Source organism: Pseudophryne corroboree, chromosome 4 (assembly GCF_028390025.1).
Source record: "Pseudophryne corroboree isolate aPseCor3 chromosome 4, aPseCor3.hap2, whole genome shotgun sequence".
Classification (NCBI taxonomy): domain Eukaryota; kingdom Metazoa; phylum Chordata; class Amphibia; order Anura; family Myobatrachidae; genus Pseudophryne; species Pseudophryne corroboree.
Window position 1 is genome coordinate 398398093 of NC_086447.1, and position 144179 is coordinate 398542271.

The window sequence follows — 144179 nt, forward strand, 5'->3', positions numbered from 1 at the left end:
CTTGTTTACACAGACAGCGCCCCCCTTTTTTTTTTTTACACATTACAGCAGACAGCGCCCCCCTTTTTTTACACATTACGGCAGACAGCGCCCCCCTTTTTTTACACATTACGGCAGACAGCGCCCCCCTTTTTACACATTACGGCAGACAGCTTCCCCCTTTTAATAACATTAGGGCAGACAAAATATATAGAATAAAGAAAGAGAGAATTATACTTACTCTCTCCTGCTGGCAGTCAGGCTCCTCGGTGCAACTTCTGGCAAAGATCCCGGGCAGGGGAGGAGGAGGGAGGTGGAGGAGGGAGCAGCAGCAGCGCAGTGTTATTGGTGGAGGCGCTGCTGCTGCTGTCCCTGTCCTTCACCATAGGCTGTCCTCCGCCGCTCTGAATGCTAGGATGCGCTTCCCAGTATTCACAGCGGTGGCGGACAGCCTATGGAGAAGGACAGCAGCAGCAGCGCCTCCACCAATTACACTGCGCTGCTGCGGCTCCCTCCTCCTCCTTCTCCCCCGTGGCCGCTGCGCTGTTCTCGGCGGCGGCTGTGTGCTGCGGGTGGCGGTTGCCAGCAGCACACAGCGGCATGTAATGAGTCCGTTTGACTCATTACATGCCGCGCTGCTTAGAGCCCCTGGACAGTGGCGGGCCCCAGTGCAAGGCACTGCTTGCACTGGCGGTAGTTCCGCCACTGAGTTTATCACAAACATGTAACACACAATGGGAATGTTAAAGCATTGAAATTACAAGGGAGTGAATTTGTGAAGCCAACAACAAGAGGTGGTGATAGGAAGAACTTACTGTGCAAGAGAGAAGCATTTTGGATCTTTACTGGGTTTGAATGAGTCAATTGAAATAAACAATTCCTAATTAGATAGATACTGTAGATAGATATTATCAAGAATATAGGCGCTAACCACCTTCGGTCAACATAGTTTTATTGTGTAACAGGCAACATCATAGCAGCAACAGGTAGCATGTCATCCTGCAGCCCACAATACAGGCCTGACCTCAAACCCTTTATACAGCAAACACACCTGTTGAACCCCACCCACAGGTACTCCCAACAGGAAATGGGATGTAAGACAACAAAAATGAGACACGCTCAGCCTTTATAGTCTTCAACTTACAGTCAGGTGCATAAATATTGGGACATTGACACAATTCTCATATTTTGGGCTCTATACACCACCACAATGGATTTGAAATGAAACAAACAAGATGTGCTTTAACTACAGACTATCCGCTTTAATTTGAGGGTATTTACATCCAAATCAGGTGAACGGTGTAGGAATTACAACGGTTTCTATATGTGCCTCCCACTTTTTAAGGTACCAAAAGTAATGGAACAATCGACTCAAAAGCTATTTCATGGACAGGAGTGGGCTAGTCCCTCGTTATTTTGTCATCAATTAAGCAGGTAAAAGGTCTGGAGTAGATTCCAGGTGTGACATTTGCATTTAGAATCTGTTGCTGTCGACTCTCAATATGAGACCCAAAGAGCTGCCACTATTAGTGAAGCAAGCCATCATTAGACTGAAAAATCAAAACAAACCCATCAGAGAGATAGCAAAAACATTAGGTGTGGCCAAATCAACTGTTTGGAACATTCTTAAAAAGAAAGAACGCACCAAGGAGCTCAGCAACACTAAAAGACCCGGAAGACCACGGAAAACAACTGTGGTGGATGACAAGAATTATTACCCTGGTGAAGAAAAACCCCTTCACAACAGTTGCCCAATCAAGAACACTCTCCAGGAGGTAGGTGCATATGTGTCAAAGTCAACAATCAAGAGAAGACTTCACAATAGTGAATATAGAGGGTTCACCACAAGATGTAAACCATTGGTGAGCCACAAAAATAGGAAGAACATGGGGTAAATTTACTAAGATGGGAGTTCTATTTAAGATGGGATGTTGCCCAGAGCAACCAATCAGATTCTACTTCTCATTTATCTAGCACCTTCTAGAAGATAATACCTGGAATCGGATTGGTTGCTATGGGCAACATCCCATCTTAAATAGAACGCCCATCTTAGTAAATTTACCCCCAGATTAGAGTTTGCCAAACAACATCTAAAAAAGACTTTCCAGTTCTGGAATATCATCCTATGGACAAATGAGACAAAGATCAACTTGTACCAGAGTGATGGGAAGAGAAGAGTATGGAGAAGGAAAGGAACTGCTCATGATCCAAAACAAACCACCTCATCAGTGAAGCATGGTGGTGGTAGTGTCATGGCGTGGGCATGTATGGCTGCCAATGGAACTGGTTCCCTTGTATTTATTGATAATATGACTGCTGACAAATGCAGCAGGATGAATTCTGAAGTGTTTCGGGCAATATTATCTGCTCATATTCAGTCAAATGCTTCAGAACTCATTGGATGGCGCTTCACAGTGCAGATGGACAATAACCCGAAGCATACTGCGAAAGCAACCAAAGAGTTTTTTAAGGCAAATAAGTGGAATGTTATGCAATGGCCAAGTCAGTCACCTGACCTGAATCCGACTGAGCATGTATTTCACTTGATGAAGACAAAACTGAAGGGAAAATGCTCCAAGAACAAGCAGGAACTGAAGCCATTTGCAGTAGAGGCCTGGCAGAGCATCACTAGGGATGAAACCCAGCATCTGGTGATGTCGATGCGTTCCAGACTTCAGGCTGTAATTGACTGCAAAGGATTTGCAACAAAGTATTAAAAAGTGAAGGTTTGATTTAGGATTGTTCCATTACTTTCTGTCCCTTAAAAAGTGGGAGGCACATATAGAAACCGTTGTAATTCCTACACCATTCACCTGATTTGGATGTAAATACCCTCAACTTAAAGCGGAAAGTCAGCAGTTAAAGCACATCTTGTTTGTTTCATTTCAAATCCATTGTGGTGGTGTATAGAGCCCAAAATATGAGAATTGTGTCGATGTCCCAATATTTATGGACCCGACTGTATATACAGGGTGATTCAAAAGTTGCAGTACACCCTTTTGTTTTAAAAACTGTGCAGGAAATGGGAAAACTGAATGCTCCAGTAAGGTATGGGCGAGGTGGGCTATCTTTTAGGGTATGTACCGAACATGGGTGCCATCTCGAAATCGGAATCTAAGTCAGTTTTTTTCAAAGGGAAAAGGGGTCGTTTAACATGACGTCAGAATTTGCTGAAAAGTTTATTGCTGCAAACAGATTTGAAATAGCAGTTATGGTTCAAAAGTTACAACCCTTTTTTTGTTGTTGCAGGTAACTGAAGATTGCTTTGACAAAAGAGGAGATGCTGTGCGTTTCACAGCCGGTGGAATGCACGCTGGGGACCGGACCGGAAGCCACGTCAGGAACAAATATTAAAAAATAACTGACATGAAGCTGACATACAGCGCTGACAGCCCAGAGAAGAAATCTTCTTGGAAGCTTTTTCAGGGCTGCCCAGTGCAGCCCTCCTGTTAGGTGACATGCTGCTGCAGGCACCAACTGCCTGGAGGTGGGGTTTATAGAGGAGGCCCCAATGCATCCTGGGACAGCTTAAAGCAGGCATGTCCAAACTGCGGCTCTCCAGCTGTTGAGAAACTACACATCCCAACATGCCCTGACACAGCTTTAGCATTCTCTGACAGCAAAACTGTGTCAGGGCATGCTGGGATATGTAGTTTCACAACAGCTGGAGGGCCGCAGTTTGGACATGCCTGGCTTAAAGCTTTAGCTTGTTGGTGCCTCTGGATCAAGATCCACTCTACACCCTGATGTTATCCTGTGGAAACCAATGTATCCTGCTGCAGAAAGTTTTTTTTTTGTAACTTTTTTGTTTGTTTGGTGTGGCATCCAATATGTAAAATACAAAAGAATAGTAATGTATTTTAAAACTACAAACAAGTTTCATTTGTCAAAGTGGTTTATTTACACAAGATAACAAATATTCCATATTTAGGATACAGACAAATAAACTTGGAATCTAATCCAAGACACCCTATCAAGTCACCTAGTACAACGTGGATTCCTCTTCCAAAAGTACAGAATGACTGTAGTGTGTATACCAGTTTTTTTATTGTGCCTTTGTCTGCAAGTATTACAGCTCCTGCTCAAGGCTGTCATGCACATTTTAAATCAACTTGTAGGTTATGAAAATTCTGTCATTAAAGTGCACCTGAGTTGAGGTTTGTCTAAGCGTTTCTTAAGCTTTAGCTAAAATCACCTAATAAATGCTGCCTTTTAAAATAAAAGTAATCATACACTTAAAAAATATATATATATATATATATATATGATATGGAACTAACTATGCCCTTGGAAGGCTAACAGGTTTGTACTTTGATTAGGAAACTTTATACCCTGTGGCTAAATATGCATAAACGTAATTTATTCTGGATATTGTCAAATGGATTACGCATCCTCTCCTCTTTTTAGCACGAGTTTGTCATTGGAGGTCGTTAAATGAGATACCCAACAGTACCAGACATTTGTTTTCACGGGTGCCGGCCGCCATTATACCTACAACGGCGGCATCCTGGCCGCCAGTATGCCGGCAGCGGGGCGGTGGCTCACTGCGCTCACCACAGGTTCTATTCCTACTCTATAGGTGTCGTGGACAACCACAAGTGGGAATAGTCCTGTGTGGCTGGTATTCCGGCTGTCGGCATTGACAGCCGTTAGGATTCTGACGCCGGTATCCTGAATCCTGGGATACAGACAGCCGGCAACTTAAACATATATCGTTTTCACTTACTAAATTGATCAAAGCGGATTACTCACAATATTTTGCTGTATATTTGCATTTAAAAAAAAAAAAGTGTTTGAATACCTTTATATTATTTTGCTTATGCAACCTTCCGGAAAACAAATATAATAAGATCTATACATTGTTCCAAGTAGGCATTTATATTTATTATTATTTTTAAGTACATGAGTTAAACTCTGACAGTAAGAACAGTTAACGTCCAGCGAAAGTATTAAATTCTCGGCAGGATCAACAATTTAGTATTCATAACTGCAATGTTAAAACAGATGAACAATAAGGCCTTATACACAGTCGCTTATAAGGCATCTGTGCGGAGGGGGCTTTCCAACCTCTGAGAGAAAATAAGATTTTACTCACCGGTAAATCTATTTCTCGTAGTCCGTAGTGGATGCTGGGGACTCCGTAAGGACCATGGGGAATAGCGGCTCCGCAGGAGACTGGGCACAGCTAAGAAAGATTTAGGACTACCTGGTGTGCACTGGCTCCTCCCACTATGACCCTCCTCCAGACTTCAGTAAGGATACTGTGCCCGGAAGAGCTGACACAATAAGGAAGGATTTTGAATCCCGGGTAAGACTCATACCAGCCACACCGTATAACTCGTGATAATATACCCAGTTAACAGTATGAACACAACAGAGCCTCTCAAAGGATGGCTCAACAATAACCCTTGTAGTTAACAATAACTATATACAAGTATTGCAGACAGTTCGCACTTGGGACGGGCGCCCAGCATCCACTACGGACTACGAGAAATAGATTTACCGGTGAGTAAAATCTTATTTTCTCTGACGTCCTAGTGGATGCTGGGGACTCCGTAAGGACCATGGGGATTATACCAAAGCTCCCAAACGGGCGGGAGAGTGCGGATGACTCTGCAGCACCGAATGAGAGAACTCAAGGTCCTCCTCAGCCAGGGTATCAAATTTGTAGAATTTTGCAAACGTGTTTGCCCCTGACCAAGTAGCAGCTCGGCAAAGTTGTAAAGCCGAGACCCCTCGGGCAGCCGCCCAAGAAGAGCCCACTTTCCTCGTGGAATGGGCTTTTACAGATTTAGGCTGTGGCAGGCCAGCCACCGAATGCGCAAGCTGAATTGTGCTACAAATCCAGCAAGCAATAGTCTGCTTTGAAGCAGGAGCACCCATCTTGTTTGGTGCATACAGGATAAATAGCGAGTCAGTCTTCCTGACTCCAGCCGTCCTGGAAACATAAATTTTCAAGGCCCTGACTACGTCCAGTAACTTGGAGTCCTCCAAGTCCCTAGTAGCCGCAGGCACCACGATAGGTTGGTTCAAGTGAAAAGCTGATACCACCTTAGGAAGAAACTGGGGACGAGTCCTCAATTCTGCCCTATCCATATGGAAAATCAAATAGGGGCTTTTACATGACAAAGCTGCCAATTCTGACACACGCCTTGCCGAAGCCAAGGCCAAAAGCATGACCACTTTCCACGTGAGATATTTTAAATCCACGGTTTTGAGTGGCTCAAACCAATGTGACTTTAGGAAACCCAACACCACGTTGAGGTCCCCACGGTGCCACTGGAGGCACAAAAGGAGGCTGAATATGCAGCACTCCCTTGACAAATGTCTGAACTTCAGGCAGTGAAGCCAGTTCTTTTTGGAAGAAAATCGACAGAGCCGAAATCTGGACCTTAATGGAACCCAGTTTTAGGCCCATAGTCACCCCTGACTGTAGGAAGTGCAGAAATCGACCTAGCTGGAATTCCTCCGTTGGGGCCTTCCTGGCCTCACACCACGCAACATATTTTCGCCATATGCGGTGATAATGTTGTACGGTTACATCTTTTCTAGCTTTAATAAGCGTAGGAATGACTTCCTCCGGAACACCCTTTTCTTTTAGGATCCGGTGTTCAACCGCCATGCCGTTAAACGCAGCCGCGGTAAGTCTTGGAACAGACAGGGCCCCTGCAGCAGCAGGTCCTGTCTGAGCGGCAGAGGCCATGGGTCCTCTGAGATTAATTCTTGAAGTTCCGGGTGCCAAGACCTTCTTGGCCAATCTGGAACAATGAGAATAGTTCTTACTCCTCTTTTCTTTATTATCCTCAGTACCTTGGGTATGAGAGGAAGAGGAGGGAACACATAAACCGACCGGTACACCCACGGTGTCACTAGAGCGTCCACAGCTATCGCCTGAGGGTCTCTTGACCTGGCGCAATATTTTTCTAGCTTTTTGCTTAAGCGGGACGCCATCATGTCCACCTGTGGCTTTTCCCAACGGTTTACAATCAGTTGGAAGACTTCTGGATGAAGTCCCCACTCTCCCGGGTGGAGGTCGTGCCTGCTGAGGAAGTCTGCTTCCCAGTTGTCCACTCCCGGAATGAACACTGCTGACAGTGCTAACACGTGATTTTCCGCCCATCGGAGAATCCTTGTGGCTTCTGCCATCGCCGTCCTGCTTCTTGTGCCGCCCTGTCGATTTACATGGGCGACTGCCGTGATGTTGTCTGACTGGATCAGAACCGGCTGGTTTTGAAGCAGGGGCTTTGCTTGACTTAGGGCATTGTAAATGGCCCTCAGTTCCAGAACATTTATGTGTAGGGAAGTCTCCTGACTTGACCAAAGTCCTTGGAAGTTTCTTCCCCGTGTGACTGCACCCCAGCCCCGAAGGCTGGCATCCGTGGTCACCAGGACCCAGTCCTGTATGCCGAATCTGCGGCCCTCTCTGAGATGAGCACTCTGCAGCCACCACAGCAGAGACACCCTGGTCCTTGGAGACAGGGTTATCAACCGATGCATTTGAAGATGCGATCCGGACCATTGGTCCAACAGGTCCCACTGAAAGGTTCTGGCATGGAACCTGCCGAATGGAATCGCTTCGTAGGAAGCTACCATCTTTCCCAGGACTCGCGTGCAATGATGCACCGACACCTGTTTTGGTTTCAGGAGGCCTCTCACTAGAGATGACAGCTCCTTGGCTTTCTCCTCTGGGAGAAACACTTTTTTCTGGACTGTGCCCAGAATCATCCCCAGGAACAGTAGACGTGTCGCCGGAACCAGCGGAGACTTTGGAATATTCAGAATCCAACCGTGCTGGTGTAGCACCTCCTGAGATAATGCTACGCCGACCAACAACTGCTCTCTGGACCTCGCCCTTATCAGGAGATCGTCCAAGTATGGGAAAATTAAAACTCCCTTTTTCCGAAGGAGTATCATCATTTCGGCCATTACCTTGGTAAATACCCTCGGTGCCGTGGACAGGCTGAACGGCAACGTCTGGAATTGGTAATGACAATCCTGTACCACAAATCTGAGGTACTCCTGGTGAGGATGGTAAATGGGGACATGCAGGTAAGCATCCTTGATGTCCAGAGATACCATGTAATCTCCCTCTTCCAGGCTTGCAATAACCGCCCTGAGCGATTCCATCTTGAACTTGAATTTTCTTAAATATGTGTTAAAGGATTTCAAATTTAAAATGGGTCTCACCGAACCGTCCGGTTTCGGTACCACAAACATTGTGGAATAGTAACCCCGTCCTTGTTGAAGTAGGGGCACCTTGACTATCACCTGCTGGGAATACAGCTTGTGAATTGCCTCTAACACAGCCTCCCTTTCTGAAGGAGTCGTTGGTAAGGCAGATTTGAGGAAACGGCGAGGGGGGGGGGGGGGATGTCTCGAATTCCAGCCTGTACCCCTGAGATACCACTTGAAGGATCCAGGGATCTACCTGTGAGCGAGCCCACTGATTGCTGAAGTTTTTGAGACGGCCCCCCACCGTACCTGGCTCCGCCTGCTGAGCCCCAGCGTCATGCGGCGGACTTAGCAGAAGAAGCGGGGGAGGACTTTTGTTCCTGGGAAGTGGCTGTATGCTGCAGCTTTTTCCCCCTACCTCTGCCTCTGGGCAGAAAGGACGCGCCTCTACCCCGTCTGCTCTTTTGGGGGCGAAAGGACTGCACCTGATAATACGGTGCTCTCTTTGGTTGTGAGGGGACATGTGGCAAAAATGCTGACTACCCAGCTGTTGCTGTGAACACTAAGTCTGAAAGACCATCCCCGAACAACTCCTCGCCCTTATAAGGCAAAACTTCCATGTGCCTTTTAGAATCTGCATCACCTGTCCACTGCCGGGTCCATAACCCTCTCCTGGCACAAATGGACAGTGCACTTATTTTTGATGCCAGCCGGCAAATATCCCTCTGTGCATCTCTTATGTAAAAGACAGCGTCTTTAATATGCTCTACGTTTAGAAATATAGTGTCCCTGTCTAGGGTGTCAATGTTTTCTGACAGGGAGTCTGACCATGCAGCTGCAGCACTGCACATCCATGCTGAGGCAATAGCTGGTCTCAGTATAATACCAGTGTGTGTATATATAGCTTTCTGGAGAGCCTCCTGCTTTCTGTCAGCAGGTTCCTTTAGGGCGGCCGTATCCTGGGACGGCAGTGCCACCTTTTTTGATAAGCGCGTAAGTGCTTTATCCACCCTAGGGGGTGTTTCCCAACGTGACCTATCCTCTGGCGGGAAAGGGTACGCCATTAGTAATTTTTTTGAAATTACCAATTTTTTATCGGGGGAAGCCCACGCTAGTTCACACACTTCATTCAATTCTTCAGAAGGGGGAAAAACTACTGGTAGTTTTTTCTCCCCAAACATAATACCCTTTTTTGTGGTACCTGGGGGTCACCTCAGAAATGTGTAAAACATTTTTCATTGCCTCAATCATATAACGAGTGGCCCTATTGGACATTACATTAGTCTCTTCGTCGTCGACACTGGTATCAGTATCCGTGTCGACATCTGTGTCTGCCATCTGAGGTAGCGGGCGTTTTAGAGCCCCTGATGACTTTTGAGACGTCTGGGCAGGCACGGGCTGAGAAGCCGGCTGCCCCGCATTTGGCATGTCGTCAAATTTTTTATGTAAGGAGTCGACACTTTCGCGTAATTCCTTCCACAAGTCCATCCACTCCCGTGTCTGCCCCGCAGGGGGTGACAACACATTTATAGGCACCTGCTCCTCCTCCACATAAGTCTCCTCATCAAACATGTCGACACAGCCGTACCGACACACCGCACACACACAGGGAATGCTCTGACAGAAGACAGGACCCCCAGAGAGAGAGTATGCCAGCACACACCAGAGCGCTATATAAATCAGGGATTAACTAAATTATATCCCCTTATAGCTGCTATATGTATATTGCGCCTAAATTTAGTGCCCCCCCTCTCTTTTTTACCCTTTTCTGTAGTGTAGACTGCAGGGGAGAGCCAGGGAGCTTCCTTCCAGCGGAGCTGTGAGGGAGAAATGGCGCCAGTGTGCTGAGGGAGATAGCTCCGCCCCTTTTTCGGCTGACTTTTCTCCCGCTTTTTTATGGATTCTGGCAGGGGTATTTATCACATATATAGCCTCTGGGGTTATATATTGTGATATATTTGCCAGCCAAGGTGTATTTATTGCTTCTCAGGGCACGCACGCCCCCCCCCCCCAGCGCCCTGCACCCTCAGTGACCGGAGTGTGAAGTGTGTATGAGGAGCAATGGCGCACAGCTGCAGTGCTGTGCGCTACCTTGGTGAAGACTGATGTCTTCTGCCGCCGATTTTCCGGATTCTTCTTGCTTCTGGCTCTGTAAGGGGGCCGGCGGCGCAGCTCCGGGACCGAACACCAATGGCCGGTTCCATGCGGTCGATCCCTCTGGAGCTAATGGTGTCCAGTAGCCTAAGAAGCCCAAGCTACCACCAGTTAGGTAGGTTTGCTTCTTCTCCCCTTAGTCCCTCGCTGCAGTGAGTCTGTTGCCAGCAGATCTCACTGTAAAATAAAAAACCTAAAATATACTTTCTCTCTAGGAGCTCAGGAGAGCCCCTAGAGTAGCATCCAGCTCAGCCGGGCACAGGATTCTAACTGAAGTCTGGAGGAGGGTCATAGTGGGAGGAGCCAGTGCACACCAGGTAGTCCTAAATCTTTCTTAGCTGTGCCCAGTCTCCTGCGGAGCCGCTATTCCCCATGGTCCTTACGGAGTCCCCAGCATCCACTAGGACGTCAGAGAAATAGGGTTAACAGAACCCTTTGGCAAAAGCTCACTCTGAATACACAAGCACTTGTTCTTTGGACAGCATAAATGCCAACAAAACATGTGTCCTGAAACTACTTTGTGGTTTCAAGCAGTAAATGAGAAAGCAGACTGATAATTCACCAAGACAGAGTTTCCCAAATTTCACCATTACAGTTCAGGTTCTAAGGCTATCCATGCTTAAATCCACATACTTAAATCAAATTGAATGATGTATTATATATGGGGCCTAAGTACTAAGCCTTGGACAGTGATAAAGTACCAGCTTATCAGCTTCCAAATGTCATGTTACAGGCTATGCTTTAAAAATGACAAGAGCTGATTGGATGGTATTGTATCTCTCTCCAGGGCTTAGTACATAGGCCCCTACGTCACCTGTGGATATACTTAAAATCTGAACTGTAATGGCAGCATTTGCAAAACTCTGTACCAAGATCTTTTGATAATTTTTTAATGAACAGATACTATAGACTGTCTCTGATCCCTTATAAACTATAGCCTGTATTCTCATTCATATCACTGGTCCCTAATAAAGTGTAGCCTGTATTTTCATTGCTATATTGCCTTGTCGGCACACATGTATCCGAGGCCTAAAGCTAGGTACACACGGTCTGATTTTTTAATCGTCCCAACAATCTTGGTGATTTTTTTGTTGAATTAAAGGCCCCAATGTTTGAGCTACACACTAACTGATTTTTTCTTTTTTAGGTAACATTCTGCCGCATCACACTGTGCATATGTCCACCCGCAAGGAGGATGACCTAGCCATAAAAAATTGTGACCAACACGGTAAGATTATCGAGAAGTCCACACACTGCATGATATGGGGAGATTGAGGCTAAGATTTAAGCTAGGTACAAACTATACAATTATTGGGCAAATTTGCCAATAATCGGGTGATCAGCCAATCTGATTGCATAGGGGGCTGTTCAATTGTAGTCGGCACTGCCGTCTTGTCGGAAAGACGGCAATTTCTGACTTTTTAGGTTGGAAACTGATCTGACCTATTGAATCCCCCTGCCGTTTTTTTTCCGACAAGTCGGCAATTATGTCTTGTCGGAAAACACGTGGATCGGCGGAATAGCCGCGGATCCACGTGTTTTGTCGGAATTGCAGCCAAATCAGACAGGTTTTAGCCCTGTTACCGACAATGTTGTCGGGAACGGCCAAATCCGACTAATTGAATACTCAAATGTCAGATCCTTTTCGTCAGAAAGGATCCGATATAAATTGAATACACCCCTGTGTATGAATGAATTTTGGCGTTTTGCCAATAAATCTGAGAAATCTTGCCTAAACAGGCACCCAAGATTATCTGATCTCCCAATATTGACCAGTGTGTGTGCATTCTCAATAATCTGACCATATGTCCTGGTGTAAAAATTGGATAGTGTGTGGGTAAACCCAATTTTTTTTCTCTTCGGCCGATGTAACAAGAAATCGGCTGATTTTTCATAAATAAAAAGTATGTAGCACAGATATCGGGACCTTCCTCTAGCCGAATAATCGGCCTGATTGTCGTTCTGATCAATTTAATTGAGCAGTGTGTACCTAGCTCTCATCTTGGCCGGCCAATCTGATAATCGATTCTAAGCAGAGTGTTTGTGACCATGATTTCTCCACTTTAATCGGCAAAACTCCAAAACGATTATTTATACACACTATACAAAAAAAGAAAACAGAGAACCCAATTATTGGCAAATTTGTCCAATAATTGTATAGTGTCTATCTAGTTTAAGACATAAAACATCTTGGAATGAGTGAGGTCAAAGCATAATGCTCCTGAATTCCAAGCAGGCCTTGATGTATCTTTATGGCCTGTCAAGTACAACTGAACAATTATCTAAAAGTATATATAAAAAATAAAAAAAAGTTTTAAAATTAGGCCACTCAAGAGTTTGTACAAGTAGAAAGTCCAAATATAATGTATGCTAGCTTCATGTGTCACATTTTGAAGAATAAAATATGCTGAAAACAAAGCACAGATGGTTTCTAAAAAAAAATAAAAAAAAATGAAACCCACATCACAAAAAACAACCCCAAACTTATATCAGCAGCTCATTGTCAAAATGGAGTTTGGCACTGTGAACAGCAATTAGTCGATTGAAGGTCCCCTAACATGTACACTGCATCATATATCACCTATAATTCTGTGTAAAATTCAAAATTAAAATGCTAAATCATTTTTCAATGTATTAATTTCAGCAAAATTTGGATTTAACATCCTTTATGTAGACTTTACTAAACAATACATCATTTCATAGGCTGTAGGCAATGTTTAGTGAGTTACATTAATATTGCACATGTACCATGTATTGTGTACCATCATATTCCACAGTCGATGCAACCACACATCCCTGTATTGTGTTAATAAAATATGTACTTAGCCTTAAATACTATTCATTGTACCGTTTTGTGGATTTCTTCACATTCAGAACACTGTAAAAACCATGTTTGGGCAGCATCTGTTCTGGTGCTATATCAAACAGAACACTACATACTGTAGGACACACTGTCCAACACTAGGTGGCCTAATAGCTCACAGAACATCTCAGAAGTCACTCTCACTGCGTTACCTTGATCGGAACAAACTCAGCTAAAAATGTACTAAACTCTGTGGAAGTGGCTGTATTCCTCTCTTGTCAATTGCACTGTAGTCCCCGACTTGTAGTTCACCTTTTTGATCTTATAAATACAGTTCTAGAGTAAGCTACAACTGCTAAAAGGACTTTTGCTCTTCTTGGTCCTCTGTTTATTTGGCCTTAGATTGATTACGTCTCCTCCATTCATAGCATTAGATTTCTGTCCGGAGTGGCTGCCACCCGCTGTGTTAAATACTCCTGAATTGAGAAAGATATTGTAAGAATTAGAATTTACAATAATAATTATGCAGGTAACCTAACAAAAGTAAACAGAAAATATAAGTTCATGCTTCATTTTTCACTTAATTTTTGTCTGCCGTTGCCACACACAAAGCCATGGTGGCAGTGCAATGTTGGAAAACCCCCCCCAATAATATATAAATATCTATGTATACAGCCAAAACCACAGGAATGCCCTCAATAATTAAGGGGGAAAGGGGGTGGGAGTACTGAGGTTTTACCTGCCTCACAGATTCATTTTTGGTGTCGAACCCCTTCTTTTGGAAAGTCCATACGTAAAGTCGCATACACAGTGGAGCTTACGGGATGCAGTTATAATGTTGACATTTATGTTGACACAATACCAATACTAGGCGAGATGTGCCTACCGGTACTGGGATGCCACCAGGACTTACACCACTGGTGGTAGTACGAGCTTAACCCAGAGCGATGCGAATCAATGACTGTACCTTGTATGGCGCTCAAGATGGCTGCCTCACCTTTTGTATGCTCCTGATGTCAAAGTCAGAAAAATATCACGATGCACACTGCCATATTTGCACCTCACATGTGTCCCTGCTGCGCATTCGCGCGCTCTCCCGTGCGTGCGCATACTCGCTGTTGCGGGCACCCGCAGGCGCACGGTATGCGCATTTACGGTAGAGATTGTATGCGTCTAGCGGGCGACTCTTTCGTTACATATTTTCACCATATAATGTATTTTGTAGATTATGGTCCCTTTGATAGAATCTGAAAGTTTGGTTAATGTAGAATGTTCATGGACGGAGAAATCCCTCTTTGTTTGATACGAAGGGTCAGACAGGAGTAATACAGTGGTGTTTAGTATCCATCGGAAGAGTATTTAATTAGCAATATTCCGGTGTTGGTTTGAAGCGAATTAATCGCTCGTGCGAATAGTTATGGACATAAGAAGTTTATGTCCATTTACTATTATTTGCACTTACTTATCCATGCGGCGGGAAACCTAGTTTCCCACCCACCTGAGCAGTTGGAAATTGTCACAGCCCACCTGTATGAATCAACCTATGACCTTTTGTTATAATGCGAGGAGGAATTCCTGTGTCCAATGAACAATGAGATTGTAGGGACCATTGAATTGTATTGTGTGTGGGGCATAAATAGACAAGCCGATCACATCCAGCTCTCACTCTTCAACGGTTCTCATTGCTGATAATCGGGAGCTGGATGTCCAGAGGCGCATGCGATCGTTCCCCTTTGTGCGTAAGTTTTCTCCGCAATCATATTGTATTTCTTGTTATTGTGGGCCATATCTCTCTCTCTCTCTTCTCTTTCTCTCTCGTTTCTCTTATATAGTTATTGTACTGATATTGTATTTCACGTGTAGTTTTCTGGTTAGGTAGTCTATGTTATATTGTAGTGTATGACTTGTACTGTATTATTCTTTTTGCAAGTATAACATATTCATAAGGCGTTAGACCCTAAGCCCGGTAGTTGTGTGTTCATTATAGTGTTAAGTATTCTCAGAGCGTCGGTGACGCTCGAACAGTTTTTAAGTTAATAAGGTTACACTGTGTTGCATCTACACCCTATCTCTACACTAAGGTTTTACAGCATATTACATTGTTTATGGTTTAGATATAAAGGTTTAACATTGTGAGCGTCTGCGCCGCTGGTGATCTCCTCGTGGTCCCGAGCGTCCGCTACGCTATAGCGAACCATTACGTTAGTCAGCAGCCAATAGCGTGCCTGCCTGTGATCTCTTGGCCGTGAGCGAACGTGACGCTTGAGCGTCTCGACCACGGCTAAGCGATTGTTACGCAACGTGCGTACCCTTACGGTACTCCATACGTCAATAGCGTACAGTGGCCCTCATTCTGAGTTGATCGCAGCAGCAAGAAAGTTAGCAATTGGGCAAAACCATGAGCACTGCAGGAGGGGTAGATATAACATGTGCAGAGAGAGTTAGATTTGGGTGGGGTGTGTTCAATCTGCAATCTAATTTGCAGTGTAAAAATAAAGCAGCCAGTATTTACCCTGCACAGAAACAAAATAACCCACCCAAATCTAACTCTCTCTGCACATGTTATATCTGCCTCCCCTGCAGTGCACATGGTTTTGCCCAATTGCTATCAAAAATCCTGCTGCGATCAACTTGGAATTACCCCCAGTGTTCTTAGGCCTCTTAAAGGGTTTTAAATAAGATAAATATTTTAGCTTTATCAATTGGCGGCTCGTCCGTCCTTCACATATCTCTGCTAGGTAATTTCAGCAGACATTATCCATCAGCAAAGGGCGGGAGATCATATTCTTCGCAGTGCTGACGGGATAAGCGTCTGCTTCGCTTAGTAAAGGGTGCTGAGGGAATCCGGAACCGGAGGTAAGAACAACACGCTAGTGTCTTTTAAAACTGTTTATTTCTGTCTTGCGTACGCACGCACATATCTGCATTTCTTTTTCATTCGTGTATTTTCATATATCACTCTCCTGTTTGCCATTTTATAATTGATAAAACGTGCTAAGAGAGATTTGTCGCTATTTCATAGTAAGTGTAAAAATAATATATTAAGGGATAAAGTGTAAAGCACACACGCAGCTCTACCTAAAGGTACAAGGAGAGATTGGTGTGGGGTTCAGTAGATGATCGAGGATCATCTACATTGATAAACGTGTACATTGTGTTACGGTGGACATTGGTTTTGTGTACACGTGTCTCTAACAAAGTGCTGAGACTCGCGTACGCAAAGGCCGACGCACGCAGCGTAAATTACGCAACGGAGCGTCTGGGTACGCCCACGTAACTCAAGTCACACGATAGTGTTGATTTTCAACAGGCGATAAATAGCGCAACAGGCGATAAATAGCGCAACAGGCGATAAATAGCGCAAGTTTATTTTAGTGTCCGAAATTTAGACTAACAGATCCTTCTCCAAATTTACAACACATCTGGTTTAAAGAAAATTTCTGCGCAGAAATAGAAATAGAAACAAAAGTGTACATGTGGTGAGTGAGTGTTTGCAATTATATAAGTTTTTACAATTTTGGGGATTGAACCACAGAAATCATCGAGTTCTCGTGAAGTACATACGTGTAAGTGACATACATGGTGGCTAGGGAGGCATCCCTTGTTAAACATATAAAGAGCATTAGAGTGTAGCAGACCAGGAGGTCATACTGTAACAGACCAGGAGGTCGCATAACAGACCAGAAGGTCCAGGTACAGCAGACAAGGAAGTCCGCTAAAGAGTCAAGTAGCCCAACACCAAGAAGGGTTGGAGCGGAACCCATATAGGCCATAAAGCTCAGGCTGAAGGAATTCGCAGCTGCTGAATGTCGATTCCACTGGTCGCTCCGTACATAAGATTAGTTGCTTATGTACTGAACGATTGTACCGCACGTAATTGTGTGCATTAGTTAGTCTGACCAGTACCATTTGTGTACGAACCCGGTCATAAACACTATTTGTACATTCTGACGTGATTTGTGTAATTTTTTATTTTTTAAAGGGAAGTTCGCTGGTCACTCAGGAATTATCCAACAACCCCACAGTTACTGGAAAGGGTTAATGCTCTGCGGATCACACCCACATGTTCCAGTAAACAAAGGTTCATAGGGGCCCTAGGTCGAGTACGCCAGCGCTAAAGCAGTGTGTGGGCGTATTGGTCGGCATGGGCGAGTAAGTGGGGTACTCGGTAAACCACCACCGTCAACCTATCTTTGAATATTTTGGTTTTTTGTAAGGGTTCGCTGAAGACCCCGATATAAAGGTCAGAGGTAGAGCAAGCAACACCTGCAAATTATGGGGGCCAGTTGTTCAGGAAGGGGGCGATCAACCTCGGTTCGGGTTGATTTAGTGAACCGACCAATCGGGTCGGCAAGGTACGTAATGTGTGAAAAATACGGCTCACACACAGAAGTTTTATGTGATGAATGGGAGAGAATGACGGTACATGACGGGGAGAAATTCCCAAGAGTAGGCAGCTTTAGCCCAGAAGTGTTACAAAATCTAAGGAGAAGGATATGTCTCATTAAATCAACAAAGAGACGAATCCAACATTATGATTATTTGCAGCTATGGCAACAGGAGGGTGAAATACAGAGAGGATTGGCTCAGGCGGCGGGATCTAATCCTATCAGGAAACTGGTAGCCACGGCCCCGCCGCCACCATACATATCAGGAGAGAAATTGGTTGCGGAGAATGACGCATCAGGGGGTAACAAACAGGCACTTAGCAACTGTATAAATGTTAAGGATAATGTTAATAAGTTAACCAATGCAAGTATTAACCCGTGCAAGTTGTACCCTGTTTTGAACTTTCCCCAGGAGTGTGATCAAGAGGACGAATCGGCAACAATATCGGCGCTCTCTCTAGCAGCCACTGTATCAGAAACAACAGTAGGCACGGCCCAACCCATAAGATTAGTAACAAAGCCCCCTAGCGGAGGGACAGGTGAGGTCGTATCAACGGGTAAGTACGGCACCATACACTATGCTGAAACCATTTCACCACAGACTGTAGAATCTACACAGAATGATGTTGTTAAACTTGCTCCCGTGAGGGTAATAGCAGTCCCAAATGGGAAAACGGACACTACAGGAGTCACTCCTATCAGGAACATTGCCATGTACAGCCCGTTTTCCCGAATGGAATTAAGAACCATAGTGTCTGAATTCCCTTATCCTAGAAAAGACTTAGTTGCTAGCCAGAAATACATCAGAGACCTAGGGAACACTTTAGAGCCCAATAACAAAGACTGGCAGGTATTGCTGAGGGCTTGTTTACCCTCCAATGTCGACGCAGCTCAATTTTTAGCTGACTGTGGACTGGATCAGGATGTACCTCTTACAGATGTGTACAACAAAGACAATGTAAAAAGAATAAATTTACAGTTAAAGGAGTATTTCCCAGCTGTAGCCAAATGGAATAGAATTTTTTCCATTAGACAAAAAGAGTCAGAAACAGCTGCTGATTATTTTCACCGGGCACTATTAGAAATGGCAAAATACACTGGCATAGAGGACATTAGGACCAATGCAAATCATCAAGAAGTAGCAGTATCTGTGCTAATGGATGGTTTAAAAGAAGCATTAAAGACAAGGGTACAGACCACGCAACCATGTTGGTGAGGTCTGTCGGTGGCTACTTTGAGAGAGGCTGCTATTGATCACGACCGGAATATCACCAGACACAGGGAGTCACAAGGTGATAAGTTAATGGCCGTAAGTATACAGGCCCTGACCACAAAGCAGCCTTTGGATAGATCACCAAACCCTGTGGGTAAGTCAAATGTGGTAACATGTTATTTTTGTCATAAACAGGGACACATAGCACGAGACTGTAGAGCGAAAAATTCACAAAGATCATACCAACCCCCTAGACAACGACATGACACACGAGATTGGGATCAGGGTCCACAGAGACGGAGTTATGAGCCACATACAGGGGAAACAAAAAGATATCCCCCAAAAGGAGACTGGCAAACTTCTGGCAGTTCCCATTTAACCCCTTCACAAGTAGTTGCTGCCAGCGGGATTCAGGGAGGTCACCATACCCAATAGGGGTGTGGCCATACCTGTAATCTGCAGCCAGTAAAATTGATTGCAAATCTTGGAAGTGAACCCGAAATTGCAATAAATGTAGCTGGTAAATCATTAAACTTTCTTGTAGATACGGGGGCGGCCAAATCAGTGATAAATTCGACAGTGGGCATGAGAACCACTGGTAAGACAATTCCAGCCATAGGAGTAACAGGAGTAGTCCAGCACTACCCTGTTAGCAAACCAGCCGAGATTACAATAGGGCCTTTACATACCAAGCATTCCTTTTTGCTGGCTGCATCGGCACCGACTAATCTCCTGGGAAGAGACTTATTGTGTAAAATGGGGTGCGTCATTTATTGTACTCCTGAAGGTGTATTCTTGGACATACCTGAGAATCACGCTCAGGAAGTGCGAGACATGTTAGACTCCCCATCAAAATTAATGTCACATACCATTATGACAAATAGGACTCCATCCCAAGTAGAAGAAATGACATCTCAGATACCAGAGTCACTTTGGACTAAAGATGGACAGGACACTGGATTAATGGCAAACGTAGCTCCGGTAGTTGTACAAGTAAAAGATGGTAGGATAGCTCCAAAAATCCCACAATACCCTCTGAAGCCAGAGGTGGAGTTAGGAGTGTATCCCGTAATAGAGCGCTTGCTACAACAGGGCATTCTGGTAAGAACGTCCAGCACTGCCAATAGTCCCATCTTCCCTGTGAAAAAGAGTGGGGGGAGGGGTTACCGGCTAGTACAGGATCTAAGGGGGATTAACAAAATAGTTGAGAGTCAGTTCCCCGTAGTGCCAAATCCAGCTGTCATCCTTATGCAAATCCCTCCCACTGCGAAATTTTTCACTGTTATTGACCTCTGCTCCGCTTTCTTTTCGGTACCTCTGCACCCTGACAGCCAATACTTGTTTGCATTCACATACAGAGGAGTCCAATACACATGGACTCGATTACCACAAGGTTTCATAGACAGTCCAAGTATATTTTCTCAGGCTTTGCATGATTGTTTACAGTCTTTCCAACCAGAGAGTGGATCAGTATTAATACAGTACGTGGATGATCTACTACTGTGTTCTGATTCAGTGGAAGCATCCCTGAAGGATACGAAACAGCTCCTGTTTCATCTTTCAGACACATGACACAAGGTTTCCAAAGACAAGTTACAATTATGCCAAACTAAAGTAAAATACTTGGGACACTGTCTAACACAAGGACTGAGACACCTGACCGCTGATAGAATTCAAGCAATTAGAGACATGACTCTGCCACAAACCCAGCAACAGATCAGAACATTTTTAGGAATGTGTGGATATTGCCGTAACTGGATCCCAGGGTTTTCCATTCTAGCGTTACCTTTGCAGGAGATGGTCTCCTCAAACAAACCTGATCGGATTTCGCATACAGACGAGTCCGAGATGGCATTTGAGAGACTTAAACAGTGCCTAACGCAGGCACCAGCATTAGGTATGCCAGACTATGGGAAACCCTTTGAGCTGTACGGAACAGAAAGTGCTGGTTGCGCAGCAGGCGTCTTAACCCAAAAGCACGGTGATGCCAGCAGGCCAGTAGCATACTACAGCGCTCAGCTAGATACGGTAGCGCGATCCCTCCCCACATGCTTGCGAAGCGTTGCTGCGATAGCATTGCTAGTAACGAAAAGCGAAGATGTAGTGCTAGGTCACAACCTCACAATTCATACACCACATGCAGTGTCAGCCTTGCTAAATTCTGCCCAAACCAGGCACGTCTCATCAGCGCGGTTTACAAGATGGGAATTGGCACTAATGGCCCCCGTAAACATCACCATAAGGAGATGCAGTGCATTAAATCCTGCAACATATCTCCCAGGTGTGCCTGGACAGGCACAAAGGGTGGAGGATGAGAGTGGTGGGGAAGGAGAATTTAATACAAAGGAGGACACACATGATTGTATGGAATATTTGACCCAAAATTTTACCGCAAGGCCTGACATCAGTGACAACCCACTGGAAGATGTAGATCTAACTTTCTACACGGACGGTAGTTGTCACAGACAGTCAGACTCGGGAGACTTGTGTACTGGATACGCAGTCGTAGATGACCAAGGCACCATAGAAGCAGAACCGCTAGGCCCACCTCACTCAGCCCAGGTTGCTGAACTGGTCGCCCTAACCAGAGCATGTGAATTGGCTAAGGGCAAATCAGCCAATATCTACACCGACTCTAGATACGCATTCGGGGTAGTCCATGATTTCGGAGCCCTATGGCGCCTCAGAAATTTCATGACGGCAGCTGGTACACCGGTAGCGCATGCAGCTCACATCAAAAGGCTTCTAACAGCGATACAGGAACCCGACAGAGTGGCTGTTATCAAGTGTAAAGCACACACATATAGCCAAGACCCAGTATCACTTGGTAACAGCCGAGCAGACGAAGCAGCTAAGTTAGCAGCTGGTACCCCCAGACAGACAGACACCACACAATTGATGGTATTTAATACCATCAACACACAGAAGTTGTGTGAAATGCAAAATTTGTGTTCCACACAGGAAAAGGCAGTCTGGAAGGCAAAGGGATATGGCCAGGAGTCCTCAGGACTCTGGACGGATGGACAAGGTAAACCAGTGGCCCCCAGAGCATATCTTCCATGTTTAGCTGAGGCAGCTCACGGGCTGACTCATCTGGGCAAGGAAGGAATGTGCAAGTTGGTAAGAGCATATTGGTGCGCCCCAGGATTTTCATCTCATGCAAGTAAGAGAGCAATGTCATGCCTTACATGCTTGAGAAAGAATATCGGAAAGGCAATACCAACAGAACCATCTCATATCCCACCTACAGGCGGTCCTTTTCAGGTAATACAGATTGACTTTATCCAATTACCCCCTTGTCGAAATTTGAAATATGTACTTGTTTGTATAGATGTTTTTTCAAATTGGGTCGAAGCATTTCCTGCGGCCACAAATACCGCTATGTTTACTGCTAAAAAAATAGTGCAGGAATTTGTATGTAGATATGGTATCCCTAGAATAATTGAAAGTGATAGGGGTACCCATTTTACAGGTGATGTCTTCCAAGGAATGTGTAAGTTGATGGGAATTGATAGCAAGCTGCACACTCCATACCGTCCACAGGCGAGTGCGAAGGTGGAAAGAGTGAACAGCACTATTAAAAATAAACTGAGCAAAGTTATGGCAGAGATAGGATTGACATGGCCAGAAGCTTTACCCATTGTACTGTACAGCATCAGAACCACTCCCAGGTCCCCTCTTAATCTGTCTCCCTTTGAAATCTTGTTTGGTCGACAACCGCATGTTATGATTAACCCTCAGGATGATTTGAAGTGTAACAATGAAGTGACTGTAAAATACTTGATTAACATGAGTAAACAGTTAAGGAATCAAAATGATAATTTGAAGTTGGTGATTCCTGATTTACCAGATAGTAATTGTCATGACATTGAACCTGGGGATTATGTAATGATACGGAATTTTCTACGCTCAGGTTGCCTTATTGACAGATGGGAAGGACCATACCAAGTCTTATTGACTGGCACTACAGCATTAAAGGTTGCCGAGAGAGAGACTTGGGTTCATTCGTCCCACTGTAAGAAGGTTGCTGATCCAGAGAGGTCCCGTGATAAGGAACAGACGGTAGAGGAAGTTGTATCACTGGAGTGTCTGTTCCAGGAGGACTGAGGCGGCACCTGAGCATTGAAAATCACTAGATCAAAAGCAGTTGTCGATCCCCCGTTTCCCTTTTATTGTTTTTCTCCACTTCCCATCCCCTCTCCCTCAAATTATTTTTTCCCCCTTCTCATTCTTCTTCGTTTCCTCCTAAGATGGACTTGCCTCAAGAGACTGTGATCCGGATTTTCCTGTTGACCATGATGTTGACCAGAGCAGTCTGTTCCCGCGAAAGTACCATGGAGGTCGAGAGAGGTTCTGGAATGGGTTCTGATGACAGAGATGGAGGCGTAGTTTCCCAAGAACAACATAATCAACAAGCAAAGGCGAGTATCAGAAAACGATCAGATAGCATTGACCATAGAAGGAATTGTGAAGGATTGTTAGCTGAAGAAAACTGTATCTGTAGGCTCTGTGACAATGTGGTTGAGGATGGGTGCATCAAGAAATGCCAATCCAGTTTTAATATCCACATGGACCGGCATCCCTTGAGTGACTATCACTCCTTAGTGGGTAGTGTGTTAAATCAAACAGATTGTTGGGTATGCTCCCAAGTACCTCAAGGCCATAGTAAATCAGGCTTAGTACCATTTCCTTTAACGATAGGGGAGGTACTTGAGCTAAGTGGTGGGAGGCCGGTGGACAGGAGGTTTAATATCTCCAGTCCTCCTAGTTTGAAGCTCCACCAATATCATGTGGATAGATCCCTAATATGTTTTAACATTTCCAATCCCCGAAAGCCGGGAAATTGGGAAGTGTCATGGAGTAACCAAACCATGACCTTTTCATATAGAGCAGATAGAATGCCGACATACAGAGCTTATACGCCACATAGCCAGTAGAGGAAAATCTTTCCGATATAGGTATACCCTAGAAAGTAGGATTACGAGAGTTGGAGAGGTATCACCAGGATACTGTGCACATATCATACAAGCTGATACGTGTACTAGACAGATGGGAGAATTAGGGTTAGGAGATTTCACATGGAAGATGTGTAATATGGTTATGTCCTACTCCGTCCCATATGTTCTCCCCGATGATGCATATTTCATATGCGGGAGGAAGGCGTATAAGTGGCTTGCCCCAAACTCTGAAGGATTGTGTTATTTTGGAAAAGTACTGCCTGAAGTAATGACTGTATCACATGCCAAAATGAAAGATATTCACCGTGTTGCCCAAGCTCCTTATACTCATACTCATTACGAGCACGTAGTTAAACGGCACCTGATAGAAAGAACGGAGCATCCGGCCTCTGACATGATCCATGAATCCACCGGGATTCAGTTTCTAATCGCGTTAGACATCACTCGCACCGCCAGAGGAGTGTTGAATTATAAATACATATCTGCGCTCGCAAATTTGTTAGACAATATCACAGAAATGTATGATGACACGTTTAGGTATACTGGAAGAGAACTTCAAGCTTATAAAACAGAACTGGTTCAGCATAGAATGGTTCTCAATTATCTCACGGCAGTAACAGGTGGATATTGTGTCACACTGGCAACGCAGTACGGCGTGAAATGCTGCACATATATAACGAATAGTACCGAGGACCCGGTCGAGGTCATAGACCAAAAGATGGACGATATTCTCCAATTGAAGTGGGAATTTCGCAGGAGACACAATCTCACCCTTGCTGCTGTGAGTAATGAGCTGACTAGTTGGGTGTCATGGTTGAACCCGCGAAATTGGTTCTCTGGTTTAGGAGAATGGGCTCAGGGAGTCATAATGGATGTAGGGAAGTTTCTCCTATGTATCTTAGGTGTTATCATAACGATTGGCTTGATATTTAGATGCGGTCAGGCTTTAACGAAGTGTAAACGAAGTACCAGGGTGATGAGTTTAAGGAGTGAGGAAACTGTAATTCCAATGGATTTGATTTATGACCCAACTGTAGAAACAATGATGTGATGAAAATGCGATTTCTACGGTCCGTTTCTTTCACCTGTTTTTCTGGTTTTTCCAAGGTAAAAAGACCCACTTTTGACGAGGAATTTGATGATCCTGTATACGGACAACTGATGGATTAAAGAAGAAGTTTTGACAACCTTATACACAGATATTTGATGAACTATGCCATAGACCCCCAGTTTCCCTAGAAATTTTAAAATTACGCTAGCCCAACACGTTTGTAAGTCTATGGACATTGACAAAGCTTTTTGCTTGCACCTTTTGGGCAAAAGCACAAAGAAGACGGCATTCAACAGACACCGAACAAGACTTCAACCGACAAATGTTCATTAACCTGACATAGAATACCACTGCATTTACCGTAATTATGTCTTTTCTTCATCTCTACAACCTTCAGGTAATTACACACAGTCGATAGAGAATACCAGCACAGATATCAGCAATCACATATTCCCCCATTCATGTATCATCAACTAAAAAGTGCTCCCCATTTTGTTACAATCACAGCCGAAAAGAGCTCGGTAAAGTTTGACAGCCCATCCACAGACCCGTACCACGGGATAAGAAGGAATTCAAATGTATACTTCGCAATACCTCGAAGCTTGATTTAAAACACGTACGGCACGATGATACATGACCCCCAAACACGGATTCATACACACATGCTTCTGCTATCTCACTAGGTCATACCCTTTTTCCTACCTTCTCCTCTCCTCCCCTACCCAACCATGGAAATGTATTTACACTTGACATATATTTTTCTCTTTTTGAAATGTTTTAGGAAGTGGCAGTTATTGTTGACTGCCAAAGGGTGGACTGTCAAAGTCAGAAAAATATCACGATGCACACTGCCATATTTGCACCTCATATGTGTCCCTGCTGCGCATGCGTGCGCTCTCCCGTGCGTGCACATACTCGCTGTTGCAGGCACCCGCAGGCGCACGGTATGCGCATTTACGGTAGAGATTGTATGCGTCTAGCGGGCGACTCTTTCGTTACATATTTTCACCATATAATGTATTTTGTAGATTATGGTCCCTTTGATAGAATCTGAAAGTTTGGTTAATGTAGAATGTTCATGGACGGAGAAATCCCTCTTTGTTTGATACGAAGGGTCAGACAGGAGTAATACAGTGGTGTTTAGTATCCATCGGAAGAGTATTTAATTAGCAATATTCCGGTGTTGGTTTGAAGCGAATTAATCGCTCGTGCGAATAGTTATGGACATAAGAAGTTTATGTCCATTTACTATTATTTGCACTTACTTATCCATGCGGCGGGAAACCTAGTTTCCCACCCACCTGAGCAGTTGGAAATTGTCACAGCCCACCTGTATGAATCAACCTATGACCTTTTGTTATAATGCGAGGAGGAATTCCTGTGTCCAATGAACAATGAGATTGTAGGGACCATTGAATCGTATTGTGTGTGGGGCATAAATAGACAAGCCGATCACATCCAGCTCTCACTCTTCAACGGTTCTCATTGCTGATAATCGGGAGCTGGATGTCCAGAGGCGCATGCGATCGTTCCCCTTTGTGCGTAAGTTTTCTCCGCAATCATATTGTATTTCTTGTTATTGTGGGCCATATCTCTCTCTCTCTCTCCTCTTTCTCTCTCGTTTCTCTTATATAGTTATTGTACTGATATTGTATTTCACGTGTAGTTTTCTGGTTAGGTAGTCTATGTTATATTGTAGTGTATGACTTGTACTGTATTATTCTTTTTGCAAGTATAACATATTCATAAGGCGTTAGACCCTAAGCCCGGTAGTTGTGTGTTCATTATAGTGTTAAGTATTCTCAGAGCGTCGGTGACGCTCGAACAGTTTTTAAGTTAATAAGGTTACACTGTGTTGCATCTACACCCTATCTCTACACTAAGGTTTTACAGCATATTACATTGTTTATGGTTTAGATATAAAGGTTTAACATTGTGAGCGTCTGCGCCGCTGGTGATCTCCTCGTGGTCCCGAGCGTCCGCTACGCTATAGCGAACCATTACGTTAGTCAGCAGCCAATAGCGTGCCTGCCTGTGATCTCTTGGCCGTGAGCGAACGTGACGCTTGAGCGTCTCGACCACGGCTAAGCGATTGTTACGCAACGTGCGTACCCTTACGGTACTCCATACGTCAATAGCGTACAGTGTTCTTAGGCCTCTTAAAGGGTTTTAAATAAGATAAATATTTTAGCTTTATCACTGATCATCTCCATAAAACAGCTTAAATTCACCACAACTGACCTATGAATCATCATAAATATCCAAGGACTTACCTTGAACTTGTACTACTCTACGCGGACATTTCATCATAACCAACGGATTTCATTCCTGCGCTGAGATACACACTGGATTGAATCCTGGACTGAATCCTCTGCATATCTCCACTGAGAAATCCTTCAGTTTAGCAGCTGCTGTACTCTGCATTGGACATTACTGTGGATTACAACCTATCTTTGGCTACATCCAGCCATTCACTTAGACATCATCCACCTCTGTTCTCTGAGCAACAAATAACTGACTTATTGCATTAATCTACTAATATCAGTATATTCAGGCTCTGAATTGCTGAAGGCTCACTGTTTCAAATCAGGATCCATTTCCAGGACACGTTATCACTACCCCCACAAAAAAATCTACTTCAAAGGCCTCTCACACTGAGACTTTTTACACCTACACAGTAGGAATTGGCTTCTAACACCTTTCCAAAAGGCTGCCTATCCTAGGATAATTGACTAAATCAGCAGTTATTTTATTTATTACTTGCTTCAAATATACACAATAGGTTATAGCAATAACTTTGTTCATAATATCATTATAATTTTTAGATCACATACCGAATTGGGGGAAAACAAAACACAAAAAGGAAAAAAGAAAAAAAAAACAAGAACAAACCCCCCCCCCCCCCCACTGTTTTCTCTCCCTCTCTCATTATCATATGCAGCTCAAATTTATAGTAATCTGTCATTGATGACCAAATGTATACGTATTGCTCCAGCTTCATTCTTTCACTCCGCCCACCACGTTCTGCAGTACCTATCACACCATCACAGGCTTCTATTCTCCAATCCCTTGGCATTTTAAAAAGAAAACACAGGCGCATTCATGGGAAGCGAGCAGGCCGGAAATGTATTTCTGCAAAAGGAATTTAAAAAAGCAATACCCAAAGGTATTACCTATACCCAGGCGCTAGATGGGTGGTTCCCCACAGCAGCTGTATAAAAAAGGGTTGGTCAGACCCCTAAAACAGTGGATGAAACAAAAGAATGCAGCGCTTGAATGGTCACATAAGCAAGAACAAGTAGCATGTAAAAATACTTATTTTAATAAAACATGTATTAAAAAGTGGTCTATAATAGTAGAGTATGTATCTACTTAAACTTTCACATAAGTTTCAAATATCAATCATGATAGGTGTTTTTTCAAATGTCAATAGAGTCCTTGTAGAAGGTAAGTATTGCAAAACCTGTTCCTATAATAGTCCCCTTGCATATAAGGACCCTTTGTCCTATCCGTGAGTTTATAGTTACCACCGGCGTCCCTTGAGGTAATTAGGCGAAGCTGCGTCCGCAAATTTGCAGTTCCTCAGAGTATGGTAGATGTGGCTCCTCCACGGTAGGTATAGGTTCTTTTAGGGGTCCAAGTTGTTAAGAGGCAATTGCGGGGGCTTGGTCCAGGTCCAATCCTTCCAAGGTTTAGGCAAACACACTATCAGGCAAGTCCCACCAACGCGTTTCGTTGCTTGCATGCAACTTTTTCAAGGTGCTAAAAGGCCTGCCAGAAGGGGTTTATATACTCTACCAAATATGGCTGCTCATTAGCAAGTGTGATTAATTGTGACCACCTGTTTGCATTATGTGACCAAAATAATGACAGACATAGGAGTTGGAACCGTTAGTAATATATATATGTATATACTTTATTATATTAAGACACATTTTTAATCAAATATGTAGAATAAAGAACTTTAATTTCATCAGAGTCCGATCACATGATCAGTGACATCAGCATAGGATGGGAGGTCAAACAGAGAGAGGAAGAAAACATGGAAAGAGAATCCATATAAGTCTAATCACTCACATGGTTCGGAACTTATGATCCATTACATGTATTTTAAATAATCATACTCTGGTGATGAGATGCGGTCCCGCCGCTGGATCTACTGATATCAGTCCAGCTGAAACTAACCGGAAGTCCGGGTATGTTTGAGACGGAGGCATGAACGGGGCACTGTTCCGGCCTCGTCATCCCTCCTAGTCCCTGTATGTTGTTCGTTGCTAAGTTACGTTTGCGTGTCATCCCAGGTATAGCGCGACGACGTGCGTCCCAGGCCAGGAGACACGTCATCTCCCCGCGCACCGGCAGACGTTGTCATGAGGGAGATGTAACCCTTATCGCATAGTTAAACGTTGTTATGGCAACGTGGCAGCGTTATCTCAGGCTACCATATCTAATCCGTAGACGTGGATTCCAGAATCAGGAGACACGTCATCTCTCTGTGTGTCGGCGGACATTACTGAGAGAGGAATGTAGCCCTGCCACATTAGCAACGTTACCTTGGACTATATCGAGAGTTAAAAAATCTCTAATGTTAGTTTCACCACATTGTAAATTTGTGTAAAACACTTTTTGGTAATATCACCAAAAAATAAGAATGTGTCAGTCTAGTCATCTCAATTACTGGAAATGCTGAACGCATAATAATATATAGATATAAATAAAGCATATTGCAACAAAACTCCTAATTGTATTGATTCCCTAATTATGGAGAATCACCACATGGATGTGTCAGATATAAATCCCCATGGTGACATCTAGTATCCATTCTCTCTCGGGAAAGAAAGGGGAGAGGGTGGGGGAAGAGGTAGTTAGGAGGGGTTGGGGGGGAAGAAGGAAAGAAAGGGGAAAAAGGAAAAAGAAAACAAAGTAATTTTGACCACATTATATTCTATATATTATATAATACAATATATGGGGCAACCGTAAATTTATCCAATTGATCTGTATGTAACAAGGAGTATTATTACATATAGATATATAATATATAACTTATTTTTGGGATAAATACCACATATATAGTAACCAGCTCATATAGTAGTCATATTTTTCAAAATGGTGTAAACATACAATCAGTTAGCTGATCCTTCATTTTCATAAAAGGCATACATATATCTCACTTTTCTTATTAGTGTTCATATTTTTATATATATATATCATCCTCATAATTATCAATAGAGATATGATGACCAGATAAATCTCATACAATTAGAGTCATTCTGATTATCTATAGTAACCCTGATTGGCGAAGAATGTTATCTCGCTCAATATCTCTAAACCATAAGAAAAAAAGGGGGGAAGGGGAGGGAGAAGATAATCTGAATAATAATAATAATGGTAATAATAATGGGAGGAACCAAAGTTATGTAAAGGGGGGGGGGAAAACGGCATAAGGATAAGATAACCACAGACGAGTAAGATTGGAAATTTATAATACCGGATTGAGTTCAACCATCTCGTTCAATCCAGATGGGTGGATGGTATCCAATTTATACATCCAATATAATTCCTGTTTACACAGATTTTTATAGCGATCCCCCCCTCTCTTAGTTATCATAACATGTTCAATTGCTATCAGACCCAGGGAGCTGGGGTCCCCATTATGTTTGTCTCTGAAGTGTCTAGAGACACTATGCATGGGGAATCTATTCACAATATTTCGACGATGCTCCATGAAGCGAACTTTAATGCTCCTAGTGGTTCGTCCCACGTATTTCTGATTGCAACCACATGTAAGTAGGTAAATAACATAGTTTGTGTCGCAATTCATGAAACTTCCTAACATATAATTTTCTTCCCTATCAATCGAGATGGTTGTAGTTCTTCTAGGAATATGTTTACAGGTGGTGCATCTTGTGGCTCCACAACGAAAAAAACCTTTTGGTCTGGATGGTAACCAACTGGTCTGTGTATCACCTCCCTGTGCATTTGTAGGTATTTCTTTTAGAAAACTGGGGGCAAGGATGTTTTTGATTGACCGATTTTTCTTAAAAATAAACTTGGGTTTGGAAGGTATGTTTCCCCTGAGTATTGGATCTTGGTTTAGTATGCCGAAATTTTTACAGATGATTTTCTTAATTTGCATACTATCCTTATTATATGTCGATATAAAGGCTAGATTTTCCTGTGGGCCATTAGTCTGGTCCGTATATATAGTTTTGGTCCCAGGCACCCCTCTTGGTCGAAGTAAATTATCTCTATCCATATCAGCCACTTCTCCCATGGTCCTCCTCAGAGGGGGTTCAGGGTAACCTCTTGAGATAAAAGCTTCTATCATAAGTTCTGCCTGTTCTAAGTACTTTCTCCTATCCGAACAGTTCCTTCTTATGCGAAGGAACTGTCCTTTAGGGATGTTTCTTTTCCATGGGGGATAGTGAGCGCTCTGGTAGTGCAGGTAGGAGTTCGTGGCGACCTCTTTATAGTAATTTGACGTAAAAATTTTGCCTTCTCTGGCTTCCAGAGTCACATCAAGGAAATTAATAGTGCAAGGGTGATAAGTGTAAGTGAACTTCAAATTAAAGTGATTGGAATTGAGACTGGATACAAATTGTTGTGCTGAAGTGAGGTCACCATCCCAAATAATGAACAAATCATCAATATAACGGCCATAGAGGACCAGACTCGCGCCGAAGCTCCCGCCCCACACATGGGTGTCCTCAAATGACCCCATGTAAAGGTTGGCGTAGCTCGGCGCAAATCTGGTCCCCATGGCCGTACCCATCACCTGTAAATAGAACGTGTCTAAGAATAAAAAGTAATTGTGCTCTAATATGAAGGAAATAGAATTTAACAAAAACCGTCTGTGACCCGCCGTGAGATCACCATCAGTTTGTAGTCTCTTTGCTATTGCTTCACACCCCAGGTCGTGTGGGATATTGGTGTACAAACTTTGTACATCCAATGTCATAAACGCATATGTCTCTTTCCACACAAAATTTTGTAATAGCTGTAAAAAGTGAGTAGTGTCTTTGATGTGTGATCTCAGAGTTGAGACACGGGGTTGGAGAAAAGAATCAACATAAAAAGACAAATTTGAAGTGAGTGAACCAATACCAGAAATAATGGGACGTCCAGGTGGTGAAAGGAGTGACTTGTGTATTTTGGGGAGGTGATAATATATGGGAATTGTGGGGTGCTTAACCAACAAAAAATTAAATTCGTCCTTGGATATGACTCCATCTACCAAGGCGTCATCCAAAATATGTTGTAGATCTTTCAGAAAGTCAGGTGTAGGATCTCTTGTTAATAATTTATAGAAGTCCTTGTTGTTCAATTGTCTGTTCGCCTCAAGAATATAGTCCCTCCTATCCTGCACCACCAGACCGCCCCCCTTATCAGCTTCTCTGAAAACTAGAGAGGTATCTCTAGTGAGATTCCTCAGGGCTCTATGTTCCCATTTATTCAGATTTTGTTTATGTTTTTTGGGAGTTTGTTTCTTTTGTTGGCATAGTTTGGTTAGGTCTCCAAGTGTGGTTTTGTAGAAGCATTCTACCATATTGCTTTTATACGTCAAGGGGTAGAATTCGGACTTGCGTCTGAAAACGCTTCTATTTACATCAAACACTTTTTTGGGGGATTCGCTCATTGGATCGGAGTTTTCATCCAATAAGTGTTGTAATATGCTGAGGGCTGGGTCATCTCCTGAATCTAAGGTGATGGCCAAACCCTCCTCATTATGTCTGTGCAGGTTGCGCTGGACAAAATAGCGCTTCCTGCACAGAGTACGAACAAATCGATTGAGTTCCACAAACAACGTGAACATATTGGGTGTGCTTGTGGGTGCATAGTTTAGGCCTTTAGCCAAGAGAATCTTTTCAGTCTCAGTTAGTTTTCTTGTGGATAAATTAAAAATATTATTAGTGAATTTTTTGTCCCTGTTGGTTAGTCCCACCCTCTTAGCTGTCTCCTTTTTCCCCCCTCTGCACCCTCGGTACTTCTTGACCTTCCTCTTTTTGGTGTCTGTGTTCCCCAGTTTGTTCTTGGGGATACTCCTCGTCTTCTTTCCTGTCTCTGTTCTAAAAAAACCTCAGAGCTGGTATTATTGGGGTCAGGAATTGTCTCCCGTGGTCTGGCACCTAATCCTGATTCATATTTTGATTGGTTACTAGAGCCAAATCTTTCTCTGATTGTCCCATATGGCCGACGGTCAGAGCTATTCTTCCTTTCCCCATGGTTTTTATTAGTATAGTGGGGTCTAATCGTCCCTCGGGGTCTCCCCTCCTTAACACTAGGGACACGTTCCCTCCTATTTTCTCGGTTCTGTGTTCTATAGCTTCTGACCTGTCCTATACGGTAGTCTTCCAGATCTCTCTGGAATTTTTTGCACTTATTTTCCACCACTAGTTGTTCAAATTTAGTCATTCTTTCCATAACTAGTTGATCTCTCTCCTTATACTCTTTAGTGTTACTTTTGGGTTCTAATTTAGTTTTGAGGGCTTCTATCTCTTTCTCTACTTCCTTAGTTTTCTGGCCTCTATAAGATATGACGAGTTCCATAAGGCTAAGGGAACATTTATCAAGGGCCTTCTCCCAGAGATCCTCAAATTCTCTATTCCCATTAAAAATAGAGGGTTTAAAGAGCCTTAGGCCTCTGGGTATCATATTTCTATCTAGATATTTCTGTAGATTGATACCATCTAGCCAATGTTTAGTTTCAGCTTTCATGAGGTCCTCTAGTCTATAAAACTCCTCTTTTAGATGATCTGTGGTCATACATACAGTTTCTAAGGGATTATCCCATTTTTTTAAAAAATCCATCCTCCTAGTATGTCTGTCATTGAATGTAGAGAAACTACCCATCCTTGCAGCCTGGGATAAGACTAAGTGAATGTGCAAAAGGAATTTAAAAAAGCAATACCCAAAGGTATTACCTATACCCAGGCGCTAGATGGGTGGTTCCCCACAGCAGCTGTATAAAAAAGGGTTGGTCAGACCCCTAAAACAGTGGATGAAACAAAAGAATGCAGCGCTTGAATGGTCACATAAGCAAGAACAAGTAGCATGTAAAAATACTTATTTTAATAAAACATGTATTAAAAAGTGGTCTATAATAGTAGAGTATGTATCTACTTAAACTTTCACATAAGTTTCAAATATCAATCATGATAGGTGTTTTTTCAAATGTCAATAGAGTCCTTGTAGAAGGTAAGTATTGCAAAACCTGTTCCTATAATAGTCCCCTTGCATATAAGGACCCTTTGTCCTATCCGTGAGTTTATAGTTACCACCGGCGTCCCTTGAGGTAATTAGGCGAAGCTGCGTCCGCAAATTTGCAGTTCCTCAGAGTATGGTAGATGTGGCTCCTCCACGGTAGGTATAGGTTCTTTTAGGGGTCCAAGTTGTTAAGAGGCAATTGCGGGGGCTTGGTCCAGGTCCAATCCTTCCAAGGTTTAGGCAAACACACTATCAGGCAAGTCCCACCAACGCGTTTCGTTGCTTGCATGCAACTTTTTCAAGGTGCTAAAAGGCCTGCCAGAAGGGGTTTATATACTCTACCAAATATGGCTGCTCATTAGCAAGTGTGATTAATTGTGACCACCTGTTTGCATTATGTGACCAAAATAATGACAGACATAGGAGTTGGAACCGTTAGTAATATATATATGTATATACTTTATTATATTAAGACACATTTTTAATCAAATATGTAGAATAAAGAACTTTAATTTCATCAGAGTCCGATCACATGATCAGTGACATCAGCATAGGATGGGAGGTCAAACAGAGAGAGGAAGAAAACATGGAAAGAGAATCCATATAAGTCTAATCACTCACATGGTTCGGAACTTATGATCCATTACATGTATTTTAAATAATCATACTCTGGTGATGAGATGCGGTCCCGCCGCTGGATCTACTGATATCAGTCCAGCTGAAACTAACCGGAAGTCCGGGTATGTTTGAGACGGAGGCATGAACGGGGCACTGTTCCGGCCTCGTCATCCCTCCTAGTCCCTGTATGTTGTTCGTTGCTAAGTTACGTTTGCGTGTCATCCCAGGTATAGCGCGACGACGTGCGTCCCAGGCCAGGAGACACGTCATCTCCCCGCGCACCGGCAGACGTTGTCATGAGGGAGATGTAACCCTTATCGCATAGTTAAACGTTGTTATGGCAACGTGGCAGCGTTATCTCAGGCTACCATATCTAATCCGTAGACGTGGATTCCAGAATCAGGAGACACGTCATCTCTCTGTGTGTCGGCGGACATTACTGAGAGAGGAATGTAGCCCTGCCACATTAGCAACGTTACCTTGGACTATATCGAGAGTTAAAAAATCTCTAATGTTAGTTTCACCACATTGTAAATTTGTGTAAAACACTTTTTGGTAATATCACCAAAAAATAAGAATGTGTCAGTCTAGTCATCTCAATTACTGGAAATGCTGAACGCATAATAATATATAGATATAAATAAAGCATATTGCAACAAAACTCCTAATTGTATTGATTCCCTAATTATGGAGAATCACCACATGGATGTGTCAGATATAAATCCCCATGGTGACATCTAGTATCCATTCTCTCTCGGGAAAGAAAGGGGAGAGGGTGGGGGAAGAGGTAGTTAGGAGGGGTTGGGGGGGAAGAAGGAAAGAAAGGGGAAAAAGGAAAAAGAAAACAAAGTAATTTTGACCACATTATATTCTATATATTATATAATACAATATATGGGGCAACCGTAAATTTATCCAATTGATCTGTATGTAACAAGGAGTATTATTACATATAGATATATAATATATAACTTATTTTTGGGATAAATACCACATATATAGTAACCAGCTCATATAGTAGTCATATTTTTCAAAATGGTGTAAACATACAATCAGTTAGCTGATCCTTCATTTTCATAAAAGGCATACATATATCTCACTTTTCTTATTAGTGTTCATATTTTTATATATATATATCATCCTCATAATTATCAATAGAGATATGATGACCAGATAAATCTCATACAATGACTACTATATGAGCTGGTTACTATATATGTGGTATTTATCCCAAAAATAAGTTATATATTATATATCTATATGTAATAATACTCCTTGTTACATACAGATCAATTGGATAAATTTACGGTTGCCCCATATATTGTATTATATAATATATAGAATATAATGTGGTCAAAATTACTTTGTTTTCTTTTTCCTTTTTCCCCTTTCTTTCCTTCTTCCCCCCCAACCCCTCCTAACTACCTCTTCCCCCACCCTCTCCCCTTTCTTTCCCGAGAGAGAATGGATACTAGATGTCACCATGGGGATTTATATCTGACACATCCATGTGGTGATTCTCCATAATTAGGGAATCAATACAATTAGGAGTTTTGTTGCAATATGCTTTATTTATATCTATATATTATTATGCGTTCAGCATTTCCAGTAATTGAGATGACTAGACTGACACATTCTTATTTTTTGGTGATATTACCAAAAAGTGTTTTACACAAATTTACAATGTGGTGAAACTAACATTAGAGATTTTTTAACTCTCGATATAGTCCAAGGTAACGTTGCTAATGTGGCAGGGCTACATTCCTCTCTCAGTAATGTCCGCCGACACACAGAGAGATGACGTGTCTCCTGATTCTGGAATCCACGTCTACGGATTAGATATGGTAGCCTGAGATAACGCTGCCACGTTGCCATAACAACGTTTAACTATGCGATAAGGGTTACATCTCCCTCATGACAACGTCTGCCGGTGCGCGGGGAGATGACGTGTCTCCTGGCCTGGGACGCACGTCGTCGCGCTATACCTGGGATGACACGCAAACGTAACTTAGCAACGAACAACATACAGGGACTAGGAGGGATGACGAGGCCGGAACAGTGCCCCGTTCATGCCTCCGTCTCAAACATACCCGGACTTCCGGTTAGTTTCAGCTGGACTGATATCAGTAGATCCAGCGGCGGGACCGCATCTCATCACCAGAGTATGATTATTTAAAATACATGTAATGGATCATAAGTTCCGAACCATGTGAGTGATTAGACTTATATGGATTCTCTTTCCATGTTTTCTTCCTCTCTCTGTTTGACCTCCCATCCTATGCTGATGTCACTGATCATGTGATCGGACTCTGATGAAATTAAAGTTCTTTATTCTACATATTTGATTAAAAATGTGTCTTAATATAATAAAGTATATACATATATATATTACTAACGGTTCCAACTCCTATGTCTGTCATTATTTTGGTCACATAATGCAAACAGGTGGTCACAATTAATCACACTTGCTAATGAGCAGCCATATTTGGTAGAGTATATAAACCCCTTCTGGCAGGCCTTTTAGCACCTTGAAAAAGTTGCATGCAAGCAACGAAACGCGTTGGTGGGACTTGCCTGATAGTGTGTTTGCCTAAACCTTGGAAGGATTGGACCTGGACCAAGCCCCCGCAATTGCCTCTTAACAACTTGGACCCCTAAAAGAACCTATACCTACCGTGGAGGAGCCACATCTACCATACTCTGAGGAACTGCAAATTTGCGGACGCAGCTTCGCCTAATTACCTCAAGGGACGCCGGTGGTAACTATAAACTCACGGATAGGACAAAGGGTCCTTATATGCAAGGGGACTATTATAGGAACAGGTTTTGCAATACTTACCTTCTACAAGGACTCTATTGACATTTGAAAAAACACCTATCATGATTGATATTTGAAACTTATGTGAAAGTTTAAGTAGATACATACTCTACTATTATAGACCACTTTTTAATACATGTTTTATTAAAATAAGTATTTTTACATGCTACTTGTTCTTGCTTATGTGACCATTCAAGCGCTGCATTCTTTTGTTTCATCCACTGTTTTAGGGGTCTGACCAACCCTTTTTTATACAGCTGCTGTGGGGAACCACCCATCTAGCGCCTGGGTATAGGTAATACCTTTGGGTATTGCTTTTTTAAATTCCTTTTGCACATTCACTTAGTCTTATCCCAGGCTGCAAGGATGGGTAGTTTCTCTACATTCAATGACAGACATACTAGGAGGATGGATTTTTTAAAAAAATGGGATAATCCCTTAGAAACTGTATGTATGACCACAGATCATCTAAAAGAGGAGTTTTATAGACTAGAGGACCTCATGAAAGCTGAAACTAAACATTGGCTAGATGGTATCAATCTACAGAAATATCTAGATAGAAATATGATACCCAGAGGCCTAAGGCTCTTTAAACCCTCTATTTTTAATGGGAATAGAGAATTTGAGGATCTCTGGGAGAAGGCCCTTGATAAATGTTCCCTTAGCCTTATGGAACTCGTCATATCTTATAGAGGCCAGAAAACTAAGGAAGTAGAGAAAGAGATAGAAGCCCTCAAAACTAAATTAGAACCCAAAAGTAACACTAAAGAGTATAAGGAGAGAGATCAACTAGTTATGGAAAGAATGACTAAATTTGAACAACTAGTGGTGGAAAATAAGTGCAAAAAATTCCAGAGAGATCTGGAAGACTACCGTATAGGACAGGTCAGAAGCTATAGAACACAGAACCGAGAAAATAGGAGGGAACGTGTCCCTAGTGTTAAGGAGGGGAGACCCCGAGGGACGATTAGACCCCACTATACTAATAAAAACCATGGGGAAAGGAAGAATAGCTCTGACCGTCGGCCATATGGGACAATCAGAGAAAGATTTGGCTCTAGTAACCAATCAAAATATGAATCAGGATTAGGTGCCAGACCACGGGAGACAATTCCTGACCCCAATAATACCAGCTCTGAGGTTTTTTTAGAACAGAGACAGGAAAGAAGACGAGGAGTATCCCCAAGAACAAACTGGGGAACACAGACACCAAAAAGAGGAAGGTCAAGAAGTACCGAGGGTGCAGAGGGGGGAAAAAGGAGACAGCTAAGAGGGTGGGACTAACCAACAGGGACAAAAAATTCACTAATAATATTTTTAATTTATCCACAAGAAAACTAACTGAGACTGAAAAGATTCTCTTGGCTAAAGGCCTAAACTATGCACCCACAAGCACACCCAATATGTTCACGTTGTTTGTGGAACTCAATCGATTTGTTCGTACTCTGTGCAGGAAGCGCTATTTTGTCCAGCGCAACCTGCACAGACATAATGAGGAGGGTTTGGCCATCACCTTAGATTCAGGAGATGACCCAGCCCTCAGCATATTACAACACTTATTGGATGAAAACTCCGATCCAATGAGCGAATCCCCCAAAAAAGTGTTTGATGTAAATAGAAGCGTTTTCAGACGCAAGTCCGAATTCTACCCCTTGACGTATAAAAGCAATATGGTAGAATGCTTCTACAAAACCACACTTGGAGACCTAACCAAACTATGCCAACAAAAGAAACAAACTCCCAAAAAACATAAACAAAATCTGAATAAATGGGAACATAGAGCCCTGAGGAATCTCACTAGAGATACCTCTCTAGTTTTCAGAGAAGCTGATAAGGGGGGCGGTCTGGTGGTGCAGGATAGGAGGGACTATATTCTTGAGGCGAACAGACAATTGAACAACAAGGACTTCTATAAATTATTAACAAGAGATCCTACACCTGACTTTCTGAAAGATCTACAACATATTTTGGATGACGCCTTGGTAGATGGAGTCATATCCAAGGACGAATTTAATTTTTTGTTGGTTAAGCACCCCACAATTCCCATATATTATCACCTCCCCAAAATACACAAGTCACTCCTTTCACCACCTGGACGTCCCATTATTTCTGGTATTGGTTCACTCACTTCAAATTTGTCTTTTTATGTTGATTCTTTTCTCCAACCCCGTGTCTCAACTCTGAGATCACACATCAAAGACACTACTCACTTTTTACAGCTATTACAAAATTTTGTGTGGAAAGAGACATATGCGTTTATGACATTGGATGTACAAAGTTTGTACACCAATATCCCACACGACCTGGGGTGTGAAGCAATAGCAAAGAGACTACAAACTGATGGTGATCTCACGGCGGGTCACAGACGGTTTTTGTTAAATTCTATTTCCTTCATATTAGAGCACAATTACTTTTTATTCTTAGACACGTTCTATTTACAGGTGATGGGTACGGCCATGGGGACCAGATTTGCGCCGAGCTACGCCAACCTTTACATGGGGTCATTTGAGGACACCCATGTGTGGGGCGGGAGCTTCGGCGCGAGTCTGGTCCTCTATGGCCGTTATATTGATGATTTGTTCATTATTTGGGATGGTGACCTCACTTCAGCACAACAATTTGTATCCAGTCTCAATTCCAATCACTTTAATTTGAAGTTCACTTACACTTATCACCCTTGCACTATTAATTTCCTTGATGTGACTCTGGAAGCCAGAGAAGGCAAAATTTTTACGTCAAATTACTATAAAGAGGTCGCCACGAACTCCTACCTGCACTACCAGAGCGCTCACTATCCCCCATGGAAAAGAAACATCCCTAAAGGACAGTTCCTTCGCATAAGAAGGAACTGTTCGGATAGGAGAAAGTACTTAGAACAGGCAGAACTTATGATAGAAGCTTTTATCTCAAGAGGTTACCCTGAACCCCCTCTGAGGAGGACCATGGGAGAAGTGGCTGATATGGATAGAGATAATTTACTTCGACCAAGAGGGGTGCCTGGGACCAAAACTATATATACGGACCAGACTAATGGCCCACAGGAAAATCTAGCCTTTATATCGACATATAATAAGGATAGTATGCAAATTAAGAAAATCATCTGTAAAAATTTCGGCATACTAAACCAAGATCCAATACTCAGGGGAAACATACCTTCCAAACCCAAGTTTATTTTTAAGAAAAATCGGTCAATCAAAAACATCCTTGCCCCCAGTTTTCTAAAAGAAATACCTACAAATGCACAGGGAGGTGATACACAGACCAGTTGGTTACCATCCAGACCAAAAGGTTTTTTTCGTTGTGGAGCCACAAGATGCACCACCTGTAAACATATTCCTAGAAGAACTACAACCATCTCGATTGATAGGGAAGAAAATTATATGTTAGGAAGTTTCATGAATTGCGACACAAACTATGTTATTTACCTACTTACATGTGGTTGCAATCAGAAATACGTGGGACGAACCACTAGGAGCATTAAAGTTCGCTTCATGGAGCATCGTCGAAATATTGTGAATAGATTCCCCATGCATAGTGTCTCTAGACACTTCAGAGACAAACATAATGGGGACCCCAGCTCCCTGGGTCTGATAGCAATTGAACATGTTATGATAACTAAGAGAGGGGGGGATCGCTATAAAAATCTGTGTAAACAGGAATTATATTGGATGTATAAATTGGATACCATCCACCCATCTGGATTGAACGAGATGGTTGAACTCAATCCGGTATTATAAATTTCCAATCTTACTCGTCTGTGGTTATCTTATCCTTATGCCGTTTTCCCCCCCCCCTTTACATAACTTTGGTTCCTCCCATTATTATTACCATTATTATTATTATTCAGATTATCTTCTCCCTCCCCTTCCCCCCTTTTTTTCTTATGGTTTAGAGATATTGAGCGAGATAACATTCTTCGCCAATCAGGGTTACTATAGATAATCAGAATGACTCTAATTGTATGAGATTTATCTGGTCATCATATCTCTATTGATAATTATGAGGATGATATATATATATAAAAATATGAACACTAATAAGAAAAGTGAGATATATGTATGCCTTTTATGAAAATGAAGGATCAGCTAACTGATTGTATGTTTACACCATTTTGAAAAATATGACTACTATATGAGCTGGTTACTATATATGTGGTATTTATCCCAAAAATAAGTTATATATTATATATCTATATGTAATAATACTCCTTGTTACATACAGATCAATTGGATAAATTTACGGTTGCCCCATATATTGTATTATATAATATATAGAATATAATGTGGTCAAAATTACTTTGTTTTCTTTTTCCTTTTTCCCCTTTCTTTCCTTCTTCCCCCCCAACCCCTCCTAACTACCTCTTCCCCCACCCTCTCCCCTTTCTTTCCCGAGAGAGAATGGATACTAGATGTCACCATGGGGATTTATATCTGACACATCCATGTGGTGATTCTCCATAATTAGGGAATCAATACAATTAGGAGTTTTGTTGCAATATGCTTTATTTATATCTATATATTATTATGCGTTCAGCATTTCCAGTAATTGAGATGACTAGACTGACACATTCTTATTTTTTGGTGATATTACCAAAAAGTGTTTTACACAAATTTACAATGTGGTGAAACTAACATTAGAGATTTTTTAACTCTCGATATAGTCCAAGGTAACGTTGCTAATGTGGCAGGGCTACATTCCTCTCTCAGTAATGTCCGCCGACACACAGAGAGATGACGTGTCTCCTGATTCTGGAATCCACGTCTACGGATTAGATATGGTAGCCTGAGATAACGCTGCCACGTTGCCATAACAACGTTTAACTATGCGATAAGGGTTACATCTCCCTCATGACAACGTCTGCCGGTGCGCGGGGAGATGACGTGTCTCCTGGCCTGGGACGCACGTCGTCGCGCTATACCTGGGATGACACGCAAACGTAACTTAGCAACGAACAACATACAGGGACTAGGAGGGATGACGAGGCCGGAACAGTGCCCCGTTCATGCCTCCGTCTCAAACATACCCGGACTTCCGGTTAGTTTCAGCTGGACTGATATCAGTAGATCCAGCGGCGGGACCGCATCTCATCACCAGAGTATGATTATTTAAAATACATGTAATGGATCATAAGTTCCGAACCATGTGAGTGATTAGACTTATATGGATTCTCTTTCCATGTTTTCTTCCTCTCTCTGTTTGACCTCCCATCCTATGCTGATGTCACTGATCATGTGATCGGACTCTGATGAAATTAAAGTTCTTTATTCTACATATTTGATTAAAAATGTGTCTTAATATAATAAAGTATATACATATATATATTACTAACGGTTCCAACTCCTATGTCTGTCATTATTTTGGTCACATAATGCAAACAGGTGGTCACAATTAATCACACTTGCTAATGAGCAGCCATATTTGGTAGAGTATATAAACCCCTTCTGGCAGGCCTTTTAGCACCTTGAAAAAGTTGCATGCAAGCAACGAAACGCGTTGGTGGGACTTGCCTGATAGTGTGTTTGCCTAAACCTTGGAAGGATTGGACCTGGACCAAGCCCCCGCAATTGCCTCTTAACAACTTGGACCCCTAAAAGAACCTATACCTACCGTGGAGGAGCCACATCTACCATACTCTGAGGAACTGCAAATTTGCGGACGCAGCTTCGCCTAATTACCTCAAGGGACGCCGGTGGTAACTATAAACTCACGGATAGGACAAAGGGTCCTTATATGCAAGGGGACTATTATAGGAACAGGTTTTGCAATACTTACCTTCTACAAGGACTCTATTGACATTTGAAAAAACACCTATCATGATTGATATTTGAAACTTATGTGAAAGTTTAAGTAGATACATACTCTACTATTATAGACCACTTTTTAATACATGTTTTATTAAAATAAGTATTTTTACATGCTACTTGTTCTTGCTTATGTGACCATTCAAGCGCTGCATTCTTTTGTTTCATCCTTCGGAAATGTATTTCCCCCGGTAACCATCTAAGTCCTTTGCCCACCTGCTCACCACCATACTCAAAGAACAATCAAATAGAAGTGATACCCAAAAGACGGCCCTGTGTTTGGAAGGACAGAACTGTCAACTCTCACTTTGTGACCCCCATACCCAGAGCTCCTGCACCTAACATAAAGAAAACTGAAGGCCCTCTGGTATGCCCAATCAGGTCAGTCCTTTGTAATGCCAGATCTATAAGAAACAAGACTGCAACAATTGCTGACCTTATTGAATCTGCAGATCTAGCCTGTATTACAGAGACCTGGCTAGATGAAAATGCAGCACCTATATTGGAGGCTGCAGTACCAACAAACTACTCTGTCATCCACAACCCAAGACTGGACCGCAGGGGTGGCGGGGTGGCTATCTGCTTCAAAAAAGAACTTAAACTTAGGGTCCACCCTATTGAAACTACTCGCTCATTTGAGTGCATTGCTGCCCGGAGTTCGACAGGATTAGGTTTCAGAGTACTTCTCATTTACCGGCCACCTGGAGATGGAAAGATATTTCTACAAGAAATTGCAGACACTGTTGCTGGCCTGGTTCTGGAATATCAAAGATGGCTCATCCTCGGGGATTTCAATGCATGGGTGGATGATGAGCTCTCACGCCTTGGCCAAGACCTCCTGTGCACAATGAATGGTCTGGGCTTCACACAGGTCATTCCCTCTGCCACACATAAAAGTGGTCACACTCTGGACCTTGTCTTTCAGATTGGATTAGAAGTCACTGACCTAAATATAAACCCAGTCATCTGGTCAGACCACTACTCCCTCTGGTTCTCAGTTGCAACCCCTCAATTAAGATCTCTGCCCGTGGAGTTGACCAGGTATCGTCCAAGGAGGGGTATGACTCCCCAGGCTCTTGCAGCAAATCTGGATCTCTCTGCTATACTGGGTGCCTGTGAAGATCCCTGTTCCCTAGTCCGTTATAATAATAGGGATGTTATGGCTGCAATTGATATTATCGCCCCTGTGCGTTTAAGACCTCGTAAACCACAACGTCAAGCTCCATGGTTCGACAACAGTGTTAGTGAGCTCAAGAAAAGGGGGCGTAGACTGGAAAGACGATGGAGGAAGACTAACCTAGTGGATGACAAAATAAAACTAATAAAGCATAATGAAGAATATCAATCGACAATCACTCGTAAGAAAGCACAGTTCCTGTCAAATGAGATCACAGCAGCAAACAATAGGCCAGCTCAACTTTTCCGCACAGTGGAGATGCTTTGCAAGCCAGCATGCCTGCAGACTGATGAGACCCTCTCCCAGGCAAGATGCAACGAGTTTGCAAACTTCTTTGCAGATAAAATATCCACCATCTGGGCTGGAATCTCCACTGTGCCATCAAAGGAGTGCCAAACTACAAAGCCTGCCAATATAAGCTACCTGCCTTCATGGACCAGCTTTGATCCAGTGGATGTAAAGGACACTGCTGAAATTGCTCGGATTTTGCGTCCCACCACCTGTGATCTGGACCCAGCCTCAACCAAGCTTCTAATAGGTTGTATGGATATAATTGGTCCTGTCTTTACAAAAATTGTTCAATGCTCTTTGCAGACAGGCATTTTTCCTGGACCCCTAAAGGAAGCAATTGTTAGACCGCTTCTTAAAAAAACTAATTTAGATCCCGACTGCATGACCAACTACAGACCGGTATCAAACCTTCCTTTCCTAGGAAAGGTTATTGAGAAAGTCGTTGCAAATCAACTGGAAACCCGCCTGACAACCCATGATATTTATGATCCATTTCAATCAGGATTCAGGAGAAGACATAGCACTGAAACAGCCCTGGTGTGCGTGTTAAATGATCTTCTGATGGCAAAAGACAGAGGTGACTGTTCAATATTAATCCTTCTGGATCTCTCGGCAGCATTTGATACCGTGGACCATGGGCTTCTGATTGAGCGACTGACACATTTCTGTGGTCTGGATGGCACAGTCCTAAGCTGGTTCAAATCATTTCTCACAGGCAGGTAACAGAGAGTATCATCTGGATTATACTCATCAGCACCAGTGCCATTGCCATGTGGTGTCCCACAAGGTTCTATACTATCCCCCATGCTTTTTGCAGTATACATGCTCCCATTGGGCGAAATAATCAGGCGCCATTGCCTGGTCTACCACTGCTATGCAGATGATACACAACTGTACTTGTCCTTTGCTCCGGGCACTGATAACCCAATAGCAACCCTAAATGGCTGTCTAGCTGAACTACAGGAGTGGATGAGCGCCAGTTGGCTGCGACTGAACCCGGATAAAACAGAGGTCCTTATGATACGACCGCAACATCAAAGGACAAGACTGCAGCATAGCCAACCAACTGGACTTACACTCGGGGATTCAGAATTACAGACCAGTGATCGTGTGCGGAATCTTGGCGTTATCCTGGATGGTGGCTTGACACTTAAACATCAGATATCAGCCACAATCAAATACTCATTCTTTCACCTGAGGAACATAGCCAGAATCAAGCACTTAATTCCCTCAGACGATATGCCAAAAGTCATACATGCATTTGTATCATCTCTACCAGCAAAAGAATTGCAGCGCTTACAGCTGGTGCAAGACACAGCTGCCAGGCTATTAACCAACCAGCCCCGTTCTAGCCACATAACACCCATCCTCTACTCCCTTCACTGGCTGCCTGTACGATAGCGAATCATCTTCAAGATTGGCTTACTGAGTTTCAAAGCATTACATGACCGAGGCCCAAGGTACCTGAAACAGCTTCTGACCCCATACTGCCCCACTCGATTACTGCGATCTGTAGATGAAGGACTTTTAGCAGTACCTAGAATCTACCGTAATTCATCTGGGGGTCGAGCTTTTAGTCATGCGGCTCCGACTCTATGGAACTCACTTCCCCGCACAGTGCGAGAGGCCCCAACTATAGAATCCTTCAAAAGTAGACTCAAGACTTTTCTGTTTACTCAAGCATTTCCATAATGTCCCTTTTAGTATCTTCATGCTTCTGTATTTTATGAAAATGTACTTCATTATTTTCTGTACTATATTATTCTATGTATCTGTTAAGCGCATTGAGTCCTATTGGAGAAAGAGCGCTATATAAATAAAATTATTATTATTATTATTATTATTATTATTATAATGCCGATAGGAAGGAAGACCCCCAAAAAATAAGAATTTACTCACCGGTAATTCTATTTCTCATAGTCCGTAGTGGATGCTGGGGACTCCGTAAGGACCATGGGGATTAGCGGCTCCGCAGGAGACTGGGCACAACTATAAAGAAAGCTTTTAGACTACTGGTGTGCACTGGCTCCTCCCACTAAGACCCTCCTCCAGACTTCAGTTAGGATACTGTGCCCGGAAGAGCTGACACAATTAGGAAGGATTTTGAATCCCGGGTAAGACTCATACCAGCCACACAAATCACACCGTATAACTCGTGATACAATACCCAGTTAACAGCATGATAACAACTGAGCCTCTCAACAGATAGCTCAACAATAACCCTTTAGTTAAGCAATAACTATATACAAGTATTGCAGACAATCTGCACTTGGGATGGGCGCCCAGCATCCACTACGGACTATGAGAAATAGAATTACCGGTGAGTAAATTCTTATTTTCTCTAACGTCCTAAGTGGATGCTGGGGACTCCGTAAGGACCATGGGGATTATACCAAAGCTCCCAAACGGGCGGGAGAGTGCGGATGACTCTGCAGCACCGAATGAGAGAACTCAAGGTCCTCCTCAGCCAGGGTATCAAATTTGTAGAATTTTGCAAACGTGTTTGCCCCTGACCAAGTTGCAGCTCGGCAAAGTTGAAGAGCCGAGACCCCTCGGGCAGCCGCCCAAGAAGAGCCCACTTTCCTCGTGGAATGGGCTTTCACTGATTTAGGATGCAGCAGTCCAGCCGCAGAATGTGCAAGCTGAATCGTACTACAGATCCAGCGAGCAATAGTCTGCTTAGAAGCAGGTGCACCCAACTTGTTGGGCGCATACAGGATAAAGAGCGAGTCAGTCTTCCTGACTCCAGCTGTCCTGGAAACATAAATTTTTAGGGCCCTGACTACATCCAACAACTTGGAAGCCTCCAAGTCATTTGTAGCCGCAGGCACCACGATAGGTTGGTTCAGATGAAAAGCTGAAACCACTTTGGGGAGAAACTGGGGACGAGTCCTCAATTCTGCCCTATCCATATGGAAAATCAGAAAAGGGCTTTTACATGACAAAGCCGCCAATTCTGAAACACGCCTGGCCGAAGCCAAGGCCAACAACATGACCACTTTCCACGTGAGATATTTCAAATCCACGGTTTTCAGTGGCTCAAAGCAATGTGACTTTAGGAAATCCAACACCACGTTGAGATCCCAAGGTGCCACTGGAGGCACAAAAGGGGGCTGAATATGCAGCACTCCCTTAACAAAAGTCTGAACTTCAGGTAGTGAAGCCAATTCTCTCTGGAAGAAAATCGATAGAGCCGAAATCTGGACCTTAATGGAACCCAATTTAAGGCCCATAGTCACCCCTGACTGTAGGAAGTGCAGGAACCGGCCCAGCTGAAATTCTTCCGTTGGAGCCTTCCTGGCCTCACACCACGCAACATATTTTCGCCATATGCGGTGATAATGGTTTGCGGTTACTTCTTTCCTAGCTTTAATCAGCGTAGGAATGACTTCCTCCGGAATGGCCTTTTCCTTCAGGATCCGGTGTTCAACCGCCATGCCATCAAACGCAGCCGCGGTAAGTCTTGGAACAGACAGGGCCCCTGCTGCAGCAGGTCTTGTCTGAGCGGTAGAGGCCATGGGTCCTCTGACATCATTTCTTGAAGTTCCGGATACCACGCTCTTCTTGGCCAATCCGGAACAATGAGTATAGTTCTTACTCCTCTTCTCCTTATTATCCTCAGTACCTTTGGTATGAGAGGAAGAGGAGGGAACACATAAACCGATCGGTGCACCCACGGTGTTACCAGAGCGTCCACAGCTATCGCCTGCGGGTCTCTCGACCTGGCGCAATCTTCTAGCTTTTTGTTTAGGCGGGACGCCATCATGTCCACCTGTGGTTTTTCCCACTGGTTTACAATCATTTGAAAGACTTCTGGATGAAGTCCCCACTCTCCCGGGTGGAGGTCGTGCCTGCTGAGGAAGTCTGCTTCCCAGTTGTCCACTCCCGGAATGAACACTGCTGACAGTGCTAACACGTGATTTTCCGCCCATCGGAGAATCCTTGTGGCTTCTGCCATAGTCGTCCTGCTTCTCGTGCCGCCCTGTCGATTTACATGGGCGACCGCCGTGATGTTGTCTGACTGGATCAGTACCGGCTGGTTTTGAAGCAGGGGTCTTGCCTGACTTAGGGCATTGTAAATGGCCCTCAGTTCCAGAATATTTATGTGTAGGGAAGTCTCCTGACTTGACCATAGTCCTTGGAAGTTTCTTCCCTGTGTGACTGCTCCCCAGCCTCGAAGGCTGGCATCCGTGGTCACCAGGACCCAGTCCTGTATGCCGAATCTGCGGCCCTCTTGAAGATGAGCACTCTGCAGCCACCACAGCAGAGACACCCTTGTCCTCGGAGACAGGGTTATCAGACGATGCATCTGAAGATGCGATCCGGACCACTTGTCCAACAGGTCCCACTGAAAGGTTCTTGCATGAAACCTGCCGAATGGAATCGCTTCGTAGGAAGCTACCATTTTTCCCAGGATCCGCGTGCAGTGATGCACCGACACCTGTTTTGGTTTTAGGAGGCCTCTGACTAGAGATGACAGCTCCTTGGCCTTTTCCTCCGGGAGAAACACTTTTCTCTGTTCTGTGTCCAGAACCATCCCTAGGAACAGCAGGCGTGTCGTAGGGACCAGCTGTGACTTTGGAATGTTTAGAATCCAGCCGTGCTGTTGTAGCACTTCCCGAGATAGTGCTACCCCTACCAACAACTGCTCTCTGGACCTCGCCTTTATCAGGAGATCGTCCAAGTACGGGATAATTAAAACTCCCTTCCTTCGAAGGAGTATCATCCTTTCCGCCATTACCTTGGTAAAGACCCTCGGAGCCGTGGATAGACCGAACGGCAACGTCTGGAATTAGTAATGACAATCTTGTACTACAAACCTGAGGTACTCCTGGTGAGGATGGTAAATGGGGACATGTAGGTAAGCATCCTTGATGTCCAGCGATACCATGTAATCCCCCTCGTCCAGGCTTGCAATAACCGCCCTGAGCGATTCCATCTTGAACTTGAATTTTTTTATATATGTGTTCAAGGATTTCAAATTTAAAATGGGTCTCACCGAACCGTCTGGTTTCGGTACCACAAACATTGTGGAATAGTAACCCCTTCCTTCCTTGTTGAAGTAGGGGCACCTTTACTATCACTTGTTGTGAATACAGCTTTTGAATTGCCTGTAACACTGCCTCCCTGCCTGAGGGAGTGGTTGGTAAGGCAGATTTGAGGAAACGGCGGGGGGGAGACGTCTCGAATTCCAGTTTGTACCCCTGAGATACTACTTGAAGGATCCAGGGATCCACCCGTGAGCGAGCCCACTGATTGCTGAAATTTTTGAGACGGGCCCCCACCGTACCTGGCTCCGCCTGTGGAGCCCCAGCGTCATGCTGTGGACTTAGAGGAAGCGGGGGAGGACTTTTGCTCCTGGGAACTGGCTGTATGCTGCAGTTTTTTCCCTCTACCTCTGCCTCTGGGCAGAAAGGACGCGCCTTTAACCCGCTTGCCCCTATTGGGCCGAAAGGACTGTACCTGATAATACGGTGCTTTCTTTGGTTGTGAGGGAACATGGGGTAAAAATGTAGACTTCCCAGCTGTTGCTGTGGAAACGAGGTCCGAGAGACCATCCCCGAACAATTCCTCACCCTTATAAGGCAGAACTTCCATGTGTCGTTTGGAATCTGCATCACCGGTCCACTGCCGAGTCCATAACCCTCTCCTGGCAGAAATGGACATTGCACTAATTTTGGATGCCAGCCGGCAAATATCCCTCTGTGCATCCCTCATGTATAAAAGTGCGTCTTTTATATGCTCTATGTTTAGCAAAATAGTGTCCCTGTCTAGGGTATCTATATTTTCTGACAGGGAATCTGACCACGCAGCAGCAGCAGCACTGCACATCCAGGCTGAAGCTATAGCCGGTCTCAATATAACACCTGTGTGCGTATATATAGATTTCAGGATAGCCTCCTGCTTTCTATCAGCAGATTCCTTCAGGGCGGCCGTATCCGGAAACGGTAGTGCCACCTTCTTTGACAAGCGTGTGAGCGCTTTTTCCCAGCGTGACCTATCCTCTGGCGGGAAAGGGTACGCCATTAGTAACCTCTTAGAAATTACCAGCTTTTTATCAGGGGAAGCCCACGCTTCTTCACACACTTCATTTAACTCTTCAGATGGAGGAAAAGCTACTGGTAGTTTTTTCTCTCCAAACATTATACCCTTTTTTGTGGTACCGGGGGTAACATCAGAAATGTGCAACACATTTTTCATTGCCTCAATCATGTAACGTGTGGCCCTACTGGAAGTTACATTAGTCTCACCGTCGTCGACACTGGAGTCAGTATCCGTGTCGACATCTGTGTCAACCATCTGAGGTAGCGGGCGTTTTAGAGCCCCTGATGGTTTTTGAGACGCCTGGGCAGACACAGGCTGAGAAGCCGGCTGTCCCACATTTGGTATGTCGTCAAACCTTTGATGTAAGGAGTCGACACTATCACGTAATTCCTTCCACAGCACCATCCACTCAGGTGTCGACCCCGCAGGGGGTGACATCACATTTACAGGCATCTGCTCCGCCTCCACATAAGCCTCCTCATCAAACATGTCGACACAGCCGTACCGACACACCGCAAACACACAGGGAATGCTCTGACAGAGGACAGGACCCCACAAAGCCCTTTGGGGAGACAGAGAGAGAGTATGCCAGCACACACCAGAGCGCTATATAACACTGGGATCCCACTATCAATGAGTGTTTTCCCTATAGCTGCTTTTTTATATATATTATATATAATATCTATACTGCGTTTAAATTTAGTGCCCCCCCTCTCTTTTTTACCCTTCTGTAGTATTCAGACTGCAGGGAGAGCCAGGGAGCTTCCTTCCAGCGGAACTGTGAGGGAAAAATGGCGCCAGTGTGCTGAGGGAGAAGCCCCGCCCCCTTTTCGGCGGACTTTCTCCCGCTTTTTCTGTAATACTGGCAGGGGTAATTTTACATCTATATAGCCTCTAGGACTATATATGATGTATATTTGCCAACCAAGGTGTTATTTATTGCCCTCAGGGCGCCCCCCCCCCCAGCGCCCTGCACCCATCAGTGACCGAAGTGTGAGGTGTACATGAGGAGCAATGGCGCACAGATGCAGTGCTGTGCGCTACCTTGGTGAAGACCGAAGTCTTCTGCCGCCGATTTTCCGGACCTCTTCGTTGCTTCTGGCTCTGTAAGAGGGACGGCGGCGCGGCTCCGGGAACGAACACCAAGGTCGGGTCCTGCGGTCGATCCCTCTGGAGCTAATGGTGTCCAGTAGCCTAAGAAGCCCAAACTACCACCTGTTAGGTAGGTTCGCTTCTTCTCCCCTTAGTCCCTCGCTGCAGTGAGTCTGTTGCCAGCAGATCTCACTGAAAATAAAAACCCTAAATATACTTTCTTTCTAGGTGCTCAGGAGAGCCCCTAGTGTGCATCCAGCTCAGCCGGGCACAAGAATCTAACTGAAGTCTGGAGGAGGGTCTTAGTGGGAGGAGCCAGTGCACACCAGTAGTCTAAAAGCTTTCTTTATAGTTGTGCCCAGTCTCCTGCGGAGCCGCTAATCCCCATGGTCCTTACGGAGTCCCCAGCATCCACTTAGGACGTTAGAGAAATAGAGGAATAGCACAAAAACAATATAAGACAAGAGAAAGAGAATGGCACTACAGTGACAGTAAAAATCTGGAGAGCTTAGTATAAAGACAGGTGTGTCCCAGACAAGGACGAGGCTGGTATAATATGGACTAGAGTGAAAATGAGAAAATTGAGAGCATGAAAACACTGAAAGGTCTCAACCAACAGGTGGAGCTACTGGTAGTGGGGGTACTGAAGATATGCAGGAGTAATAGAACACAGAAGGAACACGTAACTCATTAGTAAATAGACGAAGAGTAGAATAAACAGAAATAACAAATAAACAACGGAACAGATAATGAAATTGACGCTGGGCTGGACATAGGAACTCTGCAGAGGACGATAATAAAAGGTAACCAAAGATATCCACAGGCTAGAGCTAGAACCAAAAGACAAGGGCTCCCGCTGCGACCAGACACTATGACCAGCAAAGAATGACAGGCAGACTAAGAATATAAAACCGCACCAACCAATCAAAAACTTCATGCAGCCAGACCTCCTTTAATTAATAACCCTGTGCAGCTGAGCGCTGCACATCCACACTCCCTCCAGCCCAGCGTCCTCGTCGCTAAGCAACAGCATGAAGCTGCCTGATGGAAGCTCTTCAGCGTACCGGTTGCCCAGCAATGACTGGGACGCTAGGACGAGCCGTCAGCTCGCAACACCACCATATTTAGATTTATAATGCAGACACATTTAAAATGATTTAAGTAACATTAGTATTGTATCCGCATTGTCCTGTTGGCATTACGCTGTTGATATTTTGACTGTCAACAGCAAAAATGTCAACAAAACTTATGTACCCCAAAACTGCTTTGTGGTTTCAAGCAGTAAATTAAAAAGCAGAGTGATAATTCACCAAGATCTTTGGCTATTTTATTAGTGAATTAATGGGCTTAATTTTCATTAATGTTACTAGTCCCTAAAAATCTACAACCTATATTCTCTTTCATATCATAAGCTTGCGAGCAGGGCCCTCCTACCTCTATGACTGTTTTGTTTTTTTACCCAGTTTTGTCTTCTAATTGTGTTCAGTTGTAAAGCGCAACGGAATTTGCTGCGCTATATAAGAAACTGTTAATAAATAAATATCACTGATCCCTACTCAGCTATAGCCTATATTCTAATTCAGGTCATTGATCCCTAATAAGCTATAGGGGGATATTCAATTTGCCTCCGAAAAGACATCGGGAGTAAAAAACCCCAATGTTTCTGCGGGTGCTGCATTCGGGCTATTTAATTAGCTCAGTCGGTAATGAGTGCAGTTACACCCGTAAATACACTGGTTCACTGAAACCTGTGTGTTTTGGGGTGAATAGCCCCATTTTCGGATGAAAACAGGGCTGTTATCGGGTATCTTGCTTCGCCTGCCGGAGGAAGGTGAATCAAAATCCCCGATAAACCGCGGCATGCGCCAGCTTATCGGGGCTAATTAGATAGCCCCCAGCCGCGACACTTTACACGCGCAATCGTTGCGGGCAAATTGAATATCTGCCATAGACTATTATTCATGTCACCATTTCTTAATAAACTATAGATTATATTCTCATTAATGTTACCAGTTCTTGAATAAACTGGCTGTATTCTCAATAAAGTCACTGATGGCTAATAAACTATATAGACTGTATTCTTCTTCATGTCACTGGTACCCAATAAACTATTGCCTGTATTCTCATTCATGTCACCGGTCTCCAATGTATTCTCATTCATATCATTTGGTTCTTGAATAAACTAAACTATAGACTGTATTCTCAATAAAGTCGCTGATACAGTACCTAAAAAACTATAAGATGAATTCTCATTCAGGTCACTGATCTCCAATAAACTATAACCTGTCATGTCACTGATCTCTAGTAAACTATAGACTGTATTCTCAATAAAGTCGCTGATACAGTACCTAAAAAACTATAAGATGAATTCTCATTCAGGTTACTGATCCCCAATAAACTATAACCTGTCATGTCACTGATCTCTAGTAAACTATAGGCTGTATTCTCATCATGTCACCAGTTCTTGAATAAACTATACACTGTATTCTCAATAAAGTCACTGATCCCCAATAAACTGTATAGACTGTATTCTCATTCATGTCACTGATCCCTAATCAACAAGTCACTGACCCTGCCATAAAATTAATGCGTTCACTTAATGCAGATGACAGGTTCACTTATATATTTTGAACTAGTGTTTGCCCGCGGCTTCGCTCGCGTGGACGCCTCTTTTCTCTCAGCGGAACGAATTTTACAAAGACAATAGTGCCATCTAATATTGTGATGTATATTTTATATTGTACACATTGATTACAAAATGCCTTTGTAAACAATATTTGCAGTTTTTCCTTCAGGGATTAACACAAAAAGATGCTTGGGGCTACTAACCCGTGAGCAAGCCACATAAAGCTGCCCATGGGAGAAACAGCTGGTCCTGAGATCTATGCCTGCAGCACTATGCGTTTGTCCATGTGACAGTACACCACCAAGCAATAATCCACAGTTTTCTATTTATTTATGTAGGCCACAAAATCGTCTGGTTTTTCCTTTATTGCTTCTCTCTCTGATGTCACATTGAGATAATAATGTGCATACCTTAGGGCCTAATTCAGCTTGGATCGCTATTCAGAGAAATCGCAAACTGAGCGATTATCGAACAACTGCACATGCGTAGTGTTCACATTGCGCATGCGCGAGGGGTAATAGTAACAGAAATGGTGTACACATCACAAACGCAATGTAGCCACTGTTCGATTGACAGGAAGCCAGCTTTTCTAGGCGGAAACCTGCCGTTTTCTGGGTGTGTCAGAAAAAACGTGGGCGTGCCCATGCATTTTTGGGGAGGGCGTCTGAAAATAGCGCAGACCACTTCCAGGCTGTCTTTATCTCAGATTAGTGGCAGCCTCAGACCTACTCACATTTGCTCAGACGGCAAAGATTCTGCCATGTTCCGGGAATTGAGAATAGTGAACTACGATGCATTTACAATTTTGCACGGGGCGGCGCCTTTCTACTCGCAGACAACTGCAATTTCTCTGAATAGCGAGCCATACTGAATTAGGCCCTCAGTTTCTTTCTCTGTAGTAAGCGCCAAGATTTATTTTTATTTTTACAGAAATGCTGACGAAGGTCTATTATATTTGAACTTCTATATTATGACTTCATATATGGAATTACTGACCTTTGAAAATAGCAGGCTTAAAATACTGTATCACATAAATAACATTTCTTATTATACTTCCATTAAAAAAAATAACTTCAGGATTCAGGCAGCATAACACCATGGGACATGCCCTATTACTGACATTTCCCTCAATGTAGTCACATACTTACCAATTTTATTGCCACTAGTATGTACAACTTCTGTATCTTCGGCAGTCTGCTGTTTTAGCCTTTGTAGGTATTTGTCAGCCAAATATTTAAAAACTGAAAAAGAATATTCGGTTTTTTAACAGCTATATGAGGAGCGACGATATCACATATCATTACAAATTTTATTGCACATCCATCAATTATCATTTGAATAAAAGTGATCTCTCATTACCTTGTAATGGATACAATCACCACATAAACACAGTCACACCAGTGTTATTACACTAACATCTGAACAATTCTTTCCTAGCCTACACATCTGACTAGTCTTCTTTTATTCTTGCTGGGGCACTCAGCTTACGGGGTCTATTCAATTGATGTCAGATCCTTTCCGACGGAAAGGATCCGAAATTTCGGTATTCAATTTGCGGCCAAATCCGACAGGTTTTGGCCATTCCCGACAATGCCAATCCAACTTTTTTTTAAAGTCTGATTGACATGGTTGGAAACGGGGCTAAAACCTGTCGGGTTTGGCCGCGAATCCGACAAAACACGTGGATCTGCGGCTAATATGCCGACTAACGTGTTTTCTGACAAGTCGGAATTTCTGATTTGTCGTCTAAACATCAGTTTAATTGAATAGGTCGAATCTGGATTCGACCTTAAATTGTTGGAAACTGACGTTTATCCGACAAGTCGGGAATTCAGACTTGAACTGAATAGACCCCTATGTCTAAAATGTATCTTTTATTAAGTAGGCATTAAAAGTTCAGTCAAAGAGTTGTACAATCTCCAAACATTGATTACCCAAAATGAGTACAGAGAGGTAGACATAGGGGAGAGATGATATTAACCACACATTAAAGTACTATGGGCCTAATTCAGACCTCATCGTAGCCGTGCAAAATTCTGCACGGCTAGCATCAGTTACTCAGACATACGGGGGGACGCCCAGCACAGGGCTAGTAAGCCCCGCATGTCTGCCCCCCCCCCCCCCCCCACACACACACACACACACAAGTACAAAAGCATTGCACAGCGGCAATGCTTTTGTACTTGACGAGTAGCTCCCCACGGAGCTACCCATCGCTGTCCGGGTTGCAGCGTCGGCGTGTGACGTCATGCAGCCGCCGGGGCCCGCGCCCCCAAAAGGCGGCCTACCGACCGCCTCTGCTGATCAATCAGGCAGAGGCGATCGCTGGGCTGAGAAGTCCATCGGTTGTCTGGCATATGCCGTGCAAAAAACGCACAGCAGCGATCAAGTCTGAATTAGGTCCAATGTCTCAATGCTATTATAATTGGCAACCACAAAAAAATTACAAAAATAGTTAAAAATTGGAAATTACCAATCCAAAAGCACAGGTAATTACAGGCAAGTATAAAATGTATAACAAATATCATATGGAAAAGATGTGCAATAAGTTCAGCAGCGAAGCTTAGCAGCATGTCCTAGAGTCACTAGGAAATCCTTGGTGACTGGCATACATTAGTGCATGTATGGAACAAGCGGAATTGTCCCCAGTATCAAATATAATTGTACTGTGCTAGTATTTCCTTTAAAGTGTAATAGACACTTACATAGTTCACAATGTACAGCAGTAAATTGGATCATATGATCCAGTATATAATCATAATATTACAGGATCATATTACAGGAAATTATCAATGTGACAAGTGCTGTAATGTTATAATCACAATGTACTTCTTATCATATATGAAAAGTACAATTACCAGAAAACAAGGGTACAATTTGCACATACAATAAATAACACTTGTGTTTGGTACAGGCTCACCATAAAAAAAATAAGATTTTAAACCTACCGGTAAATCTTTTTCTCGTAGTCCGTAGAGGATGCTGGGGGCTCCGTAAGGACCATGGGGATAGACGGGCTCCGCAGGAGACATGGGCACTTTAAGAAAGAACTTTAGGTATGGGTGTGCACTGGCTCCTCCCTCTATGCCCCTCCTCCAGACCTCAGTTCGAGAAACTGTGCCCAGAGGAGACTGACAGTACGAGGAAAGGATTTTTGTTAATCTAAGGGCAAGATTCATACCAGCCCACACCATCCACACCGTATAACCTGGATATACGAACCAGTCAACAGTATAAAACAAAACAGCATCAGCCCGAGACTGATCAACACTGTAACATAACCCTTATGTAAGCAATAACTATATACAAGTCTTGCAGAACTAGTCTGCACTTGGGACGGGCGCCCAGCATCCTCTACGGACTACGAGAAAAAGATTTACCGGTAGGTTTAAAATCTTATTTTCTCTTACGTCCTAGAGGATGCTGGGGACTCCGTAAGGACCATGGGGATTATACCAAAACTCCCAAACGGGCGGGAGAGTGCGGATGACTCTGCAGCACCGATTGAGCAAACATGAGGTCCTCCTCAGCCAGGGTATCAAACTTATAGAACTTTGCAAAGGTGTTTGACCCCGACCAAGTAGCAGCTCGACACAGTTGTAATCCCGAGACACCTCGGGCAGCCGCCTAAGAAGAGCCCACCTTCCAAGTGGAATGGGCCTTAACCGATTTTGGTAACGGCAATCCAGCCGTAGAATAAGCCTGCTGAATCGTGTTACAGATCCAGCGAGCAATAGTCTGTTTTGAAGCAGGAGCACCAACCTTGTTGGCTGCATACAGGACAAACAGTGCTTCTGTTTTTCTGACCCTAGCCGTTCTGGCCACGTAAATTTTCAATGCCCTGACCACATCAAGGGACTCGGAATCCTCCAAGTCTCGCGTAGCCACAGGCACCACAATAGGTTGGTTCATATGAAAAGATGACACCACCTTAGGCAAAAATTGAGGACGGGTCCGCAATTCCGCTCTATAGGTGCATACACAAGGAGAGATTTTGACTGAGCGATTTCCCTTGAACTGGCAGTAGGAGATTTTGACTAACTTTTCCAGCGATTTTGGCTATGGGCTCATTCAAGCAAGGGGATGCTTTTTCTTTTCCAGCGACCTAGCCAAAATTGACTTGCCTGCACATTCTATTTTTAGCAGCGATAGCGACCTGGCGGGGACGCGCATCGCTATCGCTGGCTGTGTACACATGGAGAGATATGCACTAACTTTCTGAGCGATTTTGACTATATAGTCAAAATCGCTCAGTTATATCGCTCCGTGTGTATGCACCTTATCCATATGGAAAACCAGATAGGGCCTTTTATGAGACAAAGCCGCCAATTCCGACATTCGCCTAGCCGAAGCCAAGGCTAACAACATGACCACCTTCCAAGTGAGATATTTTAACTCCACTGTTTTAAGTGGTTCAAACCAGTGCGACTCAACACCACGTTTAGGTCCCAAGGCGCCACCGGAGGTACAAAAGGAGGCTGAATATGCAGCACTCCCTTCACAAAAGTCTGTACTTCTGGGAGAGAAGCTAATTCCTTCTGAAAGAAAATGGATAAGGCCAAAAACTGAACCTTAATGGAGCCTAATTTTAGGCCCAAATTCACTCCAGTTTGTAGGAAGTGAAGGAAACGGCCCAGATGGAATTCTTCCGTAGGAGCATTCCTGGCCTCACACCAAGAAACATACTTTCGCCATATATGGTGATAATGTTTTGCTGTCACGTCCTTCCTAGCCTTTATCAGAGTAGGAATGACCTCATCCGGAATGCCCTTTTCTCACGGCCAATCCAGAACAATGAGAATTGTCTGCACTCCTCTTTTTCTTATTATTCTCAACACCTTTGGGATGAGAGGAAGAGGAGGAAACACATAGACCGACTGGAAAACCCCCGGTGTCACTAGGGCATCCACAGCCACTGCCTGAGGGCCTCTTGACCTGGTGCAATACCTCTGTAGCTTTTTGTTGAGGCGGGACGCCATCATGTCTATCTGTGGCAGTCCCCACTGACTTGCAATCTGTGTGAAGACTTCCTGATGAAGTCCCCACTCTCCTGGATGCAGGTCGTGTCTGCTGAGGAAGTCTGCTTCCCAGTTGTCCACTCCCGGAATGAACACTGCTGACAGTGCGCTTACATGATTTTCCGTCCAGCGAAGAATCCTGATGGCTTCCGCCATTGCCACTCTGCTCCTTGTGCCACCTTGGAGTTTTACATGAGCCACTGCGGTGATGTTGTCTGACTGGATCAGAACCGGTAGGTCGCGAAGCAAGGTCTCCGCTTGACGAAGGGCGTTGTATATGGCCCTCAGCTCCAGGACGTTGATGTGAAGACAAGTCTCTTGACTTGACCAAAGACCTTGGAAGTTTCTTCCCTGTGTGACTGCTCCCCAACCTCGGAGGCTCGCGTCCGTGGTTACCAGAATCCAGTCCTGAATGCCGAACCTGCGACCCTGTAGAAGGTGAGCACTCTGTAGCCACCACAGGAGATACCCTAGCCCTGGGGAACAGAACGATCAACTGATGAATCTGTAGATGTGACCCGGACCACTTGTCCAGTATGTCCCATTGGAAAGACCTCGCATGGAACCTGCCGAAGGAAATGGCCTCGTAAGATGCCACCATCTTCCCCAGGACCCGAGTGCAGTGATGCACTGACACTTGTTTTGGCTTCAATAGGTTCCTGACCAGAGTCATGAGTTCCTGGGCATTTTCTATCGGAAGATAAACCCTTTTCTGGTCAGTATCCAGAATCATGCCTAAGAAGGTCAGACGAGTCGTAGGAACCAACTGCGACTTCGGGATATTGAGAATCCAGCCGTGTTGCTGTAACACCTTCAGTGAAAGTGACCTGCTGTTCAGCAACTGCTCTCGTGATCTCGCTTTTATGAGGAGATCGTCCAAGTACGGGATAATTGTGACACCTTGCTTGCGCAGGAGCACCATCATTTCCGCCATTACCTCGGTGAAAATTCTCGGGGCCGTGGAAAGCCCATACGGCAACGTCTGAAATTGGTAATGACAATCCTGTACCGCAAATCAGGTACGCCTGATGAGGTGGATATATGGGAACATGAAGGTATGCATCCTTTATGTCCAGGGATACCATAAAATCCCCCCCCTTCCAGGCTGGCGATGACCGCTCTGAGCGATTCCATCTTGAACTTGAACCTTTTCAAGTATAGGTTCAGGGATTTTAAATTTAAAATGGGTCTGACCGAACCGTCCAGTTTCGGGACTACAAACAGGGTTGAGTAATATCCCCTTCCTTGTTGAAGTAGGGGAACTTTTACCACCACCTGTTGAAGATACAATTTGTGAATTGCATTTAACACTATCTCCCTTTCTGGGGGAGAAGCCGGTAAGGCCGATTTGAAAAACCGGCGAGGAGGCACCTCTTCGAATTCCAGCTTGTAACCCTGAGAAACAATTTCTATTGCCCAGGGATCCACCTGTGAGTGAACCCAGATGTGGCTGAAAAGTCGAAGACGTGCCCCCACTGGGGCGGACTCCCTTAGCGGAGCCCCAGCGTCATGCGGTGGATTTAGTAGAGGCCGGGGAGGACTTCTGTTCCTGGGAACTAGCTGTGTTTTACAGCCTTTTCCCTCTGCCCTTACCTCTGGCAAGAAAGGACGCACCTCGCACTCTCTTGTTTCTCTGTGACCGAAAGGACTGCATTTGATAATGTGGCGCTTTCTTAGGCTGTGAGGGAATATAAGGCAAAAAAATTGATTTACCTGCCGTAGCTGTGGAGACCAGGTCCGAGAGACCGTCCCCAAACAGTTCCTCACCCTTGTAAGGTAAAACCTCCATATGCCTCTTTGAGTCGGCATCACCTGTCCACTGTCGGGTCCATAAGACTCGCCTAGCAGAAATCGACATAGCGTTGACTCTAGAACCCAGTAGACCAATGTCTCTTTGAGCATCTCTCATGTATAAGACAGCATCTTTAATATGTCCTAGGGTCAATAAAATGGTATCCTTATCCAGGGTATCAATTCCCATCGATAAGGTATCTGTCCACGCTGCTACAGCGCTACAAACCCAAGCCGACGCTATCGCCGGTCTGAGTAAGGTACCAGAATGTGTGTAAATGGACTTCAAGGTACCCTCCTGCTTGCGATCAGCAGGATCCCTAAGGGTAGCCGTATCTTGGGATGGCAGCGCTACCTTTTTGGATAAGCGTGTCAACGCTTTGTCCACCCTAGGGGAGGATTCCCACCGTATCCTGTCCTTTGCCGGGAAAGGATACGCCATAAGAATCCTTTTGGGAATCTGCAGTTTCTTGTCTGGAGATTCCCACGCTTTTTCACACAACTCGTTCAGCTCATGAGAGGGGGGAAAGGTTACCTCAGCTTTCTTTCTCTTAAACATTGTGTACCCTCGTGTCAGCGACAGAGGGGTCATCAGTGATATGCAGTACATCCTTTATTGCAATAATCATATATCGAATACTTTTAGCCAATTTTGGCTGTAATTTTGCATCATCGTAGTCGACACTGGAGTCAGAATCCGTGTCGGTATCAGTGTCTACTATTTGGGATAGTGGGCGCTTTTGAGACCCCGAAGGTCCGTGTGACATAGGGACAGGCAGGGGTTGACTCCCTTCCTGTTCCCTAGCTTCAGCTTTCCATCCAGTCAGGTGTCGGCGTTGTCGACGGAGACACCACACTCATTTGCTCCACCTCCTCCCTAGGAGAGCCTTCTATCTCAGACATGCCGACACACGCGTACCGACACACAACACACATAGGGAATCCTCTTATCTGAAGACAGTTCCCCCACAAGGCCCTTTGGAGAGACAGAGAGAGAGAATATGCCAGCACACACCCAGCGCCAATGACCCAGGAAAAAACACACAATATGTTTACCCAGAAAGCGCTGTAATCTGTATTTTGCGCCAAATTATGTGCCCCCCCCCTTCTTTAAAACCCTCTTTCACCGTGGATAAGCAGGGGAGAGTCCTGGGAGCTTCCTCTCAGCGCTGTGCTGTGGAGAAAATGGCGCCGGTGAGTGCTGACGAACAAGCTCCTCCCCCTCAGCGGCGGGCTTCGGTCCCGCTCAAATATTGAAAAAACTGGCGAGGGCTCTTTTATATACAGTGCCTAGCTGTATATATGTACTTTTGCCAGAAAATGAGGTTTATATTGCTGCCCAGGGCGCCCCCCCTGCGCCTTCCACCCTTACAGTGACTGCCGTGTGTGAGCTGTGTGGGAGCAATGGCGCACAGCATTACCGCTGTGCGTTACCTCTATGAAGATCTGAAGTCTTCTGCCGCCTCTGAAGTCTTCTTCCTTCTCATACTCACCCGGCTTCTATCTTCCGGCTCTGCGAGGAGGACGGCGGCGCGGCTCTGGGACGGACGGCGAGGGTGAGACCTGCGTACCGATTCCTCTGGAGCTAATGGTGTCCAGTAGCCTAAGAAACAGAGCCTAACATTAAAGTAGGTCTGTTTCTCTCTCCTCAGTCCCTCGATGCAGGGAGTCTGTTGCCAGCAGGCTCCCTGAAAATAAAAAACCTAACAAATATACTTTCTTTTCAGGAAACTCAGGAGAGCTCCCTGTAATGCACCCAGTCTCCTCTGGGCACAGTAATAAACTGAGGTCTGGAGGATGGGCATAGAGGGAGGAGCCAGTGCACACCCATACCTAAAGTTCTTTCTTAAAGTGCCCATGTCTCCTGCGGAGCCCGTCTATCCCCATGGTCTTTACGGAGTCCCCAGCATCCTCTAGGACGTAAGAGAAAAGAAGGTTACAGCAGATAGGAATTATGGGATACTAGTTAAAAGCCTGTCAAAATGATGGACATCAGGGCCGGATTATAGGAAGGCTCGCTACTCTTATGTGTGTGTGTGCGTGGCGTTAGCCTTTTATATAAATAGATGCTGTATATCTGTAATGGGTAGGCTATAATGATGCTGCACTATATACACCAGTACTGGCACGAGTAAGCTTACCAGTCCTAGCACAGCTCCCAGCCAGTCTGGTGGTAGAGGATACTAGTAGCCACCAGCAGCTGGGCATTGCCTGTGCATGGTGTGGGAGGGGTGTCAAAGTCGGAAAAAGAAGACAATACAAACTACACACAGATTGGCACTTCTCGGTGGTAGCGCAAGGACGCAATTGACGTATATGGATGCACCATGCTTCTTTACCGTACATCATGCATAGAGTCACACGGCGTGCGTGTTGCAGCGTGGTGGGTGTATATACGGTAAAAGACACAATCATTGAGAAACGTCATAAAGACGCACACAGACACATTTCATAGAACACATAAATTACACAGACAAAACATGTCCAACACCAGACTTGTATAATACTGTATTTATATAATAGAGTGTAAAACCAGATATATATGTATTATTGGGATGGAACAAGTTAATTATAACATGCTTAGTGTCAAAATGGTCAGGATAATGTGTGGATTAATTTGATAGCTATGGGTAAATTGTAGCACATTGCAACGATTAGTTATGAACAAATGTATGAATATAAAGTCACATTCTACGAGAACAAAGGAAGCATGTGGGCAGAAGCCCAGTGGTTAACCACTGTATCTGCATCTTTAAAATGGACATTGCTTACATATGAACTGACCAATAACACACAATGAATGAGAAACCTCCCTCTCCTGGGCCAGTGGAAGGAGACCGAAACCAACAACCTGTTAACTCCCACTGTTTGATATAAGTAGTTTCTAGGACTTAGAGATTTAGTTGCTGTGGGGAAGATATGCTGAGTCTATATAGAAAGGACTGTCCTATGGGATAGGGTAATGTATACTGGCTGTAACTGATTCTTTTGTAACTATAATTCTGTACCACTTACCCAGGCTTAAACATGTTATACTGAATGATACGTATGTTATTTTGTATGCATAACTTTTAATATCAAATACATATATATCTGAGTGTTGGACCTCAGTAATACCATGTGTGTGACTACTTGCTTTTGTTTAAGGGACATAGTGCTGTGACGTTCAGCGCACTATTAGCGTATATGGTAATAAGATGCGCCTTGCGTCCGCAGTATATATTAACGCTGGCATTGTAAATGTTTATTTAAAATAATAGAAATTCACAGGGGTGAGCACAGGACCCCACCCCTCTGCCGGCGTGCGGTATATATAAAGGTGCTGAGCCAGTTATCTGCTTCCTCACCCGCATCATCTGCAGCCCCAGCACCGCCTAGTCACCCACACAGGGTCTCACCCATTTCTGCTGGACTGATTAACCTTCCCCACCTATGAAGTGTGAAACAGTCAGATCAGTATTTTTAATTAGCAGCAGGTTGTAACATCTGCCTGCATTATCACTTTCACCTATGACAGCATGACGGTAGTGTCTAGATTCTCTTCATGGAGAGGTTCTTTCCCATAATGCGCTGGGTCTACGTCACAAACTACTTGAAAATGTGGTGAGTGGAGCGAGTCCATGAGGGTACAATGCAGCATAAACAAAACAAAATACCCCACAACAAACAGAGATTAGAGAAAACATTAAAATGATATAAGGGCAGAAGAGAACTTGCGCTCTCCCTTGATGTCACATCCGGGTCCTTTCCATGAAGGGAAAATAAACACAACCAGGACAGCATGCAGCACACGAAGGAGTCATTTGGTCTGTGTGGCAGCCTCTAGTGGCCATAAGCGCACATAACAGCGGTGAGGCGCAGCCTTACGTTATATTATATAACAGAATGTTTAATCCTGACATACAATTAGGTTCTCGAGGACAAAATGATATACAGTATCTGCAGTTTAGAGAGTTGTCAACCCAGAATTATGCAAGCGACAAGAGGTTAACTGTTGTAAAAGGAACAAAGTGTGTGACATCCCCAGCATAAGGAGGGTTCCTCGTGTTGGCTCATCCCCTGAAGCTACTGCAGAATTGAAAAGAACTTTGCCTTCTTTGTACACAACCGTGGAATATGTTTACGTTTTGTAAAGAATATAATTATAATAAAACTCACCTTCAGTAACATTCAGATCTTCCTTTACAGATGTTCTGTAAAATCGCAGTTTTAACCTCTTTGCAAGTCCTTCTGCTTCCTCACTTACATAGAAAGGGATAAACAAAGAAATCATAGAAGGATTACTTATATGCCTTTTCCACTAAAGTCGCGGTTATGACCCAGGATTTGGAACACGGTTCCAAAAACAGGTCAGACCCGAGACAGGACCCGTTTTCCAGTGCGGAGCGACCCAGGAATATTCCGGGACGGCGCAGTTTACCCTGCACCCAGGTGCAGTGCCTTCTGGCCAGCACTTGGAGATGACGTCATCTACATTTACATTTTCTGGGTCATTTGTTTTCACACACTGAGGAGTATATGTACTAAAGTGCGGGTTTTTAGAAGTGGAGATGTGACCCATTTCAACCAATCAGATTCTACTTAACATTTACAGTATCTAACTGCTTCAAGAAGATAATAGCTAGAATCTGATTGGTTGCTATGGGCAACATCTGCACTTCTAAAAAAAAAAAACAACAACAACACAGCACCTTAGTAAATATACCCCTGAGACAGGTAGAGAATACAGGAGAAAATAAGATTTTAAACCTACCGGTCAATCTTTTTCTCCTAGTCCGTAGAGGATGCTGGGGACTCCGTAAGGACCATGGGGAATAGACGGGCTCCGCAGGAGACATGGGCACTTTAAGAAAGAACTTTAGGTATGGGTGTGCACTGGCTCCTCCCTCTATGCCCCTCCTCCAGACCTCAGTTAGAGAAACTGTGCCGAGAGGAGACGGACAGTACGAGGAAAGGATTTTTGTTAATCTAAGGGCAAGATTCATACCAGCCCACACCATCCACACCGTATAACCTGGATATACGAACCAGTCAACAGTATGAAACAAAACAGCATCAGCCCGAGACTGATCAACACTGTAACATAACCCTTATGTAAGCAATAATTATATACAAGTCTTGCAGAATGTAGTCCACACTGGGACGGACGCCCAGCATCCTCTACGGACTACGAGAAAAAGATTTACTGGTAGGTTTAAAATCTTATTTTCTCTTACGTCCTAGAGGATGCTGGGGACTCCGTAAGGACCATGGGGATTATACCAAAGCTCCAAAACTGTTACGTTTCTGATGCTCAGAACTAGAGAGATGTTGTGTAGAGAGTCCAGAGCACCAGGACGTGATGCTGAAATAAGGGATGGTACAGGAATAGCCCCTAGCACCCTACCTCCGTTGTTTTACCCGTGTGGTCAGTTCACGCCTGAGTGACTATGGTTTCTTGGGCCCACGGCAGCCGCGTTTGAAGGGCGGATTAGGTCTGCCCAACTCCGATGCCCCCAGGTCTTAGAGTGCGACAAGGCATGAACCGAGACAGGGTAATAACAAGGGGACCTCTAACTAAAGCAAACAGAAGCTAGGGGCTACTAACTACCCTAAAACTAAATATATGTGCGGCACGCCGCCAATGGAAAAGAACAACAAAAGATACCACTGTCCACTCCCCCACACGGCACCGCCGAGTTCCGGGGAGGACAGTGAAAAGCGGAAACCTCCGCAAAAACCACCAATACAAAAGTAAAACAGGGACTAAGCGGCCTAGGCCACAACACGCGGCAGGAGCCGCTACTCACGAAACCGGGAGAGAACCCCAACAAGCGAGAACCCCCAGATGACCGCAACAGGTCCTCTTGGACAGGAAGGATTCCCAGGACCGGCTTCAGAACTCCAGAACTCAGGAGCACAGGGAGCAGGATCGACCAGATACAGCTGACCAGGAACAGACGTTGCAAGGCAGGAACAGCATACAGGAAGCTATCACCGGCGAGGCTGCAGTGTGCTGGCTCCCATAAAAAGACCCTGCTGGCCAATGACAGGAGGGCCAGCAAGACCAGCCCCCAGACCCTAATTACTAGTTGCCGTGCAGCTGCCCTGCTGCACGAGCAACTAATCAATCCTATCTGGCAACGAGGAACGCGGTCCGCCAATGGCGTCCCCGTTGCTATGGACCCAGCGGCTGAGGACGCCCGGCATCCTAGCGTTGCCAGGGACCCGGCGGCTACAGTACGCACGGCGTCCTGGCGTTGCTAGGCGCCGGGCGGGCAGGGAGGGAGGTGCGGCGGCCGTGAGCGTCGCTCGGAAGCAGACCGAGCGGCGCCGCGGACCGCGGCACCTAACAGTACCCCCCCCTTGAGGAGGGGTTAAAGAACCCCTAAAGCCGGGTTTCTGAGGAAATTCCTGAAAGAATTATCTCTTAAGTTTAGGGGCATGTAAATCGTTATCCAGGACCCAAGACCTTTCTTCCGGGCTATAGCCTTTCCAGTGAACCAAAAAATAAAGCCGGCCCGAGAAACTTTGGAATCTAAAACCTTCTCCACCAAGAACTCTTGTTGCCCCTGAACATCCACCGGAGGTCTACCCTGGGAAGTCTTCCGAGGGAATCTCCTGGAAGAAAAATACTGCTTCAGAAGGGAACAGTGAAAAGTATTGCCAATTTTGAGTGATTTAGGCAAGCGTAGCCGAAAAGCAACTGGGTTGACGTTCTTAACGATAAGGAACGGTCCAATAAATTTGGGTCCCAATCTAGCCGAGGGTTGTCGGAGCTTGATGTTGCGGGTTGACAACCACACCTTATCGCCCACCTTATAAGTGCATGGGCGTCGGAACCTATCAGAAATGTTTTTTTCTCGGAAGGCAGCCTTCTTAAGGGCAAGGTGCACCTTTTTCCAAATCATTCTGAGACGGGAAGTTAAGGTCAACGAGGAGACTGGAAAATGAGGGTAAAAAGAATTGGCTCTAGGATGAAAGCCCAAGACCGAAAAGAATGGGGACTCCTTGGTGGAAGAATGACAAGAGTTATTATAGGCAAACTCGGCCAAAGGAAGAAATTCAGACCAATCATTCTGAAGTTTGGCCGAATATAGCCGTAAATACTGTTTTAACGACTGATTAACACGTTCAGTTTGTCCGTTAGACTGTGGATGGTACCCAGATGTTAAAGAGAGTTTCATATTTAATGAGGCACAAAAACGTTTCCAGAAACGGGCGATGAATTGCGGTCCCCGATCAGAGACAATATCCCTGGGTAAACCATGGAGCCTGAACACATGGCAGAGAAATAAAACTGCCAACCCTTGAGCAGAGGGTAATCGGGGGAGAGCAATGAAGTGGGCCATCTTACTAAAACGGTCTACTACCACCCAAATGACTCGAAATCCAGCTGAAAGAGGAAGGTCCACCACGAAATCCATGGATATATGTGACCATGGCCTGAGAGGAACGGCTAAAGGCATGAGTTGCCCGACCGGCAATGATCGAGATACCTTGTACTGAGCACAAACCTGACAGGAACGGACAAATTCCCTTACATCTTTAGAAAGATTAGGCCACCACACTGAGTGAGAGATTAACTCCAAGGTCTTAGTGATACCCGGATGACCAGAAACCTTATTATCATGAAACTCAGCTAGAACAGTGCCTCTCAGAAATTCAGGGACGAAGAGACGATCTGCAGGAGTGACTTTGGGAGCCTGCTGCTGAAGCTGGACTAGCTGTGTAAATAAATCCTGCGTGAGGCCAGCCCGGATGACAGACGATGGGACTATGGGGGTAGTAGCCGGGTGGTTATTGTGAACCGGAAGAAAACAACGTGACAGGGCATCGGCTTTTGTATTCTTGGAACCGGGCCTGAAGGTGATAAACCTGAAACGAGTAAAAAACAGCGCCCAACGTGCCTGTCGAGCATTAAGCCGTTTAGCTGACTCAATATACTGCAGGTTCTTGTGGTCAGTAAACACCGTAATGGTATGCCTTGCTCCTTCCAGCCAGTGCCTCCACTCCTTGAAAGCCCATTTAACTGCCAACAATTCTCGATTACCAACATCATAGTTGGATTCTGCGGAGGAGAATTTTCTGGACATGAAGGCACATGGGTGTAATTCCTGAGACTCCGGGTCTTCCTGAGAAAGGATAGCCCCCACTCCAACCTCTGAGGCATCTACCTCGACAATAAAGGGGAGATCCGGGTTAGGGTGTCTGAGTACTGGAGCTGAGACAAAGGCCTGCTTTAAGGCCAGAAAGGCAGACTTGGCTTCAAGCGACCAATTGGAAGGGTCCGCTCCTTTTTTAGTCAATGCCACAATAGGAGCAACCAAATCTGAGAAGGTATGAATAAAACGCCTATAGTAATTTGCAAACCCTAAAAAGCGCTGAATTGCTTTTAAGTTCGTGGGTTGTGCCCAATTTAGGATGGCCTGGAGTTTTTTTGGTTCCATGAAAAACCCCTTACGAGAAATAATATACCCCAGGAAGGACACTTCTGTGATGTGGAAATCACATTTCTCCAGTTTGGCGTATAAATGATTTTCCCGTAACTTCTGAAGGACCAGTCGCACATGGGTAATATGTTGTTCAAAAGACTCAGAGTAAATCAAAATGTCGTCTAAATAAACGACTACGAACTTTCCTAGAAAGTCGCGAAGGACGTCGTTAATGAGATCTTGAAATACAGCAGGAGCATTAGACAGCCCAAACGGCATCACCAGGTATTCATAATGTCCCGACTGTGTGCTGAAAGCCGTCTTCCACTCATCCCCAGATTTTATTCGGATGAGATTGTAAGCCCCTCTAAGATCGATCTTGGAAAAGATAACGGCAGTCCGGAGCTGATCAAACAGTACTGAAATCAGTGGCAAGGGGTAGGTGTTTTTAACAGAAATTTTATTCAGAGCCCGATAATCAATACATGGTCTGAGCGACCCATCTTTTTTCTCAACAAAAAAGAACCCTGCACTCAATGGAGATTTCGAGGGCCTAATGAAGCCTTTTTTTAGGCTCTCCTGTACATAATCATTCATTGCCGTAGTTTCCGGCCCAGACAGGGCATATAGTCTCCCCTTAGGGAAAGAGGCACCGGGAACTAAGTCTATAGCGCAGTCATAGGACTGATGAGGAGGCAGAATATCCGCATTACCCTTGGAGAAAACGTTGGCAAAGTCCTGATATTCCAAAGGAATAAGTTCTGGGGTGACTGCCGCAACCCGGACTGGACGGGAAATACATTCCTCAACACAAAAGGGACCCCATCGGGAAATCTCCCCAGACCGCCAATCTATGGTGGGATTATGAAAGGCAAGCCAGGGGTGACCCAAAACTACGGGGACAGCCGGACAATGGGTAAGGTAAAATTCGATTTTCTCCGAATGTAGGGCCCCCACTGTCAGTTGTACTGGTGGTGTACGGTGAGTGATTACCCCATTAGAAAGCGGACCTCCATCCAAGCCGTGCATGGTGATACGTTTTTCCAAAGGTATCTGTGGAACGCCCAAAGCCTGAGCCCAACCAAGATCCATGAAATTTCCCGCAGCTCCACTGTCGACGAAGGCCGACACCAACGAACTGAGGCTACCAAAGGAAATTTTTACAGGAACTAATAAGGAATCATTAGAGGAGATCAACTGCAGACCCAAGTGAACCCTCTCACAATTCACTGGGTCAGAGCGTTTCCCTGCTTATTCGGGCAATTACGTGCGATATGTCCCTTTTCACCACAATACAAGCAAAGACCAGAATTTAGCCTTCTGGTTCTTTCCTCTGGGGACAGCCGCGAGAGACCCATTTGCATGGGCTCCTCGACGTCCTCAGGGAAAGTATACACACATGGACTAGGCCTGAAACTAGCTCCTCTTTCAGCCCTCCGCTCCCGGAGACGACGATCAATTTTAATAGCAAGCTCCATGAGTTTGTCTAAAGTCTCTGGAGTGGGGTACTGCAGGAGACTGTCTTTAATAACTTCAGACAAACCGAGGCGAAACTGACTGCGCAGGGTCGGGTCATTCCAGCCACAGTCGTTCGACCAACGGCGAAACTCTGTACAATACGCCTCTGCTGGATTTTTCCCTTGCTTAAGTGCACGCAGGTGGCTCTCAGCCGACGCTTCTCTATCAGGGTCATCGTACAAAAGGCCTAGAGACTTAAAAAAGGCATCTACAGATAGCAAGGCAACATCATCGGCTTTTAACCCAAAAGCCCAGGTTTGCGGATCGCCTTGTAGTAAGGACATAACAATACCGACCCGTTGAGACTCAGTACCAGAGGATCGGGGCCTTAAACGAAAATAAAGCTTACAAGCTTCCTTGAAATTAAAAAATCCTTTCGGTTACCTGAAAAACGGTCAGGAAGGTGCATCTTTGGTTCTGGAATCATACTCGGGGAGGCTCGCAAAAGATCTTCCTGCGATCTCACCCGAAGAGTAAGATCCTGAACCATCTGAGTTAGTTCCTGAATCTGGTTGGCCAAAAGCTGGCTGGGATTCGATCCTAATACTGCCGGATTCATGAGGCCGAATTTCAAGGCACACCAAAAACATATAACTCTTAATATTATTCTTTTTTTTTTGTTTTGTTTTTGGGCCGGTGATAATGTTACGTTCCTGATGCTCAGTACTAGAGAGATGTTGTGTAGAGAGTCCAGAGCACCAGGACGTGACGCTGAAATAAGGGATGGTACGGGAATAGCCCCTAGCACCCTACCTCCGTTGTTTTACCCGTGTGGTCAGTTCACGCCTGAGTGACTATGGTTTCTTGGGCCCACGGCAGCCGCGTTTGAAGGGCGGATTAGGTCTGCCCAACTCCGATGCCCCCAGGTCTTAAAGTGCGACAAGGCGTGAACCGAGACAGGATAATAACAAGGTGACCTCTAACTAAAGCAAACAGAAGCTAGGGGCTACTAACTACCCTAATACTAAATATATGTGCGGCACGCCGCCAAAGGAAAAGAACAACAAAAGATACCACTGTCCACTCCCCCACACGGCACCGCCGAGTTCCGGGGAGGACAGTGAAAAGCGGAAACCTCCGCAAAAACCACCAATACAAAAGTAAAACAGGGACTAAGCGGCCTAGGCCGCAACACGCGGCAGGAGCCGCTACTCACGAAACCGGGAGAGAACCCCAACAAGGGAGAACCCCCAGATGACCGCAACAGGTTTACTTAGACAGGAAGGATTCCCAGGACCGGCTTCAGAACTCCAGAACTCAGGAGCACAGGGAGCAGGATCGACCAGATACAGCTGACCAGGAACAGACGTTGCAAGGCAGGAACAGCATACAGGAAGCTATCACCAGCGAGGCTGCAGTGTGCTGGCTCCCATAAAAAGACCCTGCTGGCCAATGACAGGAGGGCCAGCAAGACCAGCCCCCAGACCCTAATTACTAGTTGCCGTGCAGCTGCCCTGCTGCACGAGCAACTAATCAATCCTATCTGGCAACGGGGAACGCGGTCCGCCAATGGCGTCCCCGTTGCTATGGACCCAGCGGCTGAGGACGCCCGGCGTCCTAGCATTGCCAGGGACCCGGCGGCTACAGTACGCACGGCGTCCTGGCGTTGCTAGGCGCCGGGCGGGCAGGGAGGGAGGTGCGGCGGCCGTGAGCGTCGCTCGGAAGCAGACAGAGCGGCGCTGCGGACCGCGGCACCTAACAAAAACAGGCAGGAGAGTGCGGATGACTCTGCAGCACCGATTGAGCAAACATGAGGTCCTCATCAGTCAGGGTATCAAACTTGTAGAACTTTGCAAAGGTGTTTGAACCCGACCAAGTCGCTGCTCGGCAAAGCTGTAATGCCGAGACCCCTCGGGCAGCCGCCCAAGAAGAGCCCACCTTCCTAGTGGAATGGGCCTTTTTCCGAATTTGGTACCGGCAATCCAGCCGTAGAATGAGCCTGCTGATTCGTGTTACAGATCCAGCAAGCAATAGTCTGCTTAGAAGCAGGAGCGCCAACCTTGTTGGCTGCATACAGGACAAACAGAGACTCTGTTTTCCTCACCCTAGCCGTTCTGGCTACATAAATTTTCAATGCCCTGACCACATCCAGGGACTCGGAATCCTCCAAGTCCCGCGTAGCCACAGGCACCACAATAGGTTGGTTCATATGAAAAGATGAAACCACCTTGGGCAAAAATTGAGGACGAGTCCGCAACTCTGCTCTATCCACATGGAAAACCAGATAGGGGCTTTTGTGAGATAAAGCCGCCAATTCCGACACTCGCCTTGCAGATGCCAAGGCCAACAACATGACCACTTTCCAAGTGAGATACTTAAATTGCATTGTTTTAAGAGGCTCAAACCAGTGAGACTTAAGGAAACGTAACACCACGTTAAGGTCCCAGGGTGCCACTGGAGGCACAAACGGAGGCTGGATATGCAGCACTCCCTTCACAAAAGTCTGTACTTCCGGAAGAGAAGCCAATTCCTTCTGAAAAAAAAAATGGATAGGGCTGAAATCTGAACCTTAATGGAGCCTAATTTTAGGCCCAAATTCAGTCCAGTCTGTAGGAAGGGAAGGAAACGGCCTAGATGGAATTCTTCCGGAGGAGCATTCCTGGACTCACACCAAGAAACATACTTCCTCCAAATACGGTGATAATGTTTTGCCGTCACGTCCTTCCTAGCCTTTATCAGAGTAGGAATGACCTCATCCGGAATGCCCTTTTCCGCTAGGATCCGGCGTTCAACCGCCATGCCGTCAAACGCAGCCGCGGTAAGTCTTGGAACAGACAGGGCCCCTGCTGTAACAGGTCCTCTCTGAGAGGAAGAGGCCACGGATCTTCTGTGAGCATTTCCTGCAGATCCGGATACCAGGCCCTTCGAGGCCAATCTGGAACAATGAGAATTGTCTGTACTCCTCTTCGTCTTATGATTCTCAATATCTTGGAGATGAGAGGAAGAGGAGGAAACACATAGACCGACTGGAACAACCACGGTGTCACCAGGGCGTCCACTGCTACCGCCTGAGGGTCCCTCGACCTGGCGCAATACCTCGGTAGCTTTTTGTTGAGGCGTGACGCCATCATGTCTATCTGAGGCAGTCCCCACAGACTTGCAATCTCTGCGAAGACTTCCTGATGAAGTCCCCACTCTCCTGGATGTAGATTGTGACTGCTGAGGAAGTCTGCTTACCAGTTGTCCACTCCCGGAATGAAGACTGCTGTCAGAGCGCTTACATGATTTTCCGCCCAGCGAAGAATCCTGGTGGCTTCTGCCATTGCCACTCTGCTTTTTGTTCCGCCTTGGCGGTTAACATGAGCCACAGCGGTGATGTTGTCTGACTGAATCAGAACCGGTAGGTCGCGAAGGAAAGTCTCCGCTTGACGAAGGCCGTTGTATATGGCCCTCAACTCCAGTACGTTGATGTGAAGACAAGCCTCCTGGCTTGACCAGAGACCCTGAAAGTTTCTCCCCTGTGTGACTGCTCCCTAACCTCGGAGGCTCGCGTCCGTGGTTACCAGAACCCAGTCCTAAATGCCGAACCTGCGACCCTCCAGAAGGTGAGCACTCTGCAGCCACCACAGGAGAGATACCCTGGCCTTGGGGGACAGGGTGATCATCCGATGAATCTGTAGATGAGACCCGGACCACTTGTCCAGAAGGTCCCATTGAAAAGTTCTCTCATGGAACCTGCCGAATGGAATGGCCTCGTAAGTCGCCACCATCTTTCCCAGAACTCGAGTGCAGTGATGCACCGACACCCTTTTTGGCTTCAATAGGTCCTTGACCAAAGACACGAGTTCTTGGGCCTTTTCCGTCGGAAGATAAACCCTTTTCTGGTCTGTATCCAGAACCATGCCTAAGAAAGGCAAACGAGTCGTTGGAACCAACTGTGACTTCGGGATATTGAGAATCCAGCCATGCTGTTGCAACACCCTCAGGGAGAGTGATACGCTGTTCAGTAACTGTTCTCTCGATCTCGCTTTTATTAGGAGACCGTCCAAGTACGGGATAATTGTGACACCCTGCTTGCGCAGGAGCACCATCATTTCCGCCATAACCTTTGTGAAAATTCTCGGGCCGTGGAAAGCCCAAACGGCAACGTCTGAAATTGGTAATGACAATCCTGTACAGCAAACCTCAGGAACGCCTGATGAGGCGGATATATGGGGACATGAAGGTATGCATCCTTCATGTCCAGGGACACCATATAATCCCCCCCTTCCAGGCTGGCGATGACCGCTCTGAGCGACTCCATCTTGAACTTGAACCTTTTTAAGTATAGGTTTAAGGATTTTAAATTCAAAATGGGCCTGACCGAACCGTCCGGTTTCGGGACTACAAACAGGGTTGAGTAATACCGCATCCACTGCTGCAGCAGGGGGACTTTAACCACCACTTGCTGAAGACACAATTTTTGAATTGCATTTAACACTATCTCCCTCTCTTGGGGAGAAGCCGGTAGGGCCGATTTGAAAAACCGGCGAGGAGGCACCTCTTCGAATTCCAGCTTGTAACCCTGAGAAACAATTTCTATTGCCCAGGGATCCACCTGTGAGTGAACCCAGATGTGGCTGAAAAGTCGAAGACGTGCCCCCACTGGGGCAGACTCCCTCAGCGGAGCCCCAGCGTCATGCGGTGGATTTTGTAGAGGCCGGGGAGGACTTCTGCTCCTGGGAACTAGCTGTGGTTGGCAGCTTTTTCCCCTTGCCCTTACCTCTGGCAAGAAATGAAGATCCCCGCACTGTCTTGGGTTTATGCGACCGAAAGGACTGCATCTGATAATGTGGTGTTTTCTTAGGCTGTGAGGAAACATAAGGCAAAAAAGTTGATTTACCTGCCGTAGCCGTGGAAACAAGGTCTCTGAGACCTTCCCCAAACAATTCCTCACCCTTGTAAGGTAAAACCTCCATATGCCTTTTCGAGTCGGCATCGCCCGTCCATTGTCGGGTCCATAGGGCTCGCCTAGCAGAAATCGCCATAGCGTTGGCTCTAGAACCCAGTAGACCAATGTCTCTTTGAGCATCTCTCATGTATAAGACAGCATTTTTAATATGTCCTAGGGTCAATAAAATGGTATCCTTATCCAGGGTATCAATTTCCGTCGATAAGGTATCTGTCCACGCTGCTGCAGCGTAACAACCCCAAGCCGACGCTATCGCCGGTCTGAGTAAGGTACTAGAATGTGTGTAAATGGACTTCAAGGTACCCTCCTGCTTGCGATCAGCAGGATCCCTAAGGGTAGCTGTATCTTGGAATGGCAGCGCTACCTTTTTGGATAAGCGTGTCAACGCTTTGTCCACCCTAGGGGAGGATTCCCACCGTATCCTGTCCTTTGCCGGGAAAGGATACGCCATAAGAATCCTTTTGGGAATCTGCAGTTTCTTGTCTGGAGATTCCCACGCTTTTTCACACAACTCGTTCAGCTCATGAGAGGGGGGAAAGGTTACCTCAGCTTTCTTTCTCTTAAACATTGTGTACCCTCGTGTCAGCGACAGAGGGGTCATCAGTGATATGCAGTACATCCTTTATTGCAATAATCATATATCGAATACTTTTAGCCAATTTTGGCTGTAATTTTGCATCATCGTAGTCGACACTGGAGTCAGAATCCGTGTCGGTATCAGTGTCTACTATTTGGGATAGAGGGCGCTTTTGAGACCCAGAAGGTCCCTGCGACATAGTGAAAGGCAGGGTTTGACTCCCTGTACACTCCCTGGACTCAGCTTTGTCCAACCTTTTGGCAATAAATTCACATTTGCATTTAAAACATTCCACATATCCAACCAGTCAGGTGTCGGCGTTGCCGACGGAGACACCACACTCATTTGCTCCACCTCCTCCCTAGAAGAGCCTTCCGCTTCAGACATGCCGACACACGCGTACCGACACACCACACACTCAGGGAATTCTCTATCTGGAGACAGTTCCCCCACAAGGCCCTTTGGAGAGACAGAGAGAGAGAGTATGCCAGCACACACACAGCGCCAATGACCCAGGGAAAAAAAATTACCCAGATAGCGCTTTTAATATAACTGTGCAAAATGATGTGCCCCCCCTTCTTTCAAACCCTCTGTCACCGTGTTCAGGGGAGAGTCCGGGGAGCCAGCTTCTCAGCGGTGTGCTGTGGAGAAAATGGCGCTGGTTAGTGCTGAGGATCAAGCTCCACCCCCTCAGCGGCAGGCTTTGGTCCCGCTTGATTTCTTTCAAAAACTGGCGGGGGATCTCTTATATATAATGTAGAGCCCATATATGCCCTGATTTTGCCAGACCAGAGGTTTAATTGCTGCCCAGGGCGCCCCCTCTGCGCCCTGCACCCTTACAGTGCCTGCCGTGTGTGTGTTGTGCGGGAGCAATGGCGCGCAGCGTTACCGCTGCGCGTTACCTCAGTGAAGATCCGAAGTCTTCTGCCGCCTCTGAAGTCTACTTTCTTCATATACTCACACGGCTTCTATCTTCTGGCTCTGTGAGGAGGACGGCGGCGCGGCTCCGGGACGAACAGCTTGGAGAGACCTGCGTTCCGACTCCCTCTGGAGCTAATGGTGTCCAGTAGCCTAAGAAGCAGAGCCTAGCAGTTAAGTAGGTCTGCTTCTCTCTCCTCAGTCCCTCGATGCAGGGAGTCTGTTGCCAGCAGGCTCCCTGAAAATAAAAAACCTAACAAAATTACTTTCTTTCAGGAAACTCAGGAGAGCTCCCTGTAATGCACCCAGTCTCCTCTGGGCACAGTATCAAACGGAGGTCTGGAGGAGCGGCATAGAGGGAGGAGCCAGTGCACACCCATACCTAAAGTTCTTTCTTAAAGTGCCCATGTCTCCTGCGGAGCCCGTCTATTCCCCATGGTCCTTACAGAGTCCCCAGCATCCTCTAGGACGTAAGAGAAATAAATACCTGTGAAGGATAGCAAGGGAAGACTTACTTCTTAATCACAGTCTCATCAAGCAGGTCGATTTTATTCTGAACAAGAACAGTGGGGATATCTCCAACTTCAGCCATGACCTTTTCTCTCCAGCTGGGCACCGCTTCAAATGATTCCCGGTCTGTGGTAGAAAATACCAGCACACAAGCTTGGGCACCTAGAAGATACAGGATAGTACATATAAGTAAACATGATATCGAATTTGTTACATTTACTAAACCTACTGCAAATCAATGTAATGGGAATACCACTGCTTGAAGGACTCCGCAATTGATACATTCAAAATAGGTTTTTGATGCGGTATGCTGGCTTCAGATAACTGCAGATAAGTAGAGTTCTGAAATCATACATATGATAAATGGGGAAAATAGATTTGCAGGGTGGTTTTTTCTTTTTTTTTTTTAAACCAGCCTAATTCATGGGTTTGTACAGTGAAAACTTAAATCTGTATAACAGATTTAAGAGGGAATGATGGACTCTGAAACTGGAATAAGGCTTGTATATTAAGGGTGCCCTGGGGTTGGCATATTAAGGGGGGCATAACAGAGGGCTCTAAGGCTTACATATGAAAGGGACATAAGAGGGGGCTCTGAGTTTGGCATATTGAATTGGCATGGCAGGGGGCTCCGACGCTGGCATGTAAAGATAGCATGACAGGGGACTGACTGGCATATATGTGACATATAGGGGAATTATGTGCCATTTTTCCATGACATATAAGGGCTCTATTTGGCATTTTCTGTGACATAGATTAAGTACAGAAGAGTGCCCCCACAAAGAGAATGGACTTCTCTATCCTTTGTTTAGTGACATGAGAGGCGCTATGTGACAGATCTCCCAAAGTGCCCTAATCATTTTTCCATGATTCATGGTTGGTGATAATTACCATATCCCTAGAGAAGAACAGGTAAGCTCTCTTGCAATGTATTTGTTTTCTCACAAGGAAATTAAAAAACAAAACAAAAAAAAAACAGTTACAGTAGTTAGCCTTCACACTGAATACAAAACATGTTCCCAGAGGATATCCCTGTGTTCCAATTTGCTTGTAGTTCAAAAAAATAAGAATTTACTTATCGATAATTCTATTTCTCATAGTCCGTAGCGGATGCTGGGGACTCCGTAAGGACCATGGGGAATAGCGGCTCCGCAGGAGACTGGGCACATCTAAAGAAAGCTTTAGGACTAACTGGTGTGCACTGGCTCCTCCCCCTATGACCCTCCTCCAAGCCTCAGTTAGGATACTGTGCCCGGACGAGCGTACACAATAAGGAAGGATTTTGAATCCCGGGTAAGACTCATACCAGCCACACCAATCACACCGTATAACTTGTGATCTGAACCCAGTTAACAGTATGATAACAGAGGAGCCTCTGAAAAGATGGCTCCCAACAATAATAACCCGATTTTTGTAACAATAACTATGTACAAGTATTGCAGACAATCCGCACTTGGGATGGGCGCCCAGCATCCACTACGGACTATGAGAAATAGAATTATCGGTAAGTAAATTCTTATTTTCTCTAACGTCCTAAGTGGATGCTGGGGACTCCGTAAGGACCATGGGGATTATACCAAAGCTCCCAAACGGGCGGGAGAGTGCGGATGACTCTGCAGCACCGAATGAGAGAACTCCAGGTCCTCCTCAGCCAGGGTATCAAATTTGTAGAATTTAGCAAACGTGTTTGCCCCTGACCAAGTAGCTGCTCGGCAAAGTTGTAAAGCCGAGACCCCTCGGGCAGCCGCCCAAGATGAGCCCACTTTCCTTGTGGAACGGGCTTTTACAGATTTTAGCTGTGGCAGGCCTGCCACAGAATGTGCAAGCTGAATTGTACTACAAATCCAACGAGCAATAGTCTGCTTAGAAGCAGGAGCACCCAGCTTGTTGGGTGCATACAGGATAAACAGCGAGTCAGATTTCCTGACTCCAGCCGTCCTGGAAACATATTTTCAGGACCCTGACAACATCCAGCAACTTGGATTCCTCCAAGTCCCTAGTAGCCGCAGGCACCACAATAGGTTGGTTCAGGTGAAAACGCTGGAACCACCTTAGGGAGAAACTGAGGACGAGTCCTCAATTCCGCCCTGTCCGAATGGAAAATCAGATAAGGGCTTTTACAGGATAAAGCCGCCAATTCTGACACGCGCCTGGCCCAGGCCAGGGTCAACAGCATGACCACTTTCCATGTGAGATATTTTAACTCCACAGATTTAAGTGGTTCAAACCAATGTGACTTTTGGAACCCAAACTACATTGAGATCCCAAATTGCCACTGGAGGCACAAAAGGAGGCTGTATATGCAGTACCCCTTTTACAAACATCTAAACTTCAGGGACTGAAGCTAGTTCTTTTTTGGAAGAGAATTGACAGGGCCGAAATCTGAACCTTAATGGACCCCAATTTCAGGCCCATAGACACTCCTGTTTGCAGGAAATGTAGGAATCGACCCAGTTGAATTTCCTCCGTCGGGCCTTACTGGCCTCGCACTACGCAACATATTTTCGCCAATTGCGGTGATGATGTTTTTGCGGTTACATCCTTCCTGGCTTTAGATCAGGATATGGATGACTTCATCCGGAATGCCTTTTTTCCTTCAGGATCCGGTGTTCAACCGGCATGCCGTCAAACGCAGCCGCGGTAAGTCTTGGAACAGACAGGGTCCTTGCTGGAGCAGGTCCCTTCTTAGAGGTAGATGCCACGGATCCTCCGTGAGCATCTCTTGAAGTTCCGGTTACCAAGTCCTTCTTGGCCAATCCGGAGCCACGAATATAGTGCTTACTCCTCTCCATCTTATCAATCTCAGTACCTTGGGTATGAGAGGCAGAGGAGGGAACACATACACTGACTGGTACACCCACGGTGTTACCAGAGCGTCTACAACTATTGCCTGAGGGTCTCTTGACCTGGCGCAATACCTGTCGAGTTTTTTAATCATGTGGACGACTTCTGGGTGAAGTCCCCACTCTCCCGGGTGGAGGTCGTGCTGAGGAAGTCTGCTTCCCAGTTGTCCACTCCCGGAATGAATACTGTTGACAGTGCTATCACATGATTTTCCGCCCAGCGAAGAATCCCTGCAGCTTCTGCCATTGCCCTCCTGCTTCTTGTGCCACCCTGTCTGTTTACGTGGGTGACTGCCATGATGTTGTCCGACTGGATCAACACCGGCTGACCTTGAAGCAGAGGTCTTGCTAAGCTTAGAGCATTGTAAATGGCCCTTAGCTTCAGGATATTTATGTGAAGTGATATATCCAGGCTTGACCCTAAGCCCTGGATATTCCTTCCCTGTGTGACTGCTCCCCAGCCTCGCAGGCTGGCATCCGTGGTCACCAGGACCCAGTCCTGAATGCCGAATCTGCAGCCCTCTAGAAGATGAGCACTCTGCAACCACCACAGGATGGATACCCTTGTCCTTGGTGACAGGGTTATCCGCTGATGCATCTGAAAATGCGACCAGGACCATTTGTCCAGTAGGTTCCACTGGAAAGTTCTTGCGTGGAATCTAACGAATGGGATTGCTTCGTAGGAAGCAACCATTTTTACCCAGAACCCTTGTGCATTGATGCACTGAGACTTGGTTCGGTTTTAGGAGGTTCCTGACTAGCTCGGATAACTCCCTGGCTTTCTCTTCCGGGAGAAACACCTTTTTTCTGGACTGTGTCCAGGAACATCCCTAGGAAACAGAAGACAAGTCGTCGGAACCAGCTGCGATTTTGGAATATTGAGAATCCAATCGTGCTGCCGCAACACTACCTGAGATAGTGCTACACCGACTTCCAACTGTTCCCTGGATCTTACCCTTATCAGGGAATCGTCCAAGTAAGGGATAACTAAAATTTCCTTCCTTCGAAGGGATATCATTTCGGCCATTACCTTGGTAAAGACCCGGGGTGCCGTGGACCATCCCTACGGCAGCGTCTGAACTGATAGTGACAGTTCTGTACCATAACCTGAGGTACCCTTGGTGAGAAGGGTAAATTTTGACATGAAGGTAAGCATCCTTGATGTCCCGAGACATCATGTAGTCCCCTTCTTCCAGGTTCGCAATCACTGCTCTGAGTGACTCAATCTTGAATTTGAACCTCTGTATGTAAGTGTTCAAAGATTTTAGATTTTAGATTTAGAATCGGTCTCACCGAGCCGTCTGGCTTCGGTACCACAATAGTGTGGAATAATACCCCGTTCCCTGTTGCAGGAGGGGTACCTTGATTATCACCTGCTGGGAATACAGCTTGTGAATGGCTTTCAAAACTGCCTCCCTGTCAGAGGGAGACGTCGGTAAAGCCGACTTTTGGAAACGGCGAGGGGGAGACGTCTCGAATTTCAATATGTACCCTTGAGATATTAACTGAAGGATCCAGGGGTCTACTTGCGAGTGAGCCCACTGCGCACTGAAATTCATTGAGAACGGGCCCCCACCGTGCCTGAGCTTGTAAGGCCCTAGCGTCATACTGAGGGCTTTGCAGAGGCGGGAAAGGGTTTCTGTTCCTGGGAACTGGGTAATCTCTTCAGCCTTTTTCCTCTCCCTCTGTCACGAGCAGAAAAGAGGAACCTTTTGTCCGCTTGCCAACAAAGGACTGCGCCTGATAATACGGCGTCTTATTTTGAGAGGCGACCTGGGGTACAAACGTGGATTTCCCAGTTGTTGCCGTGGCCACCAGGTCTAAAAGACCGACCCCAAATGTCCCCTTTCAAAGGCAATACTTCCAAATGCCGTTTGGAATCCGCATCACCTGACCATTTTACTGGTAGAATTGGACAACGCACTTATACTTGATGCCAGTCGGCAAATATTCCGCTGTGCATCATGCATATATAGAAATGCATCTTTTAAATGCTCTATAGGCAATAATATACTATCCTTATCTAGGATATCAATATTTCCAGTCAGGGAATCCGACCATGCCAACCCAGCACTGCACCTCCAGGCTGAGGCGATTGCTGGTCGCAGTATAACACCAGTATGTGTGTGAATACATTTTTGGATACCCTCCTGCTTTCTATCAGCAGGATCCTTAAGGGCGGCCATCTCATGAGAGGGTAGAGCCCTTGTTCTTACAAGCGTGTGAGCGCCTTATCCCCCCTAGGGGGTGTTTCCCAACGCACCCTAACCTCTGGCGGGAAAGGGTATACAGCCAATACTTTTTAAGAAATTATCAATTGTTATCGGGGGGAAACCCACGCATCATCACACACCTCATTTTATTTCTCAGATTCAGGAAAACTACAGGTAGTTTTTCCCTCACCGAACATAATACCCCTTTTTGGTGGTACTCGTATTATCAGACATGTATAAAACATTTTCCATTGTCTCAATCATGTAACGTGTGGCCCTACTGGAAATCACGGTTGTCTCTTCACCGTCGACACAGGAGTCAGTATCCGTGTCGGCGTCTGTATCTGCCATCTGAGGTAACGGGCGCTTTAGAGCCCCTGACGGCCTATGAGACGTCTGGACAGGCGCAAGCTGAGTAGCCGGCTGTCTCATGTCAACCACTGTTTTTTTTATACAGAGCTGACACTGTCACGTAATTTTCAACAGTACATCCACTCAGGTGTCGACCCCCTAGGTGGTGACATCACTGTTACAGACACTCTGCTCCGTCTCCACATCATTTTTCTCCTCATACATGTCGACACAAACGTACCGACACACAGCACACACACAGGGAATGCTCTGATAGAGGACAGGACCCCACTAGCCCTTTGGGGAGACAAAGGGAGAGTATGCCAGCACACACCAGAGAGCGCTATATATATATATATATATATATATATATACACAGGGATAACCTTATATAAGTGTTTTTCCCCTTATAGCTGCTGTATGTTTTAATACTGCGCCTAATTAGTGCCCCCTCTCTTTTTTTAACCCTTTCTGTAGTGTAGTGACTGCAGGGAAGAGACCGGGAGCTTCCCTCCAACTGAGCTGTGAGGGAAAATGGCGCCAGTGTGCTGAGGAGATAGGCTCCGCCCCCTTTTCGGCGGCCTTATCACCCGTTTTTCTGTATATTCTGGCAGGGGTTAAATGCATCCATATAGCCCAGGAGCTATATGTGATGCATTTTTTGCCATGTAAGGTATTTTTATCCTGTTTTATTGCGTCTCAGGGCGCCCCCCCCCAGCGCCCTGCACCCTCAGTGACCGGAGTATGAAGTGTGCTGAGAGCAATGGCGCACAGCTGCAGTGCTGTGCGCTACCTTATTGAAGACAGGAACGTCTTCTGCCGCCGATTTTTCCGGACCTCTTCGCTCTTCTGGCTCTGTAAGGGGGCCGGCGGCGCGGCTCCGGGACCCATCCAGGCTGGGCCTGTGATCGTCCCTCTGGAGCTAATGTCCAGTAGCCAAGAAGCCCAATCCACTCTGCACTCAGGTGAGTTCGCTTCTTCTCCCCTTAGTCCCTCGATGCAGTGAGCCTGTTGCCAGCAGGTCTCACTGAAAATAACAAACCTAAACTAAAACTTTCACTAAGAAGCTCAGGAGAGCCCCTAGTGTGCACCCTTCTCGTCGGGCACAGAAATCTAACTGAGGCTTGGAGGAGGGTCATAGGGGGAGGAGCCAGTGCACACCAGTTAGTCCTAAAGCTTTCTTTAGATGTGCCCAGTCTCCTGCGGAGCCGCTATTCCCCATGGTCCTTACGGAGTCCCCAGCATCCACTTAGGACGTTAGAGAAATACTGATTAGTAAAAGAGATCTAGAACTTTTTGACTTGTAGCTTTACAAAATAAATCTCTTAAAAGAGAGGACTCACATTTTAAAACTGAGTCACCTACCATTGTTTATTATACTTCCCACCATTAAATAACCAAGATGCAGTTGAAACTCTCCAGACGATACAATGTGGAATTTATTTTCTCTAAAGCCAGATAGACACACTTGTCAACAGAAGTCACCCACAGCTGTCCGAGGATAGGCCTATTTCCAGCATAAGCCTGGAATACACTTCTAAACCTGGCGCTTCTGATCGTGTTTCTGCATGAAATGTAAAATGCTTTTACTAGCTGTGTCTTGCTAGTAAAAACATTGTTGTTTTCAATTTCGGGGATAAACACAATCAATCAATCAATCAGAAGCTCTGGGTTTTAGGACCAGATACTAAATAAATAAACCACTGAGCTTCAATTCACTGCCAATATGCTCTAAGCCATTGCAGTAGGGATGGTATAATGGTTAACATTACTGCCTCACAGCACTGAGGTCATGGGTTCGATTCCCACCATGGCCCTAACTGTGTGGAGTTTGTATATTTTCCCCGTACTTGCGTGGGTTTCCTCCGTAACTCCGGTTTCCTCCCACAATCCAAAAATATACTGGTAGGTTAATTGGCTCCCAACAAAAATTAACCCTAGCATTAATGTGTGTGCGTGTACATGTGATAGGGAATATAGATTGTAAGCTCCACTGGGGCAGGGACTGATGTGAATGGCCAAATATTCTCTGTAAAGTGCTGCAGAATATGTGTGCGCTATATAAATAACTGGTAATAAATAAATAATAAGAAATAATAACCACGCATATTGATTGGATGTTACCATGAGCATATTTATGAACAAGTTATGGTCAACAATCATTAGGTCGACCACTATTGGTCAACATTGACATGGTCGACATGAGTTTAACTTTTTTTTCTTTTGTGGAACCTTTTCATACTTTACGATCCACGTGGACTACGATTGGAACGGTAATCTGTGCCGAACGAAGCGAAGGCACCATGCGAGGGGACGCGGTGCACTAATTGGGGTTCCCCGTCACTTTACGCAAAAAACTACACCAAAAAAAAAGTTTCAAAACTCATGTCGACCTTTTCATGCGTCGACCATTTTCCATGTGTCGACCATGTGTCCATGTCGACCATGTCAATGTCGACCAATAGTGGTCGACCTAATGACTGTCGACCATAACATGGTCGACCATTCATACCGGAACCTATGAACAAGCACATATAGATATTTAAACAATGCACTAAAACTGCCCATAATTCTGTGTTTTTGGTTTGCACTTGATCAGTTGCGTTACATTACCTCTGTAATATGCTTTAGTTATTGCATCAAACTCCTCTTGACCAGCAGTGTCCCACAGCATCAGCCGAACATCTTCATCGTTTATCCTAAAACGCGAAAATCAAATGCTAGTATTACTCAGAAGTGGCAGGCGTCATTTTCTGGGTGTACAAAGCTCGCTTCAGTCTCTGATCTCTTGGTTTGTCTGAACATTTCCTGGCCCATTAGGTTTGATTATACCGTCACCTACTTATGCTTTTGCTAAACTGTAGGAAGGGAGTAATGAGTTTCAATTGACACGGCTCTATCTGGCCATGCCGCTGCTTTATTACAAAACAGATCATTAGCTTCTCAACACCCTGTAGTTGGAGCTATGCAACAGAATACTAATAAACTAAAAGTGAATAGGAAACACCCAGTAGTGTTATGTATGTATTAAATTCTACTTGGGATAAGTAGTCAGAGCTTGGAGCACAAGATTATTGTTAGTGGGGTGCAAGTGACAATACAAAATAAGGATCTAACCAACAGTTGTAAATAAATAATGGCTATAGAGGGGAAATAACGTATGTAATAATAATAATAATAATAATAATAATAATAATAGTAAACATAGTAATAATAATAATAATAATAACAACAACAACTACTACAACAAAATAACCCACCTTTTGGAAAAAAAACAATAAAAACAAAATGAAAAGAAATATATAAATCTAGTGTGAGGACCTGAATTGTAAACTGTTGTGAACAGACAGGAAAATGCCCTTATTTATTAGGGGGAGTAGGTGTTTAAGCTATGGATGTATGATATATTTAGAGAGATGACATGTACAGCATTTAAATGACAATATGGGATCAAGCCAACAATCTGCATGTTTAAAGCAGAATCAAACATATCAGATACTTGCACTGAAGCCAGATATACCTTTTTAATGTCTTTACAGAATCAAATGTACAGCTCATTATTTACGATGGCAGCTATGACAAGTCACGTTGTATGTTTTCTAGGCTCCAACAAAATTTTAATGTAAAGAAATAAAATTTATTTTTTCTTGAGCATGTAATACCTCTATAGGTCCAACACAAGGAAACTGAACTGTACCATTCACCATGTGATGCTGCCAGGAGGGTGGTCTTCCTGAGCAGCACAAAGTTTAGGGAGTGGAAATGTGTTTTATATTGTCAGAGAGGTGTATGGTTCCAATAATGTCCAGGTACGCGCATCTGCATATGAGCTACACCGCATCAACCCAGTGCAGCAGCAACACAGCACAACTAAAACGAAGCTACATCTTCAGTGCAAAACCTACTGACATTCCGGAGTTGTGCACTCTTGTTTTATTGTCCGCCAACTGTATAACAAGTGTACATGTACTTAGGTGGGCAGCATCGAATTGGGGGCGTGGCCTAACGGGACCGGCCATGCCCCGAGGGTCCCGACCTGCCAGTTTTCCGGGCGCTTGGTGAAGACGTCATCTCCAAGTGCCAGCCAAAAGACACTGCTAAACGGCGTCGACCTGGGATATTCCCAGGTTGCGCCGCAGTGGTAAAGGGGTCATGTCTCGGGTCTGACCTGGCTTGGAACCATGTTCCAAATCCAGTGTCAGACATGCGACTTTAGTGGAAAAGGGGTATAACAGTGCTTTTGCATCAGTATGTATCCTCATACAGCATAAGTAAATTGCAGTCATCAGTGTACATCTTGTGCTATGTATACACTTCTGGAAGGGAAGACTAGATAGTCCAAGAGGTTCTAATCTGCTGCCAAACTCTGGGCCTAATTCAGACCTGATTGCAGCAGCAAATTTGTTAGCTAATGGGCAAAACCATGTGCACTGCAGGGGAAGCAGATATAACATGTGCAGAGAGAGTTACATTTGGGTGGGTTATATTGTTTCTGTGCAGGGTAAATACTGGCTGCTTTGTTTTTACACTGCACTGCACATGGTTTTGCCCATTAGCTAACAAATTTGCTGCTGCGATCAGATCTGAATTAGGCCCTCTATGTTTCTATCTACTGAAGAGTAATATTGCTGTGGCAGAATACAGTGAGTAGCTCACCTGGATATCAATGGGTAAAGCATGTTGTGGTGAACAAGTTTAGAAAGGGCTATAGATTCATTTATCACACATGGAGACAGGGAGACATACTTTATGAAAGGGTGAACTTGACAGACAGATATTTTTTTTTCAGTTAGGTGATTATCTATATAAAATTAGGGAGCACTGAGTTACACAGAACCACCCTACAATACATGTACAGTATTCACAAACCATTAACGGTCCATGAATAGATGACATTAGTGCATGTAGCATTTGCAATAAAAGCTTGTGTGGATAGACTGGTCACTTTCTATAGGGATGATTCTTATTACAAGTGCCATCTAATTTTGGCTACATTGTACAATGGAAGAATGGGTGTACTACGAGTTGCCGGCTGTCGGGATACCAGCGCCGAGATCCCAACAGCTGGAATTCCGGCAGCGGGGTGAGCGCAAAACACTCGCCACACTGCAGGCACTATTTATTCTCCCTCCAGGGGTGTCGTGGAATACTTGTCTGCAGGGGTGTATCTACCTATTGGCCAGGATGGCACTCGCCAGGGGCGCCAGGCAAGGAGGGGGCGCCGCCTGGCTGTGCCACCCGCGGCCAAAGGATAGAAAAGCAGTACTGTCAGACTGTACCTGGTGAGAGTCTGTTACTGCTGGAGCGGCGCTGGTGTCGGGTAGCACCGCACTTGTAATCAGACTCAAAATAAACTACAGCTCCCAGCAGCCCTTGCTGCTGGGAGCTCCCGGCAGCAAGGGCTGCTGGTAACTGTAGTTTATTTGTGAGTCTGATTACAAGTGCGGTGCTGCTGGGCACTAGTCTGATCACTAGTGCAGTGTGGTGCTGACGGACACCGGCGCCGCGCCGGCAGTAACAGACTGTCACCAGGTACACAGCAATTGTTATATAGCACAGTGCTATAGATCTATTTGTTGTTGAAGATAATAAAAAAGTGTCAGTGTTTGGGAGAAGGGACTGTAGTACCTGGAAAACTACACGATTTTCATGCATGTTAGATGTAAGTAAGTAGCAAGTAAGCGAAAACTTTAACTTGTTGCGTGTAATAAAGAAAATACATATCTTACCTATTTCAAGGCCAGGTTCAATGAAATGTATATCTGTTAATTGTATAATTGATCATTTTATCTTGGAAGCGATGGCACCCTGGAAGCACTTCTACCATCCAACTAATGGTGTTTGGTTAATGGCTGGGTCCATTTGAGGCTCATCTCACAGCAGCTCATTAGCATTTCATTCAGGATGCAGTCAAGATGCCGGCGTTTGGCATCCCGGCGGTCGGAAAGCTGACGCCAGCATCCCGAAACTGCTCGGAATGCTGATGCTGGCATCCCAACATAGATAGCGATGCAGAGTGCCAAAATCTGGATCGAGTTGGTGCCAAAGACTCCACTGGCAAGCCACGTGGGAGGGCTAGGGTTAGGCTGCAGGGAGGGAGATTAGGAAGGGTGGGTTAGTGTTAGGCACCACTGAAGAGGCTTTGGGGAAGGGGGGGGGCGGGTTACGCTCAGGCTGTGGGAAAGGTGGGTTAGGGGGGAGGGATGGTGTAACGTGAATACGAGACACTACTGTGCGGTGTAATGTGAATGAGGGTCACTACTGTGTGGCATAATTTGAATTGGAAGTACTATTGTGTCCACGCCCTTCCCCCACAAGACCATGCCCCATTTCCAATACTCACATCTTATTCCGTGTGTGTGTGTGTGTGTGTGTGTGTGTGTGTGTGTGTGTGTGTGTGTTTTGGTGGTGGTGGGGGGCCCCGCCAGCCCCTTACTTTGCCAGGGGCGCTCGGACTCCTAGATACACCCCTGCTTGTCTGTACCCTGACGGCCGGTATATCGAGTGTCACCACAATAAAATATAGCATCAATAGACTAGCAGCTCGTACACAACTGCAGCTTAGAGTCATTCCAATTTCAGATCAATGGTACTTCATAGGAGTGATTACAGTATTTGCTGGCGTATAAGACTACTTTTTTGCCCTGAAAAACATGCCTCCAAGTGGGGGGGTCGTCTTATACGCCGGGTGCACTTCAGTTGGGATAGACATAGCTGCCATAGTGGCCTTCCGATACTCGCCCGGTGCCCATAGTGGCCTCCCGATGCCCGCCCACCTCATTCTACTCACCATCCAGTATCGCGCGATATCCAGTGCGGCCGCGGCGGGTCACTAGTGCCAATTACAGGGAGATGCAGGGACTGGTCGGAGGCGCTGCAGTCGCGTTGTGGCCGTACAATGGCGACAATGACAGGTACTGTAATGGCACTAATACTAATACTAATGGCACTCATGTGAAACCGGTAACACTAAATGCACACAGGGGTATACTTTTATACATTTTACAACTTTCTCCTCGCCCCCTTCTTATGCATACCTTGATAAATACTCCCTATCCAAATCTCTTATCAGGTCATAATATACAGTATGTCACAAATCTGATGTTCTTTTACGTTTTATTTGGTGTGTGGAAGGGGGTAGTCTTATACGGCGAGTATATAACAAACTCTATATTTTGAGTGGAAATGTTGGGGGTCGTCTTATATGCCCAGTCGTCTTATACGCCGGCAAATACGGTATATTTTCAAAAATTAGTAAGAGCAAACAATTTAAATATCTAGAAAAATAAAATAATATATAGAAAGAGTACAATTGTGCATGAATCTTTTCACAGTGTTTTAGATCTCTAACAGGAGACATATTTTTCTTGATAACGCTAGGTGTTACATTAAGAACATAAGAGGTGTGGCTATTATATAAATAGACCGTACTTGTAAAAAATCATGTGAGTTCAAATGAAGTGGGGGAACATTAACTCTGGGCTATTCGAAAACGGTTTTGCAAGTTTCACCCCTCTCGCACAGTTTGCTGTCACACAGCGTTCAAAGAAGTTATGTTTTTCCAGTGCATCGTAAAAATGCTTTAGTTCAAAAGTAGATCAACGTGTTAACTTAAAATGTAGAGTTAATAAAAAATAAATTAAAAAAAATGAACGTCCCGGAAGGCACTGCACAACAATAACAAAAATGTAGAAAAAATTGAGAAAATTAACAGTCTACTCTGATAGCAGAAATGGTAAACATCAACAAAGAAACTGTTATGCTGTGTACACACGGCGCGAAGCACCGCGCAGCCCGACACTGACTATTCGTCTCCGGCCCCGCCGATATAGTTAATGTTGGACTGCCTGCATAGTCTATTTATTCTTGCGATGCCGATCCCGCGGGAACGCGCATCGGCATAGCAAGCTTTGTACACGCGGTGCAATATGTACTAACTTTCCTTACAATTTTGACTATATAGTCAAAATCGTAAGGAAAGTTAAGTGCATATTGCACCATGTGTACGCACCTTTTGGCAAGTTTTGCATCAAGATCTTAGGCATGACAAAAGTTTGTGCTAAGATGGTTCCAGGAAAGAAAGAAAATCGAAAGCGAATTTATACAGACATTATGAAACAAATTCAAGTGAATTTTCATTTTTTAGACAAACTTCTTCTAACTTGTGATGAAATCTGGATCTTCCAGTATGATCCTGAGACAAAACATCAGCCCATGCGCTGTAATACACCATAATCACTAAGAATGAAGAAAGCACGTCAAAGCAAATCCAAAACCATGTTAAATTGTTTTCTTTGATATCAAGAGTGTTATTTTAGCAGACTGGGTACCAGAACCAGGGCCGGATTAAGAGCCTAATGGGCCTGAAAATGTTCAAGGGCCTATTATGAGAAGCGGAGGAGGTGAGGCTAATGCCATGTAAGCAAGTGCACACCATACACTATAAGCCCCAATGTCTCTATAAATATAGAAAAGTACAAAAATTGCATCATTTTGTGTGGGAAATAGAAATGCAATTTTAACTCTTTTGATTTATGGCCAACCATGTTGCCGGCTGATGGCTGGTCATCATCATGCTGATGAGCCTATTTTTATGTGGAGGCCTGGAGCTGTAGCTCCATCAGCCCCATTGTTAATCTGGCCCTGATCCAGAAGGCGCCATAGTGTATCGACATTGCTACAAAAATGTGCTAGAAACTTTGCAGGAAAGAATCACAAGTAAGAGGCCAGAGTTGTGGAAAAATAGTTTGTCCTCCTTTAGGGCAATGCACCAGTCCACACAGCTCTCTCGGTGAAGCAGTTTTTGGCTGAGAAACAGATTGCAGGGCTAGCACACCCACCATTCTCGCTAGACTTAACACCATGTGACTTCTTTCTTTTCCCTAAAGTAAAATCTGTACTCAAGGGAACCTATTACTGAAGTAGAAAATAAAACGACGGAGCTGTTGAGACAGATGACAGGTAATGAGCTACAGCACTGCTGTGACCAATGGAAAATAAGAATGCAGCAGTGTGTGAATGCAGAAGGGAAGTACATAGAAGGGGAACGGAGTTAAAATGTACTTCATATAATTAAACATAAATTATAGCATCAGTCTCGTTATTTAATAGCCACACCTCATATGGTGCGATAACACAGCTATGCACAGTGGCTCTAGTGCTGGAACAAAACACTTGCCACATTTCTGTTTTGGAGCTTTTTATATGCAAAGATAACACTAATTAACTTAATATTTTCCCTTTTAAGGCCAGTACTCACTGGCCGATGTGGGAGAGATGTGTGCTGAGCGAACCGGGATAGGCTTATTTTACACAGCCCCAGAGCAGCTATATTAAGCTAAACTGTGACACCCCCTTTCAAAAAAAAAAATTGTGCACCATGTACCAATTTATTCAACCCACTATATTGTGGATGATGCACAAAAGTCCCAAAGCAATCTCTAAACCACAGGCTAGAAGTACAGACACAAAATGATAAACACATACTCAATTTGCCTTTCCAGGAAGTCCACTCCAATAGTTTTCTTGTAATCCTTCGTAAAGATCCCCTTGCAGTATCTCTGAATCATGCTAGATTTCCCAACTGCACCATTTCCAACCACCACCACCTTAATAGCCACCTCCATGTCCTCCTCCAACATTCTGCTGGTCTGCTGGGGTCTGTGCTCAAGGAAATCTGCTTTGCTCAGCCTGAAAACATTACACAGAAGATTGTACAGTTTACAATTTAGACAAGACAAACATAACACAAGACCCTAAACAAAACAAAACAAAGTTAAAATTGAAAAGATATTCGTTTTTATATGTATATGGTAAGGGTTAACAGTGTAAGCTTAATTTTGAGTAACAAAGCTCTTAGATATAATTAGCTTGAAAATAGGACATAAAACATCTTGGTTGAGTAAAAAGTAAAGGGCCCCATATACTAGAACGATAATGCCCGATTTTGGGCATTCGGACAGATATATTGGGTGAAATCGGGCATTTTGGAGGAGTTTCTGATCCCGTGAGCATCGGATCGGATCATCCAGATTGAACATGCTGCACTTGTGATATGTCGGACCCCGCAGGCATGGCTGGGATCGCCCAAGCTATATCGTATGCAAAAGGACAACATATGATGTATCTTGGGCGATCCTGCCGCCCAGGACGCTGCCGGGGTGATCGCCTGCGACATGTCAGACGGACATGTCGCAGTAGTGTATGGGGCCCTTAATCAATGACTATTAAAGCTCACATCACACCTGCGAGATGAAATAGACATGCTGTCATCTATGCAGGGCTACCTAGGACAAACAAAACCAAAACAAGACAGTATCAGAGTCCTGTCCTGGATGTTATGAATAACAAATGAAAGTAGGCTCCAATATGTGGCAGCAAGATGTGGAACAGCATGGTAGTGATCAAAGGCTATGTTCTGAGCCATGCATGGGAAAGCGCCATTTAGAAAAGCTAGAAAACAATGCGGACAATCCCTGAAAACACTCAGTTGCCACCCACAAACAGCCTCTTCCTGTCAATCACCTTGCGAACGCCCGTGCGAATGGATCCTTTGCACCATCCCATCGCTGACCGCCGATGCCCGGTGTAGCCGTCCGACACGCCAGCGCATTGCGGCTCATACACATGCGCAGTTCTAATCTGGCCGCCCGCTGCACGAAAATGCACAGCAGTCATTAGATCTGAATTAGGCCCCATGTACTATATTTCTGTATTCTGCAGTGAATTGCTGCATCCATCACTTAGTGTCCATAGCCACTGGGCACCAAATGCTTCTAAAATGGTTGAATTACAAACTCAAGCAAAGAGTTCAGAGTGCCTTGCCTGTTTTGCATCTTTATTACCAGTTAGTTATATAGCAATCACACATTCTGCAGTGTTTTACAGAGTATCTAGCCATTCACATCAGTAGAGCTCACAATCTATATTCCCTACCACATGCACATTAAGGTTCATTTTTGTTTTGAACCAATTAACCTACAAGTATATTCATAGATTGTGGGAGCAAACCAGACTGCCCACACAGGCACGGTGAGAATATACAATCTCCCCACAGTTAAGGGCCCTAAACACTGGCAAATAATATGCACAGTATGAACACTGGCAGATAACCTGCATTAATGAATGAGAACTCGTTCATATCGTGCTGTGTGTAGGCACCAACGATTAACGATGCACGGCCCCGCGCTCGTTCATCGTTTGTGCCCCATCGCTTATACATGCAGGCCAATATGGACGAGATTGTACATATTAGCATGCGTTGCTATGGTGCCTGGTGGAGTGAAGAAACTTCCCTTCCCCCCCGCCGCCGGGTCGCCCTTATCCGCCGTCGGATCTGCCAGTGTGAAGGGCCCATCAGGGTCATGGTGGCAACCAAATCCAAGACCTTAGTGCTGTGAAGCAGAAATGCTAACCATTACACAGTCTGTGCTGTTGTTTATAATTGAACACAACACAGCAAATGTTTCTTCTAATTTCACATGCTTCTTTATAGTTTTTTTTATGTTTGGAATACTGTATTGGTGCAGAAGTAGAAGTTCATGTACAGCCAGTAAACCAACATTCGTCAGGTGCTACAGAACATTTATTACAGCAACAAGAAGCCTAGAAATAAAGGGATATAAATACAAGGCAGTTGACTCAAATCAAAGAAATGTACTTAATCAAAGTGTGCACTGTAAGCCAAACAATTACTGTGGAAAGAATTTCTTAGCTCATGTCTCAGAGGACAGTTAACCCAATGTAGTACAAAACACAATCGACTAAACGATGTGTAGTTTCCAAGGAAAGTGTTTTTTCCACCCAAAACACATTCCTATTACCCAATTAAAAACAAAATAAATCATATGAATGATTTCAAGGTGTTGGACACACAACGTGGAATATTAAGAATACTGAAATCAATGGCTTTTATACAGGCTAATAATACAGAAACAGTCATACTAATTAACATGTCTTGCTGTATTAAAAGTCAGGGTGTGATGAGAAACCAGGAAGCCCGTTTTAAAAGGCAAAAAATAAAAACCCTACCAAAGTTAAGAGAAAAAAACCTTAAAATGTCAAAATACAGATATATGATACTTATACTAATGGAAGCAAGCATGATCCAATAAGATCATACAAAGCTTGGAGCCTAAGGGACATCTCCTATTAAGATACAGAGGGATCTGGCACAAGGCAAGAAAGATTGCAAATGTAATAAACACAATAGAACCAGCCTTAAGAAATCAGCTCAGTTACTAATTTAAGGTTATCTATCAATTTATCTGTAATGACCTCAGGGCTGGATTAAGCCTTGGGGGTGCCCGGGGCACTTAAGACAGCGGGGCCCCGGTGGAAGGTGGGGGATGTATATTAGATTGTGCATACCTCCCAACATGTCCAATTCCAGGAGGGACAAAACGCTCTCTACCTAGACTTCCCACTTAATATATGATTGATGTCATCTGTTTTGAACTATTCAATTTATAAGAAAGGTAGTTCAACACAGATGTTTGCAATCATAAATTAAGAAGGAAGTCCAGGTAGAGAGCATTTTGTCACTCCTGGACTGGGTCACGGTAAGAGATATAGATTGTGTATATTAAATTGAAACCAATAGTGTATATTAATTTTAAACTAATAGTTTAATAATGCCCGAGTACTGTTTATACAGTATCTCCATCTAATTGAAAGTCAACTATCTTATAAAATTTTCTTGTAGTGGAACAAAGACAACTTAAACAACCTTAAAATACATATAGAAAAATAAAATAATTTATCTTGTCACAAGCAAGAATAACAGCAGCCTCTGTACTACTTACACACTGGGACAGGACTCAAGAGGACTCTCTGTGTGTTTCTCTATCTCTAGACCCAATTGGTTTAGTTGCATAACAGTTTACACAGGACTTAGACACCCAGACGGGGAGGAGCAGAAGCTGGGATCCCTGCTACAGATCTCTCCACCCTCCTATCTCTCCTCTGGTCAAAAAGCTCCATCTGTAGCTCATATTGTCCTGCTCGGATTCTGGCTCTCTCATTAAGAGGGAAAGTTAGTGATATCAGTGTGCTTTGGCCGGGGGGGCCCCTGACACAGAGGGGCCTGGGGTACAGTATGCCCTGCACCCCCCCCCCCCCCCCTTAATCTGGCTATGAATGACCTGCTGCTACCCACAGAGAAGGGGCTGTTCATGTCAAAAATGGATAAAAAGAAAAAAAGGATGGGAATGTTGGCCTGGAACAGAGTATTACATACAGCATGAACACCACACAACACACTGAAGCAGCATGGGTGGGAAACCTGGGTTGCTGTGCAGAAATTATTGTTGTGTGTAAGTTTACTCCATTGCAGCCCTTTTTAACAGATGCTCACAAGCATTATTATAGGAAAGGCGATAAGATACAATATAAAAAAAACTTGCATATTCAAACATGGATTTAATTGATGTGGGGAGAACATGTCTCCTAAACTGAGAGTAGATGATACCATATCCAACTGATAATGGCAGTGTAAGGTATGGTTGGATGTCCATCCTGTAGCCTTGCAAATGTCTGTTACAGAGGTCTCCTTTGCTTAGAAAGTTTCCACCACTTGAGCAGAAGTTAGTGCTTAGTATTTCTTGCACTTATGACCATCTTTCTTGTATGACTGTGCGGCTAATGGAGTTACTGTTTGTCTACCTATGTACCAAGTCAGGCTTGTTTGCCAATTTTCCTGCTTGCGTACCTGGAACTTAACCCTGTGCTAACGACCCTGACCTTTTTCTACATCTAACCATACTTTGGACCTTAATTCGGTATTGTGATTCCTATTCCTTTGGAAACTTAATATTTTATAGAAAAAGAAAAGAAGACTCTAGAGTCTTCTTTTCTTTTTCTATACCCCAAAATAGAGTCTTCTTTTCTTTTTCTATAAAATGTATCTCTGACTCTGGGGAGCACCACCAACAAAATAAAATTTATCTAGGGTTATTTTCCTGTAATAAATGTTTTGGTAGTTGGGTATAATAATAATTTTTGAATCAGTCTCCTTTTGAAATATACCTCCTCTCTTGGGAGGTTTTCTTCATAGACGGGAGCGATCTAGTGCGGTTTGTCTCGCCACTTTCTCCCCTTTCTCCTTTGAAACTTAATATTTGCAAAACCGAAATAATAATATTTCCACCGGCCAAATTCATTGCCAACCTGTTATCTCTATCACTGTTGATAAATTGACAACTAACATCACAAGCTCGCTGCTTAGGTGTCATCCTCACTTGTGAACTGTCCTTTGTGACCCATATTTAGTGTCTCCAAATCATGTCACACATTTCTAAAAAGAACAAAAACATACAAGCATATCTTACAAAAGACACTGCAAAATCTCCAATCAATGCACTCACCATCTCCCGCACTGATTATTGCAATTGTCTCCTTACTGGTCTACCCCAATGCAGACTCTCTGCCTACATTCCACTGAATGCGGCTGCGAGGCTGAGCTCTGTCGCTAAACATTCGTCACCTGCTGCTTCTCTACTTTGTCAGTCCCTCCATTGGTTACCTGTATTCTACAGTATTTAATATAAAATACTTTTACTTACATGCAAGGCTATTACCCAACTATACCAACATACATCTCTTTGCTTTTCTCAAAATATCTCCCAACCAGACTGCTCTGCACAAGATCTGCATCTCTCATCCACACGCATTACAGGACTTTTTTTCTGGGCTGCACCCATTCTGGGTGGAGAATCTAAATGGCTGATATGGGCAACATCACCACTTTTCCTTTTTTAGAAGCTTTAGTAAATTTACCCCTAAATTATATTTATCCATATGCAGAGTTATATACATCTTTGTGACCGGACTGCACCAACCCATCCATACACTTTGTTTCATAGCTTTTACCATGATCAGTGCACACTTTTTCCAACCTCTTTGTGCAAGAGTTAAGTCCGATATCAGACAGGTCTCTGAGAATTCACCACTTAGCATACAACTCCATCTACACCCCTACGCCAAACTGAGCCTTCATACAAATGTCCCACTACTATCCAATGACACCCATTTAGCTGGAAGTGCAGATGCGACTGAGATGTGTAGGACAGAATCCCTCATAGATGTGTGCACTCAGCTATGGATCATTCAGAGTGCTAAAAATAACACAAGATCCATCTGCAGTATGGACATGGGAGACGCTCTGCATCAGCTCCTGTGTCTGCTGAGAAAGAAGGAGCTGGTATTCTGATTGTACAGCAAGATTTCTGCAGAAAACTTACCACTTCTGATATTCTTGATTTTACTGGCTGTTCTGATTTTTCAACATGAGGATGATGTTAAAAAATAGCCACAAACTGGCCCGGTAGTCTTCATTCTGCTATCAATGTCACTAGTACCTTTGTAAGTGTTCCTGGAGAAGTTGCTAGACAAGTTAACTGGAAGTGATGTTCCCAAATTCAGAAACTCAGAAAGTTTCATTTCTGAGCAGCCACAGAAATATGAATATAAGCATCCCTAAATAGGACATGCGTTCAGTTAACGAGCAGGGCCCCACCTGTGTGTAGTTTGAACACATAGCAGGCCAGGCTGAACTGCGGATCTCCAGCTGTTGTGAGGCTATGGGGTATATGCAATTGCGGTCGAATTGCTGAAAATGTCGAAAAAACGGGGCATTTTCGACAAAAAAAAAAATTTCGACCATGCAATACAGTACTTTTCGACAAAAAAAACTGACTTTTCAGATTTGACTTTTTGAAATTCGACAGTTCACAAATTCGACATGTCTGCAATGGTAAAAATGCAGCTTTTCGACAAAAGTATATTCAATTGAAAAATGTTGATTCGACAACAGTGCTTTTCGACAGTAAATTCGTCAATTTCATTCCGCCTCACTTCGCTGGCGGAATCTAATAAAAAAAAAATTGAAAACCTTTTTTTTTGTGTTTTTTTTTATTGCTAATAGCATATCTATTTATATTAGAAGGGATTAGGTACTTGGTTTGTCTATTAGGATTTTCACCTATTATTTATATATTTTTTAAAATAATATTTTTTTTAACTGACTAAAATTGAGAGAGCATGGTTTTCAGTGGGAAAGGGTGGGAATGGGTTAAAATTCTGAAAAAAAAATGCGTGGGGTCCCCCCCTCCTAAGCATAACCAGCCTCGGGCTCTTTGAGCCGGTCCTGGTTGTAAAAATACGAGGGTGAAAATAGACTGGGGATCCCCCGTATTTTTAGAACCAGCACCGGGCTCTGCGTCCGGTCCTGGTGCAAAAAATACGGGGGACAAAAAGCGTAGGGGTCCCCCGTATTTATTGAACCAGCACCGGGCTCCACTAGCTGGGGAGATAATCCCACAGCCGGGGGACACTTTTATACCGGTCCCTGCGGCCGTGGCATTAAATACCCAACTAGTCACCCCTGGCAGGGGTACCCTGCAGGAGTGGGGACCCCTTAAATCAAGGGGTCCCCCCCCCCTCCAGCCACCCAAGGGCCAGGGGTGAAGCCCGAGGCTGTCCCCCCCATCCAAGGGCTGCGGATGGGGGGCTGATAGCCATGTGTAAAAATGAAAGAATATTGTTTTTTGCAGAACTACAAGTCCCAGCAAGCCTCCCCCGCAAGCTGGTACTTGGAGAACCACAAGTACCAGCATGCGGGGGGGGGGGGGGGGGGGAATGGACCCGCTGGTACCTGTAGTTCTTCTGCAAAAAAAATACCCAAATAAAAACAGGACACGCACACCGTGAGAGTACAACTTTATTACGCACATGCCGACACACACATACTTACCTATGTTCACACGCCGACCTCTGTCCACTTCTCCATGTAGAATCCGGGGTACCTGAAAATAAAATTATACTCACCTAAATCCAGTGTTTCCTATCCTGTTTTTGTAATCCACGTACTTGGCAAAAAAACAAACCGCATACCCGGACCACGGACTGAAAGGGGTCCCATGTGCGAATGCTGAGACCCCCTGTGACTCCTGTCACAGAGGGTCCCTTCAGGCAATCAGGGAGCGCCACGTCGTGGCACTCTCCTGATTGCCTATGCGCGTCTGAGCTGGCAGACAGCGCATCGCACAGCCCCTCCATTATATTCAATGGTGGGAACTTTGCGGTCAGCGGTGAGGTTACCCGCGGTCAGCCACTGACCGCGAGTAACCTCACCGCTGACCGCAAAGTTCCCACCATTGAATATAATGGAGGGGCTGTGCGATGCGCTGTCTGCCACCTCAGACGCGCATAGGCAATCAGGAGAGTGCCACGACGTGGCGCTCCCTGATTGCCTGAAGGGACCCTCTGTAACAGGAGTCCCAGGGGGTCTCAGCATTCGGGGAAAGGGGTCCCATGTGTAAACATGGGACCCCTTTCAGTCCGTGGTCCGGGTATGCGGTTTTTTTTTTTTTGCCAAGTACATGGATTACAAATAATAACAGGACACTGGATCTAGGGGAGTATAATTTTATTTTCAGGTACCCCGGATTCTACTTGGAGACGTCGACAGACGGAGACGTGGCCAGAGTCAGCGTGTCAGCATAGGTAAGTATGTGTGTGTCGGCATGTATGTAATAAAGTTTTACTTTCAAGGTGTGCGTGTCCTGTTTTTATTTGGGTATTTTTTTATTGCAGAAGAACTACAGGTACCAGCGGGCCCGTTTCCCCCCGCATGCTGGTACTTGTGGTTCTCCAAGTACCAGCTTGCGGGGGAGGCTTGCTGGGACTTGTAGTTCTGCAAAAAAACAATATTCTTTTATTTTTACACATGGCTATCAGCCCCCCATCCGCAGCCCTTGGATGGGGGGGGGGGGCAGCCTCTGGCTTCACCCCTGGCCCTTGGGTGGCTGGAGGGGGGGACCCCTTGATTTAAGGGGTCCCCACTCCTCCAGGGTACCCCGGCCAGGGGTGACTAGTTGGGTATTTAATGCCACGGCTGCAGGGACCGGTATAAAAGTGTCCCCCGGCTGTGACATTATCTCCCCAGCTAGTGGAGCCCGGTGCTGGTTCAAAAAATACAGGGGACCCCTACGCTTTTTGTCCCCCGTATTTTTTGCACCAGGACCGGACGCAGAGCTCGGTGCTGGTTCTAAAAATACGGGGGATCCCCAGTCCATTTCCCCCCCCGTATTTTTACAACCAGGACCGGCTCAAAGAGCCTGAGGCTGGTTATGCTTAGGAGGGGGGACCCCACGCAATTTTTTTCTGTGTTTTTTAACCATTTTTGCGCCGTCGGAAAAGTTGAATTCAGGACGAACTTATCCGTCAATTGGTCCGTTTTTCGACAGCGGGACTGTCAAATCCGTTTTTTATTGAATATGTCGAATTCCGGCACCTGCCGGCCGGAATTCGACGGTCGAATTGTGTCGAATTAAAAAACGGGCAAAAAAAAAGCCGCAATTCGCCCGGAATTGCATATACCCATATATATCCCAGCACAAATTTAGTGTTGGGGGGGCTCTCTGCCTGACTCATTTTTGATCTTGAAGGTATGAAATGGATAAAAAGATGCTACTCTATTTACATTTTAGTTGCAGCAGAGTGAAAGCAGAAGGAAAATTGTGTCTATAGTTTTGTTTTCCAAATTTATAACTTATTACATTTCTACACTATCAACATGAAGTGGGTTGAACGGCTCTCCTTGAAGTAAATGATTAGCTCTTTCCCCTGAAGATTTCTGTATTATTCAAACTAAGCTCTCCCTAAATTGAAAATACCTTACATATATGGGATTGTTAAGCTATAGTTCAACTGTATGTCTGCTGCAATGGGCTCTTTTAGATACTATAGATATACTGGTGATTTTTTGGGCTTTAAAATAGAAATTGGTATAAAACACCACACCCTGTCTGTGAACACAAAAGTGCACATGCATATCAACATGACTTAGCACTACAGATGGAGGACTGGCTTCATATTAAAGCAAGTAACCAGAGAACATGGTGCAGATGTATTGCAATCCGAACAGGTGAGCATGAAGACCACATAAAGAAGTGTGAATTACCCCAGTTCCTGACAGCCCTGGGAAAGGAGGAGAGTGTTGTCAACTACAAGTGTAAACACTAGAGTTATGCATTTCCCAAATGGCCAAACAGAACAGTAAACTCCCAGTTGACTAGATGGTCTATCAAAAGTCTCAGTTAAATAGATGGTAACATAATAATGTCATCACATTAGTTCTGTGCTATTATTCCACTATTGACAGAATATTGTTAATGAGTTGTCGGTTTCTATGCACCATCAATAAATATGGAATGTTATTCGGCATTTACTTTATATAATAGCATATTTACTCATGAATTATGATATTTAATTGTATTTGCTAGAAAAAATTTCAGGCCCCATTATCAAGGGAAAGGACTTATAGTCAGGCATTAGAAGAAAAATATTTAAACCAGGTATCCTATTAGACATTGGTGTATAAGCATACAAAACAAGTATTCTTTGCAAAAGAAATGTACTGTTCCAAATAAAGCAGCTATTAATTAAAAATATATTGTTTTCTTTAATAGGATATGTCAGCACGGGCTAAATTTAGGGTACAGTACATTGCATCGCTTTTCAAATGAAATGCTACTAAAAATAAATATGTAAAATACTTATTTTAATGTACCTAAAATCAGCTAATATAATTATGTTGACTATAGCACAGTACAAGTTGGGTATCCGTTGTCCGGATGTACGTAACCAAAATATTTCAAAAACAGGAATATTTCAGCCCTGTAGTGACGTCATGACGTGGCTGGCTTCATAACATCACTGGAGTCCGTGGCCAATCACAGACATGGTGGGGAAGTGACTTTGCAGCCATTCCCTCACCGTTTCTACTCCCACCATATCAGGAATGCTCAAGGTCCCGATACTCGACCCTTACATACAAAGCTTTCAGATGTAGCATGGTTTTAAGGTCTACAGGATATTTAGGATAAGATAAACTTAATACAGATGTGCGGCTGTGAGTGTGGCAAAGACATAAAAAGCAATATTTATAACAAAATGAGTTAAAAATAAGCACATAACCAATGTGCCTTTACTATTTTATGAACCAAATGCAAAAAACACTAGAGGTCTATTTATCACCAGCCGCATCTGGTCATGCGGATGATAGGTGATAAACTCGACCAGACTCCACTGCGATAACTGAGTACATTGCATAGATGTATCAATTATCGCATGCAGTGACAGAGCTTGCGGGCAAACTTTGTCCCTGCAATGCATCTCCGCAGCATCATCACGGTATTTTTCATTAATAAAATACCCCGATGTCCTGCTGTGCATGCACTGCCGCTTGTCGCTACTGCCGCTGAAATCCCCCCCCATCACTACTACCCCAGTGCTGCATACCCCCCCACCCCCGGATTTTTTACTTACCAGTCCAGGAGCCGATGTCTGATGCTTCAGAAGGCTGCCAGGCGCAGGGTCCTTCTTCTGTGCTGTGACCCCCGGTGCTGTAAAGTGCGCTGGTGCTTTGCAGCATCACTTGACTGCACCGGGGTCACAGCGCAGCATATGGGGGACCCGTCGCCTGGCAGTGCTCACCGGAGCAGCAGACACCGGCTCCCTGGACTGGTAAGTATGGTTTTTTTTTAATACTGATCAGCTTGTGTGTCCATCGGACACACATAGCTGATCACTGGAGCCGGGTCCTGCACAACTTTCTCTGCCAGGGGGCAGAGAAAGCTGGGCAAAAGCAGCATATTGCAGTTCTGCCCTGTGAATTCGCCAACCTGAGCTGGCGAAATTATCACAGGACTCACGGCGATATATTTTTTACATTTTTTTTTTTTTTGTAAATTCGGCCACATTGCATTTCTCATTATAAGTATGGGGAATGCGATGTGGGTTACTAAAAAAAAATGACAATTAAAGGGTTTGGAGCAGTTTTTCATGAAAACTGCTCCAAATGCCCTTTAATACATTTGAGTGATACTTAAATAATGTGAAAACACCCCTTTTCACATTATTTTTGTAAAAATCATGTTAATAAATAAGCCCCTTAACCTTACACTTCAGCAAATTCAGATGAGTTCTGAAAATAGTATAGTCATGGATGATTCTTGGGAAGGTTCACATTCATTGCAAAAATATTTTGGTTGGAAACATATGTTCAGGGCGTTAGCACAGAACACTTCAGTATTTCCAATCTGTTGAAATGAAACAGCAATCTGAAAGCGTGTTTTAGAAATAATACAGAATACAGATTTCTCATAACACAAAGAAATTGAGAAATTATTGTTGTATCTATTTTATCTGTTGTAGCAAATGCCAAACTGAGAAGTTATGCCTAACATGTAGCAAACACACATGTAATAGGTTGACAATGAGAAAAGTGCATACACTGGCAGATCAATGCTCTCCAGGTGGATAAACAATGACAGATTTGTATGCCCTAGCTGTAGGGGACATTGGCTGGAGATGGCCGTAAAGCAGTTGCCATGGTAAGGTCAGTTTATTTAGCTGAAGGCAAACAAAGTGTGACAGATATCTGCCCCAATCCATCCTCTAGATACCCATCAGTTAGCTCAGGTGTCATTTTAGCAGGAAATGAAGTTACACCTTCAGTTTTATATCATGGACATAGGCGTGTGCAGCACATTTTATTAGGGGGTGCACCGTCGGAGGGGTGTGTCTAGCACCGCTTTTTGGCCGTGTCTAGCGCCATCTATTGATGGCCAATGCAATATAAAATATCCACCCTTGTACCAATCCTAACAAAGCAGATACATTGTCAGATGTTGTTATGTGCACCAAACAAACACCCCTGATGGCACTCACTGCAATTACACTGCTCCTACTCAGCCTGGTCTGGCTCCCCCTCTTTTTCCCCTGCAAGCTGCAGCAGCTTATTTACAAGTCAGTCACTCGCTGACACTGACAGTCGCAGACTAGTACTGCTGCTGCTGGAAAAACGAGTGACGTGTCAATGTTGCTACCGACCGCCTGCCAGTATTGAATTTGTCTTCCTAAGAGGAACACTGGCTGCATGCTGATCCTCATCAGTGGCTGGCGTCGGCACAGCATAGAAGGAGAGAGGTGGGCATGTGGCGGGTGGGCGTGCGAGCAGCATGATGTAATCACATCACATCACGCTGTTTTTGTACATGGAGGTGGAGCAGGGAGTTTGAAAGCCGGTGGCAGTGGCGCCCTTGATTAACCCAGGCGTCCGGTCAGTAATGCAGTCCTGACAGGGTGCAGCGCAGAGGGGACAGTAATCAGCCTGCTCGGCTATCGCTGCATCAGGCATGTGAGATCGGGGTGCCAGTCATTAGGGGGTGCCTGTGTGCACCAGGCACCCCCCCCCCCCCCCCCTGCGCACACCTATGATCATGGATACTAAACAACTGTGCCACAACTCAACAGGTTTACCATCCATGATTTGGTAGGCTTGTGCTTGGGTCATAAAATTACATGCACCAATAGAGTGCTTTAAAAGTAATGTTCTATTTAAGTATAAAAACAATGCGTCTGTTTAGTAGTAACAAAATGCAGGCACTCCCATGTATGAAAGACATAATGACATGTGACCTGAAACCACCAGCAACTAAACTTCTAGTTACACTAGGGGGTGATTCAGACCTGATCGCAGATGGGCTAAAAATAGCACAACTACAATCAGAGTCTCTGACATGCGGGGGGACGCCCAGCACTGGGCTAGTCCGCCCCACATGCCAGGACCTGCCCCCCCCCCCCAGCACAGGTGCGAAAGCATCGCATGGTGGCAATGCTCTCGCACCCAGTAGTAGCTCCCTGCCTGTACAGCCTAGCTGCGCTGGCAGGCAGCTACCCGCCTTGTTTGGGGTCGCAGCGGCTACGTGTAAGGTCACGCAGCCACCGTGGCCCACCCCTGCAGCGGTCCGGACAGCGACCCCTCAATGCTGTTCTAACGTCGTTGGCACACCCCCTCCCGCCCCGCGACCGCCTCTGCCCGTCAAAAGCATCTCACTGGGTGCGCATGTGCAGTGCGCCCACGTAAAGGGCTTCAGAGTGCGATCACTGTTGTAGCAGCAATCGCCTCTGAATTAGGCCCTATATAAGATGCAGTACTATACCTTGATTTGACCTTACTTGCCCAGAAGGCTACCTTACCCCTTCAGCACCAGACCAATAGTCACAAATATGCCATGCTTCAAATAACATGTCAACCCTTAGTTGGTCGATTGTCATTTGCTCCCATACATTACAAGATTTTCATTCCAACCAGCCAGATTGAACAGATGGTCTGCCAGATTGCCAGATAATTGTATAATGTAGGCCCAGCTTTAGGGTTAATGTTGGGTACACACTAAACGATGCGTGTATCCAGTGACAGAACAAAACATTGCGCTGTCCATACTCAGCATGATGTATCTTTGCAGCCGCTTTTAAAATACATGCCATCGTTCCTTGTGTCGTCCCATTGAACATGCAGCGCGCTCAACAGGACGTCCCAGACAATGACCCGAGGGAGAGTGTGATCGCAAGTACACACTGAGCTATGTGGCTGATATATTGTTCCAAATTAGGTCGGAGCAATATATCACCCGATTAATCGCCTAGTATGTACCCAGCTTACGACTTTTATATCTGCCAGTAAGTTATTCTATTTACATACTGTAAAAATAATTCTTATATCATCTTACGTCTGATTTACGGTCTTCCAAAATCTGAACAAATACTTGTGTGAACACTTTAATGTGTCCAGTGAAACAAGCCAGCCAGCACAAATGACTGCTGACCTACAGTACTGTATAACAAACAGATGCACAGCCAGGTCAGACATCACCTCTCCTTCCAGTATCCTTAAAAACCACTTAACTGACGATTTTTCCCTTCAAAAGCATTAACAACATTGTTTTTTTAAATACATTTTATTTGATAAAGTTAAAAAAGTATTTTTTCAAATATTTAAACATTATATTATGCACATCTGCAGAACGGATCGCCTCGTCAAAAGCGGGGAGACAGGATGGGATGGCGCAGTTGCATGAAATCTGACCATGCCAGTTAAGTGGTTTTAAGTGTTTGAAATAAATGCTTCAATCAATTTTTTTTTAACACCATGCTCTACTTTACACAAATCACTGTAACAGGATGCATAGCATTCACCCAGGAAACCCGATTACAGGACCCCTGGATCATGTGAACACCTACTGTACACAAAAATATTTCACATTACTTAAAAACTGACAGAAGACTTATTTTGAGAAAGATATTCCTAACACAAAGCCTAATATGACACAGAAAGCATTGTACAGTATGCTATGTACAGTACACTGATCACTCATAACAAATAAAAAGATACATTTACACTCAGAAGATGGAGGTTACTAGAAACCTACATTTACACAACCTAAATAGCACTAGCCCTACATGAGCAGCCAGGGGACAGGAATATTAGCCGGTTTCCAAGCTTAGCATATACAGGGTGAGAAATGGCAGCACAACCCTCCAAATCCTTCCCCATCATTAGCAGCAATGGGGCGGCTGATACACAGGGGCGGGTATAGGGATGAGAAGGGTGATACACAGCGTACACACCCGCAGGCCGGGCACTGGCTACACCTCACATACCGCTGATGTGAATAATAGTATGGGGCTGTACCGGGCACGGTTATTGGGCGCCCTATCACTACGGCCCAACATCTACATACATACATACATATCTCTTCAGCCCCATACACCCGGTGGCTCATCACCTGCTTCCGGCGCCCGGGTCCCGTGCCTAGTTACCACGCTCTGCGCTGCTCGGTTGCCAGGTGCCCGGGGAACGCGGGGAGGGATGGGCAGAGACACAGATAACAAGACCAGAGCAAATGAGCAGCCAAATCGATCGAAGGCTTCACCGTCATCGTGGTGCGGCACACCATGCCTGGAGGGGCGGGGCTGCGCGTTGCTTAGCGACGAGTGAATGTTAACAGCCGAGAAGATCCCCGTTGTGTAAAGTATGTAGTTGCCGCTGAAATTTGGCGCCTCCGTGGTGTCACATGCTCCGCCCCGTCCCAGCAGCGACACTGACAGCAAGGATACCCTACAGACACCGGACGCCGCTGCTAGAACACAGATCAGTCATCACGCTCGATGGTCTCGGCGATCGCCCCAGCAGCCTAGCAGACGTTACTAGCGCCCGCTGGAGATGTCGGCGGCGGAGGAGGACACCGAGCTGCGGGACCTGCTCATCCACACCCTGGAGAGTAACGGCGTGCTGAGCAAGATCAAGGCGGAGCTGCGGGCCTCGGTCTTCCTGGCGCTGGACGAGCAGGAGCGGGCGGACAACAAGCCATCGCTCGTCAACCACAGCCTCCGGCAGTTTCTCGGCACCAGAGATGGCCGCCTAGTCGCCGGCCTGGTCACGGACTTCCTCCAGCACTTCCACCTGGACTTCACCATGGCCGTGCTGCAGCCGGAGGCAGGCCTGCCCAGCACACCCGATGAGCGGGCTGTCACCGCCCGGGAGCTGGGGCTGTCAGAGGCGGGGAGGAAGGGTCCCCTCATCCTGGAGCTGCTCCGACACCACCAGCAGCAGGGAGAGCCGGCGCTGAGCGCAGGAGAGAAGGCCCGGTATGTGCCCCAGGAGGTGCCCCCCGCGGACGTGGCCGAGGCGCAGGCAAAGTTTGAGCTGTATGCCCGGGATAAAGATGGCGGCATGAATAGCGAGGAGGCGCGGGCGCTCCTAACTGAGCTCTTCCCCCATCTCCCGGAGAACACGCTGGCCAGGTATGCCGCCGCCGAGCATGCCATAGACTGGCCGGGCTTCCTGGCCGTGTACAGGCGCCTGCGAGTTGCGGCCCAGGACCGGCTGCTGGACGGCAGGAGCGAGAGCCCCGCACACCTCACCGAGACCCACGCTGCGAGCAACGGGCTGCGGACGGAGCAGGGCCAGGCCGGACTCCAGCCCTCCCGTGCGGAGCCTGAGGAGGACATTGAGGGAGACTCGTTCTTCGATGACCCCATCCCAAAGCTGGCTAAGACTTACGGTTGGCAGGAGGAGGGCAGCAAATCCATTGGCAGCCTTTCCGGCCACTCGCTGGCAGTGCTGTCCGGCCAGGGCTCCCTGCCAGGCGCCCCTCAGCAACCTAATGACTCGCACAGAGGGGTAGCGCACATAACCGCCTATGGGAAGGGGGCTCCGCAGGAGGCAGGAGCCGGCAATGAGGAGGACTACATGGATGACTTCAATAGCACCAGCCAGCGCTCGGATAGGAGTGAGGGCAGCATTGGGGAGGACCTGGACGAGGAGCTATCTGCAGATGACTTTACTGGCAGTGACCACAAGCTGGAGGACTTCACTCAGGACAACTCCATATCCCACCTCAGCGATGTGGCAGACTATCTGGAAGATGTTTCATGAGCATGATGGGTTCTTGTGTCACAACTTGTTCTTTATGGCTCCATTTCAGTTTCCCTTCTTTATGTTAATATATAAAAATGTCTGATGTAGAAGTCTGTCTCATTTTTATGTATGTGCAGGGAATCGTGTACAGTGCCCGGTACTAAGGTGAATGTAAAACACTTGAAAAAGAAGGGAGAGGTGTAAAGATAGTTTTCTTGAATCCAGTATTGTGTGTCTCCATCATCATCATCATCATCCTCCTCCTCCCCCCTCCCCCCCCCACACACAAGCCCACTGCTGCTAAATGTCATATACCACCACTTCACACATAAATATGTCACTATGCTTTTGTTTCAGAATCATATGTTTAAAATGTTGTCACCTCTAAAAGATTAATTCCAGGTGAGACACCACCTGTCACAAAATGTATGATGGATTTTGCTGAATGCTATAGCCTTGGCATTAAGTCTACAAATGGTCCCAATGCAACAGCTGTAATGGGGCAAATTAAGGTCTGTTACATGTGCATTAACATAAGAAGAGAAATGTACACACACTTCCTGTCATGCCTTTCACTTTCTTTTAAAGTGTTTTGCATGATTCATAAGCATTAAGGGGGAAATGTTTAAAAATGGTGAAGTTGCCCATAGCAACCAATGAACTAACTTATTTTACAGACTGTTCTAGATAAAGGATAGCAAGAACCTGGTTGTTATAGGCAACTTTTAATTTTATCTTTCACAGGTATATACTTTATGTTAAATTAAGGGCTTATCCATACATACATTTAATGCTATGGTACCTAGACGCTTCGATGAATGCACTGAGACTGTTAAAGGCAAGGACAATTATCCTACTAAGGGCGAGATGTAATGAAGTCCAAGTTCAGCGACTGCGCGGTATGCCGGCCGAATTCAGATTTTTTTTTTTAAAGGGGTGGCCAAACTCTGCATGGTTTAGCCATATACAGTATGATTGCCCTTTAAAAAAAAAAAAATGTCCCTGTTCGACCGGCATCCCGCACGGCCGCTGAATTCTGACTTCATTACATCTCAGCCCAAGTTCTTGATAGGTGGTGTTTATCAATGCCCATGATATGCTTATACGTAATACTTTTTAATTTTCATTAGATGTACACTGATTTAAATATCTTTTCTTCTATATAAGAAGTCTTATACCTCATCATTATCAAATGCTTCAGATTTAAAAGGATGCCGCCTGTGCCTGAGTATGAATACATATTCACACCTGCTATTTGGTATTTTCATACAGCATGCAAAGCTATTTCATGCTCTCTCCCAGGTGGAGGGAGTATTTACTAGACTGTTCTTTTATAGGACATATTGGGCGGTTATCGATTTGATATTTAGCGCCCAATCTCCCATCTAACGTAACAGGAGATTGTGTGCCGATTTCAATTGTTCCCCGTTATCATGCAGGTCGCGCCCATAGCAGTCTGGTTTAGAGCGATCGTGAAAAGTCCCGTTTGGGCACCCAAATGGGGCACTTTTTGTGCATTTCAGCTCACCACCTCCGGGCGTAGCGAGTTGAAATGAAGTTTCTCGTGCCCATCGGCAGAAACAATTGAATAGCTGCCGACGGGTGCGCATGGGTGTGGGGACCTGCGATAACAATTGAATACCACCTACAGAGTGCCCAATACTGTAAAATAACGCATCTCATAGCTAGAATGAGTCTTCTATTTTATTAAAGTAAAAAAATAAACCGCTGTTTTATTGTGGCTCGAGCTAAACTAACCTTCAATAAAGTACACATTTGGTATGCCTGTAACTGTTTGGGTATATTCTGCATGTTAAATTAACTTTGTGAAAGTAACAAGGGAAACATCATTAAAGTGATTTTATAACTTTTGAGTTTTTATATAATGGCCAAAAATTATAATTAATATTTAAGTAGTGCATACGTAGTCTGCAGCGCTTTCCAGAGAATATTTAGTCATTCACATCCGTCCCTCCTCCAGTGGAGCTTACAATCTATATAACTACCACAAGTAAACTGTGAGGCTGAAGTTAGTTTCTTATTTGGACCGCTACTTATTCATTTTCCAGCTTTTTATTCGGAACTTGTTATATTAAAACAAGTAAATCAGGTTGGATCACACGGTTAACATTGTCTAAACAAAAATCATATCCCTTACACGAACAAATTGTATTTTTGCCTGTGCCAACAAACTTTTAGGCATGAAATATTGTAGCAAAGTGGGCACATGTACTTATTATTTTTTTTTTTTTAGTATTGCAAGGATTAAACTTGGATTAGACTAGGGCCACAAATTTAGCACTTGACACCAACAGAGGGAGATCACTTACATATGACCCACTTGTACTTTACCTGGCCCAACGCTGTTTTGGGCATGAAATAGGCTGGCAAAGTGGGCACTTTACTATTGATTTGACTAGCTGTAGTTTTGCAAGTGGGCATACTGTAGCTACAATTTTGAATAAGTAGCTGTATTTTTGGAAGTGGTAAATAGACTTGGCCTACAAATTTGACACCTGAAATCAGTGGTCACTTACATTTGACCCACTTGTATTTTACATGGCCCAACAAGGTTTTGGGTATGAAATGGGCTAGCAAAGTGGGCACATTTACTATTGATTTGACTAAGTAGCTGAATGTTTTGCAAGGGCTAATAGACCTGGGCTGCAAATTTTACACTTTAAATCAACAGAGGGTGGTCACTTACATGTGCTTGGCATTTTGCTTTGCTGAACACTGTTTTGGGCATGATACAGGTTGGCAAAGTGGGCACAAACACCATATTTCTCTATCGTCCTAGTGGATGCTGGGGTTCCTGAAAGGACCATGGGGAATAGCGGCTCCGCAGGAGACAGGGCACAAAAAGTAAAGCTTTAGGATCAGGTGGTGTGCACTGGCTCCTCCCCCTATGACCCTCCTCCAAGCCTCAGTTAGATTTTTGTGCCCGGCCGAGAAGGGTGCAATCTAGGTGGCTCTCCTAAAGAGCTGCTTAGAAAAGTTTAGCTTAGGTTTTTTATTTTACAGTGAGTCCTGCTGGCAACAGGATCACTGCAACGAGGGACTTAGGGGAGAAGAAGTGAACTCACCTGCGTGCAGGATGGATTGGCTTCTTTGGCTACTGGACATTAGCTCCAGAGGGACGATCACAGGTACAGCCTGGATGGTCACCGGAGCCTCGCCGCCGGCCCCCTTGCAGATGCTGAAACAAGAAGAAGGTCCAGAATCGGCGGCATGAAGACTCCTCAGTCTTCTTAAGGTAGCGCACAGCACTGCAGCTGTGCGCCATTTCCTCTCAGCACACTTCACACGGCAGTCACTGAGGGTGCAGGGCGCTGGGAGGGGGGCGCCCTGGGAGGCAATGAAAACCTATTTTTGGCTAAAAATACCTCACATATAGCCTCCGGGGGCTATATGGAGATATTTAACCCCTGCCAGAATCCGTTAAGAGCGGGAGACGAGGCCGCCGAAAAAGGGGCGGGGCCTATCTCCTCAGCACACAGCGCCATTTTCCCTCACAGAAAGGCTGGAGGGAAGGCTCCCAGGCTCTCCCATGCACTGCACTACAGAAACAGGGTTAAAACAGAGAGGGGGGGCACTAATTTGGCGTTAAAAATATATAAAAAAGATGCTATAAGGGAAAACACTTATATAAGATTGTCCCTATATAATTATAGCGTTTTTGGTGTGTGCTGGCAAACTCTCCCTCTGTCTCTCCAAAGGGCTAGTAGGTCCTGTCCTCTATCAGAGCATTCCCTGTGTGTGTGCTGTGTGTCGGTACGTGTGTGTCGACATGTATGAGGACGATGTTGGTGAGGAGGCGGAGCAATTGCCTGTAATGGTGATGTCACTCTCTAGGGAGTCGACACCGGAATGGATGGCTTATTTAGGGAATTACGTGATAATGTCAACACGCGGCAAGGTCGGTTGACGACATGAGACGGCCGAAAAACAATTAGTACCGGTCCAGACGTCTCAAAAACACCGTCAGGGGTTTTAAAATGCCCGTTTACTTTAGTCGGTCGACACAGACAGGGACACTGAATCCAGTGTCGACGGTGAATAAACAAACGTATTCCTTATTAGGGCCACACGTTAAGGGCAATGAAGGAGGTGTTACATATTTCTGATACTACAAGTACCACAAAAGAGGGTATTATGTGGGATGTGAAAAAACTACCGTAGTTTTTCCTGAATCAGATAAATTAAATGAAGTGTGTGATGATGCGTGGGTTCCCCCCGATAGAAAATATGGGCGGTATACCCTTTCCCGCCAGAAGTTAGGGCGCGTTGGGAAACACCCCTTAGGGTGGATAAGGCGCTCACACGCTTATCAGAACAAGTGGCGGTACCGTCTATAGATAGGGCCGTCCTCAAGGAGCCAGCTGACAGGAGGCTGGAAAATATCATAAAAAGTATATACACACATACTGGTGTTATACTGCGACCAGCGATCGCCTCAGCCTGGATGTGCAGAGCTGGGGTGGCTTGGTCGGATTCCCTGACTAAAAATATTGATACCCTTGACAGGGACAGTATTTTATTGACTATAGAGCATTTAAAGGATGCATTTCTATATATGCGAGATGCACAGAGGGATATTTGCACTCTGGCATCAAGAGTAAGTGCGATGTCCATATCTGCCAGAAGATGTTTATGGACACGACAGTGGTCAGGTGATGCAGATTCCAAACGGCACAAAGGTGTATTGCCGTATAAAGGAAGAGGAGTTATTTGGGGTCGGTCCATCGGACCTGGTGGCCACGGCAACTGCTGGAAAATCCACCGTTTTTACCCTAAGTCACATCTCTGCAGAAAAAGACACCGTCTTTTCAGCTTCAGTCCTTTCGTCCCTATAAGAGTCATATCTGCCCAGGGATAGAGGAAAGGGAAGAAGACTGCAGCAGGCAGCCCATTCCCAGGAACAGAAGCGTTCCACCGCTTCTGACAAGCTCTCAGCATGACGCTGAGACCGTACAGGACCCCTGAATCCTACAAGTAGTATCCCAGGGGTACAGATTGGAATGTCGAGACGTTTCCCCTGCGCAGGCTCCTGAAGTCTGCTTTACCAAGGTCTCCCTCCGACAAGGAGGCAGTATGGGAAACAATTCACGAGCTGTATTCCCAGCAGGTGATAATTAAATTACCCCTCCTACAACAAGAAAAGGGGTATTATTCCACACTATATTGTGGTACTGAAGCCAGAAGGCTAGGTGAGACCTATTCTAAATCTAAAAAAATTTGAACACTTACAAAGGTTCAAATCAAGATGGAGTCACTCAGAGCAGTGATAACGAACCGGGAAGAAGGGGACTATATGGTGTCCCGAGACATCAGGGATGCTTACCTCCATGTCCCAAATTTGCCCTTATCACTAAGGGTACCTCAGGTTCGTGGTACAGAACTGTCACTATCAGTTTCAGACGCTGCCGTTTGGATTGTCCACGGCACCCCGGGTCTTTACCAAGGTAATGGCCGAAATGATGGTTCTTTTTCGAAGAAAAGGCGTCTTAATTATCCCTTACTTGGACGATCTCCTGATAAGGGCAAAGTCCAGGGAACAGTTGGAGGTCGGAGTAGCACTATCTCGGATACTGTTACAACAGCAGGGGTGGATTCTAAATATTCCAAAATCGCAGCTGATCCCGACAACAAGTCTCCTGTGCTTAGGGATGATTCTGGACACAGTCCAGAAAAAGGTGTTTCTCCCGGAAGAGAAAGCCAGGGAGTTATCCGAGCTAGTCAGGAACCTCCTAAAATCAGTGCATCATTGCACAAGGGCCATGGTAAAAAAATGGTGACTTCCTTCAAAGCAATTCCAGTCGGCAGATTTCATGCAAGAACTTTTCAGTGGGATCTGCTGGACAAATGGTCCGGATCGCATCTTCAGATGCATCAGCGGATAACCCTATATCCAAGGACAAGGGTGTCTCTCCTGTGGTGGTTACAGAGTGCTCATCTTCTAGAGGGCCGCAGATTCGGCATTCAGTTTTGGATGTTGGTGACCACGGAGGCCAGCCCGAGAGGCTGGGGAGCAGTCACACAAGGAAAAAATTTCCAGGGAGTGTGATCAAGTCTGGAGACTTTTCTCCACATAAATATAGCTAAGGGTAAATTTATAATGCTCTAAGCTTAGCAAGACCTCTGCTTCAAGGTCAGCCGGTATTGATCCAGTGGGATAAAACATCACGGCAGTCGCCCACGTAAATAGACAGGGCGGCACAAGAAGCAGGAGGGCAGTGGCAAAAACTGCAAGGACTTTTCGCTGGGCGGAAAATCATGTGATAGCACTGTCAGCAGTGTTTCATTCCGGGAATGGAAACTGGGAAGCAGACTTCCTCAGTAGGCACGACCTCCACCCGGCAGAGTGGGAACTTCATGGGGAAGTTTTCCACATGATTGTAAACCGTTGGGAATTACCAAAGGTGGACATGATGGCGTCCCGTCTGAACAAAAAACGGGACAGGTATTGCGCCAGGTTAAGAGACCCTCAGGCAATAGCTGTGGACGTTCTGGTAACACCGTGGGTGTACCAGTCGGTGTATGTGTTCCATCCTCTGCTTTTCATACCTAAGGTACTGAGAATTATAAGACGTAGAGGAGTAAGAACTATACTCATGGCTCCGGATTGGCCAAGAAGGACTTGGTACCCGGAACTTCAAGAGATGCTCACAGAGGACTTATGGCCTCTGCCGCTAAGAAGGGACTTGTTTCAGCAAGTACCATGTCTGTTCCAAGACTTACCGCAGCTGCGTTTGACGGCATGGCGGTGGAACGCCGGATCCTAAGGGAAAAGGCATTCAGGAAGAGGTCATTCCTACCCTGGTCAAAGCCAGAAAGGAGGTGACCGCACAACATTATCACCACATGTGGCGAAAATATGTTGCGTGGTGTGAGGCCAGGAAGGCCCCACGAAGAAATTTCAACTCGGTCGATTCCTGCATTTCCTGCAAACAGGAGTGTCTATGGGCCTCAAATTGGGGTCCATTAAGGTTCAAATTTCGGCCCTGTCGATTTTTCTTCCAGAAAGAATTGGCTTCAGTTCCTGAAGTCCAGAAGTTTGTCAAGGGAGTATTGCATATACAACCCCCTTTTGTGCCTCCAGTGGCACTGTGGGATCTCAACGTAGTTCTGGGATTCCTCAAAACACATTGGTTTAAAACCAGTCAAATCTGTGGATTTGAAGCATCTCACATGAAAAGTGAACATGCTCTTGGACCTGGCCTGGACCAGGCGAGTGTCAAATTGGTGGTTTTTTTCTCAAAAAAGCCCATATCTGTTTGTCCATTCGGACAGGGCAGAGCTGCGGACTCGTCCCCAGTTCTCTCCCTAAGGTGGTGTCAGTGTTTCACCTGAACCAGCTTATTGTGGTGTCTTGCGCCTACTAGGGACTTGGAGGACTCCAAGTTGCTAGATGTGGTCAGGGCCCTGAAAATATAGGTTCCAGGACGGCTGGAGTCAGGAAAACTGACTTGCTGTTATCCTGTATACACCCAACAAACTGGGTGCTCTTGCTTCTAAGCAGACTTTTGCTAGTTGGATGTGTAATACAATTCAGCTTGCACATTCTGTGGCAGGCCTGCCACAGCCAAAATATGTAAATGCCCATTCCACAAGGAAGGTGGGCTCATCTTGGGCGGCTGCCCGAGGGGTCTCGGCTTTACAACTTTGCCGAGCGGCTATTTAGTCAGGGGCAAACACGTTTGTAAAATCCTACAAATTTGATAACCTGGCTAATGAGGACCTGGAGTTCTCTCATTCGGTGCTGCAGAGTCATCCGCACTCTCCCGCCCGTTTGGGAGCTTTGGTATAATCCCCATGGTCCTTTCAGGAACCCCAGCATCCACTAGGACGATAGAGAAAATAAGAATTTACTTACCGATAATTCTATTTCTCGGAGTCCGTAGTGGATGCTGGGCGCCCATCCCAAGTGCGGATTATCTGCAATACTTGTACATAGTTACAAAAATCGGGTTATTATTGTTGTGAGCCATCTTTCAGAGGCTCCGCTGTTATCATACTGTTAACTGGGTTCAGATCACAGGTTGTACAGTGTGATTGGTGTGGCTGGTATGAGTCTTACCCGGGATTCATAAATCCTTCCTTATTGTGTACGCTCGTCCGGGCACAGTATCCTAACTGAGGCTTGGAGGAGGGTCATAGGGGGAGGAGCCAGTGCACACCACCTGATCCTAAAGCTTTACTTTTTGTGCCCTGTCTCCTGCGGAGCCGCTATTCCCCATGGTCCTTTCAGGAACCCCAGCATCCACTACGGACTCCGAGAAATAGAATTATCGGTAAGTAAATTCTTATTTTTACCATTTTGAATAAGCTGTCGTTTTGCAAGGGTTAAATAGCTTTGGGTCACAAATATAACAGCTGAAACCAACAGGGTCGTCACTTAAATATAATGCACGTGTTTTGCCTGTACGTATAATGCACTTGTATTTTGCCTGGCCCAACACTGTTTTGGGCATGAAATAGGCTTGCAAAGTTGGCACAGGCCCCACATTTTATTATTTTACATAAGTAGCTGTAGTTTTGCAAGGGTTAAATCGTCTTGGGCCACAAATTTGACACCTGAAACCAACAGAGGGTGGTCAACTGGCATCACTTTTGGTCTAATTTATAAACTTCCATCAGGGCCTGGATTCACAAGCATTTGGTTTCCCATCAAGCCAATGATTTCACATATCCAAACTGTAAGTCTGTTTACTTTGCACAGTGATGGGAACAAACACATTCTATCACTGCATTAAGGATGTATTCAATACCTGTCAGGTCCTTTCAGACGGAAAGGACCCGACAGGTCAGTAGTCAGTGAGCGACCAAATCCGACTGTCGGATTTGGCCGCTCCCGACAACTCGCACATGTACCTGGGGAGGCAGACGCCACTCAAACCCCAGCATGTCTGGCGGCCGGGTCTTCTATGCTGAGCGCCGGAGTCCGTCCGTCCGTGCTGCTGCCACTACTCACCCGTCCCCGGTCCTCTCTGTCACATGCTCGCCGTGTCCCCGCTCACCCGTCTCATCTCCCTGGTTCCGACAATGTCAATCAGAACTTGTCGGATTTGGCCATGGAACACGTGGATCCGCTGCTAATCTGACAATCCATATGGTTAGTCTGGAATGCCCGACTTGTCTGAAAAAATGGCCCGGCATTGAATAGGTCGGAACACCTTCCAACCTCAACCTGTTCGAAACTGCCGTCTTTCCGACAAGACGGCAGTTTCCGACAGGTATTAAATATACCCCTTAGTCTATGTTGCAGTATATTTCTCTGACGTCCTAAGTGGATGCTGGGGACTCCGTCAGGACCATGGGGAATAAGCGGCTCCGCAGGAGACAGGGCACAAAAGTAAAAGCTTTAGGATCAGGTGGTGTGCACTGGCTCCTCCCCCTATGACCCTCCTCCAAGCCTCAGTTAGGTTTTTGTGCCCGGCCGAGAAGGGTGCAATCTAGGTGGCTCTCCTAAAGAGCTGCTTAGAGTAAAAGTTTTGTTAGGTTTTTTATTTTCAGTGAGTCCTGCTGGCAACAGGCTCACTGCAACGAGGGACTTAGGGGAGAAGAAGTGAACTCACCTGCGTGCAGGATGGATTGGCTTCTTAGGCTACTGGACACTAGCTCCAGAGGGACGATCACAGGTACAGCCTGGATGGGTCACCGGAGCCGCGCCGCCGACCCCCTTGCAGATGCTGAAGAGAGAAGAGGTCCAGAAATCGGCGGCTGAAGACTTCTCAGTCTTCATGAGGTAGCGCACAGCACTGCAGCTGTGCGCCATTGCTCTCAGCACACTTCACACCAACGGTCACTGAGGGTGCAGGGCGCTTGGGGGGGCGCCCTGGGCAGCAATGAAAGTACCTATGCTGGCTAAAAATACATCACATATAGCTCCTGGGGCTATATGGATGTATTTAACCCCTGCCAGGTTGTCAGAAAAACGGGAGAAGAAGCCCGCCGAAAAGGGGGCGGGGCCTATTCTCCTCAGCACACAGCACCATTTTCCTACACAGCTCCGCTGCTAGGAAGGCTCCCAGGCTCTCCCCTGCACTGCACTACAGAAACAGGGTTAAAACAGAGAGGGGGGGCACTTATTTGGCGATATTATTATATATTAAGATGCTATAAGGGAAAACACTTATATAAGGTTGTCCCTGTATAATATAGCGTTTTGGTGTGTGCTGGCAAACTCTCCCTCTGTCTCCCCAAAGGGCTAGTGGGGTCCTGTCCTCTATCAGAGCATTCCCTGTGTGTGTGCTGTGTGTCGGTACGTGTGTGTCGACATGTATGAGGACGATGTTGGTGAGGAGGCGGAGCAATTGCCTGTAATGGTGATGTCACTCTCTAGGGAGTCGACACCGGAATGGATGGCTTATTTAGGGAATTACGTGATAATGTCAACACGCTGCAAGGTCGGTTGACGACATGAGACGGCCGGCAAACCAATTAGTACCTGTCCAGGCGTCTCAAACACCGTCAGGGGCTTTAAAACGCCCATTTACCTCAGTCGGTCGACACAGACACGGACACTGACTCCAGTGTCGACGGTGAAGAAACAAACGTATTTTCCATTTGGGCCACACGTTACATGTTAAGGGCAATGAAGGAGGTGTTACATATTTCTGATACTACAAGTACCACAAAAGAGGGTATTATGTGGGGTGTGAAAAAACTACCTGTAGTTTTTCCTGAATCAGATAAATTAAATGAAGTGTGTGATGATGTGTGGGTTTCCCCCGATAGAAAATTATTGGCGTTATACCCTTTCCCGCCAGAAGTTAGGGCGCGTTGGGAAACACCCCTTAGGGTGGATAAGGCGCTCACACGCTTATCAAAACAAGTGGCATTACCGTCTCCAGATACGGCCGCCCTCAAGGAGTCAGCTGATAGGAGGCTGGAAAATATCCTAAAAAGTATATACACACATACTGGTGTTATACTGCGACCAGCGATCGCCTCAGTCTGGATGTGCAGCGCTGGGGTGGCTTGGTCGGATTCCCTGACTGAAAATATTGATACCCTTGACAGGGACAGTATTTTATTGACTATAGAGCATTTAAAGGATGCATTTCTATATATGCGAGATGCACAGAGGGATATTTGCACTCTGGCATCAAGAGTAAGTGCGATGTCCATATCTGCCAGAAGATGTTTATGGACACGACAGTGGTCAGGTGATGTAGAGGAAAGGGAAGAAGACTGCAGCAGGCAGCCCATTCCCAGGAACAGAAGCCCTCCACCGCTTTTGCCAAGTCCTCAGCATGACGCTGGGGCCGTACAAGCGGACTCAGGTGCGGTGGGGGGTCGTCTCAAGAGTTTCAGCGCGCAGTGGGCTCACTCGCAAGTGGACCCCTGGATCCTGCAAGTAGTATCCCAGGGGTACAGATTGGAAATTCGAGACGTCTCCCCCTCGCAGGTTCCTGAAGTCTGCTTTACCAACGTCTCCCTCCGACAGGGAGGCAGTATTGGAAACAATTCACAAGCTGTATTCCCAGCAGGTGATAATCAAAGTACCCCTCCTACAACAAGGAAAGGGGTATTATTCCACACTATATTGTGGTACTGAAGCCAGACGGCTCGGTGAGACCTATTCTAAATCTGAAATATTTGAACACTTACATACAAAGGTTCAAATCAAGATGGAGTCACTCAGAGCAGTGATAGCGAACCAGGAAGAAGGGGACTATATGGTGTCCCTGGACATCAAGGATGCTTACCTCCATGTCCCAATTTGCCCTTCTCACCAAGGGTACCTCAGGTTCGTGGTACAAAACTGTCACTATCAGTTTCATACGCTGCCGTTTGGATTGTCCACGGCACCCCAGGTCTTTACCAAGGTAATGGCCGAAATGATGATTCTTCTTCAAAGAATAGGCGTCTTAATTATCCCTTACTTGGACGATCTCCTGATAAGGGCAAGGTCCAGAGAACAGTTGGAGGTCGGAGTAGCACTATCTCAAGTAGTTCTACGACAGCACGGGTGGATTCTAAATATTCCAAAATCGCAGCTGTCTCCGACGACACGTCTGCTGTTCCTAGGGATGATTCTGGACACAGTCCAGAAAAAGGTGTTTCTCCCGGAGGAGAAAGCCAGGGAGTTATCCGAGCTAGTCAGGAACCTCCTAAAACCAGGAAAAGTGTCAGTGCATCATTGCACAAGGGTCCTGGGAAAAATGGTGGCTTCTTACGAAGCGATTCCATTCGGCAGATTTCACGCAAGAACTTTTCAGTGGGATCTGCTGGAAAAATGGTCCGGATCGCATCTTCAGATGCATCAGCGGATAACCCTGTCTCCAAGGACAAGGGTGTCTCTTCTGTGGTGGCTGCAGAGTGCTCATCTACTAAAGGGCCACAGATTCGGCATTCAGGACTGGGTCCTGGTGACCACGGATGCCAGCCTGAAAGGCTGGGGAGCAGTCACACAAGGAAAAAATTTCCAGGGAGTGTGATCAAGTCTAGAGACTTCTCTCCACATAAATATACTGGAGCTAAGAGCAATTTACAATGCTCTAAGCTTAGCAAGACCTCTGCTTCAAGGTCAGCCGGTATTGATCCAGTGGGACAACATCACGGCAGTCGCCCACGTAAACAGACAGGGCGGCACAAGAAGCAGGAGGGCAATGGCAGAAACTGCAAGGATTCTTCGCTGGGCGGAAAATCATGTGATAGCACTGTCAGCAGTGTTCATTCCGGGAGTGGACAACTGGGAAGCAGACTTCCTCAGCACGACCTCCACCCGGGAGAGTGGGGACTTCATCGGGAAGTCTTCCACATGATTGTGAACCGTTGGGAAAGACCAAAGGTGGACATGATGGCGTCCCGCCTGAACAAAAAACTGGACAGGTATTGCGCCAGGTCAAGAGACCCTCAGGCAATAGCTGTGGACGTTCTGGTAACACCGTGGGTGTACCAGTCGGTGTATGTGTTCCCTCCTCTGCTTCTCATACCTAAGGTACTAAGAATTATAAGACGTAGAGGAGTAAGAACTATACTCGTGGCTCCGGATTGGCCAAGAAGGACTTGGTACCCGGAACTTCAAGAGATGCTCACAGAGGACTCATGGCCTCTGCAGCTAAGAAGGGACTTGCTTCAGCAAGTACCATGTCTGTTCCAAGACTTACCGCGGCTGTGTTTGACGGCATGGCGGTTGAACGCCGGATCCTAAGGGAAAAAGGCATTCCGGAAGAGGTCATTCCTACCCTGGTCAAAGCCAGGAAGGAGGTGACCGCACAACATTATCACCACATGTGGCGAAAATATGTTGCGTGGTGTGAGGCCAGGAAGGCCCCACGAAGAAATTTCAACTCGGTCGATTCCTGCATTTCCTGCAAACAGGAGTGTCTATGGGCCTCAAATTGGGGTCCATTAAGGTTCAAATTTCGGCCCTGTCGATTTTCTTCCAGAAAGAATTGGCTTCAGTTCCTGAAGTCCAGAAGTTTGTCAAGGTAGTACTGCATATACAACCCCCTTTTGTGCCTCCAGTGGCACTGTGGGATCTCAACGTAGTTCTGGGATTCCTCAAATCACATTGGTTTAAACCGCTCAAATCTGTGGATTTGAAATATCTCACATGGAAAGTGACCATGATGTTGGCCCTGGCCTCGGCCAGGCGAGTGTCAGAATTGGCGGCTTTGTCTCACAAAAGCCCATATCTGATTGTCCATTCGGACAGGGCAGAGCTGCGGACTCGTCCCCAGTTTCTCCCTAAGGTGGTGTCAGCGTTTCACCTGACCAGCTTATTGTGGTACCTGCGGCTACTAGGGACTTGGAGGACTCCAAGTTGCTAGATGTTGTCAGGGCCCTGAAAATATAGGTTTCCAGGACGGCTGGAGTCAGGAAAACTGATTGGCTGTTATCCTGTATGCACCCAACAAACTGGGTGCTCTTGCTTCTAAGCAGACGATTGCTAGTTGGATGTGTAGTACAATTCAGCTTGCACATTCTGTGGCAGGCCTGCCACAGCCAAAATATGTAAATGCCCATTCCACAAGGAAGGTGGGCTCGTCTTGGGCGGCTGCCCGAGGGGTCTCGGCTTTACAACTTTGCCGAGCTGCTACTTGGTCAGGGGCACACCCTGGCTGAGGAGGACCTGGAGTTCTCTCACTCGGTGCTGCAGAGTCATCCGCACTCTCCCGCCCGTTTGGGAGCTTTGGTATAATCCCCATGGTCCTGACGGAGTCCCCAGCATCCACTTAGGACGTCAGAGAAAATAAGAATTTACTTACCGATAATTCTATTTCTCGTAGTCCGTAGTGGATGCTGGGCGCCCATCCCAAGTGCGGATTGTCTGCAATACTTGTACATAGTTATTGTTACAAAAATCGGGTTATTATTGTTGTGAGCCATCTTTTCAGAGGCTCCGCTGTTATCATGCTGTTAACTGGGTTCAGATCACAGGTTGTACAGTGTGATTGGTGTGGCTGGTATGAGTCTTACCCGGGATTCAAAATCCTTCCTTATTGTGTACGCTCGTCCTGGCACAGTATCCTAACTGAGGCTTGGAGGAGGGTCATAGGGGGAGGAGCCAGTGCACACCACCTGATCCTAAAGCTTTTACTTTTGTGCCCTGTCTCCTGCGGAGCCGCTTATTCCCCATGGTCCTGACGGAGTCCCCAGCATCCACTACGGACTACGAGAAATAGAATTATCGGTAAGTAAATTCTTATTTTTACTCACCGGTAATTCTATTTCTCTAACGTCCTAGTGGATGCTGGGGACTCCGTAAGGACCATGGGGAATAGCGGGCTCCGCAGGAGACTGGGCACTCTAAAGAAAGATTTAATACTATCTGGTGTGCACTGGCTCCTCCCTCTATGCCCCTCCTCCAGACCTCAGTTAGAATCTGTGCCCGGCCGAGCTGGATGCTCCTAGTGGGCTCTCCTGAGCTTGCTAGATAAGAAAGTATTTTGTTAGGTTTTTTGTTTTCAGAGAGCTTCTGCTGGCAACAGACTCTCTGCTACGAGGGACTGAGGGGAGAGAAGCAAACCTACTCACGGCAGCTAGGTAGCGCTTCTTAGGCTACTGGACACCATTAGCTCCAGAGGGATCGAACACAGGTACCTAACCTTGATCGTCCGGAGCCGCGCCGCCGTCCCCCTCGCAGAGCCAGAAGAACAGAAGCAGCAGAAGCATGAAGACATCGAAATCGGCGGCTGAAGACTCCTGTCTTCACTTAAGGTAGCGCACAGCACTGCAGCTGTGCGCCATTGCTCCCACAGCACACCGCACACTCCGGTCACTGTAGGGCGCAGGGGGGGGGGGGCGCCCTGGGCAGCAATTAAATACCTGTTTTGGCAAAAAGAGACATATATACAGTCTGGGACTGTATATATGCCAGAGCCCCCGCCATTTTTTATACATTTAAGCAGGACAGAAGCCCGCCGCTGAGAGGGCGGGGCCTTCTTCCTCAGCACACCAGCGCCATTTTCTCTTCACAGCTCCGCTGGAAGGACGCTCCCCAGGCTCTCCCCTGCAGTATTCAGGTGCATTAGAGGGTAAAAAAGAGAGGGGGGGCACATAAATTTAGGCGCAGTATATATACATATATTAACAGCAGCTACAGGGTAAACACTAAGGTACTGTGTAATCCCTGGGTTATATAGCGCTGGGGTGTGTGCTGGCATACTCTCTCCCTGTCTCCCCAAAAGCCTTTTGTGGGGTCCTGTCCTCAGTCAGAGCATTCCCTGTGTGTGTGCTGTGTGTCGGTACGCCTGTGTCGACATGTTTGATGAGGAAGGATACGTGGAGGCAGAACAAGTGCAGCTGAGTGTGGTGTCGGTGCCGACACCTGATTGGATGGATATGTGGAAGGTGTTAAATGATAATGTAAACTCCTTGCATAACAGGTTGGATAAAACTGTAACCGGGGGACAGGCAGGGTCTCAACCCATGCCTGCTCCTGCAGCGCAGAGGCCCTCAGGGTCCCAAAAGCGCACACTATCCCAGATAGTTGACACAGATGTCGACACGGAGTCTGACTCCAGTGTCGATGACGATGAGGCAAAGTTGCAGCCTAAAATGACTAAAGCCATCCGCTACATGATTGTAGCTAAGAAGGATGTATTACACATTTCTGAGGAAAATCCTGTCCCTGACAAGAGGATTTATATGTATGGGGAGAAAAAGCATGAAGTGACTTTTCCCCCTTCCCATGAATTATGTGAAAAAGCATGGGATTCCCCTGACAGGAAGGTGATAGTTTCCAAGAGATTACTCATGGCGTATCCTTTCCTGCCAACGGACAGGTTACGCTGGGAATCCTCCCCTAGGGTAGACAAGGCATTGACACGCTTGTCTAAAAAGGTGGCCCTGCCGTCTCCGGATACGGCCACCCTAAAGGATCCTGCTGATAGAAAGCAGGAAGCTATCCTGAAGTCAGTTTATACACATTCTGGCACACTGCTGAGGCCAGCAATTGCTTCGGCCTGTATGTGTAGTGCAGTAGCTGCATGGACGGATTCTCTGTCTGAGGAGTTAGATACCCTGGACAGGGGCACTGTTCTACTGACCCTGGCACATATCAAGGACGCGGTCCTATATATGCGGGATGCCCAGAGGGACATTTGCCTGCTGGGCTCTAGAGTTAACGCTATGTCCATTTCTGCCAGAAGGGTCCTGTGGACTCGGCAATGGACAGGGGATACCGACTCTAAAAAACACATGGAGGTTTTACCTTATAAGGGTGAGGAATTGTTTGGGGACGTTCTCTCGGACCTCGTTTCCACAGCTACGGCTGGGAAGTCAAATTTCTTGCCTTATGTCCCTCCACAACCTAAGAAAGCACCGTATTACCAAATGCAGTCCTTTCGTTCTCAAAGGAGCAAGAAGGTCAGAGGTGCGTCCTTTCTTGCCAGAGGTAGGGGTAGAGGAAAAAAGCTGCACCACGCAGCTAGTTCCCAGGAACAAAAGTCTTCCCCCGCTTCCACTAAGTCCACCGCATGACGCTGGGGCTCCACAGGCGGAGCCAGGAGCGGTGGGCGCGCGTCTCCGACATTTCAGCCACCAGTGGGATCGCTCACAGGTGGATCCTTGGGCTATACAAATTGTGTCTCAGGGATACAAGCTGGAATTCGAGGTGATGCCCCCTCACCGTTTCCTGAAATCGGCCTTACCAGCTTCCCCCATGGAAAGGGCGATAGTGGTGGAGGCAATTCACAAACTTTTTCTCCAGAAAGTGGTGGTAGAGGTCTCCCCCCCCTTCAACGGGGAAGGGGCTACTATTCCGCTATGTTTGTGGTACCGAAACCGGACGGTTCGGTCAGACCCATTTTAAATTAAAAATCCCTGAACTTTTATCTGAAGAAATTCAAGTTCAAAATGGAATCGCTCAGAGCGGTCATTGCAAGCCTGGAGGAAGGGGATTTTATGGTGTCACTGGACATCAAGGATGCTTACTTGCATGTCCCCATTTATCCGCCTCATCAGGAGTACCTCAGGTTTGTGGTACGAGACTGTCATTACCAATTCAAGACGTTGCCGTTCGGCCTGTCCACGGCACCGAGAGTGTTTACCAAAGTGATGGCGGAGATGATGGTGCTCCTTCGGAAGCAATGGGTTACAATTATCCCATACTTGGACGATTTCCTCATAAAGGCGAGGTCCAGGGAGCAGTTGCTGATCAGTGTAGCACACTCTCAAGAAGTGTTGCGTCAGCACGGCTGGATTCTGAACATTCCAAAGTCGCAGCTGATTCCTGCAACGCGTCTGCCCTTCCTGGGCATGATTCTGGACACAGACCAGAAGAAGGTGTTTCTCCCGGAGGAGAAGGCTCAGGAGCTCGTGACTCTGGTCAGAGACCTCCTAAAGCCAAAACAGGTGTCCGTGCATCACTGCACACGAGTCCTGGGAAAGATGGTGGCGTCTTACGAAGCCATTCCCTTCGGCAGGTTCCATGCGAGGATCTTTCAGTGGGACCTGCTGGACAAGTGGTCCGGATCGCATCTTCAGATGCATCGGATGATCACCCTGTCCCCCAGGGCCAGGGTGTCTCTTCTGTGGTGGCTACAAGGTGCTCACCTCCTCGAGGGCCGCAGATTCGGCATACAGGACTGGGTCCTGGTGACCACGGATCCAAGCCTCCGAGGGTGGGGAGCAGTCACTCAAGGAAGAAACTTCCAAGGGTTGTGGTCAAGTCAGGAGACTTGTCTGCACATCAATATCCTGGAGCTAAGGGCCATATACAACGCCCTGAGTCAAGCGGAGCCTCTGCTTCGAAACCAACCAGTGCTGATTCAGTCAGACAACATCACGGCAGTGGCCCTTGTGAACCGCCAGGGCGGCACAAGAAGCAGGGTGGCAATGGCAGAAGCCACCAGGATTCTTCGGTGGGCGGAGAATCACGTACTAGCACTGTCAGCAGTGTTTATTCCGGGAGTGGACAACTGGGAAGCAGACTTCCTCAGCAGACACGACCTCCACCCGGGAGAGTGGGGACTTCATCAGGAAGTCTTCACGCAGATTGCAAATCGATGGGAACTGCCACAGGTGGACATGATGGCGTCCCGTCTCAACAAAAAGCTAAAAAGATATTGCGCCAGGTCAAGGGACCCTCAGGCGATAGCTGTGGACGCACTAGTAACACCGTGGGTGTTCCAGTCGGTCTATGTGTTTCCTCCTCTTCCTCTCATACCAAAGGTGCTGAGAATTGTAAGAAGAAGAGGAGTGAGAACAATACTCATTGTTCCGGATTGGCCAAGAAGAACTTGGTACCCGGAATTGCATACCGCGGCTGCGTTTGACGGCATGGCGGTTGAACACCGGATCCTAGCAGAAAAGGGCATTCCGGAAGCAGTTATTCCTACGCTGATAAAGGCTAGGAAGGACGTGACAGCAAAACATTATCACCGTATATGGCGAAAATATGTTGCTTGGTGTGAGGCCAGGATGGCCCCTACAGAGGAATTCCAACTGGGTCGATTCCTGCACTTCCTACAGTCGGGGGTGACTTTGGGCCTGAAATTAGGGTCCATAAAGGTCCAGATTTCGGCCCTATCCATTTTCTTTCAAAAAGAACTGGCTTCACTGCCTGAGGTTCAGACGTTTGTTAAGGGAGTGCTACATATTCAGCCTCCTTTTGTGCCACCAGTGGCACCTTGGGATCTTAACGTGGTGTTGAGTATCCTGAAATCCCACTGGTTCGAGCCACTTAAGACGGTGGAACTAAAGTATCTCACGTGGAAAGTGGTCATGCTGTTGGCCCTAGCCTCAGCTAGGCGTGTGTCAGAATTGGCGGCTTTGTCATTTAAAAGCCCCTATCTGGTTTTCCATATGGACAGGGCAGAATTGCGAACTCATCCGCAGTTTCTGCCAAAGGTGGTGTCAGCTTTTCATCTGAACCAACCTATTGTGGTGCCTGCGGCTACTCGTGACTTGGAGGATTCCAAGTTGCTTGATGTAGTCAGGGCTTTGAAGATCTATGTTGCTAGGACGGCTGGAGTCAGGAAGACTGACTCGCTGTTTATTCTGTATGCATCCAACAAGCTGGGTGCTCCTGCTTCAAAGCAAACCATTGCTCGCTGGATCTGTAACACGATTCAGCAGGCTCATTCTGCGGCTGGATTGCCGCATCCAAAATCAGTAAAAGCCCATTCCACAAGGAAGGTGGGCTCTTCTTGGGCGGCTGCCCGAGGGGTCTCGGCATTACAGCTTTGCCGAGCTGCTACTTGGTCGGGTTCAAACACATTTGCAAAGTTCTACAAGTTTGATACCCTGGCTGAGGAGGACCTGGTGTTTACCCATTCGGTGCTGCAGAGTCATCCGCACTCTCCCGCCCGTTTGGGAGCTTTGGTATAATCCCCATGGTCCTTACGGAGTCCCCAGCATCCACTAGGACGTTAGAGAAAATAAGAATTTACTCACCGGTAATTCTATTTCTCGTAGTCCGTAGTGGATGCTGGGTACTCCGTAAGGACCATGGGGAATAGACGGGCTCCGCAGGAGACTGGGCACTCTTAAAAGAAAGATTAGGTACTATATCTGGTGTGCACTGGCTCCTCCCTCTATGCCCCTCCTCTAGACCTCAGGGAAACTGTGCCCGGAAGAGCTGACATTACTAGGAAAGGATTTGGAATCCAGGGTAAGACTCATACCAGCCACACCAATCACACCGTACAACTTGTGATAACTATACCCAGTTAACAGTATGAACAATCGCTGAGCCTCTTTCAACAGATGGCTCAGAACAATAACCCTATAGTTAAGCAATAACTATATACAAGTATTGCAGAAGTCTGCACTTGGGACGGGCTCCCAGCATCCACTACGGACTACGAGAAATAGAATTACCGGTGAGTAAATTCTTATGTTCTCTGACGTCCTAGTGGATGCTGGGTACTCCGTAAGGACCATGGGGATTATACCAAAGCTCCCAAATGGGCGGGAGAGTGCGGATGACTCTGCAGCACCGAATGAGCAAACTCAAGGTCCTCCTCAGCCAGGGTATCAAACTTGTAGAATTTTGCAAACGTGTTTGACCCCGACCAGGTAGCAGCTCGGCCAAGTTGTAAAGCCGAGACCCCTCGGGCAGCCGCCCAAGAAGAGCCCACCTTCCTCGTGGAATGGGCTTTGACTGATTTAGGATGTGGCAGTCCAGCCGCAGAATGTGCAAGTTGAATCGTGGTACAGATCCAGCGAGCAATAGTCTGCTTTTAGAAGCAGGAGCACCCAGCTTGTTGGGTGCATGCAGGATAAACAGCGAGTCAGTTTTTCTGACTCTAGCCGTCCTGGAAACATAGATTTTCAGGGCCCGGACTACGTCCAGCAACTTGGAATCCTCCAAGTACCGAGTAGCCGCAGGCACCACAATAGGTTGGTTCAAATGAAACGCTGATACCACCTTAGGGAGAAATTGGGTACGAGTCCTCAATTCTGCCCTGTCCATATGGAAGATCAGATAAGAGCTTTTACATGACAAAGCCGCCAATTCTGACACACGCCTAGCCGAAGCCAAGGACAAAAGCATGACCACGTTCCACGTGAGATACTTCAACTCCACGGTCTGAAGTGGCTCAAAACAAAGTGATTTTAGGAAATCCAACACTACGTTGAGATCCCAAGGTGCCACTGGAGGCACAAAAAAGGGGCTGAATATGCAGCACTCCCTTAACAACATCTGAACTTCAGGCAGCGTCTTTTCTAGCCTTTACCAGCGTAGGAATCACTTCATCTGGAACGCCCTTCTCCGTTAGGATCCGGCGTACAACCGCCAAGCCTTCAAACGCAGCCGCGGTAAGTCTTGGAACAGACAGGGCCCCTGCAGTAACAGGTCCTGTCTGAGAGACAGAGGCCATGGGTCCTCCGAGAACATTTCTTGTAGTTCTGGGTACCAAGTTCTTCTTGGCCAAACCAGAACTACGAGTATAGTTCTTACTCCTTTCTTACTTACTATCCTCCGTACCTTGGGTATGAGAGGAAGAGGAGGGAACACATAAACCGACTGGTACACCCACGGTGTCACTAGTGCGTCCACAGCTATCGCCTGAGGGTCTCTTGACCTGGCGCAATACTTTTTTAGCTTTTTGTTGAGGCGGGACGCCATCATGTCCACCTGTGGCCTTTCCCAACGATTTACAATCTGCGTGAATACTTCTGGATGAAGTCCCCACTCTCCCGGGTGGAGGTCGTGCCTGCTGAGGAAGTCTGCTTCCTAGTTTTCCACACCCGGAATGAACACTGCTGACAGTGTTAGCACGTGATTTTCCGCCCATCGGAGAATCCTTGCGGCTTCTGCCATCGCCATCCTGCTTCTTTTGCCGCCCTGTCGGTTTACATGGGCGACCGCCGTGATGTTGTCTGACTGAATCAGCACCGGCTGGTTTTGAAGCAGGGGTTTTGCCTGACTTAGGGCTATGTAAATGGCCCTTAGTTCCAGAATATTTATGTGTAGGGAAGCCTCCAGACTCGACCATTGTCCTTGGAAGTTTCTTCCCTGAGTGATTGCCCCCCAACCTCGGAGGCTTGCATCCGTGGTCACCAGGACCCAGTCCTGTATGCCGAATCTGCGGCCTTCGAGAAGATGAGCACTCTGCAGCCACCACAGCAGAGACACCCTGGCCCTCGGGGACAGGGTGATCAGCCGATGCATCTGAAGATGCGATCCGGACCACTTGTCTAACAGATCCCACTGAAAGATCCTTGCATGGAACCTGCCGAATGGAATTGCCTCGTAAGAAGCTACCATCTTTCCCAGGACTCGCGTGCAGTGATGCACCGACACCTGTTTTGGTTTTAGGAGATCTCTGACCAGAGATGACAACTCCTTGGCCTTCTCCTCCGGGAGAAACACCTTCTTCTGTTCTGTGTCCAGAATCATACCCAGGAACAGCAGACGCGTCGTAGGAACCAGCTGCGACTTTGGGATATTCAGAATCCAGCCGTGCTGTTGTAGCACTTCCTGAGATAGTGCTACTCCGACCAACAACTGCTCCCTGGACCTCGCCTTTATAAGGAGATCGTCCAAGTACGGGATAATTATAACTCCCTTCTTCCGAAGGAGTATCATCATTTCGGCCATTACTTTGGTAAATACCCTCGGTGCTGTGGACAGACCAAACGGCAACGTCTGGAATTGGTAATGGCAGTCCTGTACCACAAAATGGAGGTACACCTGGTGAGGTGGGTAAATGGGGACATGCAGGTAAGCATCCTTGATGTCCAGTGATACCATGTAATCCCCCTCTTCCAGGCTTGCAATAACCGCCCTGAGCGATTCCATTTTGAACTTGAACTTCCTTATATAAGTGTTCAAGGATTTAAAATTTAGAATGGGTCTCACCGAACCGTCTGGTTTCGGTACCACAAACATTGTGGAATAGTAACCCCGTCCCTGTTGAAGGAGTGGAACTTTGATTATCACCTGCTGGAGGTACAGCTTGTGAATTGCCGCCAGTACTACCTCCCTTTCCTGGGGAGTAGCTGGCAAGGCTGATTTGAGGTAACGGCGAGGGGGAGACGTCTCGAACTCCAGCTTGTATCCCTGAGATACCACTTGTAGAACCCAGAGATCCACCTGTGAGCGAACCCACTGGTCGCTGAAGTTCCGGAGACGGGCCCCCACCGCACCTGGCTCCACATGTGGAGCCCCAGCGTCATGCGGTGGACTTAGTGGAAGCAGGGGAGGATTTTTGTTCTTGGGAACTGGCTGTATGGTGCAGCTTTTTCCCTCTACCCCTGCCTCTGGGCAGAAAGGACGCGCCTCTAACCCGCTTGCCTTTCGAGGCCGAAAGGACTGTACTTGATAATATGGTGCTTTCTTAGGCTGTGATGGAACCTGAGGTAAAAAAGTCGACATCCCAGCTGTTGCTGTGGATACGAGGTCCGAAAGACCGTCCCCAAACAATTCCTCACCCTTATAAGGCAAAATTTCCATGTGCCTTTTAGAATCAGCATCACCTGTCCACGGCCGAGTCCATAATACTCTCCTGGCAGAAATGGACATTGCATTAATTCTAGATGCCAGCCGGCAAATGTCCCTCTGTGCATCTCTCATATATAATACTACGTCTTTAATATGCTCTATGGTTAGCAATATAGTGTCCCTGTCAAGGGAATCAATGGCCCTCATTCCGAGTTGTTCGCTCGCAAGCTGCTTTTAGCAGCTTTACACACGCTAAGCCGCCGCCTACTGGGAGTGAATCTTAGCTTCTTAAAATTACGAACGAAAGATTCGCAATATAGCGAAAAGACATCTCTGTGCAGTTTCTGAGTAGCTTGAGACTTACTCGGCATCTGCGATCAGTTCAGTGCTTGTCGTTCCTGGTTTGACGTCATAAACACACCCAGCGTTCGCCCAGACACTCCTCCGTTCCTCCAGCCACTCCCGCGTTTTTCCCAGAAACGGTAGCGTTTTTCGCACACACCCATAAAACGTCCAGTTTTCGCCCAGAAACACCCACTTCCTGTCAATCACATTACGATCACCAGAACGAAGAAAAAACCGTGAGTAAAAAACCTAACTGCATAGCAAATTTACTTTGCGCAGTCGCACTGCGGACATTGCACATGCGCACTAAGCGGAAAATCGCTGCGATGCGAAAAAATTTACAGAGCGAACAACTCGGAATGACCCCCAATGTTATCAGACAGGGAATCAGACCACGCTGCTGCAGCACTACACATCCATGCTGAAGCAATAGCAGGTCTCAGTATAGTACCTGAGTGTGTATACACAGACTTCAGGATAGCCTCCTGCTTTCTATCTGCAGGCTCCTTTAAGGCGGCCGTATCCTGAGAAGGCAGTGCCACCTTTTTTGATAAGCGTGTGAGCGCCTTGTCCACCTTAGGGGATGTCTCCCAGCGTAACCTATCCGTTGGCGGGAAAGGGTACGCCATTAGTAACCGCTTAGAAATTACTAGTTTCTTATCTGGGGAACCCCACGCTTCTTCACACAATTTATTTAACTCATCAGATGGGGGGAAAGTCACTGGCTGCTTTTTCTCCCCAAACATAATACCCTTTTTTGTGGTAACCAGGTTAATGTCAGAAATGTGCAACACATTTTTCATTGCCGTAATCATGCATCGGATGGCCCTAGTGGATTGTATATTTGTCTCATCCTCGTCGACACTGGAGTCAGACTCCGTGTCGACATCTGTGTCTGCCATCTGAGGTAGCGGGCGTTTTTGAGCCCCTGACGGCCTCTGAGATGCCTGGACAGGCGCGGGCTGAGATGCCGGCTGTCCTAAAGCTGCGTCATCGAACCTTTTATGCAAGGAGTTGACACTGTCGGTTAATACCTTCCACATATCCATCCACTCAGGTGTCGGCCCCGCAGGGGGCGACATCACACTTATTGGAACCTGCTCCGCCTCCACGTAAGCGTCCTCATCAAACATGTCGACACAGCCGTACCGACACACCGCACACACACACAGGGAATGCTCTGACTGAGGACAGGACCCCACAAAGTCCTTTGGGGAGACAGAGAGAGAGAGTATGCCAGCACACACCAGAGCGCTATATAACAGAGGGATATACACTATACACAAAGTGAATTTTCCCCCTATAGCTGCTTATATCACAATTTGCGCCTAAATTTATGTGCCCCCCCCCTCTCTTTTTTACCCTTTCTGTAGTGTATATTGCAGGGGAGAGCCTGGGGAGCGTCCTTCCAGCGGAGCTGTGAAGAGAAAATGGCGCTGGCTGTGCTGAGGGAGATAGCCCCGCCCCTTCAACGGCGGGCTTCTCCCGCTTTTTATAACGTTAATGGCGGGGGTTTCTGCACATATACAGTGTTAAACACTGTATTATGTGCTTTTTATTGCCAAAAGGTATATTAATTGCAGCCCAGGGCGCCCTGCACCCACCAGTGACCGGAGTGTGTGGTGTGCTGTGGGAGCAATGGCGCACAGCTGCAGTGCTGTGCGCTACCTTATTGAAGACCGAAGTCTTCAGCCGCCGATTTCCTCCGGTTTCTTCCGTCTTCTGGCTCTGCAAGGGGGACGGCGGCGCGGCTCCGGGAACGGACGATCGAGGACGGGCCCTGTGTTCGATCCCTCTGGAGCTAATGGTGTCCAGTAGCCTAGAAGCACAAGCTAGCTGCAAGCAGGTAGGTTTGCTTCTCTCCCCTAAGTCCCACGTAGCAGTGAGTCTGTTTCCAGCAGATCTCACTGAAAATAAAAAACCTAACAAATACTTTCTTTCTAGGAAGCTCAGGAGAGCCCCTAGAGTGTATCCAGCTCTGGCCGGACACAGATTCTAACTGAGGTCTGGAGGAGGGGCATAGAGGGAGGAGCCAGTGCATACCAGATATAGTACCTAATCTTTCTTTTAAGAGTGCCCAGTCTCCTGCGGAGCCCGTCTATTCCCCATGGTCCTTACGGAGTACCCAGCATCCACTAGGACGTCAGAGAAAATAAGAATTTACTCACCGGTAATTCTATTTCTCGTAGTCCGTAGTGGATGCTGGGCGCCCGTCCCTAGTGCGGAGTTTCTGCAATACGTGTATATAGTTATTGCTTGATAAAGGGTTATGTTATGTTGGCATCCATTGGTTGATGCTCTGTTGTTTGTTCATACTGTTAACTGGGTAAGTTTATCACAAGTTATACGGTGTGATTGGTGTGGCTGGTATGAGTCTTACCCTGGATTTCAAAATCCTTTCCTTGTAATGTCAGCTCTTCCGGGCACAGTTTCCTTAACTGAGGTCTGGAGGGGGGGCATAGAGGGAGGAGCCAGTGCACACCAGATAGTATTAAATCTTTCTTTAGAGTGCCCAGTCTCCTGCGGAGCCCGCTATTCCCCATGGTCCTTACGGAGTCCCCAGCATCCACTACGGACTACGAGAAATAGAATTACCGGTGAGTAAATTCTTATTTTTTGCGTTTGTTTGTTCGTTCCCATCACTTACAGTTTGGGTGTGTGAAATCATTGAAATCAAAAATATACTGTGAAATCAGAAATATACTGCAACATAGACTAATGCAGTGTTAGAATGTTTTTTGAGGTGTTTAAAAACAAAAACCAAGGTCCCACTAGCTGTATCTTCATAAAGTTAGCGCAAACACTGTGTAACTTAATACAAGCTAGAGCCTGTTTGGATTGTCAGCAGCAGTGGTGGACTTTAAAGCAGAGATGCTGTCAATATGAAATCTTGAATTTAAAATAAAATGTAATTCCAAGTTTTGTGGTGCATTTAAGGGAAAACATGAAACACATTTTAAACTAGTCTTGTTGGTTAGGAAAACAAAATAGATTTTTTATTTTTTTTATTTTAGATTGCAGTTTACTGGGTCACTACCAAGTCTGCACAGATGATTCCCTGAGGATGTTTGTAAGGTGCTGAAACTTGGCTTTTGTAGACCTACTGCAGCCTGGGTCTGTCCTAGCAGGTTCCCCTTTCCCAATACCCATTTACTTCTGCTGCTGGACCAGAAACTGATCACCTTATTGGTAAACTGAGCCCTTTAGGCAACTACAACATATTGCCTCAGGTTTATGATGTACTAGTCGCTAGTATTCCTGATGCGACAAGCCATCAGCATGTGTATTGTGTAGGTGTAATTGTATGCAAAATTGTCTGCTTCCTTCCACTTTTGTTCATGAGCACCTCCCGTAACTATAGTATCAAAAATTCTAGGGCACAGCAAGATAATTCCAATAGGTGTATTTTATTACATGTTGTAGTGACAGCAAAAGTAATGTGTCATACACAGTGGAGGATGCTACTGATAATGCAGCCTATATTCTAATCCTTAAAGGGATTGCGGGCGTCTCCTGCTGTACAAAACGGAGTAGATCAGCGGGGAGTCCGGGGTATTTAATATTACCCTTTCCCTGATCACCTTATCCCACCACTATCAACATTGGGGTACCCCGCAGTGATATATCCAATTCGAACCAGAACTTGCCTCCACAAGAGACTTACCTTTAAAACTACTGTGACTAACTTTGGAATTCAACATTCCTGTCAATCCAGAAATATCCATCTATACTGTAGTACTAGATAATATTAAACGACATTTAGGTGGAAAAGAGGTGGGACGCCACACTCTGTTCACACCACACATTTGGGACCTGGTTTTCAAATCTTTTTCATATTATACAGGTGCAGCTTAAACAGCTTGACCTGATATATATTTCTTATTTTGTTTATATCCTCATTTTGATTTTTATGTTTCATTTTCACTTTTTATTTTTATTTTTCATTTTTCATTTTTTGTTATTTTTTATTTTTTATTTTCATTATTATTCTTTGCCTCAAACTCATTATTATTTTTTCATATATTTGCAAGAGGCAAGTTTGACCTTATACTATTTATACGAATAAACGTCAGTATTATTCTCAATACATATCATCTTGTGATTTTTTCATTTAAACAATTTATTTCTGACATTTTTCTCTGCACGCAGGCGCAGTTGTGAAAAAATTTTTTGTTAAAGGGAAACTACTCTAAATAAGTTAAGTCAGCTACTATGACATGTGTGATGTCTAATTGGGTGTTTATTGCGTGACCGGCGGGCAGGAGACCGCAGGTCAGCATACCGACGCTGGCATCCCAGCAGTGGAATGCCGGGGGGTGGGAGGTGAGCGCAACAAGCCACTTTTGGGCTCACTGCTGTCGCCATACTGCGTTAGCCACAGGTTCTATTTCCACTCTATGGGTGTTCTGGACACCCATGACACCGGTATCCCAAATAGGTAGACATACCAGCGTCAAAATCCGGGCAGCTGAAATGCTGAACGTCCTCACATCGCACCGCTGAGGAGGTAAGCCGCAGGTGGGGGGGATAGGTTTAGGTTGCGGGTTGGGGAGAGGGTATAGCACCTGTTACTCACGCCCTGTCTGCGTCTTCGCAATCAAGATCCCAACGTCGGTATTTCAAATGTCGGGATCCCGCCCGCTGGCTTTCTGTACTGATACCTGCACAAGTACTAATAAGAATTAATCATCTACGTTCATGATGCAAAATGTGAGCGATCCGGATGGTATTACACATGTATAGGGCGCAGGGCTGGCCTGACGCATACACTGGGTCCGTGGCCACGTAGAGTGTCAGATTGAGGATGGCGCTTCTGCAACAGTGAGTCACTGTCAATCACTCTACACCGCAGCAGCTGCCCGCACTGGGCAGACTCCTCTTGGCTCCCAGTCCTCACCCGATACCAGGCAACAGGAGGAGGGAGATAGTTCAGCATCCAGTGACAAGGGGGAGCTGGAGCTACCTTAAGACAGGTGGCACTGTATGTGCCTCTGCATGGCTGCCAGCTCCCCCTGTACAATGTTAGTTCGTGTGTCAGTGTGCCCATATACAATCTGTGTCAGTGTGCTTCTGGTCCCTGTGTGTGCCCATGGAACCTGTACAGTGTGTGTGTCCATGTTCTCTTATACAATCTATGTATGTGTGCACTAGCGGATCCAGGGATGGGGGAAGGCATTTTTTTATTTTTTATGGCGAGCAGCAGTGACTGAGCTAGTGGTACACTGCAGACAGCCGAAGGCAGTAACAAAGCAGGAAGACAAGGTCCACAGAGTATAGGAGGGGATCCCTCCCATTCCCTCCTTTCTGATTGACTGCAGTCTCCGTCAAAGGGCCAGCTCTAGCACAGCGGCTGGGCGCAGTTGTTACTGCCAGTGCTGGGACCATTGGACTACACTCTCCTGAGCCCTCCACTGTGTCCAGAAGCAGGTGCAGTGACACGAATAACTCACTTTCTGCAGGTCAAAGAAGGTCTCTCTCCCATTCTCTTTTCTTCTCTCTCCATCTCCTCCCCTCTCTCTCTCTCTCCCTCCCTTCTCTACATTAGAGAGTTTTCTCCTCTCGTAAATGATGACCTCAATGCAGACACCCTCTCAAAGAAATGTATGAACCCTGATCCTACAGATAACCATGTGGTTATCTGTATGATCAGGATATCTGTAGGACACAGACTACGCTCACCGTATGTGGCTTTGTCCCTTTGACTGACAGCTGGACTCGATCATGGTACCTAGGGTTAAGACAAACAGCCCATCCACCTGGCTGCAATATGCTCTCTTTTCCCTAGCATGTGCCACCCACAGCTACTTGTCTGCCTTTACAATGTCTAAGGGCCCTATCTCTAGCTGACCCGGTGAGCAACAGTGTACTACAGGTAGTGTGTTGTGCACTCCTTAACACCTGCTTCCTCTGGCTCTCATCATGGATTAGACATGAAAGAATAGTACACACCATACCGTGAAATGAACCATACCAGGGTACAATGAAGAACCACCCCAGGCCAATGCCTTATCCACAGCCTGACTGTGGAGGTGGGATGGGTGGCCCATGGGGTCTGTTCACCAAGTGGGATCTAACCAGTGAATGGACCAGGGCTTGATGCGGCTGGCAACCCTATGACCTGGACCAGTCCAGTCAGTACAGCCGGGTCCTCAGCTTCCCGAAACTTCCACTATATACCCCTCAATGAGATTTGGTCTTCACTGTGTCCCCTAGACTGGTTTCTAGTGTTGTAGATTGGACAGTAGTCAACAATCATGATAGCTACACTGAGTGATCCTGCCAATGCCAATAGGTTAAATAGAGATTAGTCAGGTTACAAAATGGGGTCATCAGTAAAATCAGGGTACAACCAAATGGAGAAATCAGAGAAACATAATACACAAAAAAAAATACAGAATGGGCGCCCAGTCCCGTTTCAAATAGATCACAACTGAAAATACAATTCACCAAGTCTTTCAATGAGTCCTTTTCCTGACTGAGGAAGAATATCCCTTAGGTGCTTTTAAAAGTCCTAGGTCGATGGTGATAGGTGCTGGATCCCCTCTGTGGGTCTTGTTATTACAGTATCCTCAGAGAGGGAGACAAAAAAACACCAAACCAGACCATAGTGTAGTAATTCCTGAAATAATCATCCAATGATATTCATATATAGGAACCACCACATACCATAACTCACATCAAAGCAAGTGGATAAAGTCACATGAAGGTATCTTTAACTCTGATAGAGCCACCAGGGAAGATGTGATAAGGTACACAGACATACCGGACTTACAAAGCCTGAAGAATAATCTGTATCAAGGTATCTTTGTACGTCACAACGCAAGTGAATATTTCTTCTAAAAGGGAGTTCACCTGATATAGAATGCCACCAGAAGAGAACATCAACACGGAGGTACATAACGTACCATACTCACACTAACAAGTGCGATATCAATCCCATAGCGGTATCTTTGGGACCCATTCTCTTAGCATAACCTTTTCTCTCCGAACATGGGTATCGTGTCTCTGTGTGGCACAGGGCTCCTGGCTGTCAGGACTCATCAGCGTGTCGCACTGCGCCGCACACGCATTGTCGCGTCTTCTATGTGTCGAAATCAGAGAACAAGTCAAACAATAAGCCGGGTCAGTATCCAGGCATCATAAGATAAAAATACAAGGAGTGTTGGGAGCAAATCTCTGAAGTGTAATAATAATAAAAGTAGTAGTTTAATACCTAATATTGGGATTTAAATAGGCAAGGCGAATGGTGACGTTATCGGTAAGCAGTATGCTGCTCAACAAGCATAGCAGTGGAGAGGGGAGGATGGTATAGTTTGCACAAAGCAGCAGCGTTGAATCTAGTAAGAGGCTGATGCATAACAGTTGCACTAGTTTTATGGTGTGTACACATGGTGAGATTTTTTTTGCATTTTGGGGATTAGCGGCTCCGCAGGAGACTGGGCACAACTAAAGAAAGCTTTAGGACTACCTGGTGTGCACTGGCTCCTCCCACTAAGACCCTCCTCCAGACCTCAGTTAGGATACTGTGCCCGGAAGAGCTGACACAATAAGGAAGGATTTTGAATCCCGGGTAAGACTCATACCAGCCACACCAATCACACCGTATAACTCGTGATACTATACCCAGTTAACAGTATGAACATAACAGAGCCTCTCAACAGATGGCTCAACAATAACCCTTTAGTTAGGCAATAACTATATACAAGTATTGCAGACAATCCGCACTTGGGATGGGCGCCCAGCATCCACTACGGACTACGAGAAATAGATTTACCGGTGAGTAAAATCTTATTTTCTCTAACGTCCTAAGTGGATGCTGGGACTCCGTAAGGACCATGGGGATTATACCAAAGCTCCCAAACGGGCGGGAGAGTGCGGATGACTCTGCAGCACCGAATGAGCAAACTCTAGGTCCTCCTCAGCCAGGGTATCAAACTTGTAGACTCTTGCAAGAGTGTTTTAACCCGACCAAGTAACAGCTCGGCAAATTTGTAAAGCCGAGACCCCTCGGGCAGCCGCCCAAGAAGAGCCCACTTTCCTCGTGGAATGGGCTTTCACAGATTTAGGGTGCGGCATTCCAGCCGCAGAATGTGCAAGTTGAATCGTGCTACAGATCCAGCGAGCAATAGTCTGCTTAGAAGCAGGAGCACCCAGCTTGTTGGGTGCATACAGGATAAATAGCGAGTCAGTTTTCCTGACTCCAGCCGTCCTGGAAACATATACTTTTCAGGGCCCTGACTACGTCCAGAAAACTTGGAACCCTCCAAGTCCCAAGTAGCCGCAGGCACCACAATAGGTTGGTTCACATGAAAAACTGATACCACCTTAGAAAGGAATTGGGAACGAGTCCTCAATTCCGCCTTATCCATATAGAATACAGATAAGGGCATTTGTATGACAAAGCCGCCAATTCTGATACACGCCTGGCCGACGCCACGGCCCACAGCATGACCACTTTCCACGTGAGGTATTGTAGCTCCACGGAGTTAAGTGGCTCAACTCAATGCGACTTCAGGAAATCCAACACTACGTTGAGATCCCACGGTGCCACTGGAGGCACAAACGGGGGTTGACTATGCAGCACTCCCTTAACAAAAGTCTGAACTTCAGGCAGTGAAGCCAGTTCTATTTTTGGAAGAAAATCGATAGAGCCGAAATCTGGACCTTAATGGAACCCAATTTTAGGCCCATAGTCACCTCTGACTTGTAGGAAGTGCAGAAAACGACCTAGCTGAAATTCCTCCTTTGGGGCCATACTGGCCTCACAGCACGCAACATATTTCCGCCATATGCGGTGATAATGGTTTGCGTTCACTTCTTTCCTAGCTTTAAATAGCGTAGGGATAACTTCCTCCGGAATGCCCTTTTCCTTCAGGATCCGGCGTTCGACCGCCATGCCGTCAAACGCAGCCGCGGTACGTCTTGGAACAGACAGGCCCCCTGCTGCAGCAGGTCCTGTCTGAGCGGCAGAGGCCATGGGTCCTCTGAGATAATTTCTTGGAGTTCTGGGTACCAAGGTCTTCTTGGCCACCCGGAACAATGAGTATAGTTCTTACTCCTCTCCTTCTTATTATTCTCATTACCCTGGGTATGAGAGGCAGAGAAGGGAACACATACACCGACTGGTACACCCACGGTGTTACCAGAGCGTCCACAGCTATCGCCTGAGGGTCCCTTGACCTGGCGCAATATCTTTGTAGCTTTTTGTTGAGGCAGGACGCCATCCTGTCCACCTGTGGCCTTTCCCCACGGTGTACAATCATTTGGAAGACTTCTGGAGGAAGTCCCCACTCTCTCGGGTGGAGGTCGTGTCTGCTGAGAAAGTCTGCTTCTCAGTTGTCCACCCGGGAATGAACACTGCTGACAGTGCTAACACATGATTTTCCGCCCATCGGAGAATCCTTGTGGCTTCTGCCATCGCCATCCTGCTTCTTGTGCCGCCCTGTCGGTTTACATGAGCGACCGCCGTGATGTTGTCTGACTGGATCAGCACCGGCCGGTGTTGAAGCAGGGGTCTAGCCTGACTTAGGGCATTGTAAATGGCCCAAAGTTCCAGAACATTTATGTGTAGGGAAGTCTCCTGACTTTTCCATAGGCCTTGGAAGTTTCTTCCCTGTGTGACTGCCCCCCAGCCCTGAAGGCTGGCATCCGTGGTCACCAGGACCCAGTCCTGTATGCCGAATCTGCGGCCCCCTAGAAGATGTGCAGTCACCACCACAGCGACACCCTGGCCCTTGGAGACAGGGTTATCCGCCGATGCATCTGAGAATGCGACCCGGACCACTTGTCCAACAGATCCCACTGGAAGATCCTTGCATGGGACTTGGCGAATGGAAATTCTTCGTAAGAAGCTACCATCTTTCCCAAGGTTCGCGTGCATAGATGCACCGATACCTGTATTTGTATTAGGAGGTCTCCGTCTAGAGACGCCAACTCCTTGGACTTCTCCTCCGGGAGAAACCCTTTTTATCCTGTTCTGTGTCCAGAACCATACCCAGGAACAGTAGACGCGTCGTAGGAACCAGCTGTGACTTTGGAATATTCAGAATCCAGCCGTGCTGTTGTAGCACTTCCCGAGATAGTGCTACTCCGACGAACAACTGCTCTCTGGACCTCGCCTTTATAAGGAGATCGTCCAAGTACGGGATAAGTACTTCGGCCATTACCTTGGTAAATACCCTCGGTGCCGGGGACAGACCAACGGCAACGTCTGGAATTGGTAATGACAATCCTGTACCACAATTTTGAGGTACACCTGGTGACGAGGGTAAATAGGGACATGCAGGTAAGTATCCTTGATGTCCAGTGATACCCTGAAATTTTCCAGGCTTGCAATAATCGCCCTGAGCGATTCCATTTTGAACTTGAACCTTCGTATATAAGTGTTCAAGGATTTCAATTTTAGAATGGGTCTCACCGAACCGTCTGGTTTCGGTACCACAACATTTTGGAATAGTAACCCCGGCCTTGTTGAAAGAGGGGTACCTTGATTTCACCTGCTGGAAGTACAGCTTGTGAATTGCCGCCAGTACTACCTTTCTCCGAGGGCAGCAGGCAAGGCTGATGTGAGGCAACGGCGAGGGGGAGTCGTCTCGAACTCCAGCCTGTATCCCTATGATACTACTTGCAGAACCTAGGGATCCACCTGTGGGCAAGCCCACTGATCCCTCTAGTTCCCGAGACGTGCCCCCACCGCACCTGTCTCCACCTGTGGAGCCCCAGCGTCATGCGGTGGACTCAGAGGAAGCGAGGGAAGATATTTGATCCTGGAACTGGCTGAC

General features: G+C 45.8%; 2 protein-coding genes across 4 annotated transcripts; one reads left to right on the forward strand and one right to left on the reverse strand.

The window, feature by feature from the left end:
* Nucleotides 1-12939: 12939 nt before the first annotated feature.
* On the reverse strand, nucleotides 12940-108154 carry RAB23 (RAB23, member RAS oncogene family). 3 transcript variants are annotated; one of them, XM_063916738.1, is made up of 7 exons: nucleotides 108070-108154; nucleotides 92924-93127; nucleotides 86051-86136; nucleotides 78036-78192; nucleotides 65361-65443; nucleotides 55542-55634; nucleotides 12940-13584 (listed from the first exon to the last, which is right to left on the reverse strand). In XM_063916738.1, the coding sequence occupies exons 2-7, from the start codon at nucleotides 93076-93078 to the stop codon at nucleotides 13445-13447; spliced, it is 714 nt and encodes a 237-aa protein (XP_063772808.1). In that variant the 5' UTR covers nucleotides 93079-93127; nucleotides 108070-108154; the 3' UTR covers nucleotides 12940-13444. The 3 variants fall into 3 exon arrangements, with proteins under 3 accessions (XP_063772808.1, XP_063772807.1, XP_063772806.1); XM_063916737.1 differs by having other exon boundaries at nucleotides 108033-108123; XM_063916736.1 differs by having other exon boundaries at nucleotides 108029-108087.
* Nucleotides 108155-108506: 352 nt separating this feature from the next.
* CEP43 (centrosomal protein 43) lies at nucleotides 108507-109813 on the forward strand. Its single transcript, XM_063916735.1, has one exon. It carries the CDS (start codon nucleotides 108507-108509, stop codon nucleotides 109719-109721), a length of 1215 nt encoding a protein of 404 aa, XP_063772805.1. The 3' UTR covers nucleotides 109722-109813.
* Nucleotides 109814-144179: the final 34366 nt, after the last annotated feature.

Coding starts and splice junctions, on each gene's coding strand:
- RAB23 (XM_063916736.1), bottom strand. CDS start 108,066: ATGAGCCACCGGGTGTATGGGGCTGAAGAGATATGTAT. Junction 86,137..92,923: donor TTCCTGGAAAGGCAAATTGA/GTATGTGTTTAT, acceptor TTCGCGTTTTAG/GATAAACGATGAAGATGTTC. Junction 78,193..86,050: donor AACTAAAGCATATTACAGAG/GTAATGTAACGC, acceptor TGTATCTTCTAG/GTGCCCAAGCTTGTGTGCTG.
- CEP43 (XM_063916735.1), top strand. CDS start 108,507: ATGTCGGCGGCGGAGGAGGACACCGAGCTGCGGGACCTGCTCATCCAC.